This window comes from Lepus europaeus, chromosome 21, assembly GCF_033115175.1.
Source record: "Lepus europaeus isolate LE1 chromosome 21, mLepTim1.pri, whole genome shotgun sequence".
In the NCBI taxonomy this organism is placed as follows: domain Eukaryota; kingdom Metazoa; phylum Chordata; class Mammalia; order Lagomorpha; family Leporidae; genus Lepus; species Lepus europaeus.
In genome coordinates this window covers 28,341,509-28,485,142 of record NC_084847.1, presented here as the reverse complement: position 1 = coordinate 28,485,142, position 143,634 = coordinate 28,341,509, and the positions used below count along the sequence as shown (strand labels likewise).

The following is a 143,634-nucleotide window of genomic DNA, read 5'->3' as shown; positions in this document are numbered from 1 at the left end:
TTTGATCCTTAAAATTCTGAGGGTCAGTACTGTGGCTTAGTGGGTAAAGCCTCTGCCTGCAGTGCTGGCATCCCATATGGGTGCTGGTTTGAGTCCCGGCTGCTCCACTTCTGATCCAGCTTTCTGCTCTGGCCTGGGAAAGCAGTAGAAGATGGCCCAAGTCCTTGGGCCATGCACCCACATAGGAGTCCTGGAAGAAGCCCCTGGCTCCTGGCTTCGGATCAGCTCAGCTCCAGCCATTGTGGCCATCTGGGGAGTGAACCAGCAGATGGAAAACCTCTCTCTGCTTCTGCCTCTCTGTAACTCTGCCTTTCAAGTAAATAAATGTCTTTTTAAAAAAAAAAATTCTGAGTCTTGAGTGGGTATCAGGATGCGAGTTCGGCAGATTAAGCTGCCACTTGGGCTGCCACATCTCATATTTCAGTGCCCGGCTTGAGACCCAGCTCCTCTGCTTCTGATCCAGCTTCCTGCTAATGCTCCTGGGAAGGCAGCAGAAGATGGTCCCGAGTACTTAAGCCCGGGCCACCCACATAGGAGACCCAGATGCAGTTCTTGGCTCATGGCTTCAACCTGGCCCAGCCCCTGCAGCTGCAGCCATTTGGGGAAATGGATAATTCATTCTCTCTGTCTCTGTCTCTCTGTCTCTCTGTCTCTCTGTCTCTCTGTCTCTCTCTCTCTCATCTCTCCCTCTGCCCTTCTCCCTCTCCCTCTCCCTGTCCCTCTCCCCCTCCCCCTCTCCCTCTCCCTCTCTCCCCCTCTCCTCGCCCCCCCATCAGTCACTTCCAAATGAATAAATATTAAAAGATCCTGAGTGTTCTCTGTGGAACAGAGTTGGAGGCCGAGTGTTCTCTGTGTGAGAGGCACCTGCTGGGCTGGAAGTCTTTCTTCCTGCCTCTTTCTTTCAAGTGGGGACTGCTCACTGTAGTACTGCTTCCTTAGCTGGCTGGTTTCTCCTGGCTCTTTCTCTCGAGTGTAGTTCCACTCCCTGATGCTTGGACTAGAAAGAGCTTCCTGGCCTTTGGGGAGGGATTTTTGTTCTGTCTTTTGATCCCGCCTCTCCCCTGAGACCTTCTCAGCAGACTAAAATCCACTTCTTGAGCCCTGCTAACTGCATGCTGCACTTCCTTTTTTTTTTTTTTTTTTATTTAAGATTTTTATCTGTTTACTTGAAAGTCAGAGTTACAAAGAGGTAGAGGCAGAGGGAGAGAGAGAGAGGTCTTCCAGCCGCTGGTTCACTCCACGTGGTCACCGGTTCAAGTCCCAGCTGCTCTACTTCCAATCCAGCTCTCTGCTATGGCCTGGGAAAGCAGTAGAAGATGGCCCAGGTCCTTGGGTCCCTGCACCCGCGTGGAAGACCCAGAAGAAGCTCCTGGCTCCTGGCTTTGGATCAGCGCATCTCCAGCTATTGCAGCCACTTAGGGAGTAAACCAGCAGATGGAAGACCTCTCTCTCTCTCTCTCTCTCTCTCTCTCTCTCTCTCTCTCTCCTTCTCTATGTAACTCTTTTTTTAAAAGATTTTATTTATTTATTTGAGAGGTAGAGCCACAGGCAGTGAGGGGAGAGACATAGAGAGGTCTTCCTTCCGTTGGTTCACTCCCCAGATGGCCGCAACGGCTGGCACTGCGCCGATCCGAAGCCAGGAGCCAAAAGCTTCTTCCCGGTCTCCCACATGGGTGCAGGGGCCCAAGGACTTGGGCCATCTTCTACTGCTTTCCCAGGCCACAGCAGAGGGCTGGATTGGAAGAGGAGCAGCCAGGACTAGAACCGGTGCCCATATGGGATGCCGGCACCGCAGGCAGAGGATTAACCTTCTGAGCCACGACACCAGCCCCGTAACTCTGACTTTCAAATACATAGATCAATCTTTTTTAAAAATGCACCATAGTTAGTTTCCAAACCATAGTTTCATGGTGAGGGCAGTACTTTCTCAAGATGGAGTCTCGATTGCTCTAAAATGGAGTCCCTCCTGTCAGGGTGTCACTTCAACAGGAAAGCTTAATTTGTTGCATCTGTCAGAAACGCAATTTGCATAAAATGTAAAGGAAACAAACATGGAAGTGTGCCTTGCTGACTGATAGCTAAAATGTTAGAATGAAAGCTATACGATCTCTGTGGTGCTCTGTATTTATGCTATGTGTATGGAGTATTTTTCTTCTTCAGTATGGTATTATCAAATTAATTTATAAAATCCTTTAAAGGACTTCTGTCTCAATTGTTTTATTTATTTTTAAAATATTTATGTATTTATTTGAAAGTCAGAATTACACAGAGAGAGGAGAGGCAGAGAGAGAGAGGTCTTCCATTCACTGGTTTACTCCCCAGTTGGCTGCAATGGCCAGAGCTGCACCCATCCAAGCCAGGAGCCAGAAGCTTTTTCCAGGTCTCCCACGTGGGAGACCACAGTGCCGGCCCCTGAATTGTTTTAAAGATTTTCAAAAGCGCCGCTATAAATTAAATATTTCTGTAATGCTCAGAAGATAATTCCAGAAACTAACCAAATGTTCTTCAAGTTCACATGAGTTGGATAAACCTTTGGCAATTAAGCCTGGTTTAATTTTATCTTCTAAGTTATTATCATCAAGTATAATATGGAGTGCCTTCACAAACTTAATGGAAAATGTTTATTATGAAAAGAACTATGCATGGATTTCAAAATCGCTTGCTGTAAAATAAACTTTTTTTTTTTTGGACAGGCAGAGTGGACAGTGAGAGAGAGAGACAGAGAGAAAGGTCTTCCTTTTTGCTGTTGGTTCACCCCCCAATGGCCGCTGCGGCCAGCGCATCGCGCTGATCCAAAGCCAGGAGCCAGGTGCTTCTCCTGGTCTCCCATGCGGGTGCAGGGCCCAAGGACTTGGGTCATCCTCCGCTGCACTCCTGGGCCACAGCAGAGAGCTGGACTGGAAGAGGGGCAACCGGGACAGAACCGGCGCCCCGACTGGAACTAGAACCTGGGGTGCCGGCGCCACAGGCGGAGGATTAGCCTATTGAGCCGCGGCGCCAGCGCTGTAAAATAAACTTCAAAAAATGTTTTGAAAGGCAGAGCAATAGAGACAGACACAGAGAGATCCTCCATCTGCTGGCTCACTCCCCAAATGGTCACCAACAGTCAAGGCTGTGCCAGTAGGCCAAAGCTAGGAGCCCGGAAGTCAGTCCAGGTCTCCCATGTGTGATGACAGGGGCCCAAGTGCTTGAGCCATCAGCTGCTGCCTCCTGGGGTGTGCATAAACTAGAGTTGAAAGTGGGGCTAGGACTCCAGCCTAGGCACTCTGATGGGGTACAGACATCCCAAGTGGTATCTTTTTTTTCCTTTTTTTAAGATGTATTTGTTTACTTGAAAGTCAGAGTTACACAGAGAGAGAAGGAGAGGCAGAGAGGTTTTTCATTCGCTGGTTCACTCCCCAGTTGGCCACTTTGGCTAGAGCTGCACCACAGGCCAAAGAAGGGAGTCTTGTCTGATACATCTCTTCCTTCTGGCTGTTCCCAAGTCCCGTCCTTTATACCAAGCTGAAAACCTAGCAAGCACAGTGTTTCCTTGTGTTCTGTGAACCGTTCTAGCAAATGACAAACCTGAGGAGCAGATGTGGGAACCTCTTGCTTATAGCTGGGGTTATAAGGTGACGGGGGCTGGCGTTGTGGCATAGTGAGTTGCTGTTCCTCTTCTGATCCAGCTCCCTGCTAATCTTCCTGAAAAAGCAGCAGAAGATGGCCTAAGTCTCTGGGCACCTGCTACCCACGTGAGAGATCTGGAAGAAATTCCTGGCTCCTGGCTTCCAGGAGTGAACCAGTGGATGGAGATTCTCTCTCTCTCTCTCTCTCTCTCCCTCCCTCCTCCCTCCCTCCCCTCCCCCCCAATTCTGCCTTTCAAATAAATCTTAAAAAAAAAAAAAAGGAGCACACAGATGACCACAGTGGGGATGGGCTGCGGACTTGGGCCCCTAACCTGTGGGATGTGATGCTGACTCCAGGTGGATAAAGTCAGAACTGAGTTAAAATGCATGATGCCCAGTTGGCATCTGCAGAGAACTGGAGGATTGAATTGTTGGGGAAAACCCCACACATTTGGTCTCAGATGTTGAATGTGTGTATAGAGAAAAAAAATGGTTTATTTTTCCTATACAGTGAATACCAAGATAAAAATAGATTCGTAGTTACTTAGGACTAGGTGAGAGGGATGGAGGGACAGATAGCTAATGGGTATAGTTTCTTTCTGAAGTGATTAAAATGTTTTAAAATGACCTACAGTGATGGTTGCACGGATCTGTGAGTAAAATAGAAGGAATTGAACTGTACACTTTAAGTGGCAGAGTTGTGTGATATATGAATTACATCTCAATTAACCTGTATAAAAAAAGATCTAAACATTACGGGTAGGCATTGACACAGCAGTTAAGATACCACTGGGAGCCAGTGCTGTGGCCTAGCGGGTAAAGCCACTGACTGCAGTGCCGAATCCCATATGGGTGCTGGTTCGAGTACCGGCTGTTCCACTTCCAATCCAGCTCCCTGCTATGGCCTGTGAAAGCAATAGAGGGTGGCCCAAGTGCTTGGGCCCCTGTACCTGCATGGGAGACCCAGAGGAAGCTCCTGGCTCCTGGCTTCGGATTAGCCCAGCTCTGGCCGTTGCAGCCATTTCATGAGTGAACCAGAGGATGGAACACTTCTCTGTCTCTCTGCCTCTCTGTAACTCTGCCTTTCAAATAAACAAATAAATCTTAAAAACAAAAAGAAGAAGAAGAAGGATACCACTGCGAGTGCCTGGCTCCGCTCCCAATCCCAGCTTTCTGCTAATGTCACCATGCATGGCAATAGGTGGTCCAAATACTTAGGTCCCTGCCCACATGGGGACCTGGTTGAGTCCCCAGCTCCTGGTTTCAGCCTGGCCCAGCCTTGGCTCTTCTGGGCATTTAGGGAGTGAACCAGAGGATGGAGGATCTCTGACTGTCTCTCTCTGCCTTTCAAACAACAATAATAAACATTAAAGGTGTTCTCTTTGTTTGCCTTTACTACAAGAAGGAAGATGATTGTCAGCAACAAATGGTGGATATTCCAGAAAATGTTGACATCACCCTGAAGGGAACATGGCCATGGTGCAGGGCCCTTAAGATGTATTTATTTGAGAAGCAGAGTTATAGATAGAGGGAAGGAGAGAGAGAGAGGGAGAGAGAGAGAGAGGGAGAGAATCTTCTATCCACGGGTTCACTCCTCAAATGGCCACAACAGTCGGGGCTGGACCAGTTTGAAGCCAGGAGCCAGGAGCCAGGAGCCTCTTCTGGGTCCCCCACATGGGTGCAGGGGCCCAGGGACTTGGGCCATTCCACTGCTTTCCCAGGCCATCAGTGAAGAGCTGGATCAGAAGTGGAGCAGCCAGGACTCAAACTGGCACCTATATGGGATGCCAAGCTCTGCAGGCAACTGCTTTTTTTTTTTTTTAAGATTTATTTATTTACTTGAAAGAGTTACACACAGAGAGAAGACGAGGCGGAGAGAGAGAGAGAGTTTTCCACCCACTGGTTCACTCCCCAAATGGCTGCAACAGCCAGAACTGAGCTAATCAGAAGCCAGGAGCCAGGAGCCTCCTCCAGGACTCCCACGTGGTGCAGGGGCCCAAGCACTTGGGCCATTTTCTACTGCTTTCCCAGGCCATAGCAGAGAGCTGGATCGGAAGTGGAGCATCCAACTTGAACCGGCGCCCATATGGGATGCTGGCACAGCAGGCGACAGCTTTATCCACTACACCACAGCATCCCATGTCAGAGTGATTGGGTTCCACTCCCGGCTCTGGCTCCAGGTCCCAGCTTATTGCGAATGCAGACCATGGGAGGCAGTGGCAGAGGCTCTAGTATTTCAGATTCTGCCACTCATGAGGGAGATCTGGATTGAGCCATTGGCTCTCAGCTTTGGCCTCAACGTAGTTCCAGGCATTGCAATCATTTGGAGGCTGAACCAGCATAGGGAAGCTTTCTTTATCTGTCTCTCCGCCTCTCAAATTAAAACAAAGCAAAGAGCTCAGAAAAACTTGGACCGGTGCCTGTGTCTGAAAAACGACTGATGAATGGCATCCAGGTGTTATCCAGCTACAGAAACAAGGAAATGGCAAAGTCACTGCTAAGATTCTCTTGTGATATTTACAAAAGTGCCATAAAATTTATCTCATGGTGTGGACCAAAGGGTACAAAGCTTCCATTAGACAAGAGGAGTGGGTTTTTGAGATCTATGACACAGAACGATCATTCATTAGTAAGCAGAGTTAATAATACTATATTATGTATTTCAAAATTACTGAAAGAGTAATTACTATAAAATGCTGGTAAGAAGTTATTGACATGTTAATAGGCTTGCTATAGTGATTCCATAATGTGTACATCAAAACATCACACTGTGAATCATATACACAATCAGTATATGTAATTTAAAAGCAAACATTTACATTTTAGAATTGCATCATAGAAAAATTTTTAAAGCATCTACAGGAAGTCCCAACCATGCTCTGATCAGCCAAGCATCCTGTGACTTCCTGTTATGTTCCAGGCTGTGACCCACCCCGCTTTGCAGGGGTGTTTGTGTGCAGCACTCCCACCACCAGGGGGAGCATCTTTCCTATTTTCTTTCAGGTTTCAAAGCGCTTTTGGATATAGGATGCTTTTATTTTATTTTATTTGAAAGTCAGAGTTACAGAGAGAGAGAGATGGGAAAAAAGAGAGGTCTTCCATCCACTGGTTCCCCAAATGGCTGCAACAGCCAGAGCTGTGCCAATCTGAAGCCAGGAGCCAGGAGATTTTTCCGGGTCTCCCATGCAGGTGCAGGTGCCCAAGGACTTGGGCCATCTTCTACTGCTTTCCCAGCCCACAGAAGAAAGCTGGATCAGCAGGGAGCAGCTGGGACTCAAACAGGTGCCCCTATGGGATGCCAGTACTGCAGGTGGCGGCTTTATCCACTATGCCACAGTGCCAGCCCAACCCTGCCTTTCAAATAAATAAATAAATCTTTTTTTTAAAAAAAAGAAACATCTTTGTGGATTCTAAGCAAAGGAGGTGAGTGGGGAAGACACGGGGCCTGTGCTGGTCCATGACCCGTGGTTTCAGTGCCCTCTGTGGACAGCTCCCTTGGTGAGACCATGCTCAGAAAAGGGGGCGATGGTTGGACCATACCACACAGCAGCCCCTCTCCTAGGACATACCTGGAGAAGTGTCACTCATGGCTGCGACAGCAGTGCATATAATGGGAGTGAAAAGTGGAGACCATCTAAATGCTCAGCAGGAAACGCATGAAAGAAACGGTGGTGTTTCACACAGGAGAACACTCTCCAGTAGCTAAAATGGACAAACCAAAGCTGCCTGTGTTGGAGTGAGTACATCCGGCTGCAGCTTGTCCCAGCATCATGCCTGGCTTCCCTGGGGTGGGAGGCAATGATCCTCTCCTTGAGAGGGAAGTGGACATCAATGAGCGGCTATTCAGTTGACTGCACGTGTTCAGAAGAATAACAAACAAGGTCACTTCTTTTTTTTAGGATTTATTTATTTATTTATTTGAAAGGCAGAGTTCCACAAAGAGAGAAGGAGAGGGAGAGAGAGAGAGACAGAGAGAGAAGAGGCAGAGAGAAACAGAGGTCTTCCATCCACTGGTTCACTCCCCAATTGGCAGAAATGGCTGGATCTATGCAGATCCAAAGCCAGGAACCAGATGCTTCTTCCGGGTCTCCCATGCAGGGCAGGGGCCGAAGAACTTGGGCCATCTTCTACTGCTTTCCCAGGCTACAGCAGAGAACTGGATCAGAAGTGGAGCAGCCGAGGCTCGAACTGGCGCCAATATGGGATGCTGGCACCGCAGGAAGTAGCTTTACCTGCTATGCCACAGCGCCGGCCCCCAGGGTCACTTTATATGCTGAGTGTCAGGGGTCAGTCAGGCATAGCTGAGAAGGTGAATGGAGGTGCTGACCCTTCCAAGTGTGCCAGAGGAAAGCGTCTCATGCCCTTCATTCCCCCGCTGGGGCAGGTGCTGTGGTGCAGCGGGTTACGCTGCAGCTTGGGAAGCCCGCATCCCACATACAAGTCCCAGTTGGAGTCCCAGATATTCTGCTTCTTATCCAGCTTCTTGCTAACACAACCAGGGAGGGAGCAGATGATGGCTCAAGTACTTGGGCCCCTACCCTCCGTGTGGGAGACCCAGATAGAGTTCCTAGCTCCTGGTTTTGGCCCAGTCTCAGCTATTATGGGCATTTAGGGTGTAAACCAACAGATAGAAGATTCTCCCTCCCTCTCTCTTTCTCTCTCTCTTCTCCCCTCCCCCTCTGCCTTTCAAGTAGATTTTTAAAAATTTAAAAATTATTTTCTGCTTTCTCCTTTCCATATGATAGATTTTGAGCTCCTCAGCTTTTTTATTTTTTAAAAAAAAGATTTTTATTTACTTGAAATGCAGAACATCAGAGACAGAGAGGAAGAGACTAGCCTTCCATCTGCTGGTTTACTTTCCAAATGGCTGTTAACAGCCAGCACTGGGCCAGGCTGAAGCCAGGAGCCTGGAAGTCCATCTAGGTCTCCCATGTGAATGGCAGAGGCCCAGGCACTTGTGCTATCTTCCACTGCTTTCCCAGATCCACTAGCCTGGAGCTAGACTGTAAGTGGAGCAGCTGGGTCTTGAACCCATGCTCACATGGGGTGATGGTGTCGCAAGTGTAGGCTTAACCTGCTATGCCACAACACTGTTTTTCCCCTTAACAGCTAAGAGAAAGCTGATATAGCGTCTTGGCAATGTTGCAAGAAAAAGGAAATTTGGGGAGATAAGAAAGAGGATATTGCATGTTTCCATCAAAGAAGGAATTGCATTTTTCCATGCAAAGGTGTGGACACCATTCCATGTCACAAAATGGGCTCAAAGACTCTCGTGTGGACAAAGGGTAGAATTGAAGTGTTCATGAATATTCTCTGCAGAATGGGCACTTGCTGTTTTCTGTGACTAAAATCTGTCCTTGAGAACAAGATCTGTAGAGCAACATGGATGAATCTCAAAAAAAAAAAAAAAAAGTGCTGCATGGAATAAGCTAGACACAAAAGAGCACCCTGAACAATTCTATTCATGTGCAACCCTGAAAAAGCCAAATCTAATCTACAGTGACACAAAGCAGGGTAGGGGTGAGAGGCAAGGAAAGGTTTGAGAAGGGTCAGGGCAGAATTCCTGGAGTGAATCAAAGTTCTCTATCCCGGGAGTGGCAATGGAAACTCAGACACACATCCTCCAAGCCTTAGCACACGGAACCAGCTGAATGAGTACATTTTAGTGTCTGTAAACTTCACATCAATAATCTCAAATAATAAAATAAACCATTCTTGGATATGTCTCTGGTTCACGCCCCAAATGCCTGCAAGGACCCAGCTGAGCCAGTCCTTAGCCGGGAGCCATGAGTTTCTTCCAGGTCTCCCACGTGGGTGCAGAGGTCCAGGCACTTAGCATCTTCCACTGCTTTCCCAGGCACATTTGCAGGGAGCTGGATCAGAAGTGGAGCAGCCTGGACTCGAACCAGTGCCCATGTGGGATGCGGCGCTGCAGGCGGCAGCTTAACAGCTACACCACAGCACCGGCCCCTTGGACATGTTTCTACAAGACAAAGGGAATCATTTTAAAAACTGAGACTTTTGTGATTATTTTTAGATCTTATACAATTAACGTTTACCTTTTTTTTTTTTTTGGTAAGATTTATTTATTTATTTGAAAGGCAGAGTTACAGAGAGAGGTCTTCCATCCTCTGGTTCACTCCTCAGATGGCTGCAATGACTGGAGCTGTACTGATCCGAAGCCAGGAAAAAGGAGCTTCCTCCAGGTCTCTCATGTGGGTGCAGGGGCCCAAGGACTTGGGCCATCTTCTACTGCTTTCCCAGGCCATAGCAGAGAGCTGGATCAGAAGTGGAACAGCAGGGACTCGAACCAGCACCCATATGGGATGTCGGCACTGCAGGCGGAGGATTTACCCGCTACGCCATGGTGCCAGCCCCAATCTTTACCTTCTAAAGTGTCTGTTAGTCTCACTGGTTGTTGTATTTGATCATTGTTAGACTGGTATTGACATTAAAATAGCAATTAAAATATCAAATACATCTCTGTATTCACAAAAGATATAAACATATGTATACACACGAGGCATACTTCACAATGTTTGTGGGAAGAATGAAATCAAAAGGTGAGTCTGTTTTGCTGCAAAAATTTTTGAAATCCCTGCATATGAGGAATCTTCCAAAAGTTCATGGAGTGCAGATGACATCACCTGGAGCTCGAACTGCAGCAGGCAGGTGTCAAAGACAGTGGCCAAGAACAGATTAAAAAAGCAGCAGTCCAGAAAGGTCTCTCACATAGCCAGCCCAAAACTAAACAAAACAAAACAAACAAACAGCAACAACAACAAAAACTTTCAGGCTAAAACAAAGCAAAACCAGTTACTACCACTCTTAAGAAGGTAAACACTGGCCGGTGCCTTGGCTCAATAGGCTAATCCTCCGCCTGCGGCGCTGGCACCCTGGGCCCTAGTCCCGGTCGGGGCGCCGGATTCTATCCCGGTTGCCTCTCTTCCAGGACAGCTCTCTGCTATGGCCCGGGAAGGCAGTGGAGGATGGCCCAAGTCCTTGGGCCCTGCGCCCACCTGGGAGACCAGGAGAGGCACCTGGCTCCTGGCTTTGGATCAGTGCAGTGCGCCGGCTGCAGCGCGCCAGCTTGCAGCGGCCATTGGAAGGTGAACCAACGAAAAAGGAAGACCTTTCTCTCTGTCTCTTTCTCTCACTGTCCACTCTGCCTGTCCAAAAAAAACCACAAAAAACAAAAAAGAAGGTAAACACTGAATGATGAGAAAGTTAACTGAGTGAATGCAGCTATTCTAAACAAAGGGAACTTGTACACTTCTTAAAGGCCATTCTCTGGAACCTCTGCAGAAAGGGCTGGCTCCACAGCAACATCCAACTGACCAAGCTATTAATGCTGATGAGACCACAAGACTAATAAAGCACTCATACAATTGAATTCCCACCAAAAAAATCAATAAATTAAATGTTTTACATGAAAAAAAGTTCATGGGAAAAGAGTGTTAGGAAAAGAGGCCAGATTAGTACCTCCTCCCACGAGGCACCAAATGTAAGAAATGGCCATGGACAGGGCCAGCGCTGTGGTACAGCAGGTAAAGCCTGCAGCACCGGCATCCCATATGGGTGCTGGTTCAAGTCCTGGCTGCTCCACTTCCAAACCAGCTTTCTGCTGTGGCCTGGGAAAGCAGAAGATGGCCCAAGTCCTTGAGCCCCTGCACCCAGAAGATGCTCGTGGCTCCTGGCTTCGGATCAATACAGGTCCTGCCATTGCATTCATTTGGGGAGTGAAGTGGTGGATGGAAGACTCTCTCTCTCTCTCTCTCTCTCTCTCTCTCTCTCTCTCTTTCTCTCTGCCTCTCTGTAACTCTGTCTTTCAAATAAATAAATCTTTAAAGAAATAGGGCGTAGAATAGAGAGTAGACAAAATACAAGCTTGCAGCCAGATCAAATTTATAAATAAAATAAATCCATAGAAGTTGACCTTCATGCTCACAGACCCAACATGTGGCAGAGGCGCAGACCCCAGCAGGCTGGGCCCTTTTGTATCTTAGGTGGGCTAGGGGTGGGGGTGGAGGGGCAGTAGAGATGAGCTTCTCCATACTGGTTCTTCATGTTTGGCCCAGTGGCTTCCAAACCTGGGGAAGAATGCAGGGGGTAGGGTGGGGAACAGTGCAGAATCTGAGGCTTAGGCCCTTGTTCCATCAATGAGCATTATGAAAAAGCTCCACATGAATTTCAAGCTATTTTGCATGAAAATGAACTCACCTTTTAATTCTGTTTTCCACAAACTTTTTGAAAGACCATCATATTTGTCAGCCCCCAGGGTGGAACTTGGAAGCCCTCTTTTCTCTACAAGTGTACGCATGTGCAATACATCCAAGATCTGTCACTCCTTACTCAAATGTGAGTTTGAGGGCCTGGAACAGGCAGTATAGTTGAATTATGGGGGTTGGGGGTGGCATCAACCCTGGGAACCACTGAATGAGGATCAAGTTGCGCCTCCTTGGTGTCAGAATGGGCACCCAGCCTTGCCCGTCTCAGCCGTTGCACTTTGAACTTGAGAATACTAACCCCTACTTTACTGTGCTGTTGGGAGAAGTACATGAATTAACTCTGGAAAAGCACTCAGATGAGGTAGCCCCGCAGCAAATATCCAACGTGGCTGCTGGATGGCCTCTAGCTCATTAGAACATCATTCCAATAAAGTCCCTGTGGCTGATGTTGGGTTTTAGGACTTTTTTGGGTCTGAAGAAGGCGCGGAGAGGACCAGTTAAGGCAGAAAAAAGAACCACAGGCAGGGGGTAGCGCTTCTCAACCCGCTGGGCAGTGGGTGTGGGAACTTCTCCAGGGAGGGGCCCGTGGAACGCGGAATGCCGCAATGACTGGTAAGGGGGACTCGCCCGTGTGCGGACTCGCCCGTGTGCAGAAATCCCCACTGGCAGTTGTTAATAGCAGCAATGATTTACAGTAGATGGTTCCGTCAGTTTGCTATGTTCTGGGGGAGGTGATTATAAAAGTTGGTGCAGGACAGGTGGATTTACCGGGTGTTTGGAATTAACTACTTGTGCCCCAGTGGGCTAACAGACCCTAACAGCAGACACTGCCATTCCCATCCTGCACCTGATGCCATGACGCTTCCCAAACTTCCTACAGAGGCCAGAAAAGGGGCAGTCACCAAATTCCTGGAGATCCCCGCCCGTCCTTGGAAAACTCCACCCAAAGCAGCACCCTCTTTGCCCCCAGATCACATAGAGGGGTGGCTCTGAACTTCATGGGGGCACAGCTCACTGTAGATACTCTATCTTGGGTGTGCGCTTCTTCAGTTGTTTGAAAGGAAAAAAATGTTTATTTCTTTTTTAAAAAAATTAATTTATTTATTTGAAAGACAGGAGAGAGAGAGAGAGAGAGAGAGAGAGAGAGCGAGCAATCTTCCATCTGCTAAGTTTGCTCCCCAAAATGGCTGCAATGGCCAGGGCTGGGCCAGGCCAAAGCCAAGAGCCTGGAATTCTATTCAGGTCTTCCATATGGGTGGCAGGGGTCCAAGCACTCAGGTCATCTTCTGCAGCTTTCCCAGGTGCATTAGCACGGAGCTGGATTGGAAGTGGAAGAGCTGAGACTCGAACTGGTGCTCATGTGGCATGCTGGCTTTGTTGGCAGTGGCTTAACCAGCTGTGCCACAGTTCTGGACCCCCAATACATGCAATTCTACCTTGTGCCTGGAAAAGGGGAGAACGAAAAGTATTTGGTGAGTAGCACCAATGATTATCGTGGTTAATGATTAGTGGTTAATTTTAAAAGGGGTGGAGAAGAACTCAATGAGACTACAACATTTGAGCTAAGACTTAAGTGACAAAAAAGAAACTTCTTAAGGGGCATAGTAGGTTAAGCCTCCACCTGCGGAGCCAGAATCCCATATGGGTGCCGGTTCAAGTCCCAGATGCTCCACTTCTGATCCAGCTCCCTGCTGATGGCCTGGGAAAGCAGTGGAAGATGGCCCAAGTCCTTGGGCCCGTGTACCTACATGGGAGTCCTGGAGGAAGCTCCTGGCTCCTGGCTTTGGAATGGCCCAACTCTGGCCATTGCGGCCATTTGGGGAGTGAACCAGAGGATGGAAGACTTCTCTCTCTATCTGCCTCTCCTCTCTCTGTGTAACTCTGACTTTCAAATAAATAAATCTTTAAAAAAGAAAGGAATAGAAATAGTCAAAATGAACTTTGTTTTGTTTATTTGAAAGGTAGAGTTACAGGGCAGGGGGCAGACAAAGATATCTTCCATCTGCTGGTTCACTCCCCAATGGCTGCAAGGGCTTGGACTTGGCCAACCAGACACCCATAGCCTGGAACTCCATCTAGGTCTCTGGATGAGTGGCAGGGACCCAAGTACCTGGGCCATCTTCCACTGCTTTTCCTAGGTGCATTAGCCAGGAACTGGATTGGAAGTGGAGCAGCTAGTATCCGAACCAGTGTTCATGTGGGATGCCGGCATGGCAGGCCATTTAGCCTGTTGCACCACAATGCTATTCTGTTCATTTTGGAAGCAAATCAATGGATTGAATGTTAAGAATAGGGTAAAGGGAGGAATGAAGAATGGCTCTGGGGGCTGGTGCTGTGATGTAGCAGGTAAAGCCACCGCCTGCAGTGTGGACATCCCATACGGGCGAGGGTTCAAGACCCGGCTGCTCGACTTCCGATCCAGCTCTCTGCTATGGCCTCGGAAAACAGTAGAAGATGGTCCAAGTCCTTGGGCCCCTGCAACCTCATGGGAGACCCAGAAGAAGCTCCTGTCTCCTGGCTTCAGATCAGCGCAGCTCTGGCCATTGTGGCCAGTTGGGGAGTGAACCAGCGGATGGAAGATCTCTCTCTCTCTCTCTCTCTCTCTGCCTCTCATTTTCTCTGTGTAACTCTGATTTTCAAATAAATAAATAAAATCTTTTTTAAAAGGCAAGAAAAAAAAAAAAGGCAGAGAGCCAGAGAGATCCTATCTGCTGATTCACTCCTCAAATGGCCACAATGGCCAGGGCTGGGTCAGGCTGACTCTAGGAGCCAAGAACTCAATCCAGTTCTCCCATGGGTGGTAGTAACAGCTGTTGCCTCCCAAGGTATGCAGTAGCAGGAAGCTAGAATCTGAAGTGGAGCTGGGATTTGAACCCAGGCACTCCAACTCCAAGCCTGAGTTCCTTGCTGGCTGTGAACAAGAGGTTGTTGCTGTGCTCACCTCGTGATATTCAGAACTGTTTGAATATTCCCCCAGGACATAGCAGGCAGGCCAAGAGCAAGCATGAAGCAGAAACCCCAGTCCTGGTCTTGCAAGCAGTGTGCTGCCGCTTCTGCCAAGTTCTGGTGATCATATCGATCCGCTCGGGCGTGACGTGCGAGTGCTTGGATCTCCCATGGCAAAGGATGTGATAACTTGGTGGGCAAAGGATCTAGACTGAGAACCCTGGGCCACTCCAGTGTTTACAGACCAAGCAGAAGAGAGGGACCAGGAGAGCAAGGCCATATTCTGGAGAAGGCAGGTCAGGAGTGGATTCTGAGCCTGGGTGGAGGGGCTGGACTTGGGGCAGGGGTAGTTCTTCAAGGGTAGTGGGAGGGCAGGCAGACCTTGTCGGGTAGTAGCAGGTGTCTGCATAGATGTGCTGGTGGGAAAGAAAGATGAGGGTATTTCCATTTTAGAGTTCTGTTTTTTTTTTTTTTAAATATTTCTTTATTTACTTGAAAGGCAAAGTCACAGAGAGGAAGGGACAGAGGGAGGGAGGAAGGAAGGAGGGGAGAGAGAGATGAGAGAGAGTATTTATTTGTTGGTTCACTCCCCCAGATGCCTGCAATAGCCAGGTCTGAGCCAGGCTGGAGCCAGGAGCCAAGAGCTCCTTACTGGTCTCCCATATAGGTGGTAGGGACTCAAATGCTTGAGCCACCATCAACTGCTTCCCAGGCACATGAACAGGGAGCTGGATCAAAAGTGGAGCAGCTGGGACTCTTAACTGGTGATCTGTTGTGGGATGTGGGCATCCCAAGCAAGAGCTCGAGCCACTGTGTCACAATGCCCAGAGTTTTATTTTGTTGAGGAAGTACAAGATGTGGGTTCACAGTAAGAAAGCAGACCATGAGCATTTTGGTTCAAACTGTGGTATAAGAGAATTATGATATCTTGAGGCTATAACTGCCTCCTCCTGCACTCCCCTCCACCTCCACACGTTCTGTCTTTTCTGATTCCCCTAGAATACCTTCTTCTCATCTGTTATAGACTGAATATATGAGGGCACTTCCAAAAGTTTAAGGAAAATGGAATCAAAAGATAAGTTTATTTTAATGCAAAAGATGTTGAAATCCATGCATATGAAGAGTCTTCAAAAAGTTCATAGAAAGTGAATATTATGAAAAAAACTGCATGACTTTAATTTTTCATCAAAATATACTTATTTTTTTAAAAAAAGATTTATTTTTATTTATTTGAAAGACAGAGTTATAGAGAGAGGAAGAGACAGAGAAAGAGAGGCCTTCCATCTGCTGGTTCACTCCCCAAATGGCCACAACAGCTGGAGCTGAGCTGATCTGAAGCCAGGAGCCAGGAGCTTCTTCCAGGTCTCCCATGCAGGTGCAAGGGCCCAGGGACTTGGATCATCTTCTTCAGTTTTCCCAGACCATAGCAGAGAGCTGGATCGGAAGAGGAGCAGCCGGGACTTGAACTGGCGCTCATATGGGATGCTGGCACTTCAGGCCAGGGCTTTAACCCACTGTGCCATGGCATAGGCCAATGTACTTATTTTTAAATTCTATATTCCAATAACTTATATATATATACACATATATGTATATGTGTGTATGTAGTTTTAAATTATTTACTTGTTTGAGAGAGACATACACACAGAGAGAGAAAGAAACGTATAGACAGAATGGGAGAGAGGGCCAAAGGGAACTCCATCCTCTGGTTCACTTCCTGAATGCCTGCAACACTTGGGCTGGGTCCAGGTCAAAGCACTAGAAACTAGGAATGTAACACAGGTCTCCCAGGTAGACAGCAGGAGCCCAGTAACTTTAGCCATTACCGTTGTCTTCCAAAGCCTGCATGGCTAGGAAACCAGAGTAGGGGCTGGAGCTGAGACTCAAACCCAGTTACTCCAATATGAGATGCAGGTGTCTTTTTATTAATTTTCTCCAAAGATATATTTATTTATTTGAAACCCTCCCCAAATGACTACAACAGCCCAGGCTGGGATAGACCAAAGCCCAGAGCCGAGAACTCCATGCCAGGACTTGAATTGGCACTCATATGGGATGCTGGCATCACCACCAGGTTCTAGTCCCGGTCGGGGTGCCGGTTCTGTCCCGGTTGCCCCTCTTCCAGGCCAGCTCTCTGCTGTGGCCCAGGAGTGCAGTGGAGGATGGCCCAGGTCCTTGGACCCTGCACCCGCATGGGAGACCAGGAGAAGCACCTGGCTCCTGGCTTTGGACCGGCGCGGTGCGCCGGCTGCAGCAGCCATTGGAGGGTGAACCAACGGAAAAGGAAGACCTTTCTCTCTGTCTCTCTCTCACTGTCCACTCTGCCTGTCAAAAAAAAAAAAAAAAAAAAAAAAAAAAAAAAGCTGCCAGAGCGCACCCTGCACCCTCTCGCTGTTTCCTCCTTGCCATGTGAAGGCACGGTGAGAAGCCAGGCAGAGAGCCCTCACAAGACACAGAACCCGCGGGAGCCTTGACCTTGAACTGCAGGCTCCAGAACTGGGAGAAAGCAAGTATCTGTCGCTGAAGCTCCCCTTCTGGTGGTATTTTCTTAAGGCAGCCAAGACAAACTGCAGCCCTAGCCTGCAGGGAAACTGACATGATATATACCCAAACAAGTTCAAGATCAGTCTGAAATGAGGGCAGACACTAGAGCAATTCAAACATGTGTGCCAATAGCTGCTGGCTTGGTGTTGAGCAACATAATGATGTAATCAGGCCACTCGTTTTCAGTGTACATTGATTTATTGATGAGTATGTCCGGGAGTTTTGTTGCTGGATCACTTGTGTATTCTGGCTATTTTGGTATGCAGATGGAAATTTTGCCCACTACTGTGGACTCATGAGACTACAGCATCAGATGTGTTAGGATTGTGAAGACGTGAGCTGACACATTGGGGGACGACTTCTCCAAGAGATGGAACCACTGTTTGTAGTGTTTGTGCAAGTTTGTACACTACAAACATAAGAATAGTAATAACTTCTTTTTAAAAAAAAGACTATGTATTTATTTGAAATGCAAAGTGATAGAGAGGGGAAGGGAGAGAGAGAGAGAGAGAGAGAGCTTCCATTTGCTTGTCTACTCTCCAAATGACAACGATGGATGGCTGGGGCTGGGCCAGGCTGAAGACAGGAGCCCAGAGCTCTGCCTGGGTCTCCCATGTGGGTGGCAGGGGTCCAAGTATCTGGGCCATCATCTGTGGATTTCCAGGTGCATTACCAGGGAAATCAGATCAGGATCAGAAGCAGAGCAGCCGGAACCTGAACTGGCACTCATGTGGGATGCTGGCATTGTAAGCCACAGCTTAGCCCTCTGCGTCACAATGCCGGTCTTTGTAATAACTTCTAGTTCACACAATTCTCATAAAAAGAAGGCTCTCTCCCCATGTATGTGTGTGTATTCCTTTAAGTGTAGGTGATTGCAGAATAGCAAATTATTGAGGCTATTCTGTTACAAATGATCTCATATTGTGATTAGATATCAACAAGAATGGACAGGGCCAGTGCTGTGGCATAGTGGGTAAAGCCATTGCCTGCAGTGCCGGCATCCCATATGGGCACCGGTTTGAGTCCCTGCTACTCCACTTCCAATCCAGCTCTCTGCTATGGCCTGGGAAAGCCTTGGGCCCCTGTACCTGCATGGGAGACACAGAAGAAGCTCCTGGCTACTGGCTTCGGATCGGCTCAACTCCGGCCGTTGCAACCAGCTGGGGTGTGAACCAGTGGATGGAAGATCTCTCTCTCTCTCTCTCTCTCTCTCTCTCTCTCTGCCTCTCCTTCTCCCTCTGTGTAACTCTGACTTTCAAATAAAATAAACAAATCTTTTTAAAAAAACAAGAATGGAATTGTCTGATTACAACTGTACTCTCCAAATAACTAAAAGAACCTCCCACATGTTAGCTCCTGGTCCCACATATCTCCAGCCTTGTTCTCTCCACGACCCATTTACATCCCCCCGGGACACCAGCAAACACTCATCTCTAGCCCTGCGCCTAAGTGCCACGGTATCAGGTGAGGAGGTCGGCACAGCACTCTTGGAACCCTCCTTACACCAGATCCACCAGCAGTAACTTTGCACATGGACATGACTCAATCATGTAATTACATCTCACTAAACAAACTAAGGCTCAACTTCCAAATTAGAGAGGAAAGAGAGGGTGATCATAGCCAAGGAGAGTCAGAGTCTCTTGGGGCAAATTTTATCAAAAATATATCCTTTTTTCAAAGATTTATTTTATTTGAAAGGCAGAGTTGAGAGAGAGAGATTGAGATCTTCTACCCACTGGTTCACTCCCCAGATGACTAACAGCCAGAGCTAGGCCAAAGATAAGATCCTGGATCTCCTTCCTGGTCTCCCACATAGATGTCAAGAGCCCACACACTTGGGGCATCATCTGCTGCTTTAACATTAGCAGGTAGCTGGGGGCTGGGCCAGGACTCGAACCGGCACTCGTATGGGGATGCCGATGTCACCAGCAGCAGGTTAACCTGCAACACCTGCTTAACCACAACACCTGCACCAGAAAACATAAATTTATGTGTTCTTATTTGGCTTCCCTTCAAAGCAGAGCCTGAGACCAGCCCTTGGGTGCTACCAGCTTATTTGGGAGGTGAGTCTAGGAAGCAGAGAGAGTGAAACAAGAGAAAGAGAAAAAGAGGTCAGAACTATAAGAAATGGGGCCTCATTCTGTTGGGGACTGCAGGAAACCACATAGAAAACCGCCCAGAATGTACAGCCTCCGTGAAGGGAGGTAGGAACACAGATGCACAGGCTCTCATCTCCCACTGCTGGGGCTGTCCCTGGGACACTTCCCTGCCAGATCTCATTTTAGGAAATCAGATTCAATAAGCCCTTAGTCGAAGATGCTGGCAGAGGCACTGTGCGCAGGGAAGGACACCCATACACAGAGTGTTGTTTGTTTTTTTTTTTTAAGATTTATTTATTTATTTATTTGAAAGAGTTACACAGAAAGAGGAGAGGCAGAGAGAGAGAGAGAGAGAGAGCGAGAGAGAGAGAGAGAGAGAGCGAGCTCTTCCAGCTGATGGTTCACTCCCCAATTGGCCGCAACGGCTGGAGCTGCGCTGATCCGAAGCCAGGAGCCAGGAGCCAGGAGCTTCTTCTGGGTCTCCCACGCAGGTGCAGGGGCCCAAGGACTTGAGCCATCTTCTACTGCTATCCCAGGCCATAGCAGAGAGCTGGATGGGAAGTGGAGCAGCCAGGTCTTGAAACGTGCCCATATGGGATGCTGGCACTTCAAGCCAGGGCTTTAACCCACTGCGCCACAACGCCGGGCCCACTGAGTGGGTTTTAACGATGGTTAAGTTGAATTACTGGTCCCTCTTCCTCCTTCTCCTCCTCCTCTTCCTCCTCCTCCTTCTTTTTTATTTTATTTTTATTTATTTGAAAGTCAGAGTTACACAGATAGAGGAGTGGCAGAGAGAGAGAGAGAGGTCTTTCATCTGCTGGTTCACTCCCCAAATGGCCGCAACAGCTGGAGCTATGCTGATCCGAAGCCAGGAAAAAGGAGCTTCTTCCCGGTCTCCCATGCAGGTGCAGGGCCCAAGGACTTGCACCATCTTCTACTGCTTTCCCAGGCCACAGCAGAGAGCTGGATGGGAAGAGGAGCAGCTGGGACTAGAACCAGCGCCCACATGGGATGATAGCACAGCAGGCGGAGAGCCATGGCGCTGGCCCCCTTCTCCTCCTTTCCTTCTCCTCCTCCTCCTCCTTTTTTTTTTTTTTTTTTAGAGATTTTTTTTAAATTTTGTTTGAGCAGTAGAGTTACAGACAGTAAGAGACAGAGAGAGAGAGAGGTCTTCTATTCGCTGGTTCACTCCCCATTGAACTGGATGCTGGATTGGAAGCGGAACAACCAGGACTAGAACCAGTGCCCATATGGGATGCTGGATGCTGGTGCCGCAGGCAGAGGATTAACCTACTGTGCCATGGCGCCGGCCCCAACTGGGCCCTTCTGGATGGAAGCAGCAGCGTTTCTGGATGTGAGATATTCTGGTTCTAGAATCCAAAAAGGCTCTCCAAATGTGATGCCTTTTTCTGGGCGGGCACGGCCCAGACCATTGGACCTTGGGGAACTTCACTCAGTGGCAGGTGCTGAATCTTTGTGGGGTTTATTACTCAAGCTCTGGAATGGATACCCCTCACTGGCCATTGATGGTACTTGCTACTCCTTGCTCACCCGAATAATTAGCACGACATCATTAACCTGCCGGGCCAGCACCATGTTCTGTGGGATGTCAAGGTCACTTGTCACTGCAGTATGACAGAGTACAGGAGGGTTGTCAAAGACTCGTCAAACTCTAGGGCTACAGAGCACTGCTGTCTTTCTCCTGTAAGGATGAACTGCTCTCTGCATATCTGGTGATGGAGATGGAAATGTACACATCTGTACCCACACATCTAGGCCCAGGGGCTGTGCTGATGTATTCTAGAAAAGACACAGCCTTGTGTTTCTGCTATTGGTTGGTGGTTTATGGCAATCTGGTCACGGCTCCCCATGACCTACCCAGTGTTTGTAGGGGTCATCAAGGTAGACTGGATGGAGTGCAATGGGGACTCCCCCCCGCAGTTGCACCTGGGTGCCTTATTGCTTTTGTGTTACTGCCTCAGCAGGTGGGATGGGGTAGTGGGCTGGCCAGGGTTTCTGCTTGGCCTTCCTCAGTGCTCCATCAAGATGATTCCACCGATGGGGCTAGCGCTGTGGCATAGTGAGTAAAGCCACTGTCTGCGGTGCTGGAATCCCATATGAGTGCCAGTTCAAGTCCCAGCTGCTCCACTTTAAATTCAGCTCTCTGCTATGGCCTGGGAATGTAGTAGAAGATTGCACAAGTCCTTGGGTCCCTGCACCACATGGGAGACCCGGAAGAAGCTTCTGGCTCCTGGCTCCTGGCTTTGGATTGGCCCAGCTCTGGCCATTGTGGCCATGTGGGGAGTGAACCAGCAGATGGAAGATGTCTCTCTCGGCCGGCGCCGTGGCTCAACAGGCTAATCCTCCGCCTTGCGGCGCCGGCACACCGGGTTCTAGTCCCGGTCGGGGTGCCGGATTCTGTCCCGGTTGCCCCTCTTCCAGGCCAGCTCTCTGCTGTGGCCAGGGAGTGCAGTGGAGGATGGCCCAAGTGTTTGGGCTCTGCACCCCATGGGAGACCAGGAGAAGCACCTGGCTCCTGCCATCGGAACAGTGCGGTGCATCGGCCGCAGTGCGCTACCGCGGCGGCCATTGGAGGGTGAACCAACGGCAAAAGGAAGACCTTTCTCTCTGTCTCTCTCTCACTGTCCACTCTGCCTGTCAAAAAAAAAAAAAAAAAGGAAGATGTCTCTCTCTCTCTCTCCCTCCCTCCCTCCCTCTCTCTCTCTCTCTGCCTCTCTGTAACTCTGCCTTCAAATAAACAAATAAATCTTAAAAAAAAAAAAAGATTTGAAGAGCCTTCAGAGTATAATAAGCTTGGTTCCAGATGGCACAGCCTGAGTCTGAGTCATGGAGGAATGGCCTCACCCCTAGTCAAGGAACCCTACCCCCACCCTGCTGTACACTCCACACTCTGATCTGATGGACAGCAGTCCCCTCCCACCCATCTTCCCTCCTCCTATGAGTACTTATTAGCCAGGCCCTGCGATTTTTTTTTTTTTTTGCATGAATAAGCTACTTCCTCCACGGGGCCTGCTTTCCCTGTTCCTGTTGTGCTACTAGTGTTGCTGGTCTTGCAGGAAAGACGGGAGGGGCGTTTGGATGTGGACAAGACTCCTAGTGTGGTACCTTCCTCAGTGAGATCGGCCCCTGTGGCTCCTGTCGAGAGGGGCCACTCTCAGGGGAGTGTGGCTTCTTTCACTGGCCACAGGGTTCAAGTACCTCAGAGTTCAAGGTTGCCATAAACCATGCTGGGGTCTCCTTTCCTATCAATGTCCTGCCTCTACAGCTTCTGATACATTGTGGCTAAATACTGGACTCGGTTTTCAACACAGCCCACCTTTCAGCTTCAGGAGATGAAGAATTCTTATTTATTTAATTACTTATTTGAGAGAGAGGGAGAGAGGGAGAAAGAGAGATGATATATATATTATATATAATTATATAAGATATATTATACATAATTATATCATATTATATATACTATATAATATTATCTATACTATATAAAATATTTTATATATTATATATAATTATATAATATATATATATAGAGAGAGAGAGAGAGAGAGAGAAAGAGGGAGGGAGGGAAGGAGAGAGAAACACTCCCATCTGGCTCACCCCCCAAATGCCTGCAATGACTCCAGCTTGGGCAGGCTGAAGCTGGGAGCCCTTAATCCAGGTCTCCACATAGGTGGCAGGAATCTAAGTACTTGAGCCATCACCCGCTGCTTTCCTTAGTGTGCATTGGCAGGCAGCTAGAACCAGAAGCCAGAGCTAGAAATTGAACCCAGGCACTCTGATGGTGATGCAGGCTTCTGAGCCTATTTCTTAACCACTAGGCCAAATACTCACCTCAAGATTTCTTTATTTTTTTAAGTTTTATATATTTATTTGGAAGACAGAATGGCAGAGAAAGAGGGAGTGAGAGTGAGAGAGAGAGAGAGATCTTCCATCCATTGGTTCACTTCTCAAATGGCTGCAACAGCCAGGTCTGGGCGAGGTCAGAGCCAGGAGCTGGTCTCCAACTGGGTTTCCCACGTGGGTAGTAAGGGACCCAAGTACATGGGCCATTTTCTGCTGCCTTCCCAGGCACATTAGCAGGGAGCTGGATCAGAAGCAGAGTAGCAGTGACTCCAGCATCAGAAAGCCCCAGCTTACCCTGATCTCCTTAAACAGTGCCAGCATATCCTGTATTGCTGTTGATTGACTAGAGCCTTGCATTCTCTTTCTGACAGGCAGAGTTAGATGTGAGAGAGAGAGAGAAAGGTCTTCCTTTTGCCGTTAGTTCACCCCCAAATGGTCACCACAGCTGGTGTGCTGCGGCTGGCGTGCTGCGCCAATCCGAAACCAGGAGCCAGGTGCTTCCTCCTGGTCTCCCATGTGGACCCAGGGCCCAAGGACTTGGGCCATCCTCCACTGCACTCTCGGGCCACAGCACAGAGCTGGACTGGAAGAGGAGCAACTGGGACAGAATCTGGCGCCCCAACTGGGACTAGAACCCAGGGTGCTGGCGCCGCAGGTGGAGGATTAGCCTAGTGAGCCACGGCACTGGCCCGCATTCTCCTTCTTCAAGCTTGCCTGGGCATTGAGCAAGCACTTCACAATCCTTATAATTCCAGTACTCATGTTTCATTGTCACTCGTTTCAGTGCTTCCCTGTTACTTGTATTTCATCTCAACTTACAATGGGCAAAAGTCTTAGGAACAGTAATGCCACAGCACCCCAGGAGCTGGCACCCTCTCCTTGCTAGTCCTTGCTGAATGGCAAGGCTTTCGGGCGTCAGAATCCCACCCTGAGGGGTAGCTTTCTACAGCCACTTCAGCTGTGCTCTCTTCAAAGAGGAGCCTAGTTGTCGGTACTCATTGGGAAGTAATCCTAGGAATCAGAAAGAGTAAGAGAGATGCGGTGAGCTGAATGCTGGTGTCCTCCCCCAGTTCCTTTTTGTTGGAACTCAATACCGGGTGTGATTGGATTAAGAGGTGAGGCCTTCAGGAACGGATCACAGGGGCTCTACCCTCATGAATAGGATTAATGCCCGTACAAAAGAGGCTCCCGGGAGCCAGCTTGCCTCTTCCACCTAGGTTGGGCACAGCTAAAAGACGTCATCTGTGAGGAATGAGGAATAGGCTGTCCTCAGACATTGCGTCCACCGGTGCCTTGTTCTTGGTCTTCCCACCCTCCAGAATTACACAGTACAAGACAGTTTTAGAAATACTTCATCATGTATTTGAAAGGCAGAGTGACAGAAAGAAGGAGAGTCAAAGAGAGAGAGAGAGAAAGAGAGAGAGAGAGATCGATCTTCATTTGCTGATTCACTTCCCAAATGACCTCAACAGCCAGGGCTGGGCCAGGCCAAAGCCAGAAGTCAGGGACTTCCTCTGGGTCTCCCACATGGGCAGCATGCCCAAGAACTTGAGCTGCCTTCCCAGGTACATTAGCAGGGAGCTGGATTGGAAGCAGAGCAGCTGGAACTTGCACTCTAATTTGGTTACCTGCAGTGCAAGCAGTGGCTTAATGCACTGTACCACAACACTGGCTCCAGTCAAAGATATTTTTGTCATAGCAGCCTGAATGGACTACAACAACAAGCTGGAAAACCCAACGTCGGGGTACCTGGATTGTACACAATGTTCCCAGAGTGGCCCAGGTCGTTAATATGCATGTATCCCTGCTTCTCAACCCAGAGAAGCAGAGGTTAGCAGTGGGGTGCTCTCAGCAGGGCATGGGTCCATGATCCCAGGAAACTAGGTCATTGCATCTGTGGTAGACATCATTGGAAGGCTGAGACATGGGGCACCATGGTACCTGATATGTCATGTGAACAGTTGCTAGCATATAGCTTTTTTTTTTTTAAGATTTACTTATTATTTGAAAGTCAAAGTTACAGCAAGAGAGAAGGAGACAGAGAGAGGTGAGAGATTTTTCCATCTGCTGGTTCACTCCCCAAATGGCCACAACAACCAGAGCTGGGCCCGGCTGAAGCCAAGATCTTCATACAAGTTTCCTATGTGGATGCAGGACCCAAACACTTGGGCCATCTTCTACTGCTTTCCCAGGAGCATTAGCAGGGAGCTGGGTTGGAAGTGGAGCAGCCAGGACTCAAACCATATGGGATGCTGGAGCTGCAGACAACAGCTTAACCTGCTGTTGGCTCCTGGCACATTGCTTTTAAAAATGTTTTAAAATTATTGTTTATTATTTGAGAGAGATTTCTCATCTACTGATTCACTCCCTCAATTGCCTAAAACAGCTCTGAGCTAGGCCAGGCCAAAGTCAGGAGTCCATCTGGGAGCCAAGAACTCAATCTGAGTTCTTCCACATGGGTGGCAGGGACCCAACTCCTTGAGCTTCCCGGGGTGCATACTTGCAGAAAGCTGGGGACAGGAGCCAGAGCTGAAGCCAAAACTGAAATCTGCCAATGTCTTCACCACTAGGCTAATGACAGGATCTTGCTGGCAGCTTTATCAGGGTCTTAGAGCGGCTCTGGAAGCTTCAGGGTTCTGCTTCAGGGCTAATCTGCTTCTGTTGGGATCTCACATTTGTCTGGGAGAGAACGGATGACCAAAGAACTTTGATTCCCGCCAGCATCCTGCACACAGTGTTTCTCCTCCTTCCCTGGCTCCCAGCCTTGGGCTTCCCAGGGCTCCCCTGGAGTGTCAGAGTCACGTGCATCACCCCCATGGCAGGCCCCAGTGGGTGATATGGAAGGCAGAATCGTTGGGAAATGGGAACTTTATTACAACATCCCTAAGCTTAATGTTTGTGGGTCAGTGGCCTCACTGACATAAATTAGAATGAAGAGGAAGCTGGCTGAATTTAGTGACTGGCAAGCAGGAGGAAATGCCCCCAAGGGCCTGGGTTTAATCCAGACCAGGGAGGAATTAGCCCCTGAAGGACCTTCAGATTTTCCAAACTGTTCACCTGAGACACAGGGAGACATGACATTTGGCCCTCGAGGCCAAATACAGGGATGCCTTCAACAGATGCATTGAGGAAAGAATCATAAAAGGGGGGGGGACTATGAATAGCACCCACAACGGGCGGGACTGGGTAACTTCCCCACTCGTGAGCTTGGTTTCCCTTTTCTATTTCTGCAGACAAGTCTTCAGCATGGGAAGGGTTTGTGCACCTGCATTTGGAAGCAGCCAAGAGGAAGCTGGTCTCCCTCGTGGGTCAGCCTGGGTAGATGGAAAGGACAGATCCCTGGGGCACAGTAGGTGGTGGCAGCAAGAGAGGAAGAGAGAAGGGGGCAGGGGGTAAGGGGTGGAGATGGACCAGAGGAAAAGCCTCCTTGTGGTGGCCCTCCCAGGGACACCCAAGCTGCTGACGGGACAGGCCAGGAGGTGACAACCAGATCCAGACAGACAGGGAAGCAAGGGAGCTTCACCCTGGCAAAGGAGTGAGCTTGGAGGAAATGGAGTTGGAGAACCCAAGAGGGAAGGGGTGTGAGAAGCTGGTGTGTGTGTGTGTGTGTCTGTCTGTCTGTCTGTGTATGCATGCGCGTGGGCTGAGGGGCAGGGCTTAGGAAAGTAGCAACCTGGGAATAGGGAGGGTCACCCTGCAGCTCTGGCCCGGGATGAGGGCACTGCAGGCCATGCTGGGGAAGGGTGAGGGTCTGAGCCAAGGGTCGAGGTCCTCAGTGTATTTGGGGGTATATGCGTGTAGGTGGGCAGGAGAGGGAAAAGAAGCTAAGGCGTGTGAGCTGAGCAGTGAAACATGAGCGGGATGAGAGGGCCAGGAAGGGATAACCAGAGACAAGGAGGAAGGCTTTCCAGGACCAGGGTGCGCAGCATTCCCTGGGACGGAACAGGGATGTTGCAGGGTGTTGTGGTCAGAAATTGGCCAGTGGGGGAGGGGCAGCAGAGAGGCACGGAACATGCTAACGTGTTTGGAATTTTCCTGGGGCCAGCGCTGTGGCATAGCAGGTAAAGCCACTGACTATAGTGCCAGCATCCCATATGGGCCCCAGCCTGAGTTCCATCTGTTCCACTTCTGATTCAGCTCTCTGCTGTGGCCTGGGAAAGCAGTACAAGTACAAGTGCTTGGGCCCCTGCATCTGTGTGGAAGACCTGGAAAAACTCCTGGCTCCTGGATTCGGATTGGCGCAGCTCTGGCCATTGTGGCTATCTGGGGATGGAAGACCTTCCCTTCTCCCCCGCCTCTCTCTAACTCTGCCTTTCAAATAAATAAATAGATAAATCTTTAAAAAAAAAAAAAAGAAATATTCCTCTCCGAGAGGGGGACAGATTTACCTCTTAGTGTCTTTGGGGCATCTCAGGGCTTCTCTTTGGACCAGTTCTCTGCCTCCACTCACTCCTGGGGTAGCCTCACTTATTCTCAGTGCTGAAACCCCCAAATTCACACCTCCAGATTCTGGCGTTTGTGTAAGGCCGCACCATGACAGGAGAAGGAATGAGGCTGAGGGCCTTCACCACATGATATGGTTGTCAGGTTCACAAGTTCAGAAACCAAGTATTACTTGTTCGCCCCCACCCTTAGCTAACAGAAAATCACCGTGTACGAAATATGGAAAGGCTGCCTAGTAAATAAAGGCTCAAGTTAGTAGCTTGTAGGTACAGGCAAACCTTTATTTTTCTTCTCTTTGCTCTATGTTTTTAGAAAAACATTTACTGGTTTGATTCTGATCATAAAAATAACACATTTTTTGTTATAGAAAATTTGGAAAAATTAAAAGAGCAATTTGAAAATCATTGAGAACACCATATATGACACACACGTGTATCTCTCCATTTGTGTGTAGATACACTTTTTAAAAAAGATTTTATTTTATTTATTTGAAAAAGTTACAGAGAGAGGTGGAGACAGAGAGAGATGTCTTCCATCTGCTGGTTCACTCCCCAAATGGCCACAACAGCCAGAGCTTAGCAGGGAGCTGGATTGGAAGTAGAGCAGCCAGGACTTGAACCAGCAGTCATATGGGATATCAGTGCTGCAGGCAACAGCTTAACCCACTATGCCACAGCACCGGCCCCTGGATACATTTTTAACATTAGGATTATATTGTACATATTTCTGCATCCTGTTTTCTCATATTTTCATATTGTAAGCGTTTGGGGAAAAGCCTTTGGACTTTGTCAGTTCCTATATTTATTTTTATTATCTTGGGAAATCTGCTCCCAGTATCAAAGTCTATTTTCAAAGAAGATTGCTTTGGTGAACATTTCAGAGCCAAAAAAAAAAAAAAAAAAAAGTTGGGTAACTGTAAGAGTCATCATATCCAGGTGGGGTCCCCAGGACCATAAGCTGTCTCATCTCTTCCCCTGCATCTTCTTGTGCCCTGGAGGCCAAGAGCAAGCCCAGGACCCTTAGTGGGGCTTGGGGCTACTGGGTCCAGGGTCAAGGCCACGGCCAGAGTCCCTGGCGCCAGGCGAGACAAGGCAAGGCAATGGCTTCGTTTGAGGCTGCCTGGTAGGAGTAAGAGAGTGGAAAGGAGTTTCAAACGGGATGGGGGGGGGGGAGGCACTTGGGCCATTTCAGGGGTTCCTCCTTGGCCTGCGGCCCTGGCCCTGCTGCCCCAGAGAGGCAGATGGATTAGGGATGGAGGGCAGTAGCAGCGGGGGTAGGGCCTGCGAAGCTGGGCGAGGCTGGCGGGGAACTCCGGCCCCCGCGAACCCTGTGTCTTTCGTGCCTGGGGCCCTACGTGGGGCCCGTCCCTATTCGCCGAAGATCCAGCCTCGGGCTTCAGGCTGGCCCTCCCAACGCGTGTGCATTGAACGGGTGCTTCCAGGCCTGGCACTCGCCCTCACCCAAGATGGCGCGGACAGCCTCAGGCGCGACACGTGACGCGCTCCGCCTAGGGCCCCGCCTCCCGCGCCGCTTTAAGCGGGAACCATGCCCTGGATGCCGGAACCATGCCCATGTTCTGGGCCATGCTCGGCCCGCTGCTCTGGGGCTGTGCGCTGGCGCTGCAGGGCGGGATGCTGTACCCCCGCGAGAGCCCGTCGCGGGAGCGCAAGGAGCTGGACGGCCTGTGGAGCTTCCGCGCGGACTTCTCCTCAGGCCGGCACCAGGGCTTCGAGCAGCAGTGGTACCGGCGGCCGCTGCGGGAGGTGCGGCCCGGGGCCGGGGACCTTGCGGTGGGAGCGGGGAGCCCAGCGCCCTCGCCAAGCCTTTGGAGCTGACGGCAGGGAAGGAAGCTGAAGATGGCCGGGCTTGGAGGCGTGGGGCTGAGAGACCCGGAGACGGGGCTGAGCCCGGGCTGCGCTCCTCAGGCAGTGTCCGCAGCGCTGGGGAGCCTGAGCGGGGCCGGGATGGACTTCTCGGGTTGGCCGTGGGTTCCTTGGCATCCAGCCAGCCCCATCGTGCCATGGGTCGCGGTTTGCAGAGAGCTGGGGCTGGGGCAGGCCTGTGCCCAGGGGCGCTTTGCCCCTGTTAGATCCTCTTTTTCTGACATTGCCGCCCCAGCCTTCTCAGAAGAAGGAAGGAGGGCAGGGTCCCCGCGTGTGCCTGGCTCAAACTTTCCCCAGCTGCCTCTGAGTCAGGGGATCTGCCCCTTCCTCCTGCCTCGGGCTGGGTTGTGGTCTCTGGCGCACCCCCTGTCCGTGCAGATCTTGGCCCCAAGGAAGAGCTCCCGCACCAGTGGCCTGGGAATACTCCATCTATTCCCCCTCCTCCCCCTACAAGTCCTGGGTGCATTTCGCTCGTATCAGGCTTGGGCTAGGTAGCTGTGAGGGTCTTGCCTTCTAGATTCCTAGGGGGCGTGGACCTGACCCCAGCCTTTCTTTCCCCAGTCAGGCCCCACCCTGGACATGCCAGTCCCCTCCAGCTTCAACGACGTCAGCCAGGACGGACAGCTGCGAAGTTTTGTTGGCTGGGTGTGGTACGAACGCGAGGTGACCTTGCCCCAGCGATGGACCCAGGACCTGGACAGGAGAGTGGTGCTGAGGATCGGCAGTGCCCATTACTATGCCATTGTGGTCAGTGCAGCCAGCAGCAGGCGATCAAGAGGGGGGGCCAGGTTGTGAGCAAGCCTGGGCTGCCTGAGAATGCCTGGGTCCCAGCTGTCACCTGACAGCCTGTCTCTTGGGGTGAGACAGTGAAGAGGGGACACTCATGCCTCACACTGGGCTGTGTGCCCTGGGTCGAGGGTGGGGTTGCCTAATCTTGGAGTTCCAGTCTTTTCCACCAGGCTGGCCAGACAAGTTGGCAGGTCCCTCGGCCCCCGTGTGCTATAGCTTTAGGGAGGGCCGTGCCGCGAGTAGCAGGGCCCCCTCCTCATGCCCTGGCCCACTGCCCCTGTGTCTGCAGTGGGTGAATGGGGTCCACGTGACAGAGCACGAGGGCGGCCACCTCCCCTTTGAGGCTGACATCAGCAAGCTGGTCCAGAGCGGGCCCCTGGCCTCCTGCCGCATCACCATCGCCGTCAACAACACGCTCACGCCTCACACGCTGCCGCCGGGAGCCATCCTCTACAAGACCGATACCTCCAAGTGAGCCAGTCCTGGTCTTGCTAGGGACCGGGTAGGGGGGCCTTGACAGAGTGGAAGCCTTGGATCTGGGGAGGCCAGGAGGTTGAAGGACCGTGGGCGAGGGCATTGGGCCACTGTCTTCCCACCCTAGGTATCCCAAGGGTTACTTTGTCCAGGACACAAACTTTGACTTCTTCAACTACGCGGGACTGCATCGCTCCGTACTCCTCTACACCACACCCACTGCCTACATCGATGACATCACCATCACCACTGATGTGGCCCAAGACACTGGTGAGGGCTCCTGACAGGCTCTGCCCTCGGTAGCTGTGCTCTCTGGAAAGCTCCCCCAGGAAGAAGGCCCTCCCCAGCATCTCTCCACCCTCACAGGTTCCCCTCCACCGAAGCAGCCAGAACCCAGGCTGTCCAAGCAGGCCAGGGTTTCCCAAGTCACCCACGTGGTTGCTGTCATTTTGTGCAGGAACATGGGTCAGTGAGGCTTGGGGTCTTGCCTGGAATCACAAAGCTCATAAAGGAATAGCCTCGCTGCACATGGAGTTCAGGAACTAAATGGTTGTTGGCCAAGGGGGCTCCTCGGAGCGGTGGCTGCAGGGTGCTCCCATCTGTGGAGCCTGCCCTTGGTCCTGACCTCTCTTGTTTCCTGCAGGGCTGGTGAATTACCGGATTTTTGTCCAGGGCACTGAGCACTTCCAGCTGGAAGTGAGTCTCTTGGATGAAGAAGGCAAAGTTGTGGCCCAGGGAACGAGTGGCTGGGGCCAGCTGCAGGTGCCCAGCGCCAACCTCTGGTGGCCGTACCTGATGCATGAGCGCCCCGCATATCTGTACTCACTGGAGGTAATGCCTGCCCCCATCTGGCAGCCCTCACTTGTGCAGGGGCCCAGGACAGGTGGGCAGGCAGGCCGGGGTCCCCTGAGCTTTCTGATCTTTTTTCAGCCCTCAGTGGGGAGGCCCAGCTTTGCAGAGCAGGCCCCAGGGGAGGGCGGGGGTAGGTCCCTCCTTGTGAAGAGTAGAGCCCTGTCATTTCTCCTTCACTGCGCGCAGGCCTGGAGTATGCCGCTATGGTGCACCTGCTGCTAGACGGGCCGGGTGCGCTCAGGCCTGTGGGGGCAATCGCACCTGCTGCTTTGGCTCTCGTAGGTGAGGCTCATTGCACAGACAGCGGCCGGGCCTGTGTCGGACTTCTACACGCTCCCTGTTGGCATTCGCACCGTGGCTGTCACAGAGAGCCGGTTCCTCATCAATGGGAAACCTTTCTATTTCCATGGGGTCAACAAGCACGAGGATTCAGACGTGAGTTGGGGGGCCCTGCAGAGCCTGTTTCTGGCCACGCTTATCTCCTTTCCCCTCCCTCCCCAGTGCCTTGAAGCTCCGGGCGGTTAAGCAAGAAGCTGGAAACCCCAGTGTCACAATGAGGGGCTGACCGAGCACTAGTGGGCGGTTGTCTGGGGGCCCAGCTCTGGAAGGAAGTGCACCTTCAGCAAGGACAGAGGGTGGGGTCACTTTGCTCTGCTGTCTTCCTAGATCCGAGGGAAGGGCTTTGACTGGCCGCTACTGGTGAAAGACTTCCACCTGCTCCGATGGCTCGGTGCCAACTCCTTCCGCACCAGCCACTACCCCTACGCGGAGGAGGTGATGCAGCTGTGTGACCGCTACGGGATCGTGGTCATCGATGAGTGTCCCGGTGTGGGCATCGTGCTGCCGTAAGTGTCCGTGCTGCCTGGCTGCCCTGCTGCCTAGCCCTGCGGGCCATGACGCCGCTCCATTTTCTTCCCGGCCACAGCCAGAACTTTGGCAACGTGTCCCTGCAGCACCACCTACAGGTGATGGAGGAGCTGGTGCGCCGGGACAAGAATCACCCGGCCGTGGTGATGTGGTCGGTGGCCAACGAGCCCAGGTCCTCCCTGAAGCCTGCTGGCTACTACTTCAAGTGAGTGCCCCCAGAGTTCCGCTGGGCTGGGAGGTGGGGTGGAGACAAGACCTCAGTCTTGGTTGGTGGCTTGGTGCCATCCAGATCGGAGGGTAGGTACATCCAAACCCAGCCAGCTCAGGACCAAATGTCTACACACCCCACTGGGCTATTCAACACAGGGAGACCCTGAAAGGGTCTGAGAGGAAATCTGGAGTTATCCTATTTGTATATACAACTTCACAGTGAAAAAAAAAGCAAACAGCTGGTGACATGGTCTAACTGGGAAGCAAGGAGAGTCTTTTGCAGTTAGATGATGAGAGAGAGAGACAGAGAGAAAGGTCTTCCTTTTTCCGTTGGTTCACCCCCCAAATGGCTGCTATGGCCGGCGCACTGTGCTGATCCGGAGCCAGGAGCCAGGTGCTTCTCCTCGTCTCCCATGCGGGTGCAGGGCCCAAGGACTTGGGCCATCCTCCACTGCACTCCCGAGCCACAGCAGAGAGCTGGCCTGGAAGAGGAGCAACTGGGACAGAATCCAGTGCCCCGACCGGGACTAGAACCCGGTGTGCCGGTGCTGCAGGCGAAGGATTAGCCTAGTGAGCCTCGGCGCTGGCCACAAGGAGAGTCTTTATAAAAAGGCAGCGGAGGGGTCAGACACGCGTGCCCTGCAAGCACAGCTACACAGTAGCAGATGTACCCAGCAGAACCCACGGACCTGTCCCTCAGTCTCATGGGCAGTCTAATGTGTGTGAAGACTGTGCAGAAAACCACCGTGGGGTACCCCGGGCCCGTCTGTTCAGCTGAGCTCGTCTCGGGACGTGAAATGGTTGCTTACTGACACGCAGTGTCTGCCAAGACCAGGCCGTCTACGGGAGGTAGATGGTTCCATCTGCTAAATGCCAGTGGCCTACCCCTGTGCTGCCCAGGTCACTTGCACTGGACAGAAACACCACTTGGGGGGTGTCACAGTCACCGAGGGAGGCTGTCCCCGCCGGGGGGGGGGTGTTCCTTCTTTCTGTTACAGTCATGCAGTGGTCACAGCCTTGACAGATGAATTATTTCACTGGTAGCAGTGAAACATTCCTCGAGGCACACTCGTGGATTTTTTTTTTTAAAGATTTATTTATTTGAAAGAGGTACAGAGAGAGAGAGAGAGAGAAATCTTCCACCTGCTGGGTCACTCCCTAAATGGCCACAGTGGCCGGAGCTGATCTGATCTGAAGCAAGGAACCAGGAGCTGCTTCTTGGGCCATCCTCTGCTGCTTTCCAAGGCCGTAGCAGAGAGCTGGATCTGAAGAGAAGCAGCCAGGACTCAAAGCAGCACCCATATGGGATGCTAGCACTGCAGGCCGGCGCTTTAGCCCACTGCGCCACAGCGCTGGCCCCTCGTGGAATGTTTCGAGCTGAGCCACGGCTGGAAGGGTGGAGGGCTCTGAGAGGCCCCGGCCTGGTGACGGCCGCCTCTGAACACCCACAGCCCCACCAGGCTCCTGGGTCGTGGTGCGAGCAGGTTGAGTCAGGGCCTCACAGACAGAACCCTTTTTTTTTTTTTCCTGTTTTTAAAAAGATTTATTTATTTAGGCCGGCGCCGTGGCTCAACAGGCTAATCCTCCGCCTTGCGGCGCCGGCACACCGGGTTCTAGTCCCGGTCGGGGCACTGATCCTGTCCCGGTTGCCCCTCTTCCAGGCCAGCTCTCTGCTGTGGCCAGGGAGTGCAGTGGAGGATGGCCCAAGTGTTTGGGCTCTGCACCCCATGGGAGACCAGGATAAGCACCTGGCTCCTGCCATCGGAACAGCGCGGTGCGCCGGCTGCAGCGCGCTACCGCGGCGGCCATTAGAGGGTGAACCAACGGCAAAGGAAGACCTTTCTCTCTGTCTCTCTCTCTCTCTCACTGTCCACTCTGCCTGTCAAAAAAAAAAAAAAAAGAAAAAAAAAGATTTATTTATTTATTTGAAAGGCAGAGTAATAGAGGGAGAGGAGAGGAGAGAGAGAGAGATCTTCTATCTGCTGGTTCATTCCCCAAAAAGCTGCAATAGGCAGGTCTATTCCAGACCAAAACCAGGAGTCTGGAGCTCCATGCGGGTCTCCCATATGGGTGGCAGGGGCCCAAGCACTTGGGCCATCGTCTGCTGCCTTCCCAGTGCATCGGCAGGGAGCTGGGCAGAGAGAGCTTCTTTCAGGGGTCAGCGTGGTGGCACAGCGGGTAAGGTGCCAGGTGTGACACTGACATCCCATGTCGCAGCACAGGTCCAAGTCCCAGCTGCCCCCACGTTCTATCCAGCTCCCTGATAATGCATCCAGGAAGGCAGGGGAGGATGGCCCAAGTGCTTGGGTCACCACCACCCACATGGGAGACCCAGATGGAGTTCTGAGCTCCTGGCTTCGGCCTGGCCCAGCCCAGGATGTTGCAGCCATCTTGGGGTAATGAATCAGCAGAAGAAAATCTCCCTCCTCTCTCACTGCCTCTCAAATAAATAAAAATAAAAATATATTTTTTTTATTTATTGAAAGGCAGAATGAGAGAAAGAGAGAGCAAGTGAGCTTCCATCCACTGATTCACTCCCCAAAATGGCTGCAGAGGCTGGAGCTGAGCTGATCCGAAGCCAAGAGCCTGGAGCTTGGAGCTTCTTCCAGGTCTTCCACATGGGTGCAGGATCCGAACACTTGGGCCATCTTCCACTGCTTTCCGAGGCCATTAGCAGGGAGCTGGATTGGAAGTGGACCAGCTGGGACTTGAACTGGCATCCATGTGGGATGCTGGCACTGTAGGCAGCAGCTTTACCCACTATGCCACAGTGCTGGTCCCAGCCCCAAAATAGTATTTTTTTAAATTTAATTTTTTAAAACATTTATTTATTTGAAAGTCAGAGTTACACAGAGAGGAGAGGCAGAGAGAGAGAGGTCTTCCATCGCTGGTTCACTCCCCAGTTGGCCGCAACGGCCGGAGGAGCCCCCAGACCAAGCCCTGACCGCAGACAGGTCCTCTGCTGGGGGCCTCCTGTCAGCTGCACTCAGTGTAAATGCCATTTCCTCAGAGGGAGAGCCTGGCCCTGCCCCTCTCTCACGTGCGTTAGGTCCCCGGTGACTGTCTCGGCACGCGCTCTGCTTCCTCTTCCTAATTCTGCTCCCACGGTCACTTCAGTGCAGCTGGTAGCTGTGCGTGTGTCTCTGCCCCTTCTGTTCCATGCAGCTGTGGAAGCCACCACCCAGCACCCCGCACACGGCACCCTGCCCACCTCCTGGCACGAAATCCCGGATGATTTGCTACGTTAACCCCAGTCCTAGCCTGACCCCACCCTTCCTGTTTTCAAAAGCGCCTGGCTAACCCTTGTGGGAGCAGCCTCTCTGCAGAGCAGGAGTAAGGGAGAGGGAAGAAAACAGGGGCTCCGGGTAACTGGATATGACTTCAGAACATGGCCTCCCACCCCCGCTCTCCGAGAGAGCTTCAGAAGTCCAGGGAAAACTGGAGTCAAAATATGTTTCTTTCTTTCTTTTTTTTTTTTTAAAGATTTATTTATTTATTTAAAAGTCAGAGTTACACAGAGAGAGGAGAGGCAGAGAGAGAGAGAGGTCTTCCATCCGCTGCTTCACTCACCAATTGACCCCAACGGCTGGAGCTGTGCCCATCCAAAGCCAGGAGCCTGGAACTTCCTCCAGGTCTTCCCATGCAGGTGCAGGGGCCCAAGGACTTGGGCCATCTTATACTGCTTTCCCAGGCCATAGCAGAGAGCTGGATCGGAAGTGGAGCAGGTGGGACTCAAACTGGCGCCCATATGGGATGCCGGCACTGCAGGCGGCGGCTATACCCACTACGCCACAGCACCGACCCCCGGACTTATCTTTTGATTCCATTTTCTGCAGACTTTTCGAAGCACCTCTGTAGTGGTAGGGAGGGAGGAAAAGTGCAGCTGTGGCGGGTTTGGGCCAGGGAGCACGGGAGGGAGAGGGTGAGAAAGTGGGCTCCGCGGACTGATGGAGCCTGTGTCTTCTGCCCCGCCATGGACAGGACCGTGATTGCCCACACCAAAGCCTTGGACCCCTCCCGGCCCGTGACCTTTGTGACCAACTCCAACTATTCGACAGACTTGGGGGTGAGCCGGGCCGGGAGGGAGGGGTCCTCTCCTCCTTTGCCTGCCTCCTTTTAGTCCTGTCCTGATGCTTGCTAACCTGAACTTCTGGAAGAGCCGTGGGCGGCCAGTGCAGCTGTGTTCATGGATGGTCTTCAGGTGAACGCTAACTGCTCACCTGTTGACCTCCCAGGCAGTGTGGCTTCTTGGAGGCAGCGTCTAGAGGGGGGAAGCACTTTGTTCTCAGTGTGGACTCAGTATTTTTGACACCTGAATTTAATGTTATACACCTGAGTTTAAAATGTCAAAGCTTTCAGTTCCCTTGGCCCAGGGTTTCCCAAACCTGGCCAATCGGCAGAATCACTGAGTGAAGTTTTTTGTTGCTTTTTTTTTTTTTTTTTAAAGATGTACTTTATTTATTTGAAAGGTAGAGTGACAGAGAGAGGGAGGTCGTACTGTGGCATAGTGGGTGAAGCCGCCATGTACAGTGCCAGCATCCCACATGGGCTCCACTTTTTTTTTTTTTTTTGACAGGCAGAGTGGACAGTGAGAGAGAGACAGAGAGAAAGGTCTTCCTTTGCCGTTGGTTCACCCTCCAATGGCTGCCGTGGCCAGCGCAATGCGACCGACGCACCGCGCTGATCCGATGGCAGGAGCCAGGTGCTTCTCCTGGTCTCCCTTGGGGTGCAGGGCCCAAGCACTTGGGCCATCCTCCACTGCACTCCCTGGCCCCAGCAGAGAGCTGGCCTGGAAGAGGGGCAACCGGGACAGGATCGGTGCCCCGACCGGGACTAGAACCCTGTGTGCCGGCTCCACAAGGTGGAGGATTAGCCTAGTGAGCAGCGGTGCCGGCCAGCTCCACTTCTAATCCAGATCTCTACTATAGCCTGGGAACGCAGTAGAAGATGGCCCAAGTGCTTGGACCCCTGCACCCATGTGGAAGACCCAGAAGAAGCTCTTGGCTCCTGGCTTCAGATTGGCTCAGCTCTGGCCATCGCGGCTATTTGGGGAGTGAACCATTGGATGGAAGACCTCTCTCTCTCTCTCTCTCTCTCTCTCTGCATCTGCCAGATCAGAGTGGAGCAGCTGGATCTCAAACCAATGCCCATATGGATCCTGGGTTGCAGGCAGAGGCTTAACCCACTATACCACAATGCTGGCCCCAGATTCTGATTTTTTTTAAGTCCATAATTTGAACCCGAGTTTTATTTTGTTTTGGTTTTAGGATTTATTTATTTGAAAGGCAGAGTTACGGAAAGGGGGAGGGAGGAGAGAGAGGAAGAGAGATCTTCCGTCCACTGGTTCACTTCCCAAATGGCTACAACGGCCAGGCCGAAGCTAGGAGCATGGAACTTTATCCAAGTCTCCCCTGTGGGTAGCAGGGGCCCAAGCACTTGGGCCATCCTCCACCACTTTCCCAGCTGCATTAGTAGGGAGCTGGATTGCCAGCGGAGAAGATGGGATTCAAATCATTGCTCATATGGGATGCCAGTGTCACAAGTGGCACTGTACCACACCCCCAAACCTGGGGTTTAAAAGCCCAAACCTGGGCTTTTAAAAAGCTCTGTAGTGATCTCAGTGGCCAAGCACTTGGGAACCACTGTCAGACTGAGTGTGGAAGGGGTAAGTTCTACAGCTGGCTGTGGCCTCTGCCTGGGCTGCACCCCATGTGGCTGCACTTGCATCCCAGCACTTACGAGTCTGGCTACAGCAGCCCCTTGGACACTGTGGAGTTGCCCTGTAGCTCTAAGACACAGAAGCAAGAAAGTGTTCCTTCACTGTCAAAAAAAGTGGATGAGAAATCAGTGTGCACACACATTGTGAAGCCATCTTTTTTTTTTTTTTTTTTAAGATTTATTTACTTATTTGAAAGGCAGAGTTACAGAGAAGCAGAGGCAGAGAAAGAGAGAGAGGTCTTCCATCAGCTGGTTCACTCCCCAGTTGGCCACAACAGCTGGAGTTGTGCTGATCCGAAGCCAGTGCAAGGGCCCAAGTGCTCAGGTCATCTTCTGCTGCTTTCCCAGGCCATAGTAGAGAGCTGGATGAAAAGTAGAGCAGCTGGACTCGAACTGGCACCCATATCGGATGCTGGCACTGCCAAGGGTGGCTTTACCCACTACGCCACAGCGCCGGCCCCTTGAAGCCATCATTTTAGCACGGATAGGGAAAGCTATGTCAGCCAGATGTTCCCTCCTCCCAAGACATACAAAGGCTGCCATGAACTCTAGCATTGCACAGAGAGCTTCCTCTTGCTAGTTCACTCCCCAAATGGCTACAACAGCCAGGGCTATTCCAGGCCAAAGCTAGGTGCCAGAAACCCATCTGGGTCTCACATGGGTGGCAGGGACCCAAGTCCCTGAGCCATCATCTGTTGCTGCAGGGTGTATACTAGCACAGAGCTGGGTTGGCGACAGTGGAGTGGGAATTGGCATCCAGGCACTCTGATAGTATCCAGTGTCCCCCGTGGCATCGAAACAGCTGCACCAAATGCCCTCCCCGAGTTCCAGTCTTTCCTGGGGACAGGAAGGCTCTGCTGGACACCCTGTGCCTGGCCCTGGGAGAGGCTGCCAGACTCACTGACAGTCTGTGATCCCTGAGCTGTGCTGCCACCCACACCTGCCCCCAGCTTTCTCCTTTCTCCTGCCTGCATCTTCCCACCACCAAAGTGGGCAAAGGCACTGTGGATATACCATGTCAATCCAGGGGCAGACTCTGGACACTCGCATTTTTTACGAGACAGGTGTACACAGCCAAACAGGTGACGTTAGATTCCAGCTGGGGCACCCTGAAGGCTTTGCGGAGTCCTCTCCAGCAGGGTCAGGCATGTCAGCCCAGCACTGTAGACCTGCTGCTGCCTGAGGTCCCTTCCTGACTACTTCCTACGCATGGGGCGGGGTGATCCCCAGGATCTGACTCTCACCCTCCGCTTCGCCTTCCTACCTTCTCTGTCAGGGTCCTGACGCTGTTTGCATCCCCTGGTTAGTGAACGTGCCTCGGCACTCTCGTCCTAGGCTCCGTACGTGGACGTGATCTGCGTGAACAGCTACTACTCTTGGTATCACGACTACGGGCACCTGGAGTTGATTCAGCTGCAGCTGGAGACCCAGTTTGAGAACTGGTACAGGGCCCACCAGAAGCCCATCATCCAGAGCGAGTACGGAGCAGAGACGATCGCAGGGTTTCACCAGGTAGGTTGTGCACTGCATTCTGCCTGGTGCGCCACCCACTCCTCATTTCCTCAGGTGGCACTTGATGGTTTCCCTTCAGCTCCTTGGGGCCCCTGCCCCCTCTGCAGCCCCTGCTGCCCTACAGCCACACACCTGCCTCGCTGGCTGCGTCCTCATCGGCAGCCACCACCAGCAGATCCAGACCTCGGAGACCTGTCTGTAGCTCTCCCCGGTCCATGGGACCAAACCTTCATTCCCGATCAGGGCAGTCATGTCCTTTGCTACCTGCCGTGTCCTGGGTTTCATCTCTTTCTCTCCTTTCACTCCCGGCCCGTGAACGGCCCCACTGCATGGGGACGAGCAGGTCACGAAGCAGGGGTTTGCTCCTGCTGCTCTTGCTTGGGCTGCTGTCTCTGCCTGTGACGACCGTGTTAGCACCAGTCACCAACAGATGCCACGACTCGGCTCAGCTGTCCCCTCTTGGGGAGGTTTATCCCACCTGTTCCAGGAAGAGTACCTACCTGTCTGTCAGAATTTCTTGCTCTTGACCTTGGCCAGGTTGTGGGCTCTAGGGGAGAGAAGGAATCCTACTGATTATTGCTTCCTGAGCACTCAGCAGTGTGACACTCAGCAGGTGCTAAATAACATTGGGGGACTGAGTGAAATCTTGGGAGCAATGTTTAGTCACCAGCTTTGTTCTTTTTTTTTTTTTTTTAGAACTTTTTTAGATTTATTTTATTTATTTGAAATACAGTTACAGAGAGAGGTAGAGACAGACAGACACACACACACACACACAGAGAGAGAGAGAGAGAGAGAGAGAGAGAGTGAGGTCTTCCATCCACTGGTTCACTCCTCAAATGGCCACAATGGCCAGAGCTGAACCAGGAGCCAGGAGCTTCCTCCAAGTCTTCCCATGCAGGTGCAGGGCCCAAGGACTTGGGCCATCCTCCGCTGCTTTCCCAGGCCATAGCAGAGAGCTGGATTGGAAGTGAAGCAGCCGGTTCTCGAACAGGCGCCCTTATGGGATGCTGGCACTGCAGGCGGCAGTTTTTCCTGCTAAGCCACAGTACCAGCCCCACGTCTGCCAATTCTAACTCATAAATTCTCTTTGCCTCGAATCCCAGGACCCTCCTCTGATGTTCAGCGAGGAGTACCAGAAAAGCATGCTGGAGCAGTACCACTTGGTTCTGGACCAGAAACGCAAAGAATACGTGGTGGGGGAGCTCATTTGGAATTTTGCAGATTTTATGACCAACCAGAGTAAGTGGCAATGGGCTTGGGGGCAGGTACGGGTTCTAATTTTTCCAGGTGGGCTTTTCGGTCCCAGGTATTTGGTTGTGAGAATACTGGAAACCAAGAAGGGGAAAGCTGGTTTCGTGAATGCAGGCTGCACAGAGAACTCCTAGAAGTAAACCAAACTGTTCGCCAGCAGCAAAGAAATCACACACCTGCTGTACAAGGCATTCATGGCCAGACAGCAAACAGGACAGTCCACTGTGCTGGGGCAGACGTGGCCGACTTGCCGTTGTGTATTTCACAACACCATGAAGCAGAACTCGCCCTCGGACTGGGTTTACTTTGGGATACTTATTATCCCAGAGTAGGGTGTGGAGCCTGAGGAATGTCAGGTTGGTCAGCCTGTTGCATATTATTCACTGAGAAGAAGCAGGCTCAGGGCTGGCACTGTGGCATAGTGGGTGGGGGTACCACCTGCTGTGCCAGCATCCCAGATGGGCCCCGGTTCGAGTCCCAGCTGCTCCACTTCCAGTCCAGCTCTTTGCAAATGGTCATGCAGCAGCAGGTGGACCAAGTGCTTGGGCCCCTACCACCCACACGGGAGACCCAGAAGAAGCTCCTGGCTCCTGGCTTTGGCCTGGTACAGTGCTGGCCATTGTCGCCATCTGGGGAGTGAACCAGAGGAGGGAAGATCCTTGTCTCTCTGTCTCTCCCTCTCTCTATCTGTAATTCTTTCAAAATAAATAAATCAATCTTTAAAAAAAAAAAAAAAAGGCAGCAGGCTCACCAGATAAGTCAGTTTCAAAGCATGTCTGGGTGCAGGGGTGTTTAAGTCTTCCAAGAGAGTACTTCCGGGAGAGATGAGGGCGACTTCAGCTAAGTTCTGAGTATTTCAGGCTTCTTCCCACACATCATGATTTCTAGTTTCCTGGCTTACCATCAATGTAGGAGGGCATTTTTAGGTGAGTGGAGAAGACTATGGTTATGGGAACGATGGTCCATGTTTTGGGGAAGATGGGCCTCTGAAAGGCTAAGGCTTAACCAAAAACTAGAATAGAAAGGGGGTAAATTAACCTTGAACACGATGAGATGAGATGAGGTCAAGAGAAAAAAAGAATGAGGACCCGAACCTCTACTCTGCTTAACAAATGAGAATGGCACCTGGGAATACCTGGATTTTTGTGGAGTAAGAAATTAGCTGAGTGACCTGAGCTTTGCGTAAGTAAGTAAAGTGAGAATAATGCCTATCACCTTGTAGGTTGTTTCTGTTTTTAACTTTCATTTATTTGAAAGGTAGAGAGTTAGAAAGATAATGAAGCAGAGAGAGATCACCCATCTGTTGGTTTGCTCTCCAAATGCCTGCAACAGCCAGGACTGGGACAGGTTAAAGCCGGGAGCTGGGGAACTCCTCCATGTGGATGGCAGCTACCTGAGCCATCATCTGCTGTCTCCCAGGATGTGCTTTAGCGGGAAGCCGGATAAGAACCAAGCATCCAGGGGCCAGCATTGTGGTGTAAAGCCCCCACCCGCAGTGCTGGCATCCCATATGGGCGCTGGTTCGAGTCCCAGCTGCTCCATTTCCAATCCAGCTCCCTACTAACAGGCTGGGAAAGCAGTAGAAGGTGGCTCAAGTGTTTGGGCCCTTGCCACCCTCCTGGGAGACCTGGAAGAAGCTCCTGGCTCCTAGCTTTGACCTGGCCCACCCCAGGCCATTGTGGCCATTTTTGGGGAGTGAACCAGCAGATGGGAGACCTCTTCTTTCTCTCTGTAACTGACTTTTAAATAAATAAATAAATCTTAAAAAAAAAAAAAATCGGGCACTCCAGTATGGAATGTGTTCATCCTAAAATAGAATCCCAACTGCTGTGGCGAATGTCTTCCCCAAAAAAGGTTGATGTCCGGATTTCATTTGGCCTTGTGCTTGACAGTGCCTGGTATTTGCCTGTTGTAGAAGAAATTAGTCTTGAACTTTTTTTAAAAGAAGATTTAATGGGGCCGGCGCTGTGGCATAGCGGGTAAAGCCACCGCCTGCAGTGCCAGCATCCCATATGAGTGCCAGTTCAAGTCCTGGCTGCTCCACTTCTGATTCAGCTCTCTGGTATGGCCTGGAAAAGCAGTGGAGGATGGCCCAAGTCCTTGGGCTCCTGCACCCATGGGGGAGACCTGGAGGAGGCTCTGGCTCCTGGCTTCGGATTGGCGCAGCTCCGGTCATTGCAGCCAACTGGGGAGTGAACCAAAAGGATGGAAGACCTCTCTGTGTCTCTGCCTCTCCTCTCTCTGTGTAACTCTTTCAAATAACAAATAAATCTTTTAAAAAAATTTATTTGAAAGGCAGAGTGACACAGAGAAACACAGAGATTAAAAGGAGGAGAAAGAGAGAAATCTTCCGTCTGGTGATTTACTCCCCAGATGGCCATCAACAGCATTTCTGAGCCAGGCTGATGCCAGGAGCCAGGAACTCCATTCAGGTCTCCCACATGGGTGGCAGAGGCCCAGGTACTTTGGCCATCTTCTGATGCCTTCCCAAATGCATTTGCAGGGAGCTGGATTGGAAGAGGAGCACTCGTGCCGATTTGGGTCGCCAGTATTGCAAGTGGTGGCTTAACCCACTGCCACAACACCGGCCCCTGTCCTGAGCTTCTGGGCAGGAAGATTCTTTTCCATTTAGCTATGGTCTCTCTGTGGGTAGTGGTGGAGGGAAGGCAAGCTGAAGGTGCGGCCCTTACGAGCTGCTGCCATCTTTATTCCCTTCCCAACTCCAGCTCTGGGAAACTGACCCCCAGCGGGAGTATCCAGGCCGGAAGTTGGCCTGGGAGGACCCTGAAACCTACATCACCCATAGGCCAGGGTTCTCGCACCTGCTCTTCAGGAAGGCACAGCCTTTTCTGGGATAACTCTGTCCCAGTTCCCCCTTCACCCCAGATTCCAAGCACCTGGGTACTCACAGTGTTAAACCTTATTTTGTAAATAAAAGATCATTGTTTTTTTTTGTGTGTGTGTGGGGGGGGGGGGCAGCATTTGGTGCTGCACAGCTGGGATGCCCACATCCCATGGAGTGCCTGCGTTCCAGTCCTGGCTGCACCCCAATTCCAGCTTCCTGCTCATGTGCACCTTGGGAGGCCGCAGGCCATGGCTCAAGTACTTGGTTCATTGCCACCCATGTGGGAGACCCAGATTGAGTTCTGGGCTCCTCCTGGCTTTGGCCTGGCCCAGCCCCAGCCATTATGGGTGTTTGGAGAGTGAGCCAGCAGGTGAGAGTGCCGTCTCTCAAATGAAAAAACCACAGAGATAAATGATTTTGAATTTCTTTCCTTAATGGGCTGGAAATTCACACAGCAGGGCACTGAGGTGTTTTGGGGGAGCAGTGACATTTAACGCTTTAAACTCCAGATTGTTACTTTAGGTCTAGCAATGTCCTTTTTTTTTTTTTTTTTAAGATTTATTTATTTATTATTTGAAAGGCAGAGTTACAGAGAGAAGGAGAGGCAGAGACAGAGGGGTCTTCCATCCGCTGGTTCACTCCTCAACTGGTGACAACAGTCGAAGCTGTGCTGATATGAAGCCAGGAGCCAGGAGCTTCTTCCAAGGACACGGGCCATCTTCTACTGCTTTCCCGGGCCATAGCAGAGAGCTGAATGGGAAGTGGAGCAGCTGGGACTTGAACCAGCACCCATATGGCATGCTGGCACTGCAGGTGGCGGCTTTACCTGCTATGCCACAGCAGCGACCCTAGCAATGGCCATTTCTATTGAGTACCCAACTGGGCTCCAGTTTGCCTCCAGTTTGGTCTCCAGTTCTGGGGGCAGAAGTCATCTGAAATGCTTTGTTTGCTTTTATTGTTATTTTTAAAATTTTTATTATTTTTTTAGCCCCGCAGAGACCACTTGGGAATAAAAAGGGGATCTTCACTCGTCAGAGACAGCCAAAAAGTGCGGCTTTTCTCCTGCGAGACCGCTACTGGAGGCTTGCCAACGAAACCAGGTACCACCGGTCCACGCTGAGGTCGCAGTGCCAGGGCAACAGCCCATTTACCTTTTAAAGCCAGAACTACCTCTGCGGGGCTGCCTCTCAGCGGCCACCTCCACAGAACAAGTGCCTCCCGGGACTGTTCAGGGGCCCGCCAGAAGGCTTCCGGCACTCTGCTGGAAGAGCACCTCCGAGGGAAAAATAAAAGCTTTTCTAGTATGAGAATAAAGAGTTCAGTGCCAAGTGATTGCTCTGTGCTGCCGACAGGCATCTCCGATCGAGGTCAGGCCGTCTTCACAGCCTAACGCGTTTCAGCCCTCGTCCAACCGCTGCCTCACCCGCGCCATCTCCACGGCGCCTGCAACTAGGCCAGCCCTGACCCAGTGAGAGCGCCAAAGGCTTTCACAGCCACGGGTGAGCCCTGCACATGGGCTGATGTCCCACGTGGCCTAAGTGATTTATAGAACTGCCCTGGCGGTGCAGTAATTAGCCAGGTCTGTGTGCCAGTTTCCTGTTAAGCTGCTCAATACACATACTGAGGCTTTCGTGCTGATGAGTGTCAGAGGTAACCAGCCCTCCTAGGATGCCGCTGCTCCCACAGCCAGAGTCTAGTCCCGACAGGTAGCCAGCCCACCAGCTGTCGCACTGACCGTGACAAGGCCTCTTTAACCAGGCTGGGCCCACTGGTGACCACCCCATGCTTTGGTACCTCAGGAGATCCTCCGGGCCCTCTCCCAGAGCACAGCCCCCCCTAAGGAGTCTTTTCTCCCACTCTCCCCAGGCTCCATACAAGCAAGTAAGGTGCGTAATTCCTAATGTTTGCATATTCCATGATCCTGTTTTAAAGCTCCATGCTGTGGGCAAGTACTCTTTTGGAGAGCAGTCAAATGGAGGACAACCAGCCAATAACAGTTGTTGATACAGAACACGATTCGCTTCAACTTTGCTTGATTCTCATGTCTCAGTGTGCAACCCTTTATGGCTGCCCCTTCCAAGGGACAGGAAGTTCCACGGATGGAAAATTTGGCTTAATCTTAGGCATCTCCAGATCTGTTTTTAAAAAATGAGTGTAGTCAGTTGAGCTAGCTATGTTAGGGAGTAGGTTAAGCAGTTAGGATGCCACTTGGGACATCCGTATCCCACATCAGAGTGGCTGTTCAAGCCTTGACTCTACTTTGAATCCAGCTTCCTGCTGACGTGCACCCTAGGAGGCAACAGGTGGTGGCTCAACTGCTTACATCCTTGTCACCTACACAGGAGACCTAGATTGGGTTCTGAGCTTCCGGCTTCAGGCTGGCCAGGCCTAGGCTATAAACCAGCAGATGGAAGATCTATTTATTTTTGTATCTCTTTGCCTCTCAAGTAAAGTGAAAAATTAATAATGTTTTTAAAAAGGCAAATAGTACATTAGGAATTCTAGGGGTTTCCTATTTCTCATCACCCCTGAACTCAAGTTCTTCATGTTCCAGTATAATGTCAATGAATAATGTCTCTCATTGACAAACATTAAAAAAACATTAAGCAGACACTCCTGAATGTTCTACAGATAGGGGCAAGGTCTGTTTTGGAGGTCGTAAGGTTCTAGCATAGAACACATTTGTTTTAGTCAGTGAAGGATGGCTAAAACATATTTCAAATGCACTCATCTCTAGCAGATGCCATCTTTTTCTTCTTTTTTAAAGATTTATTTACTTCAAACTCAGAGACACAGAGAGGGACAGAGAGCGAGCTTCCATTTGCTGGTTCATTCCCCAGATGGTGGCAACAACCAGCGTTGAGTCAGGCTGAAGCCAGGAGCTTCTTCCTGGTCTCCCACATGGGTGCAGGGGCCCAAACACTTGAGCCATCTTCCACTGCTTTCCCAGGCGCATTAGCAGAGAGCTGGACTGGAGGTGGAGCAGCTGGGACTTGAACTGGCACCCACATGGGAGGTTGGCATCACAGATGGTGGCTTAATCAGCACCAGCCCCAGGTGGCATCATCTTAGAATTTTCAAGGTAAGCTAAAGTAAAGCTGTGGAGAACATCTGACTAGTATGTTTCCTATGTTTACAGAACTGTCAGCCATACACCTTTTGTAACATCCGTTGTTGACAGCCACACAGATGGTAAGCCACAGGACCTCTAAGAACTAGAATCTCTCAAGGACTCTGTGCCTTCCTTACACGGACATCCTAAGAGGAAAGTCGGTGGCTCTGTAGAAACAAGGTCACAGTCGCAACTTCCAGAATACTTTATAAGGCTTTATGAGGCTTCTATTTAGCTTCCTTTTTGAAGTGCAGTACTACAGTGTAAGAACAATGGCAGCACAACTTCCACAGGTAACTTCTACATTTATTTTATACCAAAAAAGTTATGTGCAACAAATAAACATTCTTACATATTTACATTTGTTTTTATTTACCAGTTAGCAAAATGGTGCCCTAAACCTCTGATAAAGAACATTTCTATCTCCGTTAAAGGGGAAATCTGCCCAGTGAACTCCGTTTTAAATGAATGTTTACTCAGGCGCTCAAAGCACTAGTAATAAATATTTCTGATGGAACATACTATACAGATCATACACCTAATATTTACGCCATGCTTAATACAGTTTTATAACAAAACATTTCACCTTTTATGGGCTAATTTGTTGAAAAAAATGTTTAACCATGTAGCCTGGACTCCCACCCCCGCCCCTTGTGTTTCACTGAAGGGTAGTTCTCACAAACTAGGAATCATAACTGCTGCCTAAAATCTCTCTCCAAGACGTGCTTGTGTGCTGCAGGACAGTTCATGAGGACAGAGGCGGCCTGTCGGGTCCATCTCCCCAGAGAGGCTACTAAAAATGAGAGTGGGTTTCTTTGTTGGCATTTGTCTAGACAAGATTTCCGGATGATACTCACTGGTTGTCAAGCAGTGTTGCTGATCTAAGTTATGAAGTAATTGCTAAGACAGCTTTGCACTTTGGCAGTCTTTGTTTGAAAAGGCATAAATGAAGAACAAAAGCCAACAAAGAATTTTTAATTTTATTGTAGCCTTGGTCCTGGATCTTATCAAGTAGGTCCAAAGATCCCTCGTACCACATGACAAATCATCTTTGCTTCTGTATGAAAATAGTCAGTGCTTTCAACATTCTTGAAAAGTAATGAATTTAAGGAGGGGATACATATATAAAGTAATTCCTGGCACACAGCTAATTAAACCTGAGTTATTTCACCAGAAGTTTTACCCTCACTGACAGCAGCTAGCTGCAATGAAAAACCAAATGAAATCCTCCAAACCACCCAGATTCCCTAGGATTTATCCTTTAACCATACTTCCCCCTTCAAATATTTATAACTGTTAATAGAGGCTTCCTCTGTTATAAATCACTCCAGACACATGAAGTGGGAATTCCTGCTGTAAGCGATTCTTTCCCTAGCCTGCCCGTCAGCCCTGGTGGCCAGCAATGCCACACTGTTTATACGTATTCAGTCTGGAATTATAGCAATCTTCAAACTTTATCACATGGCATTTCCTCCCCCTTGTGGGTGGAGAAGAATGTGGGGGGGGGTACAGTTTTCCAGGGCATAAAATACCAAATAACACCCCACAGGTCCTGTCACTTACTAAGACACCGGCATCACACTCCTGCCATTTCAGGCAGCACGTGTTCATCTCGCAGTGAGAAAAAGGGCGTTGATTCTACTGCATCATAGGAATGTGGCTTTTTTTTTTTATTTATTTATTTTCATACAACTGAAACAGTGGTTTTCCCAAGGCTTATGAAAGCAAAGGAAAAACTTGAAGGGTCTGGCTGAATGACTTTCCATGTTTTCTCATTCGAGAGTTGAAGACATTTTCAAGACTGTAACCTCAAGACAAGCTTTAACTATACTCTGCTGACTGACACAAAATGTGATGAAAACCTTTTGAGACTGGGACAGGAGGAACTTGTTTAGCACAAGCGGTGTTATAAACACCACAGAAGTCTTCACGGGGAAGCCATTTCCACTCTATTGTGAACTGCCTCGGGAGAACGAGACACACCGGCACAGATGACCTCACTGCACAGTTCTCAACTCGGAGGACTGACTTCTCCATAGGAACCGACGTTCAGTCAGTGCTTCCTAGAATTCTGTAACCACTTGACAATACAACAACACATACATAATAAAACAGGCACTGAGATATTCACATTCATGGGAAAACATAAGCCTCGATGAAATCTGAGTTAAGCTATCTTTTAACGAACTGGTTAAAACCGGTTAAAAGTTCATTACAATTCAGATTTGATACCTGCCTTGGGCCAGAAGGGCTACACTGCATCAGTGAAGACAGCTGTAACCGCTGACTAGTTGCTGACTCTGTACACACTTTACTTTTCAGAGCGGGGCCTGTCCCCTCCCTTTGCTAAGAAGGCAAGTAGAACACTCAAAACTCACCAATCTAATTGCCTATTTTTAGCAGAACAATTAATTGAATTGGAAGCAAAAACACTGCTACTACTTCTCAATCTAAAGAATAAAATGATCATTCAGAACCTTTTTGCAGAACACAGGTTTTCCACTTGACAGAGAGGAGGGAGGGATACTTCTGCCCGGGTTCACACACAAAATATTTGGTTTGAGATTTTAAGACAGAAGGCACTTTTAACACTCTGGCAAAACATGTTAACCATAGAAACGTACTGTCACAATTTCATTTGGGTTTATTCAGATCACTTTAAGAAATTCTGCTTCCTGCATCTGTGTAGTTAATAGAGCAGTGATGACTTTACTGTATTTTGCTCCTAGATATTTCTACCTATAGTACTTCTCCCGATTAAGTAAACTGAGCAGTGTGTCAGCCCTAAAGTTCACGGATCCAATGTCCGACTCTGAAACAATTAAACCAGATATCCAATTAGTGCAGAAAGAAACAATGAACACCGTGGAAAGACCGAAGGGCAATCCTCCTTGAGCACTGGGGCTTACACTGGTTATTTCCAAGTTCTAATACTGTTTAGTTGACTGGCACCAATATTAAGGAAAATCATCTGTGAAAATTCAACTACGGTCAAGAGGCTTTACCTGAAAATGCCATATTAATATTTCCAGTTTTTCTCCAAAGAAATATACCCATTTCCCAAATCATTAGTGTTCCGAAGGCCTTGGACTTGAAGGTCTGGTCACACAGCTCCTTCTGTAAGGTTATAATTCATCCAGTTCTACGCCTAAACACAGAATTGACTTGAATGTACAAATTCAGTTTCTTCCTTTCAGAGGATGGAGATGAAAGGGAACCAACCACCCTAATATTTTTGCTGTCAGTGTTGCACCCATGGCTGTCAGTGTTTTTCACAAGATGCTCTGTAGGGACTTCCTACTTTCACTATTTCATCAGTCAACATTGAGCTGCATTCTTCATTGCTACACTTCAACTAAACCGTACAGTAAGTTCTGCAGGGATGGATCCAATGTTTCTACCTTTATTTACAAATATCACAAAAATGGATTCTAGTTGAATCTACATGTTTAAATCCATCAGCTAAAAACATATTACATATTGTAAACATGGCAATATTTAATACAGCATCTATTCTAAAATAGTTTCATGTCATGATCACATTTGTTATACCTGAAATTGAATTTATACACATTAGAGAATTACTAGCAATGGTTTCTCACTTTACAGTTGAGGGACTGGGGCTAGGGCTACATTTTATTATTTGAGAAACATCTTCAAAGTAAAGTTAAAGCTTGTCTTTGATTGGCTTGGCGATCCTTCTTTTTTTTGTATCCACATTTAAAATGAAGATTGACACAGAAAATAGCTAGGGCCCCTTCTAATGTATAGGATTTTAAAAAATCAGTTTAAGATTCTCAGGGAAGTGTCTGTTGTGAAGAATTAAAAAAAAATGCTGCCAAATAAACTTAATGGAAAAAGGGACTTCAGACAGTCAGGAGTTCATCAGGTGTCAGTCCTGCTTGGGCTGCAGCTGCCGCTTCCAGGCCTCGTTCAAGTAAACCAGTCGTTTGTAGTTGATGATAAGAAGAATGAAGTTCAGCGCGTACGTGGTGACGCAGATGATGCAGAACTCCTTCAGCACAAAGTACAGAATGTAGGCCAGGTACAAGGACCCCACGGCAGACACGATGGAGGATGTCATGAGGATCAAAGCCGCCACGGCGCTTGCTGTGAGGCCTGCAAGACAGAGACACCTGGCTCAATCAGGCCTTGACGCTGAGACAGCGGCTGAGTTAAAAGATAACATTTCATGGCCAGCTGTAGTGTGTGAATCCTCGTCTGACTGCAAAACTCTGAAAGCTGAGAACAAAAACTACCGGTCTGTTGTTAGACTATGCAGGTTGACTATGCAGACAGGATACCAGTGTTATGGCTGCAATGTTGGGATTTATTCATATTTCAGATGAAATATTATTTCATAAACCAGCCATAGCTAAGGATATGCACACCAAGAAAAAAATGCAGTTTCACAATCACATTAAGCAATAAAGCTGACTGAGAAGATCAACAGCCCCAACTCTCCTAATGAATAAAGAGCATGGAGACAAAACCATTCCTTCCAAGCTGTACACATCTGGGGAGAGCCCACCCTGGCCTTGTTACTACAGACTCCCTCTCTGGAAAGGAAAATGTGTTTTTCCATCTTTAGATCAAATTGGTCGAAAATGCTTCATGGAAGAAGACTGGTACTACTCTAGAAGGAAAAAAAATCTTGATAAACCTTTCAGAAGGGGCTCACCCTAGAGGACAGGAAACCACCTGTGGCCAGTTGGCCACCTGTAGGTCAACCTTGATCAAGAAAAAAGGCAGTCATGTGAGCTATGCCAGGGCGTCCAAGACCAAAAAAAAAAAGTGCCCAAATTCTTGACTCTACCTTCACATGCACTCTTGTGATTTCCTGTGGCCAACGACACGTGAACAGTGCGTTTCTTTTCAAGGGCAGAGAAGATGGAAGAACATACTAAACCACCCTCCCACCCAGTGGGCTAATGCAGAGCAGCACAAAATAAGAATAGGTGGGGGTTGGTGCTGTGGCGTAATGGGTAAAGCCGCTTCCTGTAGTGCTGGCATCCCATTTGGGCACCTGTTTGAGTCCCGGCTGCTCCTCTTCCAATCCAGCTCTCTGCTATGGCCTGGAAAGGCAGCAGAAGATGGCTCAAGTCCTTGGGCCCCTGCCCCCACGTGGGAGACTTGAAAGAGACTCCTGGCTCCTAGCTTCAGATCGGCACAGTTCTGGCCGTTGCGGCCAATTGGGGAGTAAACCAACGGATGGAAGACCCCTCTCTCTCTCTTTCTCTCCTCTCTATGTGTAACTCTGACTTTCAAATAAATAAATAAATCTTTTAAAAAAAAACGGAAGAAGCTCCTGGCTTCTGATCAGCCCAGCTCCAGCCATTGTGGCCATTTGGGGAGTGAATCAGCAGATGGAAGATCTCTCTCTCTCTGCCTCTCTGTAATTCTGCCTTTCAAATAAATCAATAACTCTTAAACATGGTTAAAGAAGTCAATGAAGAAGCTAAAACTGTGGGATCTGTTGGCAAAAAGAAAGGGAAAGGTGCCTTGGAGCTGTGGCATAGCCACAGAGACTTGACTTGTCCACAGGACTATTCACAACTAGATAATGTGTCAATAAGGTTCTTCAAGAGAAATGTGCTGTTCAATTACTTTGTCAGGGACTGACATTTCTGGCCAGACACCTGCTTCTGTCAATAAAGTTTGCCGAAACCAGCCATGCTCATTTATATAAGGTCTGTGGCTGTTTTTACACCAGAAAGGCCGAGTCAAGTAGCTGTGGCAGTCACCACAGCCTGAACTATTCTGGCCTCCTACTGAAAACGTTTGCTAATTTCATCCATGCTAAACACTTAAAACTTAAAAAACTAATGCCTTCACCTTAATTTTACCTGATAAAGTTACTCACTTTCCCCACATCTTTCTTTCCTCAACTCTTAAACTGGGATAATAATCATGCCTTCCTCTGAAGACTGTTGTGAGAATTAAATGAACTAATACAAAGCACAATTCAATGAGCTAGTGTACAGCCTGGGGAACACCCCTATCAATGCCAGCTATTAGTTAAATGTTCTCATAACTAGGTACCTGTAGCTTGGGGACATTTTCCCAGTGGAATTTAAAATGTACCATAAATAAATGACAGTACATTCACGCAATGGTGTATTTTTCATCTTGTAATAAAGAATGAAGACACTCAATGCACTGATATGGGAAGACCACCAAGACAGATCAGTAAAGCACAAAAAAGACCAAAAATGCAAGCTGTAGAACGTTTGGGTAGCATCTGCCTTTTATATTTAAAAAGGGAGGAAAATTAAGATCTTTATATTTGTATTTTCTTGTACATGCACAAGGAAATTAGAACAAGCTTCCAGTCAGAGACAGAGGGCAAAGAATACCAAGAAAAGGGGGCAGAAGTCGGACAAACCTGTTACTGGATAGTGGTTCACCTTCTTTAAAAAAAAATTTTTTTTTTTTTGACAGGCAAAGTGGATAGTGAGAGAGAGACAGAGAGAAAGGTCTTCCTTTTTGCCTCTGGTTCACCCTCCAATGGCCGCTGCAGCCAGCGCATCGCGCTGATCCGAAGCCAGGAGCCAGGTGCTTCTCCTGGTCTCCCATGCGGGTGCAGGGCCCGAGGACTTGGGCCATCCCCCACTGCCTTCCCGGGCCATAGTAGAGAGCTGGCCTGGAAGAGGGGCAACCGGGATAGAATCCGGCGCCCCAACCAGGACTAGAACCCGGTGTACCGGCGCCGCAAGGCGGAGGATTAGCCTGTTAAGCCACGGCGCTGGCCCACCTTCTTAAATTTTTGAACTGGGTGAATGCATTTCTATGGAAAAATTAAATTCAAAATGCTATCTCAAACAGCTTAGAAGGGAGTGAAGATAATGTGCTTTGGAACACAGTATTGGATGAGTTAAAATGTGTCTCCAATAACAAAGACGTTGACATAAAAGCATGTGAAGGGTCTAAAACAAAACTTCAGAAAATGTGACGGGAAGAAATACATAGGATACAAAATATGTATATCATGAAATTAACAAATTAACAGTATAAATAGAAAGGATGTTTCAGCTACTAGCTACAAAACTTAATACAGCCATAGGTTTTTTCAGGCTCTTTTCTAGTAAGGGAAAATGAACTACTGCCTTGCATGTGAGCTTATACTTTATAGGCTTGTTTAGAAAGATAAGAAAACAAATATATGGAACAAAAAAATGACACTGCTCCCCCAGCCAAGACCCTTTTCCATGCATTTATGCACATATATACAAAAATATTCTTTTCAGGATATACACATAGACCTACGCTTTCCTTTAATGGTTATACAATATTCTCTAATTTTAATATACCCTAATTTACCCAGCCATTACCCACTGCTAGGCTCTTTCCAATTTCTTGCTATTTTAAACAGTGCTACTCTGAATACCCTTGTGTGCGCATCTCTGCAGGATGACTACGTAGACAGAGAACTGGCCAAATCTGATAGGACCATCCAGAAAAAAAAATTAGATTCACAATTTGCCTCGTAGCAAAACAACTTCAGACAGAAAAGTTAAATATGTGTTTTTAATGAATCAAATCACAGAAGAGCTGACTGATAATAGAATATAATAATGAACATTGAATTGTAAAGGCAAAAACAGATTTAACCCAAAAAGTATAAAACCTTATAAAAATTCACAAAACTAAAAAAAAAAAAAAAAGAATGGGGGAAATATCTCTAACAAATATGAAAAAGGGCCACTAGCCAGATCAGAATAAATAAGGGCAATAAAAAGGAAATGAAAATACAGTAAAATCAAAAGAATGGCTACTAATATGTATGCATTAGAAATTTCACAGAAAGTACTTTAAAAATGGACTGATGAAGCTTCAGGAAAAACAAACTGGGAGGTCAGGTGGGAAAATAATATGGTAATACCTATTAAAACCCATATATATATGATTATATATATATATATATATATATATATATATATATACACGATTTTGTCTCATAATCCCATGACTGGAAATTTATTTTGTGGAAATAATTAAAAGAAGAAAGTGTATGTGGGGGGTGGGGGGCGGATCATAAAGTCGATCACTGCAGTGTTACTTGGAACGTAAGAAACATGCAGCCAAGGCGGGTGTTTGCCGCGGTTAAGTCACTGCTGGGAAAGCCTGTTGTCATATCCAAGTGCGAATTCCAGGCTCCTGGCTTTGGCCCCATCCAGCCTTGTCTGCTGAGAGCATTTGGAGAGTAAACCAGTAGATGGAAGATCTCTCTCTCAAATAAAAATCAGGGCTTTTTTTAAAATGTGAAACTTGGGGTGGTAGTTTGGTGCCTCAGTTAGGTTACTGGTTGGGATGTCTGCTTCCAATATCAGAATGCCTGATGGAAGCCCTGGTTCCTCCACTTCTGATCCAGCTTCCTACTAATGTGCACCCTGGGAGGCAGCAGGTGATGGCTCCGGTACCTGAGTCTCTGCCACCCTCATGGGAGACCCAATTGGAATTCTAGGCTCCTGGCTTTCACCTGGCCCAGTTCTGGCTGTTGCTGTCATTTAGGGCGTGAGCAGTTTATGGAAGGTCCTGTGTGTCTGTTTCTCTGCCCTTTAATTAAATAAAAATAATAATTTTAAAAAGCAGAAGACAATGGAAATAGTGAATATATAAAGGTGATAGAATTATGAATATATTTTACTGTTAATGTTTTCTCAATACATGATACTTTTACATAGCCTTGGAATCTATAAAATAATGAGGAAAGAGCTTACAGTGAAGACAGAAGTGATAATTTCCTTGAGTGACTTTTTTTTTTTTTGACAGGCAGAGTGGACAGTGAGAGAGAGACAGAGAGAAAGGTCTTCCTTTTGCCATTGGTTCATCCTCCAATGGCTGGCTGCTGCGGCCGGCGTGCTGAACCGAAGGCAGGAGCCAGGTGGTTCTCCTGGTCTCCCATGGGGTGCAGGGCCCAAGCACTTGGGCCATCCTCCACTGCACTCCCGGGTCACAGCAGAGAGCTGGACTGGAAGAGGGGCAACCGGGACAGAATCTGGCACCCCGACCGGGACTAGAACCCGGTGTGCCAGCGCCGCTAGGCAGAGGATTAGCCTATTGAGCCGCGGCACCGGCCTAAGTGACTTTTTTCTGTATATCATGAGATGCTCCTACTATTCATAATTAGACACCAACTGATACCAAGTTCAACATCAGCATCATAAAAATCTCAGTGAATCAAGTTTTCACAACACACACATGTGCTACAAACTAGTGGTTCTATCATTAACATAAGTGTTTATTTAATATAAAGACACACTTTAGGGCAAAGACACAAAGTACTAAATGGAATATAACAAACTTAGTTTTTGTATTGCTGTATAAATACTTACCAAGTAATAACTGTAGTATATAAAATATAAGTCCAAAGACACTGTTTGGCTGGTTTAATACACCATCTTTTCCAAAAATGGAACCCAAAAGACCAAATCCTCGACCCCATCTGTAAAATAAGGAAAACCAGTAACCCTACATTTGAGTTTCCCTATTTTTAAAAATGTAAAATTATTTGAGAATGTTATCCAATTTCTAAGATCAACTAAGTTGACAAATGTCTTAAATGTCCTTTTACTGAGGTCGCTAGATTTCTATGATCTAAAATGAACATGTTTTAAATTGCCAATATATCTATGTATATGTCTTTAAGTGACCAATTTCTACATATTCTCTTCTACAAAAAGTAGGATAAAATATTCTTTATCTGATGGCAGTAGTATTTGCAGGAGGAGGGTCTCCCTCAATTTAAGCCACAGTGTCTTAGCAGTAGCACTACTAACATTTTGGGCTGGACAATTCTTTGTGGCAGGGGCTGCTCTGTACATTCCAAGGGGCATGGCAGTGTCCCTGGCCTCTACCACCCCCTCCCCCCCCAGATGCTAGGAGCACTCCTTCACCCTCAGTCTTCAGCCATTGCCAAATACCCCTGGAGGGGCAAACTGTCCCCTGTGAAAGCCACTGATGTAAGCTGCCCTGTATTTTCAAAGTAGTAGACTGGGAAGTTGTTTCCTGACAGATTTCACCAGGCTATGTTTAGGAAGCATATCCTGGGAACAACTTGAGGAGATTTTTAAAAAGTTCATGAAAAAATAAATTAAAATAATATTCAAATTACAGGCTTTTCCTAGAATCATATATGAAAAGTAAAAAAAAAAAAAAACTATTACATATATGCCATCAGTTTTTATTTATGGTTAACTTCAAATTTCGCATGAGTTAAGATTTTGAGATTTCTATTTTCCTATTTAAAAAAGGACTATTCTAATTTAAGAAAACTTGATACAAATATCAAATTAATATTCACTTTGGATAAAAACCTTTGGAGATGACTTTCATTCTGAATGAGAGTGCTTTTTAAAAAGGAAACAATGGTGTTAAGTCAACAGAAAAGCACTCTAATAAACCTAAATTTTAGTTCTGAAGACAAACTGCTTGAAAACAATTTAAAAAATGATTTTTATTAGCCACACTAGTTTAATAGTACTCAGTGCCCAAGACGGAAACCTTTTCATAATGGTGGCATTGAGAGAGAATAACCCCAATTTTACAAGCAAGTGAGGGCTGGAAAGACATTTATCGTTCAAAGCTACACATTTCAAACACAAAACCTTCATTATAATCATTTATTCTTTCACTCACGAAATACTTATTGAGCATGTACTAGGTGCAGACACTGCTAGGTTGCTGGGGATCCAGGAGTGAACAAGCCAGGCAGCTTTAATTTAGGGAAGAGAAGTAATATACAGGTTGAAAAACAAAAATGGGCAAGCCTATTCACAGAGACAGGAAAACCAGAGGAGGGACAGCACTTAGCAGTGCAGTCACCTGAGGGTCTTGTTAAAAGGCAGGTGTTCCTTCAGCGGGTCTGTGATGGGGCCCAAGATGGCATTTCAAAAAACAAAACAAAACAAAAAAACAAAAACCACACCACACACACACAAACAAAAGAAAAGGCAAACTGCTCTAGGTGATGCTGATGCTCTGGCCTGAGGACCGCACTGTTGGCCCCATCGCTCTAGATAGAGAAGCAGCAGAAAAAGCTACCCTAGCTAGATGCTGAGGGAAGGTCTTTTTCAGGAACTAGACTCAAATGCAAAATGGGAAGGAGCCATTCTTAGGAGACACGGTCTGTACAAAGGCTAGGAGTGTGAAAAACAAGGCCACCAAGGTCACATACGATGATCAGGGAGATTAACAGGAGAAGCAGACAGGAGTCCAATCATTTAAGATAATGTAGGGCCCTGTTTTTAGGCCATGATAAAGGCTTTGTATCTTATTCTAGTTGCAAAAAAAGACATTCATGAGGTATGCCTATTTAAGGTGACTACTGGCTCTTGTGTAAGGACCAAACTGCAGAGGGCAAGAGAACAGAGAGACAAACTATATGCAATCCAACTTCTTCTTATCTGAAGTACGAATTCAAATTTAAATCAGCTGCCTTTGGCAATGGAAGTAATTGGGCATATTGCCAAAGTTATCAAGAGTATACTGAATTTTTATACATTCAAAGCATTGATCTAAGCCTGATTATTCACATGGGATCATATGGGTATTTTCCTTGAAAACAATGCAGTAATCCAGAGTGAATACATTATTTTATCAAAGGAATAAATGCATAAGATCTCAAAAGAATACCAAAAGCCTTACAGAACAAAACAGAGACTACCCTATTCCTATCACCCTCATACTCAATTCTGATTTTCAGAAGCAGAAGTCTTTTCCTGATTTTCGCTCCTTTTTGCCTCCACATTTATAAATAATATGCTCACAATGCTATTTCTTGATTTATCAATTCTAAATATTACCATTTGACTTTTTAATATGGTAGGGCAGAATACTGCTGGTTCAATTTGTGCACATACACCAAGTTAACACAACAGCATCTCCAAGTGCCATCACCCTGCTTCAGTAATTGTGCCTTGCCAGTACTGTGGCATAGAGGGTAAAGCACATGGGTGCTGGTTCGAGTCCCAGCTGCTCCACTTCCAATCCAGCTCTCTGCTGTAACATGGGAAAGCAGTAGAAGATGGTCAAGTCCTTGGATCCTTGCACCTACTTGAGACCTGGAAGAGGCTCCTGGTTCCTGACTCTGGATCAGCACAACTCCAGCCTTTGTGGCCAATTGGGGAGTGAACCAGCAGATGGAAGACCTCTCTCTCTCTCTCTCTGCCTCTCCTTCTCTCTGTGTGTAACCCTGACTTTCAAATAAATAAATAAATCTTAAAAAAAAAAAAATGTACCTTTCCTGTTTCATCTCCACCTCTACTCACCACACAATGGTTAGTATTAGTTCTTTTTTCTTGAAGGCAAATAAATATATAATTTATTTGTTATTTGTTATTTCTGGGGCTGGCATTGTGGTATAGTGGGTTAAATTATTTGTTAAATATATTCACATTGCTGTGAAACAATCTGCAGAATTTTTTCTTTTCTTTTTTTTTTTTTTAGATTTATTTTTATTTATTTGAGTTACAGAGACAGGTAAAGCCAGAGAGAGAGAGAGAGAGAGAGAGAGAGAGAAAGGTCTTCCATCCGGGGGCCACTCCCCAAATGATTCGCAACAGCCAGAGCTGAGCCAATCCGAAGTCAGGAGCTAGAAGCCTCCTCCCAGACCTCCACGTGGGTGCAGGAGCCAAGGGCCTGGGCCATCCTCCACTGCCCTCCCAGTTCACAGCAGAGAGCTGGATCAGAAATGGAGCAGCCGGGAATCGAACCAGTGCCCACATGGGATGCTGGTGTTGCAGGCCGGCACCCTAACCCACTGCACCACAGCACCAGCCCCCAGAATTTTTTCATCTTGCAAAACTTAGACTCTGTAACCATAAAAGAACAATTGTTTTCCCACCCCATTCCTCCAGCCTCTGGTAACTATCATTCTATTTTCTGTCTCTATGAATTTGATACCTCAGATAAGCAGAATCATATAGCATTTGTTTTTCTATGACTGGTGTATTTCATTTAGCATGGACAGCATCCTCAAGGTTCATCCCTGCTGTAGCATGTGACAAGACTTGACTGTTTAAAGGCTGAATAAAATCTTACCATACATATATTTTACATTTTGTTTATGCATTAATTCATAAATAGGTATCTGGGCTGCTTTCATCTCTTAGTACATGGAACTTTTCTGATGTGTGTGTGTGTGTGTATTTTTCTGTTGTACCAACGAATTAAAATTGCTCATAATCTTTCAATCATTCCTCTGATAGGAAAAAGACCCCTGCTAGGAAAATTTCAGGTAAAACTAACTCGATGTGAAGGCAAATCAAGAGAGATGAGGTTCACAAGACAACAGCTGGAACATTCCCTACCATTTTGTTAACAGTGTGGTTTGTGGGAGTGAGGTAGCCCTGGACAAGATGAAAAATAACCCATATTTCCTTCATACTAAGCTCATCCTCAATTTAGAATAAGGGGAAAAAACCTACCTGTATAAATATGTATACTGGTCCCAATGGTAAATTAAACAACAGTGGACATTAGAAACATAGAAGTTAATGCTTGAGTTTGTAAAATCTTTGCCAAAGTTCCTTTTAAGGAAATGACCAGCTTGTATCAAAAAAAGGTTTTTCTTCCAGGTTATGGCAGCATGTCAAATGAGACTTAAGATTATTTCAGCTGAAAGAGCCACTGTTCAAGTTATCTCAGGAACCCAAAAGAGCCACAAATACTAAAAAGGAAAACTGGATTTTGGAAAGTATAAAAAGGATGGGATAATACATTCATGGTATCTGACAATACTATATGTTCAATACATAGTTATAATTATGATAACTATGTATATAAAATTTTCTGCAAGGGGCTGGCATGTGGTATAATAGGTTAAGCCTCTGCACACAGCACTGACATCCCGTATGGGTGCTGGTCTGTATCCTGGCTGCTCCTCATCCAATCCAGCTCTCTGCTTATGGCCTACGAAAGCAGTGGAAGATGACCCAAGTGCTTGGGCCCCTGCACCCACACTGGAGACCCGGAAGAAGCTCCTGGCTTCGGATCAGCCCAGCTCCAGCCATTGTGGCCATTTTGGGAGGGAACCAGCGAATGGAAAACCTCTCTCTTTCTCTCCCTCCCTCTGTCTGTAACTCGGCCTCTCAGATAGATAAATAAATAAATAGATAAATAAATAAATAAATCTTAAAAAAAAATTTCTGCAAAGCTTAGTGAAAAACTTGTATATTCTTTTGGTAAGATACTTATGTGTGTGTGTGTGTGTATTTAGTTGCCATTATTCTCAATTCTATTAAGGTTATTGAATGACATCAATACAACATGAACTTGCACAGTCCACAAATAATTTTCTTCAAAATTCTTTATGCATAAACAAAATTTGTTAAAATTCTGTACCACTAAATAAAAGTATCTGAATGAAAGTTCACAATAATCTCATATGCAGCATTCAGAAAAATATAGCCCATACCACTGCCTGGTCTCGGGCTTTCTTGAAGCTGCCTAGAGAATGGTTCTTCCCAAACTGCATCTCCATAACCCAGCTGCCTCAGTCCTTCCTTATAGCCCCACCGATCAAGCTTCCTGAACAACCCCAAGATAATATCCTACATTTTCATATACTTACTTATGTCAAAGTTAATGTCTTTAAAACCTGCAGTTTTTAAAAATTATATATTTATTTTTCATTTTTTATCTGAAAGGCAGACACACACAAACAAGGAAATAGAGAGAGATCAATCTTTCATCTGCTGGTTCATTCTCTCCATGCCTGCAAAGCCAGGGCTGGGCAGGCTGAAGCCAGGAGCCCAGAACTTTTTTTTTTGACAGGCAGAGTGGACAGTGAGAGAGAGAGAGACAGAGAGAAAGGTCTTCCTTTACCGTTGGTTCACCCTCCAATGGCTGCCGCGGCCGGCACATCGCGCTGATCTGAAGCCAGGAGCCAGGTGCTTCTCCTGGTCTCCCATGGGGTGCAGGGCCCAAGGACTTGGGCCATCCTCCACTGCACTCCTGGGCCATAGGAGAGAGCTGGCCTGGAAGAGGGACACCCAGGACAGAATCCGGTGCCCCGACCGGGACTAGAACCCGGTGTGCCAGCGCCACAGGCGGAGGATTAGCCTATTGAGCCGCGGCACCGGCCAGGAGCCCAGAACTTCTATCGTGGTCTACAGGTAGCAGGGACCTTTGTATAATCAAGTCAACACCTGCTGCCTCCCAGGGTACTCAAGAGCAGGAAGCTGGATTGGGATTAGAGGCCAGACTAGAGCCAGGCACTCTAGATATGGGAGGTAGGCATCTCAGCTATTAAGCCCAACACCCACACCTCTGCCAGTATTTCTAGTAGGATTATTGCTATTTCCCTTCATTAGCTAGTTACAAGGTTACATGCGTTTTGTGTGATCTACTTATCCCTGTCCCATAAGTGGCAGGTGTGTGTACACCTACATACATGTGTGTGTATACATACATATGTGTGTGTGTGTGTGTGTTATAACAACTTTTGGGGACAGTGCTGTAGTGCAGGAGGTTAAGCTGCCACCTGTGACACAGGCATCCCATGAGTGCAGGTTCAAGGCCGTGCTGCTTTACTTCTGGCCCAGCTCCCTACTAATGCACCTGGGAAAGCAGTGAAAGATGGCCCGAGTACTTGGGCCTCTGCCACCCGTGTAGGAGGCCCAGATGAAGTTCCAGGCTCCTGGCTTCGGCCTGGCCCAGCCCTGGCTGTTGCAGCCATTTGGGGAATGAACCAGCAGATAGAAGCTTTCTCTCTGTCTCTCCATCTATGTCACCCTGCCTTTCAAATAAATAAATAAATAAATATTTTTAAAAACTTTTTATTGAAGCAGTTTATAAATGAAAAAGTACACACAAGTGTGCAAAACTCAGTGAATTTCCATGAGCTGAATATGCTTGTGCACCAGAACCCAAGTCACGAAATAGAGCAGTCAGCACCCTGGACGCTCCCTTGTAGTCACTTCTCCTCCAGGACAACACTATTCTGATGTCTTATAAAACAGAACTATCACATTCAACATCATTCTATCTAATGTATTAAATATAAAATGCATAATAAAATATTTAAAAAACACATTTTAGGGCAACAACTTTGTAACCACCACCCAGAACAAGAAACAGAATTTTGCTTCCCCTTCCATGTGCCTCAACCTAATTAAACACTCAATTCCTGTTTTGTTTTGTTTTTAAGATTTATTTATTTATTTGAAAGAGTTACACAGAGAGAGGAGAGGCAGAGAGACAGAGAGAGAGAGAGAGGTTTTCCATCTGATGGTTCACTCCCCAGTTGGCTACAACTGCCGGAGCTGCGCCGATCCGAAGACAGGAGCCAGGAGTTTCTTCCCAGTCTCCCACGTGGGTGCAGGGGCCCAAGGACTTGGGCCATCTTCTACTGCCTTCCCAGGCCATAGTAGAGAGCTGGATTGGAAGTGGAGCAGCCGGGTCTTGAACCGGCGCCCATGTGGGATGCCGGCACTTCAGGCCAGGGCATTAACCCACTGTACCACAACACCTGCCTCTCATTTCCTGTTCTTAAAGATTACAACAAATGAGCATTTCTAGACACTACAGTTTAATCTTACTCTCACTCATTCACATTCCCTTTTACTTGATACAAGTATGTTGTTTACATCTCTTAAGCTAGCCCTAATATTTTAAAGGACACGGTCTAAAGAAACTGAGTGTTTCCAGAAATGTGCTATGCTGCCCATAACAGAAATATCTATAGTAAACTATTTCTTTTGTACATAAATTGCTTTTCCTGGAGCTAAAAATCTATATTTTACTTAGCTTTCTGTTAATATCATTGATATTCCAAAACCCTCTGAGCAGTATCTTGATATGAGCATTTCTAATATCAAGAAATCTATCGGTTGTAACTTTTTTCCCCCTGGAGACTCTCCCTGGAATCCTCAACCTCCCTGGCCTGCTATGGAGGACTTGATTTGGGTTGGCTGCTCTCTTACCCTGCTGCACAGCTACAGTCTAAAACTTCTAACTTCTTTCCTACACAGGATCTTTATTTATTTATTTATTTTTAATTTTTGACAGGCAGAGTGGACAGTGAGAGAGAGAGAGAGAGAGAGACAGAGAGAAAGGTCTTCCTTTGCCATTGGTTCACCCTCCAATGGCCGCCGCGGCCAGCGCGCTGCTGCCGGCACACCATGCTGATCCGAAGGCAAGAGCCAGGTGCTTCTCCTGGTCTCCCATGGGGTGCAGGGCCCAAGGACTTGGGCCATCCTCCACTGCACTCCCTGGCCCCAGCAGAGAGCTGGCCTGGAAGAGGGGCAACCGGGACAGAATCCGGCGCCCCGACCGGGACTAGAACCCGGTGTGCCAGCGCCGCTAGGCAGAGGATTAGCCTGTTTCCTCCTTTGTTTACTCCTCTGTCTTGGTGGAATAATCCTCCAAGAGACTCCTTAAGAAAATATATTTGGCTCAAGTACTTGGGTTCCTGCCACTCAGGTAGCAGTCCTGGCTTCAGACTGATCAGCTCTGGCCTTTGCAGGCATTTGGGATGCCAGCAGATGGAAGACATCTCCCCTTCATTCTACCTTTGAAATAAATAATAAGTGAATCTTACAACAGCAGCAAAAAATAAATAAATAAAAACAAACAACAACAACAAAAAAAACCCACACTCATGGGACAGGTTTTTAGCATGGTGGTCACGATGTCCATTAAGACATGCGTGTCCTGCAATAAAGTACTTCAGTTCGATACCTGCTCCAGCTCCAGACTTCAACTTCCTGCTTAATGCAGATCCTGGGAGATAGCAGGTGGCTGGCTGCTCAAGCAATTAGTCTCCTAAGTTCTATCTCTTTCCCCTTTCGCTTCATTTTCTAAATAAGCATGATACACTCTTCCAAGCCTTCAAGTGAATTCATTTATTAAACTTACTGTGTGGAATATTATGATGAAAACAACATTGAAAGAGCCTTTCAAAACTGGAGCAGGGAGGCCATAGAGAAGAAGGACTCACAGCAGCTGCCTGGGCATGTGAATTCTGGTTCCTTCTGACTACAGGTAACCAGAACATATCATTACACTGTGCCTAGAGACTAAAGATGCGTATCAAGAGATCACGGGACTCTTATTTTATGGCCATTTGTACTAAGTATATACATTCTTTTCTGTATCTTCTGTTGGTCATAGAGCCTCTGCCCTTCTTTAATTTCCAAAGAAGTTCTCCACAAAGGAACATTCACCTCTGTGCCGCCTGCTCACTTAAACTCCCACTTTTCCTTGCCATCTCCAGAACACTGATTCAGACCCATCTAAACTTTCTCAAGGCCCCAAATAAACACTTTGTTTTCAATTGCTACCATATATCTAATTTCTAAGTGTTCTTATTCTCTGGTTCTTTTACAAACAATATCTGGCTGTGTTTCAGGTTACCACTTTTTCTTAGATATAAGGAAAAAAAATCATTTAAGTTTACTTCTGACGCTGTTTTGTGAGTGTCTGTGGTGTTTGCCTATGTGTGTCTGTCTCTTGTATTGGAGACTTCTCAAATTTCTGGCCCAAGGACCCTTAACTATCTATTCATTTGTAAGATCGTGGCACTGGTCTCTGGAATGTTAATTTCAATGCTGGATAAAACAGAAAATGCCCATTATAGCTGCTCTCTTCCACTGATGACAGCTAAAACTTGAGTAACAAAAAGGAACTGAGAACTCTGAAAAGTAAAAATAGGTGGTGGATAGGGGAGGCAAGTCAAAACCTGAACAACCAGTACAGCGGAGTACTATAGGAGTGTTCTTCTTCCTTCTATTCAAAGATAACTTCTGGCTTTGAATCAAAGGTGGCCCAAGTTGCAGAATTGCCCAGTGGAGCAGTCAATCAAAAAAGTCTCCGTTCTGGGAGGGTCTAAGAGAAAGGAACTGATGTGAACTAGAGAACATAAAATGGTCACAGATTGAAACACAGTGAAAAAGTGTGGCATCTCTGCCTTTATACTGCATCTGTGTCCTTTGCCACCCTAACCTTTGGGTCAGACTGCATGTAGACATGTTAGTCATGAGGGGAATTTTGCTTGCAGCTTAAGGTTTCTGCAAATGGGCCCTTACATGCTCTCCTCGGAGGAGACAAGGAAGAAGCACAGAAATAATGATTGCTCTGTAATGGTTTTATAGGAGCTTGACCATATCCCCAGCTCTCAAGCCAACCAATCAAGAGCAGAGTTTTACAACCCTTTTCGAGCCCTTGCTGGTGCCCAGGTATCTGCAGTAATCCATCACCTCTCAGCCTTTCCCTCTCCCCTTTTCCTGCCACTTGTACTTAAAATTGGTCTATGACAAGGCATAGGGAAGATAGTTTCTTTAGGGTGCTAGCCCAACCATCCTTTTGGTTTACCAGTACTCCAAATAAAATTGTGTCCTTGCTCCAACACTTCATCCTCAGTTAATGTTTTTTTGTGCGGTGGGCAGATGAACTTGGACTCAGTAACAGTTTGTTTTCAGATTTATTTTCTTTCTCCCTTGGCCTTGCTTAAAGGTCAGTATGATACTGTGAAATATACACTTGGTCTGCGTCAAGTTTCTTGACGTAACTCCTAAAATCCTTGGAATCTCCAAAGTAATAAATGTCTTGCTGTAGCTAGTCAATCGACGGATTGGATGACAGCCCCAACCCTCAGCCTTCAGGGAATGGAGACAGGCCGAAAGTCAAGCTGATCACCAAAGGCCAATGATTTAATCAATGATGCCTGTAGAGGGGAGCCTCCATAAACATCCAAAAGGACATGGTTCAGAGAGCTTCCGTATAGCTGAACACAAGGAGGTTCCTGGAGGGTGATGAGCCCAGAGGGAATATGGACACTCAGTGCTCCTTCCCCCATCCAGTTCTTTATCCTATCCATCGCTTCAGTTTATCAGTATCCTTTGTGACAGCCTTTATAATAAACCAGTGAACCCAAGTATTTCCCTGAATTCTGTGAGCTGCCTGAGCAAATTAATTGAACCTGAGGAGGGGGAAGCGGGAACCCTGATTTACAGCCTGTGATGGGCCTCTGAAGTGGGGAGACTAAGCCCTCCACCCGTGGGCTTTCCAGCCAAACAGTGTCAGAACTGACTTGAATTAGAGGACATTCAGCTGATGTCCACTGCTGAAGGACTACTCTGACTTTCAAATAAATTTTAAAAAGAAAAAAACCAAACAATATCTGGAATTAAATATCCACTAGAAGACATCAATAGCAAACTAGTAACACCAAAGGGAATATTAATATCCTAAAGAACGCAGAGAGGAAAAAGACTTTATTTAAAAATACAGACTTAGGGTAGGGACTTGTAGGATAATATTAAAAGTTAACATTCATGTCACTGGGTTTCTGGAAGGAGACAAAGACAGACATGGTGTGTGTGAAAAATAATGACGGCCGGCGCCGCAGCTCACTAGGCTAATCCTCTGCCTGCGGCGCCGGCACACCGGGTGCTAGTCCCAGTTGGGGTGCTGGATTCTGTCCCGGTTGCTCCTCTTCCAGTCCAGCTCTCTGCTGTGGCCCGGGAGTGCAGTGGAGGATGGCCCAAGTGCTTGGGCCCTGCACCCGCATGGGAGACCAGGAGAAGCACCTGGCTCCTGGCTTCGGATTGGTGCAGTGCGCTGGCTGTGGCGGCCATTTGGGGGGTGAACCAATGGAAAAAGGAAGACCTTTCTCTCTCTCTCTCACTGTCCATAACTCTCTCTCTCTCTCTCTGTCTAACTCTGCCTGGCAAAAAAAGAAGAAAGCAAAGGGAAGGGAAGGGGAGGGAAGGGGAGGGAAGGGGAGGGGAGGGGAGGGGAGTAAAATAATGACTAAAAACTCCCCAATTTAGCTAAATATAAAAATTTGTAGATTCAAAAAACTTAGTGAATGTGCAGCTACTAAACTCAACACTATACCCAGACATCATAATCAAACTACTAAAAATTAAAGCTAAAGAAAATAGTTTTGAAAGCATCTAGAGAATAATGATACATTATATGGAAGAGAATAGTAACTCAAATGCCTACTAATTTCACATCAGAAACCATGAAGGCAAAAATCTTTAAAGTGTTGAAACAAAAAGAACTGTCAACTGAGAATTCTCCATCTGGCAAAAAATATCTTTCAGGAACCAAGGATAACTGAAGGCAATTTCAAGGGCAGGAAAACTAAGAGAATATATTATCAGGAGATCTGCACTAAAAGCAACATTAGTGAGGGGCTGGTGCTGGTGAGAGTCCCAGCTGCTTCACTTCCGATCCCGCTTTCTGCTGTGGCCTGGGAATGCAGTAGAAGATGGCCCAACTCCTTGGGCCTTACACCTGCATAGGAAGACCCAGAAGAAGCTCCTGGCTCCTGGCTTCAGATCATCTCAGCAATGGCCATTGTGGTCATTTGGTGAGTGAACCAGCAACCTCTCTTTCTGTAACTCTTTCAAATAAGAAAAATAATAAATCTTTAAAAAAAAAAAACAAAAAAACAAAACAAAAAAAACAAGGACTCCTGGCAGGCACACTATTTAAAAAAGAAAGAAACACTAGTTAAAGTTCTTCACAGTAAAGGAAATGATACCCGAGGGAAATATGGAACTTGAGAAGTGCAAAACAACAGAAATGGTAAAGAGACTATTTTGTCTCCTACATTCTTTAAAAATATGTAAGATTGTTCAGCCTTAAGAAAGGAGGGTGAGCAAGCATTCAGCCTAGTAGTTAGGACACTAGTCGAGATGCCCAATTCCCGTTAACTAACCAGCTGGGTTCGATGCCCTCTCCAGCTCCCGAATGCAGTTGTCTGTTGATGTGGACCTGGGAGGCAGTGATGATGGCTCAAGTAGCTGGGTTCCTACACTCACATGGGAGACCTGACTTGAGAGCCCAGCACCAGCCTGTTGTAAGGTGTTTGGGGATTGAGCCTGCACATGGGATCTCACTTTCCATTTCATTTTTTTTATCTGTTTGACAGATCTATTTCATTTTTTTTTTTATTTATTTATTTGACAGATAGTGAAAGAGAGAGACAGAGAAAAAGGTCTTCCTTCCGTTGGTTCACCCCCCAAATGGCCACTACGGCTGAAGCTATGCCGATCCGAAGCCAGGAGTCAGGTTCTTCCTCCTGGTCTCCCATGCGGGTACAGGGACCCAAGCACTTGGGCCATCCTCCACTGCCTTCCTGGGCCACAGCAGAGAGCTGGACTGGAAGAGGAGCAACCAGGACTAGAACCTGGCACCCATATGGTATACTGGCGCCGCAGGCAGAGGATTAACCAAGTGAGCCACGGCGCTGGCCCCCTCGTCTCTCTGCCTCTTGAATAACTTTAAAACAAAAAGAAGGCAATTCTGTCATCCATGACAACATGGAATGGAATTTAAGAACATCATGTTACGTGAAATAAGCCAGGCACAGAGAGACAAATACTGCATGTTCTCACTTATATGTGGGATCTGAAAACAAACATCAAATTCCTAGAAGCAGAGAGCAGAACGGTGGGGGCTGGGGAAGTCTCAGGAGGAATCAGGTTTGTTCTTGAGTTCTACTGTATACCATGGTGAATACAGTTAATGAGAGAACTGTATATTTCAAAACTGCTAAGAGTAAATTTCAAATGTTCTTACTACCAAAAAATATTTTCTTGTTTATCTTAGGTAATGTATATGTTGATTAGTTGGGGTGAATTAGTCCACATTATGTTCCTAAATCTTAACATCTGTCATTATCTCTTAAATACATACAATTATGAATTGTCAATTTATAATGAAATTTTAAAACCCTCATTCAAGGATTATCAAAAGATAAAAGATTTTTAAAAATCTAAGACTGTTGGAAGCAAATGTTATACCATTGTTGAGTGGAGTTTTCAATTTATGTAGGGATAAAGACACATGATAGCTATAACTTAATGGGGAGAATAACAGGATCTTTAAAGTTGTAAGAATTCCTGCATTGTGGTACAGATTAAGCCACTACCTGGGATGCCAGTTCAAGTCTCATTTGCTCCACTTCCAATCCTGCTGCCTGCTAATGAGCCTGGGGGTGCAGTGGAGGATGGCCTGAGTGCCTGGGCCCCTGCACCGCTGTGAGAGACCTGGATGGAATTCTCAGCTCCTGGATTCAGCTTGACCCACTCCACCCATTGAGGCCACTTGGGGAATGGACCAGCAGGGGGAGATCTCTTTCTTTCTCTGTGTCTCCCACTCTGTAATTCTGTTTTTCAAATAAATAATTAAATCTTTAAAAACAAATTCAGAGATAAAAATAATTAATTAAAATGAAATTTTAAAAATTTCAAATATCCAAAAGAAGGCATGAAATGGGGGTAAGAATGAGTAAAAAAGGTGAAGATGCAAATAGAAAAAATAAGTAAATAAAAAGGTAGACTAAAAGCGAAACATATCAACAACTACATTGAAAATAAATGGCCTGAACACATGAATTCAAAGACAGATGCTGTCAAACTGAACTTAAAAATAAAAAAGGCCCAAGTATATGCTGTCTTCAAGAAACTCATTTTAAATATAACGATGCAGCCAGTGCGGCGGCTCAATGAGCTAATCCTCCGCCTTGCGGCGCCTGCACACCGGGTTCTAGTCCCGGTCGGGGCGCCGGATTCTGTCCCGGTTGCCCCTCTTCCAGGCCAGCTCTCTGCTGTGGCCAGGGAGTGCAATGGAGGATGGCCCAGGTGCTTGGGCCCTGCACCCCATGGGAGACCAGGAGAAGCACCTGGCTCCTGCCATCGGATCAGCGTGGCGCGCAGCGGCCACTGGAGGGTGAACCAGTGGCAAAAGGAAGACCTTTCTCTCTGTCTCTCTCTCTCACTGACCACTCTGCCTGTCTAAAAAATAAATAAATAAATAAATATAATGATGCAATTAGGTTAAAACTAAAAAGATCAAAAAGAAGTACCATATAAATACTAATCAAAAGATAATTAAATGATAAATTTTATGTTATATATTTTATCAACAAGAAAAAAGGTATAGAGGCAGTATTAACCACCAGAAATGCAGTGTCCAGAACATGGGAACTTAACAGGGAATAAAAAGAGACATTAAAATGTCAATTAACCAAGAAGACAAAATACTCCTAAATGTATAAGCATCTAACAAGAAAACTTCAAAATGAAGCAAAAATTAAATGCCTGAGATGGGGCATTTGGTATAGTGCTTAAGATGCTACTCAGGATACCTGCATTCCATATCAGAGTTTGATTTTAAAGATTTATTTGAGAGGCAGAGTTACAGAGAAAGGAGGAGAGACAGGGAGAGGGATCTTCCACCTCTTGGTACACTCCTCAAATGGCCGCCAACAATGAGGGCTGGGCCAGGATGAAGTGGGAGCTTCTTCTGGGTCTCACGCATGGGTTCAGGGGCCCAAGTGCTTGGGCCATTTGTGGCTCTGCTTTGGATCCAACTTTTTGCTAATAGGCACCCTGGGAGGCATGAGGTGATGGTTCAAGTACTTGAATCCCTGCAATGCAGATGGAGTTCTGGGCTCCTGGCTTTGGCCTGGAGCAACCCCAGCTTTTGTAGATATTTGAGGAGTAAACCAGCAGATGAAAGCTCTCTGTCTGTTTGAAAGAATCCACAACAATACTTAAGGATTTTGATGTTATTTCTTATCAGTAACTGATAAACAGAAAATCAGAAAGAATTCAACAGGTCTGAATGGAACTATTAACCAACTGGACCTTACACTTGTATAATAATCTACCCAGTGATAGCAGATCACATGTTCTCAAATATGTGTGGAATTCTCACCAAGACAGACTTTATATAAGTAAACATAAATAAATCCAATAAATTTAAAATAACTGAAATTGCATAAGGGAATCAACTAGGAATTGGTAATAGAAAATTAGACCGAAATTAAACATCTAAAAAATATGCATGGGTCAAAGAGGAAGTTTCAGGGAAATTAGAAACTATTTTGAACTAAATAAAAATACTACATATAAAAAATCGATGATATACAGTGAAAGCAGCCCTTAGAGAGAAACATATAGGGACCAGCACTGTGGTGTAGTAGGTAAAGCCACCACCTCCAGTGCCAGCATCCCTTATGGGAACCAGTTCAGGTCCTGCCTGTTCCACTTCCAATCTAGCTTCCTGCTGATGTACCTGGGAAAGATGCAGAGGATGGCCCAAGTGCTTGGGCCCCTACACCCACATGGGATACCTGGAAGAAGCCCCTGGCTCCTGGTTGCAGACCAGCTCAGCTCCAGCCTTTGTTGCCATTCATATTGTATTAAAATGCAATATTAAACAACAAGAAGAAAGGTCTGAAATCATTACTATAAACTTCTACCTTTTGGTGGAGCAAACCAGCAGATAGAAGATTTCTGTCTGTCTCTCTGCCTCTCAAGTAAGTAAGTAAGATAATCTAGAGCTATGGTAATTAATCAAGACACTGTATGGGACTGGCATTCAGATATAGCAGGTAAAGCTATCACCATACGGGTGCAAATTTGTGTCCTGGATGCTCCACTTCTGATCCAGCTCCCTGCCAATGATCTGGGAAAGCAGTGGAAGATGGCTCAAGTGGGCCTCTGCAAACCACATGGGAGACCTGGATGGAGCTTTGGGCATTTGGCTTCAGCCGGGCTCAGTGCTGGTTGTTGTAGCCATCTGGGGAGTGAATCAAAGGATGGAAGATCTCTCTCTCTCTCTCTCTCTGCCTTTCACTCTCTCTGTAACTCTTTCAAACTAAATAAATAAAAAGACAGTGTAGTGCTGGAAAAACACAATGATCAACATAGAATACAGATTTCAGAAACGGACATGACAACACACAGAAACTGAATCTCAACCTATACTTCATACTTTATTTATTTTGAAAGATTTATTTATTTGAAAAGTAAAGTTACAGAGAGAAGAAAAGAAGAAAGAGAGAGAAAGGGAAAGAGAAAGAGAGGCAGAGAGAGAGAGAGAGAGAGAGATCGGTCTTCCATCTGCTGGTTCACTCTCCAAATGGCTGCAACAGACTTCAGCAATCTTCTGCTGCTTTGCCAGGTGCATTAGCAGGGAGCTGGATCAGGAGTGGAGCAGCCAGGGCTCAAACTGGTGGCTAGGCTAGGCCAAGGCCAAGAGTCAAGAACTCAATCTGGGTATTCATGTGGGTGGTAGGGATCTAACTACTTGAGCCAAAACTCTTTGCCTCCCTTTGTGTGCAGCAGCAGGAAATCAGAAGCAGAGATAGGACCCAAACTCAGGCTCCAGGATGCTGGCATCCCAAGCAGCATCCTAGTTGCCACACCACAAGTGCTCATCCCTCGAATATTTTAAAGTTAGTATATTTTCTCCAACTCTGTTTGCAAACCTGTTCTGGCTTTTCTAGGTACTTTTACTTTCTACAAGTTTCTGACCCTATCTATTGATATTTATGAATATCACTGTATTAGTCCTTTTGATCCAAGTTGTCAAACTTATGGGTATAGAGTTGTTTGTAGTATTCCCTTATTCTCTTAATGTATATAACTGTAATGATATCCTTTTAATTTTTGATGTTAATACTTTCATTTTCCCTCTTTGTCAAATATTTATCAATAATGTTAGCTAGAAGTTTATCAATCATTTTGAAGAATCAACTTTTAGTTTCATTTATTTTCTCTTTTCTGTTGTAAATTTCATTGATTTTTTTTCTTTTTTAAAGATTTATTTATTTATTTGAAAGTCAGAGTTACACAGAGAGAGGAGAGGCAGAGAGAGAGAGAGAGAGGTCTTCCATCCGCTGGTTCACTCCCCAGTTGGCCGCAACAGCCGGAGCTGTGCCAATCCAAAGCCAGGAACCAGGAGCTTCTTCCAGGTCTCCCACGCAAGCCAAATGGGATTCTGGCGCTACAGGTGGCAACTTTACCTGCTATGCCACAGCACCAGCCCCTACCTCATACTTTAAAATACTTTTAAAACAATGGTAAATTGGTCTTCATCGATACTTAAACATTTGCTTTATGAAAGACATTGCTGTCAAAATGAGAAAGCAAGTAAGAGACTGAATGCTTGCAAATTACCTACCAAAGAACTTTTATCCATAATCCAGTTTAAAAAAAACACTAAAAATTCTAACACATCTACGAGAATGGCTGTTAAACATAATGCAACCCAAAAACTCAACACATCTAAGTGCTGGTGAGTATGTGAAGCAACTGGAACTCTTGTACATTACTGGTGGGCATTCAAAATAGTATGGAAAACAAAGTGGCATTTTCCTCTGAAACTTAAACTTATATAACCTAGAGGTCATATTCCATTTATTCTAGAGATACAAAACCTTATGTCCACAAAAAAAAAAAAAAATCTGTTCACAAATGATTATTGTGGATTTATGGTTATCCCAAATTGGCAATAACCCAACTGTCCTTCAACATGTGAATGGATGAACAAGCTTTTGCAAACTCTGGAATATCACTCAGCAATAAAAATGAAAGGACTATTTGCTTTTGAAGATTTGTTTATTTATTTGAAAGGCAGAGTTACAGAGAGGCAGAGGCAGAGAGAAAAAAGAGGAGAGAGAAGAGGGGAGAGAGGAGAGAGGAGAGAGAGACAAAGTGAGAGACACAGAGAGAGAAACTTCATCTGTTGGGTTCACTTCCCAAATGGCCCCAATGGCCAGAGCTGGGCCTATCAGAAGCCAAGAGCCAGGAGCCTCTTCCAGGTCTCCCACACAGGTGTAGGGGCCCAAGGACTCGCACCATCTTCTATTGCTTTCCCAGGCCGTAGTAGAGAGCTGGATCAGAAGTGGAGCAGCAGGGATGCCAGCACTGCAGGTGGCAGTTTTACCCGCTTTGCCACAGCGCCAGCCTCAAAAGGACTATTGATACATGAAAAAACAAGGATGGGCTGGCGCCATGGCTTAACAGGCTAATCCTCCACCTTGCGGCGCCAGCACATCGGGTTCTAGTCCTGGTTGGGGCACCGGATTCTATCCCGGTTGCCCCTCTTCCAGGCCAGCTCTCTGCTATGGCCCGGGAAGGCAGTGGAAGATGGCCCAAGTGCTTGGGCCCTGCACCTGCATGGGAGACCAGGAGAAGCACCTGGCTCCTGGCTTTGGATCAGCGCAACGTGCCGGACGCAGCGGCCATTGGAGGGTGAACCAATAGCAAAAAGGAAGACCTTTCTCTCTGTCTCTCACTCTCACTGACTGTAACTCTGTCAAAAAAAAAAGTGGGGGGGGCCTAGGGATCAGAAAAGGTTGACTACAGTAAGGGAACCATTTTGATGTTTACAGTAGTAGTAGCTACATAATTATATGGATTTGTTTAAACTCAACAAACTATAAAACAAATAGAATATACAAACTTAAGAGCTAATCAAATCATTAGAGGCACTCCAATGTCAGTATCTGTGTATATTTTATCTAGAAAGAAAATATTTCTCTAGAAAAGCTTTAAAATCCCAGCACTAGGGGTAAACATGGGGATTAAAAATCCTGGTTGCTAAGTGTTCTCAGAGCTGTTATACTTTCTCTTTCTTGTCCTTGTGGTTTTATACAATACAATCATTTTTTTTTGAAGATTTATTTATTTATTTGAAAGTTAAAGTTACAGAGAGATGAGGAGAGACAGAGTGAGAGATCTCCCATCTACTGGTTCACTTCCCAAATGGCCGCAACAGCCAGGGCTGAGACAGGCAGAAGCCAGGAGCCCAGAGCTTCTTCCGGGTCTCCCAAGTGGATACAGGGGCCCAGTACTTGAGCCATCTGCTGCTGCTTTTCCAGGAGCAATTAGCAGGGAGCTGGATTGTAAGCAGAGCAGCCGAGACTCGAACTGGAACCCACAGGGGATAACACCACTGCAGACGGCAGCCTAACCCACTATATCACAGTGATGGCCTCTATACAATTTCTTTTCTTTTCTTTTCTTTTTTTTTTTTTTTTTTTTTTTGACAGGCAGAGTGGACAGTAGAGGGAGACAGAGAGAAAGGTCTTCCTTTTTTGCTGTTGGTTCACCCTCCAATGGCTGCCGCGGTAGGCGCACTGCGGCCGGCGCACCGCGCTGTTCCGATGGCAGGAGCCAGGTGCTTCTCCTGGTCTCCCATGGGGTGCAGGGCCCAAGAACTTGGGTCATCCTCCACTGCACTCCCTGGCCACAGCAGAGAGCTGGCCTGGAAGAGGGGCAACCGGGACAGGATCGGTGCCCCGACCGGGACTAGAACCCGGTGTGCCGGCGCCGCAAGGCGGAGGATTAGCCTGTTAAGCCACGGCGCTGGCTACAATTTCTTTTATTCCTTTATTTCCTTTGGTATTCCCTGATGGTATAAACACATGCATTCAATCCATTATGTTTACTTAGAAATCTAAAATTCACTTATTCAAATTTTATCAACTATCTGTATAAGCAGTGTTTGAGACAGCAGGGACTGTGAAGTTGGGCACGAATGAATCACAGTCCTCACCCTCAAGAAGCTGTCTTAAAGAACAGAGAAAAACCATTTTCAGAAATGTGACTTAATGCTGTGGAGCACTCATGTACCCAAGTGAAAAGGGCTTAATTCTGTCTAGGAGGGTTAACAGTAAATGTGGTGGTGACTGGAGGGGTCAGCATGGGAAAGAGACCACCTAGGAGACTGCTCTAATAGTGTAGGTGAGACATGAAGGTCTGACCAAGGGCTAGAGGGCTACAGATGTTCACATATCAGTCTCAAATGCAGATTCAGAAGTGTGTCTCTAAAAACTAGTCATAAATAAGACAGTGTGGAGAGAGAAAAACAAAGTTTGGTTACGGATGGAATCCTAGCAAGCACAAGTTAAGAGAAGGAGTCCATGAAAGGGACTGAAAATGGGCTACAGCAGCAAGAGAACCAGTACAGAGTACCAAAGGAAGGATATAATATTCATTATCAAGTCCAGAGGAAAAGGTGAGTGAAATACAGAGCAAAAGGCATTTCTTAGAATTGACAAGCTAATGATGAATTGTGACTTAAAAGGGGCACACCAGCGCTGTAGCATAGCAAGTAAAGCCGCCGCCTGCAGTGCCGGCATCCCATATGGGCGCCAGTTCAAGTCCCAGCTGCTCTACTTCCAATCCAGCTCTCTGCTGTGGCCTGGGAAAGCAGTAGAAGATGGCCCGAGTCCTTGGGTCCCTGCACCCGCATGCGAGATCTAGAAGCAGCTCCTGGCTCCTGGCTTCGGATCAGCGCAGCTCCAGCCATTGTAGCCATCTGGGGATGTGAACCAGCAGATGGAAGACCTCTCTCTCTCTCTCTCTCTTTCTGCCTCTAACTCTGCTTCAAAGAAATAAATAAATCTTTCAAAAAAAAAGTTGGGGGGGGGGGGCCTTTAGCCTAGCAGTCCAGATGCTGGTTAGGTCAACTCTGTAGCACACTGAAGTACCTAGATTCAAGATTCAATTCCTAGCTCCCAATTCCAACTTCCTGCTAATGCAGATCCTGGGAGGCAGGGGTAATGGCTCAAGTAATTGGGCTCCTGCCATCCACATGGGAGACCTGGATTGAATTCCTGACTCCCGGCTACGGTCCTGTCTGTTGTACGGATCTGGGTATGAATTAGCAGGTGGGAGCTCTGTCTCTAGTTCTCAAAAAATAAGGAATGAGTAGACATAGCTGTCAGTCACCACTAGTCCCATATAAATAGAACTGATCATTTGATCATTTGTCTGCTAGTATATTTTCAAAAATTTTAAGATAAACTTTCTCAAAATATGAAGACTAATGTGGCATATATAAACATTATCTTGAAGTGTAGTGTTAAACTCTAACAGTGGTTCCAGTGAAAAACGTCCCAGAGATTTTATTTGACTAGAGGTTGGTAAGCTGTATTTCATGGTGTAATCTAGCCCACAACTATTTTTGTAAACCGAGTTGAAATAGAAGACAGCCACTCTCATTTGTATTGTATTTCTGATTGCTTTTACACTATAATAGAATAGTTAAGTAGATGGGACAGAGATCATATGCCCACAAAACCTAAAATATTTGCTATCTGTCCCTTCACAGAAAAAGTTGGCCAACTCACATTTGACCAGTATAATGTCACTACTGATAAAGATTAGGCAACTTCGGAATCTAAGAACAGAGTATCCAGATTAAAGAGGGTAGAGACTAACGTGGTGCTAAGTGCTACCATTTGGCCACCAGAAGTCGCACAACTGGTTTAACTTGGTACATTCAAACTTAGCCCAGGATCTAGCTTTGGGACTTTAAAATGTACAAATCTTGAAAACCCGTGAGAGCGTCCAGCCTCAGCAAGCCAGGTTCTGAAGACATTAGAGCTTACGGAGCCTCTACTGAAAAGCCCACCTTCCCTAGGTCCTAGATAATACTACACTATTGATTCCTAAGTACAATGCGTCAAGGTACCATTTCACGCATGCCTATACCTGAAGAGGACGCCTTTGTAACCAGGGTAGAAAACCTGACTGCTCAACAGTATCTCAGACTTTAAGACATACTTCATGATGCCTCACAGGCTGCCTTTTTACTTGTTCCAGAAGGTCAAGCTTCCAGTCATCCACCACATGAATCTCACTGCTCTGTACTTTCCATCAGAATCTAATTTTTTGTTTCTCTCCCAAATCTCTCAAATCTCTCCCAAATCTCACAATTATATCCTCTGAATTACTGCTCATTGACACACAAGCTCTTAACTTAAAAAAAAAAAATTTGTCCCTTCATTAATGAAATTTTACAAAAATGCAAATACAAAAAAAGATTTTTTCGCCGGCGCCGCGGCTCACTAGGCTAATCCTCCGCCTTGCGGCGCCGGCACACCGGGTTCTAGTCCCGGTCAGGGCGCCAGTTCTGTCCCGGCTGCCCCTCTTCCAGGCCAGCTCTCTGCTGTGGCCAGGGAGTGCAGTGGAGGATGGCCCAAGTGCTTGGGCCCTGCACCCCATGGGAGACCAGGATAAGCACCTGGCTCCTGCCATCGGATCAGCGCGGTGCGCCGGCCGCAGCGCGCTACCGCGGCGGCCATTGGAGGGTGAACCAACGGCAAAAGGAAGACCTTTCTCTCTGTCTCTCTCTCACTGTCCACTCTGCCTGTCAAAAATTTAAAAAAAAAAAAGATTTTTTCTTTAGCTTGTCCTTAACATCACGAATCTCCTTGCAGTCAATTCAAATGAAAAGAGCTTTTGGTGTCACACTCATTTGGCAGGGCCATAAAGAAAAATGCCCTCTTCCCTTTCATTTTTTGCTTGCAGGACTTTGTTCATCTTTCCCTCTTGTAAAACTATGGCTCCCTGGAGGTACATTTCAACATAGACATGCCCCAGCCACAGCTCTCTCTCGTTGCCCACACACTGCCACACCTTCACACACTCTCATTCAAGAAAGCTTTTAAGCTCCTAGCTTAGTCTTTCTGTCCCTCCAACTTCTGTTTTATTTTTGAGACTTCAGTATCACACAGATGAACCACACATCAGTTACCCCTTAACAACTTCAACTCAGTTACCTTATTCTGTGATCAAATGCTTTGTCATTACCACAAATAGAGAAAGGAACAAGAGAGACACAACACTAGAAGAAATAGTGGTGAAAACTCTATAGCCTCTACAATTCTAAATTCAAGTCTAAATATCACTTGAAATTGAAAGTTAATTTTTTTTCTTTTCCAGATGAAAAAAACTGAATTTGTTCACTTTGCAGACCTACACTATAAGATGTTCTGCAAGCAAAAGAAATGGCATCCTAGACAGCAGTACAACAAAGATGTAGGGAATAAAATTAGAAAGGAGAACATGTTGAAGACTCAATGGATGTTAACTACGTAAAGCAATGTCTTGTGGGGTTAACAAATATATAATGTGAAATTAAACGAGTGAAACAAGAAATTGAGTATTAAATGAAGCATAAGACCCGCACAGTAACAGAGAAGTGATAAAACTAGTAATTAACATTAGGCATTAATTAGTCAATGATTCATTGTATAATACATAAGATAATGACTAAAAGTAAATGTAGGGGCCAGCATTGTGGCTTAGCGGGTAAAGCCGCTGCCTGCAGTGCTGGCATCATATGGCATCATATGGACACCAGCTGTTCCTCTTCCAATCCAGCTCTCTGCTCTGGCCTGGGAAAGCAGTAGAGGATGGCCTGAGTCCTTGGGCCCCTGCACCCGTGTGGTAGACCTGGAAGAAGCTCCTGGCTCTTGGCTTTCGATCAGTGCATCTTGGACCATTGTGGCCATCTGGGGAGTGAACCAGCGGGTGGAAGACCTCTCTCTCTCTCTCTGTAACTCTGCCTTTCAAATAAATACATAAATCTTAAAAAATAATAAAATAAAAGTAAATGAATGTATCTGAATAGGTAATGAAGGAGGGGGCTGGAATAATAAAAGATGTCTGAATAATCCAAAACAATGTGAAAGGAAAAACAACATACTAGAATTTGTAGAAATAGAAAGCGTAAGATATTACTAAATATATCAGCAATGAAATTGACCATGTAGGGGCCAGTGCTGTGATGTAGCAGGTAAAGACGCTGCCTACAGTACCAGCATCCCATATGGGCACCAGTTTGAGTCCCAGCTGCTCCACTTCCAATCCAGCTTTCTGCTATGGCCTGGGAAAGCAGTGGAAGATGGCCCAAGTCCTTGGGCCCCTGCACCTGCGTGGGAGACCCGAAAGAAGCTCTTGGCTCCTGGCTTGGATGGGTGCAGCTCTGGCTGTTGCAGCCATCTGGGGAGTGAACCAGCAGATGGAAGACCTTGCTCTGCCTCTGCCTCTCTGTAACTCTGCCTTCCAAATAAATGGATAAATCTTAAAAAAAAAAAAAAAAAAAAACAAAAAAAACAAAAACTGACCATCTAAACAGGCTACTAAAACAGTTATTAAAAATACTAAAAACTGTATTTTGGAAATTTATATCTACTAAATAAAAGTTTTTTAAAAATACTATGAATCCTTGTAAGATGTAGCTAACACTGTTTAAAGGGAATGTATAACCATAAATGCGTACGTTAGTACTTTTTAAAAAAGATTTATTTATTTATTTGAAAGTCAGAGTTGCACAGAGAGAGAAGGAGAGGCAGAGAGAAAGGTCTTCCATCTGCTGATTCACTCCCCAGTTGGCTGCAATGGCCAGAGCTGCACTGATCTGAAACCAGGAGCCAGAAGCTTCTGCCAGGTCTCCCACACGGGTGCAGGGGCCCAAAGACTTGGGCCATCTTCTACTGCTTTCCCAGGCCACAGCAGAGAACTGGATGGGAAGTGGAGCAGCCAGGACTTGAACCAGTGTCCATATGGGATGCCGGAACTGCAGGCAGCAACTTTACCTGCTAAACCACAGCACCAACCCCCATTAGTCCTTTAAGTATCAACCTCAAAAGGGTAGAAAAATAATTCCAAATTAAACCCTTCAAAAGTAGAAGAAGCTAGTAAATATAAGAGAAATGGTAAATAATATAGAAAATAGGAGCCAGTGTTATGGCACAGTGGGTTAAGCCACCACCTACAACACTGCTAGTATCTCATGAGTGCCGCTAGGAGTCCCGACTGCTGCACTTTTGATCTAGCTCCCTGCTAATGCATCTGGGAAAGTAGTGGAAGATGGCTCAAGTACTTGGGCCCCTGTATTCATGTGAGAGCCATATGGAGTTTCAGACTCCTAGCTTTGGCCTGGCCCAGCCCTGGCCATTGAGGTTATTTGGAGAGTGAAGCAGAGGATGAAAGATCTCTAACTCTTCATTTCAAATAAATAAATTTAAAAAAAAAAAATCTTTTTAGGGGTCAGTGCTGTGGCATAGTGTGTTAAGCCACCACCTGCAGTGCTGGCATCCCATTTGGGTGCTGGTTCGAATCCCAGCTGCTCCACTTCCAATCCAGCTCTCTGCTATGGCCTGGGAAAGCAGTAGAAGACAGCCCAAGTCCTTGGACCCTTGAACCCCTTCACCTGTGTGGGAGACAGGGAAGAAGCTCCTGTCTCCTAGCTCCTGGCTTCCGATCAGTGCAGCTCTGACCATTGAAGCCAACTGAGGAGTGACCCAGCAGATGGAAGACCTTTCTCTCTATCTCTCCTTCTCTGTGTAACTCTTTCAAATAAATAATAAATCTCTAAAAAATATATATTTTAAACATAAAGGAAATAAAAGTATAACACTAATCAAAGATGAAAAAATATGCTCAATGTCTATAAAAAGATCTACCTTTAAAACAAAGAAAGGGCCGGTGCCATGGCTCACTTGGTTAATCCTCTGCCTGCGGTGCCAGCATTCCATATGGGCACCGGTTCTAGTCCCAGTTGCTCCTCTTCCAGTCCAGCTCTCTGCTGTGGCCCGGGAGGGCAGTGGAGGATGGCCCAAGTCCTTGGGCCCTGCACCCCATGGGAGACCAGGAGAAGCACCTGGCTCCTGGCTTCGGATCAGTGTAGCGCTGGCCATAGCGGCCATTTGGGGAGTGAACCAATGGAAGGAAGACCCTTCTCTCTGTCTCTCTCTCTCACTGACTGTAACTCTGTCAAAAAAAAGAAAAAGAGTGAGAGACAGAAAGTATCAGGAATGAGAAAGGGCTCAACACCACACAAACTACTTAATACATTAATCTTCTAGATCTAGGTTTTTTTTTTTCCTTCTCAGATTGATTTATTCAAAAGGCAGAGTGACAGAACAAGGGGAGAAAGAGAGAAGGAAATAAAGATATAGATAGATAGACAGACAGACAGACCAACAGACCGACCATCTGCTGCCTTTCCAGGCACATTAGCAGGAAGCTGGATCCAAAGCAGAGCGGCCAGGACTTGAACCAGCACTGATTCCAGGAATCAGCACTCCCATATGGGATGCAGGGGGCCCAATCCAGTGCAGCAAGAGAGCCCCCAGATCCCAGCTTTCACACTTGGCCAGGGAGGGCCTCTGTTGCTCCTCCTGTCAGCTGCAGCTCCTTTCCTTGAAAGCTTTCATTTCAGATGATGCAGATGAATTTATGTGTCAATCAATTACTGTGTCTCCTGTACTAGTTTATATGCTCCATGAGAAGAGAACATTCTGATTACTTAATGTCTCACATGGTGGCCAGCATGTGGCAGGGAACCAGTCATTTATTCAACAAATCCTTATTGAGTGACTACCATTTTCCTGGTACTGTATTAGCTACTGGGAATACAATAAAAAAAATCAAATATACATCTTGCTATGCCTTCATGGAGCTTAGGTTCTCATGGAGGGAGACAAGCAAACAAGTACACAGAAAAAAAAATAGAGAGTAAAAGGTGGATAAAAGGTTAAACGAACTGCAATTTAAACTAACATTTAAAATTTAAAGGCAGGTAGTCAGGGAAGGTGTCGGGAGTTGAGAAAGTAGATTAGGAACACTGGGTCTGAAGAACAGTCAGGATCTCAGCACAGACAGAACAGAGTGAGCAAATGGAAGAAGGGCAGAGTGGGGACTGAGCGTGGCACAGCCAGTTAAGCTGCCACCTGCAATGTTGGGATTCCACATGAGCACCAGTTTGAATCCCAGCTACTCCACCTCTGATCCAGCTTCCAGCTAATACACCTGGAAAAGCAGTGGAGGATGGCCCAAGTACTTGAGCTCCTGACACCTGAGAGTTTCAGATGGAGTTCCAGGCTCCTGCCTTTGGCCTGACCCAGTCCCCATCATTGTAACCATATGGAGAGTGAACCTGCAGATAGAGGATCGATCTCTCTCTCTCTTTCTCTCTCTCTGTCACTCTTTAAAAAAAATAAATAAATAAACCTTTAAAGAAAAACAAAGAAAGAAGGGAGGGACGAGTAATAATAAATAAAGTAAAAAACATTGGGGCAAGGGAGGTTCTGTTTACATTTTAAAAGAATGTTTCTGGCTACAGTGTTGAAAATAGACAATGAAAGAAAAGCATGGATATAAAGCAGTCCAGGCATGATATTACTGTAATCATCCCAGCACAGATGAGGGCAGCCTAGACCAAGATGGTATGTGGTGAGAAATGGTTACACTTAGGATGTATTCTGGAGGTTCGGTCACCAACACTTGCTCACAGAATGGATGTGCACTGTGAGAATAGGAAAAGGTTTAAGAAAATACCAAGGTTTCCAACTTAAGCAGCCAGAAAGAAATGTTGCTTGTTTCTTTCTTTCTTTCTTTCTTTTTTGAAGTTAGGATATAGGCAGCTTTGGGAAGATGATTAGGAATTTAGTTTTAGACACGTCTGAAGTGCCTATTGTAAAATGTCTAAGTAGAGATGTCAGATTGGAAGTGGATGTATGAATTTTCAGTATCAGCTAGAGAAAGTATCTGGAAATTGTCAGCATACAGGTCATAGTTAAAATCATCAGATTGGAGGCAGGTGTGTGGTACAGTGGTTAAGACGCCACTTGGCACATCTGCCTTTCAAATAAAATTTAAAGTCATGAAAATGAATTACTTCAACAACTAACTTTGGGTAAATGAATCAATCAGTGACTAACAACCATGACTAACAGCCATCAGAGCCGTCACAGCGCAACAAGTGGCGTAGAACTATGGTGACGCGAGCTTCTTTTGGACAGCAGCCACACCTTTGCTGTTGTTAGGTTTCTTCAGAATCTTCCTTTGCCTTCAGATATTCTCACACACCACCTCTGAGAAAAAGCTGCAAAGCCAACAATGAGACAAGCAAAATTTCCTTTGATCTGATCTCCAGATTTGGTGGCCTTTCCTCTGACACTGTAAGTTTTCTACACTCTGTATCTTGATGATACGCATGCTGCCTACATCTCACCCAAACCTGGCTAAGTATGCTTTGTGGAGTGTCTGAGGATCACTGCAACAACTCATTGCTTTGGGCTTTATCCTGAGTCAACCTGAACCAGCAGAAGCTATGCCTTTGGACAATACTCTCTCTCCTGTGTACCAGCGCTTGCACTGAGTTTCACATTGGCACTGTGTCTCAGCAACTTTTTTTTTTTTTTTTTTAGTTTTTGACAGGCAGAGTGAACAGTGAGAGAGAGAGACAGAGAGAAAGGTCTTCCTTTTTGCCTCTGGTTCACCCTCCAATGGCCGCCGCGGCTGGCACATCGCGCTGATCCGAAGCCAGGAGCCAGGTGCTTCTCCTGGTCTCCCATGGGGTGCAGGGCCCAAGCACCTGGGCCATCCTCCACTGCACTCCCTGGCCACAGCAGAGAGCTGGCCTGGAAGAGGGGCAACCAGGACAGGATCCGGCGCCCTGACCGGGACTAGAACCCGCTGTGCCGGCGCCGCTAGGTGGAGGATTAGCCTATTGAGCCACGGCGCCAGCCTGTGTCTCAGCAACTTCTAAAGCAAGCAGTTAAATGAATTCCAGTGCTTCACTGGCTGTAAGGAGGTTTCTGAAAACATGATCTGCACACTTCTGTGCTATGAAACCCTACAAGAGATTTCTTATATAATTGATGGGAAAAACTGAGTCTTTCTTGAAGAGAAATAAACAGCCAAACTTTCTTTTCTAGACAGACTGCCATGAAGTATATGTTTGATTCCATTCATACCATATTCTAGAACAAGCAAAACTATAGTGAGAAAAAAATCACAACAATGGTTCCTTTTTTTTTTTTTAAGATTTATTTTATTTATTTGAAAGACAGTTACAGAGAGAGGTAGAGACAGAGAGAGAGGTCTTCCATCTGCTGGTTCACTCCCCAGATGGCCGCAACTGCCGGAGCTGCACCGATCTGAAGCCAGGAGCCAGGAGCTTTTTCCGCGTCTCCCACGCAGGTGCAGGGGCCTAAGGACTTGGGCCATCTTCTACTGCTTTCCCAGGCCATAGCAGAGAGCTGGATCCGAAGAGGAGCAGCTGGGACTAGAACCGGCACCCATATGGAATGCCGGCGCTTCAGGCCAGGGTTTTAACCCACTGCACCACAGCACTCCCTCAACAAACTATCCAGGCCTTTCACGTGGGTCACAGGGACCCAAGTATCCATGTCATCATCTGCTGCCTCCCGCTGCCTCCCAGAGAGCACATCAGCAGGAAGCTGGATTGGCAGTGGAAGAGCTGGGACTCGACCTAGGCATTCCCATTTGGGATGAGGGCAAACATCCTGCACCAAGCGGTTACCCCAATATCCAACCTTTTCTATACAAACTGGATCACTGGGTAATCAAGTAATAGTAAAAAGGAGATTTTTTTTTTTCACACAGCTAATAAATGAAAAATGACAGAGTATCACCATTTTGCAGCACCTAATAAATTAATGTATTTAGGCATTGAACATTAAATGGTAACTACATGACAAAAAAGATGTAGTCTTGATGTGTTCCCCACCCCCCAAATCAAACTTCTAGATCAAATTACTAATTTCCCGGCCGGCGCCGCGGCTCAATAGGCTAATCCTCCACCTTGCGGTGCCGGCACACCGGGTTCTAGTCCCAGTTGGGGTGCCGGATTCTATCCCGGTTGCCCCTCTTCCAGGCCAGCTCTCTGCTATGGCCCGGGAAGGCAGTGGAGGATGGCCCAAGTGCTTGGGTCATGCACCCGCATGGGAGACCAGAAGTACCTGGCTCCTGGCTTCGGATCAGCGAGATGCGCTGGCCGCAGTGGCCATTGGAGGGTGAACCAACGGCAAAGGAAGACCTTTCTCTCTGTCTCTCTCTCTCTCTCACTATCCACTCTGCCTGTCAAAAAAAAAAAAAAAAATTACTAATTTCCCAGGAGGCAGAAAACACTACTGGACCACTATTAATAAACTACAAAAGGAAGAGAGATGGAGGGAGATCTTACAGATTATGACACCATTAACCAACTGGAGTGTTTTTATTTAGATCCTGACATAGAGAAATTGAAATTTTTCTTAAAAGTAAACATAACATTTATGAAACAACTGGAAAGTTCAATAATGACTAGGTATCTGATATAAAGACAACTGGTTTTCTTTTCTCTCCTGAAAAATTTATCAGTGGATTGATTGACTTAAAAGGCTGGTTCACTCCTTAAATGGCCACAACAGCCAGGAACTCCATCTGGGTCTTCCACATGGTTGGCAGGGGACCAAGTACTTGGACCATCACCCACTGCCTTCCCAGGCACATAAGCAGGAAGCTGGATTGGAAGTGTAGAGTAGTTGGCACTTGAACTGGCACTCTGATATGGGATGCCAGCATTGCAAGCATTGGCTTGCCTCACTAACTACAATGCTGGCCCCTATTGATTTTCCTTAAGTGTGATAATTTTATTGTGTTTAAGTTTTTTAAAAAGAAAACTTATCATTTATATACTGAAATATGATATGATATTACATATGATATTTTCTTCAAACTAATCCAGGAAGAAGAAAATGGATAGGAGTACAAAAAACAAAACAGATCACAAGTTCTTAACTGTTACTGCTATATGACAATTGCATGACATCCATCTATGATACTATCTGGTTACTTTTTGTATGTTCTACTTATTGTGTCTTTTTGAAACTCTACAAAATAAAAGATTTTAAAAGTCTTTCATTTAAAAACAAAAACAACCTCTAAGTCTGTGCTTACAAAAGAACTGGAATCTGAATTTTCCCTATCTATGTAGTAAGGGAATCTCAAGTAAAGATTAACAATAACTGTCATAGATGGGTGAAAACCCTACCTCCTTCTGGCAATTTCAAATACAAAACTTTCTCACTCAGTGGGGATATTTCTACCTTAAAGGAACCAAAGACTCTGAGAGCAAAAAGCACCACTGACAATAAGTTCACAATCAAGAACTACAATAATCAGGGGGCATTTGGTATGGTGGTTAAGATGCTGACAAAAATATGAGTACTTGGGTTTAATACCTGGCTCTGGCTCCTGACTTGTTTCTTGCTAATGCAGATCCTGGGAAGTAGGGATGATGGCTCAAATAATTGGGTTCCTGCTGCCCACATGGGAGACCTGGATTGATTTCCTGGCTCTTGGCACATGGGTCAGCCCAACCCAGTCATGGCTGTCACAGGCATCTAGGGAGTGAACCAGCAAGACGGTTTAAAAATTTTCAAAAACTTACTAATGAGATAGATAGATAGAGTTCAAACAGGAGAATCTCAAGAATGGAAGTAACAATTATTTCATAATCATTTTCTGCTACAGTTTGGATATGGACCATCACCACCAAAAATCTTGTTGAAATTTCATTGCCATTGTAGTGGTGTTTGGAGGTAGAGTTTTTAAGAGGTGGTTTGGTTGTTAAATACAGGTGAATGCCTTTTTCACAAGGGAATGGTGGGAGATTGACCCCCTTTCCACTGCTGTATGCACCTTCCACTCTGCGGCAGTATGTGTCAGCCGTGGCCACCCAATTCCGGACCCACAGCCTCCAGAACTATGAGCCAAAATAAGCCTCTATTCTTTATAGACCATTCAGGATCAGTTATTCTGTTACACAACAGAAAACAAGCTAAGGCAATGTTCAAAATTGATTTAAGAAATGAGAGGAAGGCCGGCGCCGTGGCTCACTAGGCTAATCCTCCGCCTTGCGGCGCCGGCACCCTGGGTTCTTGTCCCGGTCGGGGCACTGATCCTGTCCCGGTTGCCCCTCTTCCAGGCCAGCTCTCTGCTATGGCCAGGGAGTGCAGTGGAGGATGGCCCAAGTGCTTGGGCCCTGCACCCCATGGGAGACCAGGATAAGCACCTGGCTCCTGGCTTCGGATCAGCGCGGTGTGCCGGCCGCGGAGGCCATTGGAGGGTGAACCAACGGCAAAGGAAGACCTTTCTCTCTGTCTCTCTCTCACTGTCCACTCTACCTGTCAAAAAAAAAAAAAAAAAAGAAAAAAAGAAAAAAAGAAATGAGAGGAAGGGGCCCGTGCTGTGGCTTAGAGGGATAAGCCTCTGCCTCAAGTGTCGGCATCCCACATGGGTGCTGGTTAGAGTCCCAGCAGCTCCACTTCAGATCCATCTCACTGCTAATGTGCCTGGGAAAGCAGCAGAAGATCACCCAAGTGCTTGGGCCCCTGCACCAAGTGGGAGACAGGGGTGAAGGCGCCTGCTCCTGGCTTCAGCCTAGCCCATTTATGGTCATTGTAGCCATTTGGGGAAGTGAACCAGCAGATGGAAGATCTCTCTGACTCTCCTATCTGTCGCTGTAACTCTGCCTTTCAAACAATAAATAAATCTTTTAAAGAAAAAAAAATGAAAGGAAGTGAAAAGGAATATGTCAACAAAGAAAATTTCTGTAGGACAGGAAACGAATAACTTGAGAACAGCAACAAGGAGCAAGAAGAATGCTGACACCATTCTTCTGGACTCCATGGTATGTGGACTATGAGAGAATGAGCAATCACCATCAAAGGCACTGTTTCAAGAGATAGTTTCACTGAGCAAGATTAGAAAGAGAAGGAGAGGGAGGTTAAGGTTGCAGAGGAACTAACTTACAGTAGACACAGAGGGAAAGGTTAGGACAGACAGCAAGAAAACGAAGAGTCAAGACCCCAAAACACAAGTGAAGACTAGCTGACCAGATCTAAGACGCTGAAGAATTTATTATTTATTTATTTATTTATTTATTTATTTTTGACAGGCAGAGTTAGACAGTGAGAGAGAGAGAGAGACAGAGAGAAAGGTCTTCCTTCCGTTGGTTCACCCCCAAGTGGCTGCTACGGCCGACCGGCGTGTTGCAGCCGGCGTGATGCGCCGATCGGAAGCCAGGAGCCAGGTGCTTCCTCCTGGTCTCCCATGCGGGTGCAGGGCTCAAGCACTTGGGCCATCCTCCACTGCACTGCTGGGCCACAGCAGGGAGCTGGACAGGGAGAGGAGCAACCGGGACAGAATCCGACGCTCCGACCGGGACTAGAACCTGGGGTGCCAGAGCCGCACGCGGAGGATTAGCCTAGTGAGCCACTGCACCGGCCTGACGCTGAAGAATTAACAATCTCAGATGGTACCAAATTCAAGACATCTAAAATAAAATTTTAAAAGTTTTGTTAGTACATCTTGATTCAAGATACAAGGATTAGAGTCCAAGGTGAATGAAATTGGTGTTTTGAGAGCCCTCAAAATTCTCCCATACATCCAGGATTGGAAAGAAGTCCTAAAATTTATTTTGGCACAAAAGGCCACATCAAACAGAATTTCAGGAAAGCTTTCCTTAGAGATTTCATCACATTTCCTGCCCATTTATTTGAGAGGCAGAGAGACAGAGACACACATAGGCTCCCCAAATACCTGCAATGGCTGGGCTGGACCAGAGCAGCAACACAACCTACCCACAGCCAAGTGTGTGGTAGGGACCCAAGTACCTTAAGCCATCATTGCTGCCTCCCAAGGTCTACAAAAGCAGGAAGTTGGATCCAGGAATCAGACCCAGGAACTCCCATGTGGGATGTGAGCATCAACCACTAGGCTGAACACCTGTTCCTCCTCTGTATACTATCAATCAGACTTTCAAAAGCCTTTTCCAGTAACGGAATGAGACTCTCATCTTCTCTTTTCATGGCACAGAATTTTGTGTGTGATGATTTCAGTGGAGGAACACTAATCTAATAGCATAGCTCCTATTTGATTACTGTAGCACAATAAAAAGTAGATATAGACCTCCCTCTAAAGGATAAATAATTAAATCCTTAAAAAAGATGCACAGGAAGCCAGCACTATGATGTAGTAAGTTAAGCCTCTACCTGTGGTGCCAGAATCTCATATGGGTGCTGGTTCAAGTCCTGGCTGCTCTACTTCACATCCAGCTCCCTGCTAATGACCTGGGAAAGCAGTGGAAGATGGCCCAAGTGCTTGGGCCCCCACACCCAGTATTTTATCCATAAATATTTGCTTTACAGACTTCCTATCCTAGCACTCTGGATTGCTTAAGTGAAAATGCTAAATATAACTGTCAAGAAATAACTGAATGATTATTTGGAAATAGTGGATAAATCTACATTTTCCAGTGATAGCACAGCTTGCGACATTCAGAAGCTAATGATACAGAAGAAGGATTTACAAAACAAAGCTTCTACCTTGACAAAGGTATAGATATTGCTAATGTGCTACTTGAACATGATGCGGATGTGAAGGAAAAATTCTTGTTCTCCATTTTACATCCAGTAAACAGAAATGGCTCCGAACTGGAAATGAAGAATTACATTGGCAACAAAAGTAAATCTGGGGTTTTGTATAAAACAATATTCTAATGGCACAGCTGCATGACAAGAAAACTTTCCGGAGTAATTCCCCAGATTAAGAAGGTTGCACCAGAAAAGAAATCACTCCTTTTTTAATTAACAAAATCTTAGTATAAAAAAAGTTGAACTACATAGTACGTTTACTGCCCTAATAAAAATCATGAGATGAGTCCTGTGCCGTGGCTCAATTGGTTAATCCTCCACCTGTGGTGCTGGCATCCCATATGGGCGCTAGGTTCTAGCCCTGGTTGCTTCTCTTCCAGTCCAGCTCTCTGCTGTGGCCCGGGAGTACAGCGGAGGATGGCCCAGGTGCTTGGGCCCTGCACCCCATGGGAGACCAGGAGAAGCACCTGGCTCCTGGCTTCGGATCAGCGCAGCGCTGGCCATAGAGGCCATTTGGGGGGTGAACCAACAGAAGGAAGACCTTTCTCCCTGTCTCTCTCTCTGTCTATAACTCTACCTGTAAAATTTAAAAAAAAAAAAAAACAAAAAAAAAAACATGAAGATGTAAATGCTAAAACAGCAATTATTCTATTATGTACTCACAAGGAAGTATGTTATAAATGCTGTTAATGAATGAATGTTAGGGGTCAGTGCTGTGGTATAGCAGGTTAAGCCACCGTCTGCAACACTACCATCCCATTTGGGCAACAGTTCAAGTCCTGGCTGCTCCACTATCCATTCCACTCCTTGCTAATGAGAGAGAGATAAAGAAAGGAACTACAGCAGCACTAGAAAACAGATATCTAATTGGCAGTAAGACCTTACCTATCAATAATTACCCTAGTGTAAATGGAGTAAATTCTCCAAATAAAAGACACAGAGTGACTGAATGGATAAAAAAGCAAGACCCTTGGGGCTGGTACTGTGGTGCAGTGAGTTAAGCTGCCACTTACAGTGTCCACATTCCTTGTGGACACCAGTCAAGTCCCATCCTGCTCCCTGCTAATGTGCTTGGGTCTTTCCACCTACATGGGAGACTCAAAAGAAGCTCCTGGCTCCTAGCTTCAGCCTGGCCCTGCCCAGGCTGTTGTGGCCATTTGGGGAGTGAACCAGTGAATGGGAGACCTCTCTCTTTTTCTAACTCTGCCTTTCTTGTTTTCTTTTTTTAAAGATTTATTTATTTACTTGAAAGTAAGAGTTACACAGAGAGAAGCGGAAACAGAAGCCTTCCATCCGCTGGCTCACTCCCCAATTGGCCGCAACAGCCGGAGCTGCACAGGAGCCTCCTCCAGGTCTCCCACAGGGTGCAGGGGCCCAAGAACTTGGGCCATCCTCCACTGCTTTCTCAGGCCAGAGCAGAGAGCCAGGTCGGAAGTGGGGCAGCCAGGACTCGAACCAGCCGGCACTGCAGATGGTGGCTTTACGTGCTACACCACAGCGCCGGCCCCAATTCTGCCTTTCACATAAATAAACACATCTTTTTTAAAAAAATGAATTAATGTTAAAACATAGTTAGTACTAAAATAATGGTTACTAAGGAGAAATCTGAATTACAGAACAAACAGTATTTCAGCAAGATAAAAAACAAGTTTGGATCCAACTTTTCAAAAGATTTGAATTGGACAACCAATAGTACTAGTATCTTTAGTATTTTTTAAGAGCTTAATATTTCCTTACAAGGAAGAAATGCAACATGTTTTCAACGGCAAGTAAGATTAAAGGGGAAAACTAAAGTTGGAAGACAAGAAAGAACAGTTTCTACAGATTATCACTACACATGTTATAAATGTAGCAACATTTTACAATTTAATTTTCTAACCAAATGAGATCCATAAAAGGAAATGTAAAATAACCAAATCCATTTCTTTCATCTAAAATTATTTTAACTACTCATAGCATAAGCTGATAGAAATGGCTGCTGTTCAAAGATAAGGGATACTTGTTTTACTTGGAATAAAATTTGAGGTACTGAGTTTCATTAAACTGCTTTCAAGATCTTTTCTCCCATTACCAACAACATAATTGAATAACAATGTTTTTCCTACTTACTACTATTAAATCAAAGCAAATAACAAAGTTTAGCTATAGAGTGTCACCTGACAGAGGTGCTGTACATTCAATCCAACCTAGATAAATTAACAAGAGGCAAGCCACTTTGTCACATTACTTTTTTTTTTTTTTTTTGGACAGGCAGAGTGGACAGTGAGAGAGAGAGACAGAGAGAAATCTTCCTTTATCGTTGGTTCACCCTCCAATGGCTGCTGTGGCCGGCGCACTGCGCTGATCCAAAGCCAGAAGCCATGGACCTCTCCTGGTCTCCCATGAGGTGCAGGGTCCAAGGACTTGGGCCATCCTCCACTGCACTCCCGGGCCACAGCAGAGAGCTGGACTGGAAGAGGGGCAACTGGGACAGAATCCAGCACCCGACCGGGACTAGAACTCGGTGTGCGGCGCCACAGGGGACGGATTAGCCTATTGAGCCGCAGCGCTGGCCCTGTCGCATTACAAATTTTAAATATTAAGGGAGTGGTGTTTGGTGCAGCAGTTAAACCACTGCTTGGAACACCTGCATCCAATACTGGACTGCCTAGGTGCAAGTTCCTCTCTCCATTTCATCTTCCTGCTCATCAGCACCCTGGGAGGCAGAAGATGAAGGCTCAAGCGCTTGAACCCCTGCCACCCTTATTGGAGACCTGGATGGAGTTCTTGGCTCTTGGATCCTGGCTTTTGACTGGCCCAGCGTGGCTGTTACAGGCATTTGGGTAGTGAGTCAGTGGATGGGAGATCTCTGTAAAAGAATGTGTTAAGTGCTTAATACGTGGAAATTCTATTGCATAATTATTTATTCAGTTATAATCACAAAATATGTATATGACTATATATGTCCAGTTTTTATAATTCTTCATGTTGCTGTTATTCGTTAATTAAAATGCATTGTTAGTAGATAAATACGTCACTGGAGCTTGTATTTTGCATGTCTATCATTTATTTTTAATAATACATTTTATAGGCCAGCGCCGTGGCTCAACAGGCTAATCCTCTGCCTTGTGGCGCCGGCACACCAGGTTCTAGTCCCGGTCGGGGTGCCAGATTCTGTCCCGGTTGCCCTTCTTCCAGGCCAGCTCTCTGCTATGGCCCGGGAAGGCAGTGGAGGATGGCCCAAGTGTTGGGCCCTGCACCCCATGGGAGACCAGGAGAACCACCTGGCTCATGCCTTCGGATCAGCGCGATGTGCTGGCTGCAGTGCACCAGCCACGGCGGCCATTGGAGGGTGAACCAATGGCAAAGGAAGACCTTTCTCTCTGTCTCTCACTGTCCACTCTCCCTGTCCAAAAAAAAAAAAAAAAAAAATACATTTTACAAACATAATAGTCCTAAATGGACTGGAAAACTGAAAATCTCTGCCTTCAGCAGTCTGAGAAACACTGGGCTAGTCTTAAGTAGCTACTTGGTTTTTTTGTTTTTTTTTTGTTTTGTTTTTTTTTTTTCATAAATGTGAATTTACAAAGTGCAACTTTTTTATTGTTGTGGCTGCCTCCCCAACCTCCCTCCCTCCCTCCCGTGACCCTCCCCTCTTCTTCTCCCTCTCCCATCCCGCCCTTTATCGAGTTTCATTTTCAATTACCTTCATATACTGAAGATCAACTTAGTATATATACTAAGCAAGGATTTCAACAGGCTGCACTCACACAACCGCACAAGGTATAGGGTATTGTTCGACTAGTAGTGTTTTTACGTTTCATAGTAAAACACATTAAGGACAGAGATCCTACGTGGGGAGCATGTACCCAGTAACTCCCGTTGTTGATTTAACAATTGGCACTCTTATTTATGACGTCAGAAATCACCCAAGACTCTCGCTATGAGCTGTCTAGGCTATAGAAGCCCCTTGAGTTCACCAACTCTGATTAAGTAGCTACTTGTATATTGAGTTTGTGCCAACAGATTAAATTCTGAATAAATCTCTATTAACTGAGATTCAGCTAACACGTTAGGTAAATGTAAACTTTTAAGTATATGGAAATTTGAAGAGTATAGGAAAATGCCCTGTCAGCATTTTTATATGGAGTAGTGGTGGCCTGTGAGCGTCAGAAGAGCCAACAGACCTGACACATGGCTTGTTTTCACTGTAAATAATAAAAGCCAGACTACAGCACATTTTCATATTTAATCTGATGTCCTGTTCACTTAAACTGTTGTCTTGGGAAGAAAATGATAAGGAAGAGTCTCTAAAAATCAAAACCCATCTATCTTAGGTTAACAAGCTGAACAAAATTGTCTATGGAAACACCAAAATGTTCTGATTATAACCTCAAACTCCCTGGGGTTCAAGTAAATTTGAACTTGAGAAATAATTAAATACTTGGCTCAGAGATCTTTTAGATCCTACTAATAGCAATGAAAATGTTAGACCTTCTCTCCATGATTCAAACAAAACAGTAACATTCACAGCGATGTACATCACCAATAACCCAAACTGCATACTAGGAGGTTTGCTACAAGTCATTCCAGAATGAGAAAAACAAACCCATACCAATCTTTCAAGCTAACTGTCAGATGGAGGATGCTAAAGGCCATCAGAAATATTGCTGAGGCTTGGCACAGCAGGTAAAGCCACCACCTGTGACACCGGCAATCCCATACGGATGCAGGTTTCAGTCCTGACTGCTCTACTTCCATTCCAGTTCCTTGCTAATGGCCTGGGAAAGCAGCAGATGATGCCCCAGGTACCTGGACCCCTGCCATGGAAGAAATTCCTAGCTCCTGGTTTTGGCCTGGCCCAGTGCTGGCCATTGCAACCATCTGAGGAGTAAACCAGCAGACGGAAGATCTCTCCCTCACTCTCTATAACTCTTTCAAAATAAATAAGTAAATCTTTTTTTAAAAAATCTCATAATTTGGAAATTTATATTCATTAAATAAAAGTTAAAAAAAAAATCTCATAATTATTATCAATACAAATTTAGGATTTTTCAACCTGAGCTTACCCACCACTTTCTCATTCTAAATTAGTCTATTATCCCAAAATGAAATTCCATCTCCACCATTCTGCATAAAATCTTTACTGACCCCACCTGCCGAAAATGCAGATTATGAATTATGGGTCCTCTTCAACTTCGCCTTCTTACCCCACCACAACTGCCAGTGTTTTGTTACACTTATTTTGCCAACATCATCTGTGTCTGGCTTTAGACTGAACTCCTTGAGAAGGGGAATTCTTATTCATTTTTGGGTCCTTGAGCCAAATTATAAAGCATAATTCAGTTCTTTCCAGCTTTGTATTTGTGGTCCTCTCAAAAAACAGGGAGCTTGCGTTCAAGCTTTGCTTGATCATCCACATATTTCCTTGACAGCAGTTCTCCTACTTTTTGGTAAATTCAAGAAGCACAGACTGTCTAGAGCATACACTCACATGGCAATATTTACAAATAATAACTCTTGAACCTAACTTTCTACTACTAAAAATGTTTGTGATACCACATTTTAACTGTCAAGGTAGCTGACAATTTAAAGGAACAAATGACAAAACCATTAAAGTCACAAACGGATACTCCACTTTATTTCCCAGTCCTAAGTTATTCTTATTGGAGTTTTAATAAGCCAGAGCTGAAAAAAGGATACAAAGACTGACAGTATCAAAAAAGCTGGTATGAACTGCTGGAAAAGAATAAAATATATACTACTCAATGTTTTAAAAGAAGGAAGAAATTCGGAATTTGTAAATCACCATGCAGTTGACATACTCTAAGATTAGGAAAGAGTTCATAAAATGAAAAGATGTTCAGGTGAAAAACATAGTTTGCCAAATTTAAAACATCAAGAGAAGCAATCAATGAGAGATGAAATATTACTGAACTACACTTAGTGTCATTTTAAAAAATAATAAACTATCCCACAATTCTAATCAGAAGGACAAAATAAATCAGTAAAAAGGAAAGAAAAAAATAATAGAAATATTATTCAGATTAACCTTACCAAAACATGGGTGGCAGGAAACAAACATACTGGTTATGCTTATGCCAAATTTATTGAGCATTTAAGTACACTATAGCCATGCACTAAGGACACAATGGTGAACATGGAATGTGTCTCCAAAATGTCCATAATCTAGAACAAAAAGCTGAAATAATAACCCAAGAAATGAAGAAAACTACACTCATGAGGAAGGGAGGGAGGGAAAGGAAAAATAACTGTGTACACTTTGTTTTAGATAATTTAATACAAGGAGATTCCAGTAGAAATTTTAAACTTCAAAGTATCTGATATAGCACTGCAAGAGAGAATCAATTTATCTACAATTTTTTAATCTAACAATGTTTTTTAACATTGTTAAACATCACACAGAGGGAAGAGATTAAGTTGGCACTACCATGTGCTGTAGGGAGAACACAGATGTCATTTCCCCACTGTCATCTGATTTGCTAAGTCTCTGGTGAGAAGTCTGCTGTCATTCTTATCTTTGTTATGCTCTACACATCATGTATTTTTATTTTCTGCTTTCAAGATTTCCTCTTTGGGGCCAGCACTGTGGCGCAGCAGGTTAACACCCTGGCCTGCAGTGCTGGCATCCCATATGGCACTGGTTTGAGACTCAGCCACTCCACTTCCCATCCAGCTCTCTGCTATGGCCTGGGAAGGCAGTAGAAGATGGCCCACGTCCTTGGGCCCCTACACCCACGTGGGAGACCTGGAAGTAGCTCCTGGCTCCTGGCTTCAGATCTTCTCAGCTCCAGCCATTGGGGCCAATTGGGGAGTGAATCATTGGATGGAAGACCTTTCTCTCTCTCTCTGCCTCTCCTCTCTGTGTAACTCTTTCAAATAAATAAATAAATCTTTAAAAAAAAAAAAAAAAAAGGATGTTTCCAACCAGACTGATTACTTTTCAAAAAAAAAAAAAAAAAAGAATTTCTCTTTAGTACTAGTTATCAATGATATGCCTTGGTATAGATTCATTTTGTATTTATTCTCCTTGGGATGTGTTGAGCTTCTTGAATCTATGGATTTATAATTTTCACCCAATTTGGAAATTTTCTGGTCATTAATCTGAAAAAAAAAAAAAATTTCTGTCCAGCTCTCTCTTTTCTGGGGTTCCAATTACATGTATGTTAGACTGGTTTTGCCCCAACTATCATTTCATTATAGTCACTGATGCACTATTAATTTTTTCATTTCTCTATGTCTTGTGTTGAACCGTTTCTACTGCTATGTTTCCAAGTTTACTGATCTAGAGTGCTTACCTGCTGTTAATACCTCAATGTGCTGGCATTTCCATCTTTAGACACTATTTGGGCCTTCTTGTGTCTTCTACATCTCTACCTGTTATGCTATTTTCTCCACCTCAACATAACAGCATATTTATAATCTCTGTCTTAATGTCTCTGTTAGCTAACTCTACCATTGCTGTCATTGTTTGGATTTTTCTCCTGATCATAAGTCACATTTTCCTGATTGTTTGCATTCCTGATAATTTCTGACTGAATACCAAACACTTTTTAGTTTTGTGCTTTGGGTGCTAGATTTGCTGTATGCCTTTAAATAGTGCTAGTTTTTTGTTTTTTTTTTTTAAGATTTATTTATTTGAAAGTCAGAGTTACACAGAGAGAGGAGAGGCAGAGAGAGAGAAAGAGAGGTCTTCCATCTGATGGTTCACTCTCCAATTGGCTGCAATGGCTGGAGCTGTGCCAATCTGAAGTCAGGAGCCAGGAGCCAGGAGCATCTTCTGGGTCTCCCACACAGGTGCAGAGGCCCAAGGACTTGGGCCATCTTCTACTGCCTTCCCAGGCCATAGCAGAGAGCTGGATCAGAAGTGGAGCAGCTGGTCTCGAACCAGCACCTATATGAGATGCTGGCACTTTAGGCCAGGGCGTTAACCTACTGTGTCATAGCGCCGGCCCCAGAGCAATCTTTAATTTAGTGCTACGTTAGCTTTATTACTACATTTACCCTCTTGATGCCCTGTATAACTCTGGCTAGTGAGAACACACACTTATTTCTAACTCTATGTGAGCTCCAAGAATCACTTAGTCTACTGCTCTCTGATGGCATTCTTTCTCAGTAGTTTCCTCTCTAATATGTGCAGATTAGTACCTAGCCAAACTCAAGGAAACTCTGTGTATCTCTGGATTCTCTGTGGAACTCCCTCCTCTCTAGTACTCTGCTCCACAATGTATGACTTCCTCACACTCCCCAGCCTCTACCTCGGTCTTCTTAATTCAATGAGCCCATCACACTATACCTGGGTTCCCAATCCCTGCTCTGTAGCCTGAACCTATCTCAAATAACACATAGACACAATATAGTGAAGCTCAGTAGATTTGTTTCTCTTTCAGTGACTGTGCTACCTGTTACACAATGTGTTTTCTTTTAAGATTTATTTATTTATTTATTTATTTAAAAGGCAGCTGGAGGTGGGGGTTGGTGAGTTATCTTCCACTTGCTGGTTCACTTCCCAAAGCTGAAGCCAGAGCCAAGAACTCCATCCCAGTCTTTTAGTCTTTACCCAGCTCTGTAACTTTTACAATGATTTTATTCCCCCTGTGAGGGGAATTTTCCCTATTCTTAGTTTAACATTAAACTCATTTAATTTTCCTACCACTCTAATGAATCTTCTTTAATTTTTTTTAAAGATTTATTTATTTGAAAGTCCATGTTACAGAAAGACAGGCAGAGAAAGAGAATCCTCCATCCTCTGGCTCACTCCAAAGATGGTTGTAACAGCCAGGACTGGGCCAAGGCTGAAGTCAGGAACCAGAAGCTTCTTCTGGGTCTCCCACAAGGGTTAAGAGGCCCAAGTACTTGGGCCATCTTCTGCCCCTTTCCCAGGTGCATTAGCAAGGAGCTGGACTGGAAGTGGAGCAGCTGGGCCATGAACTAGCACCCATATGGGATGCCAGCATCACAGGTGGTGACCTCAGCCTTTATACCACAATGCCAGGTTCACAGATTACATTTTTAGTTTTGCTTTCTTTCCCTCTGTTCTATTTATGAATAGTCAAAGGCCAGTCACATATGCTACTTGTGTTAAGAACAAAAGAGGTCATAAAGGAAATTTATTTATTTTCATAAATGAACTTTTAGAACTTGTTGAAATTAGACAGGGTGAGATCATGCACAGGTGGAAAGGATACAACATGGACAAAACTTTGGAAACTGGCCTATATCAGAAAATTCAGAATCAGAAATCTTAATCAGGGGTGCTGATGACCATCTGGGGAGTGAAACAGCAGATGGAAGATTCTCTCTCTCTAACCCTTTCAAAATCAATCAATCCTTTTAAAAAATGTAATCAACTAAATTTTAAAATATAAGCTTACACATGCGCTTTTATCCATCTATATCAGGAGGTAGGGAGGAGTTAATTCAATTAAAATGAAGACTGATTCTGTTTTACAGATATTGTCTTCTTTATATTTCCCTGTATTCTACACACACACTAACACACAGTGTAAAATGAGAAGCCATTTTTTAAGTCATCACTTCTAGCTAACAGCAAGAGCTATTTTTTGCAGGACATCATCTTGAACAAGTATTTTAAAAACCGAGTCACATTATCTTCCACCTGCAGTCTGCTTGCACCCCTCTGTTCTGACTAATGGTGCACAATCCTCTCATGAAAGTTCAATCATTTCAACTTATTCCTCTGTTCCCACATTCAGTCAGAAATCCTACTGGAAGCAATGAGTTTCAATCCTTGGAAATGGTACTACTGCAGAGGACTCTAGAATGATCTCAAAGCAGCACTGAAAAGGTGGGAGAATGAAAAAACTTTCTTACCAAGTCAGAGAGGCAGGAGGAATCTGCAAACAGCAAGCAATAGTCTTGGCACAGAAGCGGGCTGTGGTAGGCCCCAGGGTAAGGAGGTGTATACTTTCATGAGTGGATCAAAGTTAAATAAGCCCAGGGAAAACTATGGTGTAGGTTCAAGAAGCAGGAGACTTGATAAGCCTTATTTCCTTTGGCACCTATCAGGCTCCAAGTGGCACTGTGGCATAAAGTTTTTTGCTGCTAAAACTGGCGCTTTATACTGGTTGAGCTTAATAACACCCATCAGCTAATAACTTTTTACTATGTAATTACCCAGTTCTGAATTATAAAGTCCATCTCTTTTTATTTTAATGTTCTTTAATAATATGTAATAAATGAACCAAGTATAGAATTCAGGTCACAAAAAAGTATGGATTGAACCCTAAGGACACTGTGCTAAGTAAAATAAAGCAGTCACAAAAAGATAAATACTGCATGACTCCACTTTTATGAGCCATCTAGAGAAGTCAAATTCATAGACACAGAAAGCACAATGGTGTTTGCAAGAAGAGATGGAAAGTTAATTAATGGATATGAAAATGCTCTGGAGATTGGCTGTACAGTAATAGCAATACACTTAACACAACTGTGCACTTAAAAATATTTAGGATGGCTTTGTTATGTGTATTTTACAATTAAACATTTTTAAGTTTTAAAATCACAAGATAGTATACAGAGAAAATGTCTCCGAATTCTATCCTCTGGCTATTTAGTTGGATCCACTGCTCAGTGTTAATGTTTTTTTCCTTCCAAAGGTATTTTATTTATATTTGCTTATATATTCATGCCTTTTAAAGTAAAACACACCCACATACAAATGGTATTCATGCACCTTGGTCTTTTCATATGTCTTAGAGACTTAAGAACTGCTAATGGGGCCAGTGCTGTGCATAGCAAGTAAAGCCACCACCTGCAGCTGGCATCTCATATGGGGGCCAGTTCAAGACCTGGCTGCTCCACATCAGATCCAGCTCTCTGCTATGACCTAGGAAAGCACTAGAAGATGGCCCAAGTCCTTGGACCCCTGCACCTGTGTGGGAGGCCTGGAGGAAGCTCCTGGCTTTGGATTGGCTCAGCTCCAGCTGTTGTGGCCATTTGGGGAGTGAACCAGCGGATGGAAGACTTTCTCTCTCTCTCTCTCACTTTGCCTTTTAAATAAATAAATAAATCTTAAAAAACAAAAAAAAAAGAACTGCTACTAATTCACCGTATGACTACATATATCATTAATCATTTTACCAGTTCCCTACTGATAATTGGGTTTTGGCCAAACTTTTATGATAGACATAGAAATAAATGTCTTCATACCATTTAACATCTCACAAACAAGGGTGTATATGTACATGTTATATGCCTAGAATGGAACTTCTATGACAAAGGCATTGTGGTGCAGAGTTAAGCTTCTACCTGCATCACTGACATCCATATGAACCCTAGTTCAAGTCCTGGCTGTTCCACTTCCAACCCAGCTCTCCTAATGTGCCTGGAAAGGCAGCAGCAGATGGCCCAATTACTTGGGCCTCTGCTACCTACATCGGAGACCTAGATGGAATTCCAGGCTCCTGGTTTTGGCCTGGCCCAGTGCTGGCTATTGTGACAATTTGGGAAGTGAACCAACAGATGGAAGATTTTCCCTCTCTCTCTCCCTCTCTGTGTAACTGTTTCAAATAAAATAAATCTTTAAAAAATATATTAGGGAAAAAATTATTAAATGCTGGTGAGGATGTGGGAAAAAAGGTACCCTAATCCACTGTTGGTGGGAATGTTAACTGGTACAGTCATTGTGGAAGACAATATGGAGATACCCCAGAAATCTAAATATAGATCTACCATATGACCCAGCCATCCCCCTCCTGGGAATTTACCCAAATGAAATGAAATCAGCATATGAAAGAATGATCTGTACCACGATGTTTATTACAGCTCAATTCACAACAGCTAGGATATGGAATAAGCCCAGGTGTCCATCAACTGATGACCAGATAAAGAAATTATGGTATATACTCTATGGAGTACTACTCAGTGGAATAAAAAAAACAAAAAGAAAAAGAAATCCTATCTTCAGTGCCAAAAAGACAGATACCACATGTTTTCCTTGGTCTGTGGTAACTAAGAGTACCTAAAAGGTAATGTATAGGAGTGAAATTGACATTTTGAGATTTGATGATTGTTCACAGCTCTTGTTTCAACTGTCAAGGAATGGTGTTTTTTTTTTGTTTGTTTGTTTGTTTTGTTTTTCGAAATATTTGTTCAACTCTCTACTTAGTGTAGGATTAATTTTATGAGTATAAAGTAAACTGAAAGTAAATCTGTAAAAATTAGAGTGGGAATAGGAGAGGGAGGAGAAGGATGGTAATGTGGGTGGGAAGGAGGGTAGGGTAGGAAGTATCACTATGTTCCTGAATCTGTATATATGAAATACATGAAATTTGTATAATCTAAATAAAATTAAAATTAAAAATTAAAAAATATTATGGAGCCAGCACCGTGGCTCAACAGGCTAATCCTCCAACTTGCGGCGCCGGCACACCGGGTTCTAGTCCTGGTCGGGGAGCCGGATTCTGTCCCAGTTGTTCCTCTTCCAGGTCAGCTCTCTGCTGTGGCCCGAGAGTGCAGTGGAGGATGGCCCAAGTCTTTGGGCCCCTGCACCCCATGGGAGACCAGGATAAGCACCTGGCTCCTGCCATCGGATCAGCGCAGTGCGCCTACCACGGCGGCCATTGGAGGGTGAACCAACGGCAAAAGGAAGACCTTTCTCTCTGTTTCTCTCTCTCACTGTCCACTCTGCCTATCAAAAATTAATAAAAAAAAAAGCCAGCGCCGTGGCTCAACAGGCTAATCCTCCGCCTTGCGGCGCCGGCACACCGGGTTCTAGTCCCGGTCGGGGCACCGATCCTGTCCCGGTTGCCCCTCTTCCAGGCCAGCTCTCTGCTGTGGCCAGGGAGTGCAGTGGAGGATGGCCCAAGTGTTTGGGCTCTGCACCCCATGGGAGACCAGGAGAAGCACCTGGCTCCTACCATCGGATCAGCGTGGTGCGCCGGCCGCAGCGCGCTACCGCGGCGGCCATTGGAGGGTGAACCAACGGCAAAGGAAGACCTTTCTCTCTGTCTCTCTCTCACTGTCCACTCTGCCTGTCAAAAAAAAAATAAATTAAAAAAAAATTAATAAAAAAATTATGGAAAAATTATGCCTGTACTGAATTGTATAATTTTTCATATTCTCTAAGCAATACAGTAAAAATCATTTACATAATTACATAGTATTAGGTATTATGAGAAATCAAGAGATGATTTACTGTATACAGGAAGAAGTACACAGGTTATATGACAATGGTACACCACTTTATATAAGAGACTTGAGCAGGCCGGCACCGCGGCTCAACAGGCTAATCCTCTGCCTAGTGGCGCCGGCACACCGGGTTCTAGTCCCAGTCAGGGCGCCAGATTCTGTCCCGGCTGCCCCTCTTCCAGGCCAGCTCTCTGCTGTGGCCATGGAGTGCAATGGAGGATGGCCCAAGTGCTTGGCCCTGCACCCCACGGGAGACCAGAAGAAGCACCTGGCTCCTGCCATCGGATCAGCGCAGCGCGCCAGCCGCGGCGGCAATTGGAGGGCGAACCAACGGCAAAGGAAGACCTTTCTCTCTGTCTCTCTCTCTCTCACTGTCCACTCTGCCTGTCAAAAAAAAAAAAAAGAGAGACTTGAGCATATGCTGGTCTTGACAGTCATAGGAGATCCTAGAACCAATCCATTACAGATATCAAGATACAACTGTAGAGCACACACTCAGAAAAGTACACACATCTAAGCTTATACCTTGATGAATTTACCTACTGTAAACAAAGCCAAATTAACCAGTAACCAGAAACCAGATAAAGAAACACATTACAAGCCAAAGTCCCTCTTATGTCCCCAAAATTAATATCACACTAACATCTAACACCACAGAATAATTCTGCTTCTGCACCTATATTTTTGGGTCCAGCACCTCCACTCAATGTTATCTATTATGTGCACTGTGATTTTTAAAAAATTTTTGTTGCTCTATTTCCCAGTATGTGAATACTACTACTGAGGCACGTGCATCTTGATTTTAAAGGATACCATCAAACTGTTCTCCATTACTGTAGAATTATACTATGAATACACAGAAGTACCTATTTCCCTATACTTTAGCCAACAGTCAATCAATCTTTGACCTTGGCCAATCTGAAATATTAAAAATGCTTTTGCGGGTTGGCGCTTTGGCATAGCAGGTAAAGTCGCCACCTGCAGTGCCAGCATCCCAGGTCCTGGCTGCTCCACTTCCCATCCAGCTCTCTGCTATGGCCTGGGAAAGCAGTAGAAAATGGCCCAAGTGCTTGGGCCCCTGCACCTGTGTGGAAGACTTGGAAGAAGCTCCTGGCTCCTGGCTTTGGATTGGCACAACTCCAGCCATTGCAGCAAACTGGGGAGTGAACCAACGGATGGAAGATCTCTCTCTCTCTCTTGTTCTCTCTCCCCTTCTCTCTCTGTAACTCTGACTTTCAAACAAATAAATAAATCTTTTAAAAAAATGCTTTCAGCCGGATTCTGTCCTGGTTGCTCCTCTTCCAGTCCAGCTCTCTGCTGTGGCCCAGGAGTGCAGTGGAGGATGGCCCAAGTGCTTGGGCCCTGCACCCGCATAGGAGACCAGGAGGAAGCACCTGGCTCCTGGCTTTGGATCGGCGCAGCACAGCAGCCACAGCACAGCACATCGATCCTAGCGGTCATTTGGGTGGTGAACCAACAGAAGGAAGACCTTTCTCTCTCTCTCTCACTGTCTAACTCTGCCTGTCAAAAAAAAAAAAAAAAAAAAAAAGCTTAATACTGTTTCAACGGACTTTTCTGTTATTCTGACAGAATCTGAGGATATTTCATAAGATAAAGAGACTGTCTTTCCTCTGAACTGTCTCTGTTCACTTGTCTAGTGAGTTGTTGGTGTTTTCTATAACCAGAGACTCGCTGTTTGTTAAGGAAATCAGCCCTTTGACCACAATACACAGAAAATATTTTCCCCACTTTATCATTAGATTTCCAATTGTATCGATACTAGTTTTTTACTCTAGTACTCTTAGTTTAGCTTTAACATAAACATTTGTAGCACTAATTCTTCCTTCATGAACATTGATTTTTCATGTTTATAAAAATTTTCACTTTTACTCTCAGCTCCCGCTGTTGTGGCCATTTGGGGGAATGAACTAGTCTATGGGATTTCTCTCTGCCTCTCTCTCTCATTATCTGTAACTCTACCTCTCAAATAAATAAATAAAATCTTTAGGGACCGGCGCTGTGGTGCAGCGAGTAAACACCCTGGCCTGAAGCGATGGCATCCCATATGGGTGCTGGTTCGAGACCCAGCTGCTCTACTTCCGATCCAGCTGTCTGCTATGGCCTGGGGAAGCAGTAGAAGATGGCTCAAGTCCTTGGGCCCCTGCACCCGCATGGGAAATCCAGAAGAATCTCCTGGCTCCTGATCGGCACAGCATCAGCCATTGAGGCCAACTGGAGAGTGAACCATCGGATGGAAGACCTCTCTCTCCCTCTCTCTCTCTCTGCCTCTCCTCTCTCTGTGTAATTCTGCCTTTCAAATAAATAAATCTTTAAATAAAAAAATAAATAAAATCTTTAGGCCGGCGCCGTGGCTCAACAGGCTAATCCTCCGCCTAGCGGCACCAGCACACCAGGTTCTAGTCCCGGTCGGGGCACCAGATTCTGTCCCGGTTGCCCCTCTTCCAGGCCAGCTCTCTGCTATGGCCCGGGAGTGCAGTGGAGGATGGCCCAAGTGCTTGGGCCCTGCACCTGCATGGGAGACCAGGAGAAGTACCTGGCTCCTGGCTTCGGATCAGCGCGGTGCACCGACCGCGGCAGCCATTGGAGGATGAACCAACGGCAAAAGGAAGACCTTTCTCTCTGTCTCTGTCTCTCTCTCTCTCACTGTCCACTCTGCCTATCAAAAAAAATTAAAGAAAAAAATCTTTAAAAGAAGTTTTATGAATTTTAAGGCATATCTTAGTTTTTTATAAATGACAAAAGGTATGTCTTTAAAAATATGAAATATGGCAATTCAGAAGGCAAATTATAACTTTTAAATCTGAGTTATTATATTCAAAAACAAGTTATGCTTCAGCAATTGAAAGAAAATATTATTTATTTGAAAGGCAGAGTTACAGAGATAGAGGAAAAGACAGAGAGAAAGATCCTCCATCTGCAATGGCTGGGGCTGGACCAGGCCAAAACCAGGAGCCTGGAACTCCATCCAGGTCTCCCACATCACATCGCTGGCAGAGGCCCAAGCACCTGGGTCATCTTGTGCTGCTTCCCCAGGCCATTAGTAGGGAGCAGGATTGGATGTGGGGCAGACGGGACTCAAACGAGCACCTATATGGAATGCCATCATCACAGGTTTGCAGCTTAACCACAATGCTGGCCCCTTCACTAACATTTCATAATCTTATTTATTTGAGAGGCAGAGTTACAGACAGAGAGAGGGAGAGACAGAGGCATCTTTCATTTGCTGGTTAACTCCCCAAATGGCCACAATGGCTAAGATTTAGGCCGATCAGAAGTCAGGAGCCAGGAGCTTCTTCCGGGTCTCCCAGGTGGGTACAGGGGCCAAGCACTTAGGCCATCTTCCTCTGCTTTCCCAGGTCATTGACAGGGAGCTGGATCAGAAGTAGAGCAGAGGGACTCAAACCAGCGCACATATGAGATGCTGGCGCCACAAGCAGAGGCTTAACCTACTATGTCACAGCACTAGCCCCACATTTTGTATTTTTGATAGTCTTCCTTTTCTTGTTAGTTCTTAAGTTTATTTCTTTCTAAATTTTATTCATTTATGTTTATTTGAAAGTTGGAGAGAGACAAGAGATCTTGCATCTGCTGGTTCACTTCCCAGTAGCCAGGGCTGAGCCAGACTGAAGCGAGAAGCCAGGAATTCAATCTAGGTCTCCCACCTGGGCAGTGGGGACCTAAGCAACAGAGCCATTGCCTGCTGACTCTCAGGGTGTGCATAAGCAGAAATCTGGAACCAGGAGTAAAGCTGGTCTTTTACATCAAAATGTATGCAACTAGAAGCCATTATGCTTAGTGAAATAAACCAATCCTTTGAGGTTAGCACTGTGGCAAAGCAGGATAAGCCTCTGCCTGCAGTGCCAGCATCCTATATGGGTGCTAGTTCATGTCCCAGCTGTTCCTCTTCCAATCAGCTCTCTGCTAATGGCCTAGGGAAAACAGTGGAGGATAGACCTCTCTCTCTGTCTGTAACTCTGCCTCTCAAATAATACATAAATAAATAAATCTGAAATAAACCAAACCCAAAGAGACAAATATCATGTTTTCCCTGATTTGTGGTAACTAATAAAAAGAGTACAAAAAAATTTAATGTATATGAGTGAAACTGACATTTTGAAATTTGATTATCGTTTACAGCTCTTGTCTGTATTCTCGAGGAATGGTTTTTCTACTATTTGTTGAATTCTTCATTTAGTGGAGGATTAAGCTCGTGATTATAAAATAAACTGAAAGTATTACATTGTAAAAGTTAAAAGAAAAAACAACAAAGGAAGGAAGAGGGAGGGTGGGAGCATGGGCAGGAAAGAGAGTAGGGTGGGCAGTATCAGCATGTTCTTAAATCAGTATATAAGAAATACATGAAATTCATTCACCGTATATAAATTTTAAAAATTTTAGAAAAAGAAGCGGAGCGGGGACTCAAATTCAGGTACTCTGAGATGCAGTATCCCAGCAGTATCTTAACCGCTGCACCAAACATCTGCCCTCTTAAGTTTACTTCTAAATACTCTTTTCTTTCAAAAATTCTGTCAGCAGGAGCAAGTATTTAGCATAGCAATTAAGACGTCCATGTACCATATCAGAGCACCTGGGTTGGATTCCTGGCTCTGGCTCCTCACTCTACTTCCTGCCAATGCAGACCCTGTACGGCAACAATGACAGATGGAGTAATTGTGTCCCTGACACCCAGTTGGGAGATCTAGATTGCATTCCTGGCTCCTGGTTCTGGCCCTAGCCCTGACCCAGCCAATGTGAGCATCTGGAGTGAATGAACAACTGAAGCTCTATCATCTGTTTCTCTGCCTTTCAAATAAAAACAAGCTATTAGAAAAATGTGTAAAGCCTTCACCTAGAATATGAAATAACAATACTAAGGAAAAAAACAAAGACCAAACAAATGAAGAAATAATGTTCATGATCTGGAATACCAACAGAATAAGGATACCAATTATCCAGAAACTCATTGAAGGCAATTCCAATCAAAATCCTGAGATGCATTCTTGTAGACTTCACAAGATGATCCCAAAATGCATATGGAAATGCAAGGGCCCAAGCATAATCAAGGCTTATTATCCACTAGATGTCACTATTTCAGATAAAGTTTAGACAAATTTTTATTCATTTCAAAATAATAAATTTATTACATGCTAACATAAATAACATCGTCAAAGAAAAACAACTGTTTTCCCAAAAAAAAAAAAAATGGAGAGAAATTAGTAAGAACAGTAAGATTGTTTCACATTTCTGTAAATCTTGCTAATGTCTGACTTAATAAGAGACAGCTGGATGTTCATAGCTGCTTCTACATTCAATCTGCTGCACTACTACAAGCTAGGAAACCTTTGGAAAACCCTATTATACAATGTTACTATGTGTACATTGCTACTATGAAAATAGTTTTTAAAAGGCAGATTCCCTGAAAGGGTTTCAGGAAGGCCTCTGAACAGCTGAAAGAAATGGAACACTGACACAAGGACAGACAATGGAAGACTGGAATAGAAGAGCCCAGACAAATTCCTTTACACGTAATCATGACTTAAAAGTGCCTCTACAGTACAGGAATAACAGTCTTTTCAGAAAATGGTGGCACAATAATAAAAAATAATCAGGGACCAGCCCTGTGGTGAAAGGGGTTAAGCCACTGCCTGCAACACCAGAATCCCATTTGGGCGCTGGATGGAGTCCTGGTTGCTCCACTTCCAACCAGCTCCCTAATGATGCTCCCTGGGCTCCTGCACCCACATGGGAGATCCGGAAGAAGCTCCTGGCTTTAGCTTAGCCCAGACCCGCCCCAGCTGGTGCAGTCATCTGGGGAGTGAACCAGTGGATGAAAGATCTCTCTCTTTCCCTCTCCCTCTCTATCTCTCTCTCTCTCTCTGAAACTCTGTAACTCTGCCTTTCAAATAAATAAAATAAATCTTAAAAAATAATCAACCACCGGCGCCGCGGCTCAATAGGCTAATCCTCCGCCTAGTGGCACCGGCACACCGGGTTCTAGTCCCGGTCGGGGCGCCGGATTCTGTCCCGGTTGCCACTCTTCCAGGCCAGCTCTCTGCTGTGGCCAGGGAGTGCAATGGAGGATGGCCCAAGTGCTTGGGCCCTGCACCCCATGGGAGACCAGGATGGGCACCTGGCTCCTGCCATCGGATCAGCGCGGTGCGCCGGCCGCAGCGGCCATTGGAGGGTGAACCAACGGCAAAAGGAAGACCTTTCTCTCTGTCTCTCTCTCACTGTCCACTCTGCCTGTCAAAAATAAAAAAATAAAATTAAAAAAAAAATCAACCTCCATCTCATACAAATATAAAGAATTCAAGGGGCAGGCATTTGGCAAAGTGATTAAGAAACCTGGGACACAGTATCCCGTATTGAAGTGCCTGAGTTTGAGTCTCAGCTTTGCTTGATTCCAGCATCCTGTCTAGGAAGCAGCAGATAATGGCTCAAGTACTTGGGTCCTAGCCACCCACATGGGAGATGAGATTTGAGTTTCAGACTTCTAGCTTCAGTCTGAACCAGCCTCTGCTATTGCAAGCATCTGGGGATTCAAAGATGTCTCTGTCACTCTTTCAAATAACATGAAAATCAATTTTTTAAAGGTTTATTTATTTGAAAAGCCAAGTTACAGAGAGGCAGAGGCAGAGAGAGAGAGAGAGAAAGAGAGAGAGAGAGTGAACGAGCAAGAGAGAGCAAGCTAACTCTGTCTTCCATTCCCTGGTTCACTCCCCAGATGGCTGCAACGGCTGGAGCTGTGCCAATCTGAAGCCAGCAGCCAGGAGCATCTTCTGGGTCTCCCACACAGGTGCAGAGGCCCAAGGACTCAGGCCATCTTCTACTGCTTTTCCAAGCCATAGCAGAGAGCTGGATAGGAAGTGGAGCAGCTTACCTAACCAGTAATCAGAAAAATGCAAAGTAAACCAAAGAGGAGTATATACCACTCTGCTTCTGTTCTGCAGATTTTATTAAAATAAACATTAGGCCGGTGCCGTGGCTCACTAGGCTAATCCTCCACCTGCGGCGCCAGCACACCGGGTTCTAGTCCCGGTTGGGATGCCGGTTCTGTCTCGGTTGCTCCTCTTCCAGTCCAGCTCTCTGCTGTGGCCCGGGAGTGCAGTGGGGGATGGCCCAAGTGCTTGGGCCCTGCACCTCATGGGAGACTAGGAGGAAGCACTTGGCTCCTGGCTTTAGATTGGCGCAGTGCGCCGGCCGCAACAACCATTTGGCGGGCGAACCAACGGAGGAAAGACCTTTCTCTGTCTCTCTCTCTGTCTAAATCTGCCTGTCAAAAAAAAAGAAAAGAAAAGAAAAGAAGGAGTCAGGGGTGGAGATAAAAAATTGTGATTCATCCCTAAGTGAAGCCCTGGACATCAAAGTGATTAAAGAAGACTGACAGAAGTGCATAGTGCTGATCTATGGATCATCAACATTTAATGTTCAGGTACAGGAAAAAGAAGGGACCACGTTGTAGGAGGAAAATGAAGAATATGTCATGAACCATTAAAGAATAGAGAATGTTTTATGAGTAGTCAGTCATCCACTGCAGGGATTTAGAAGGATGAGAGAGGATACAGAATGTGTGTATTGCTCAGCAAGCCAGCCGTTACTCCACCTCTTACTAGCTGCCCTGAGACACGAAACAGCCCAAAGAGTCAACGCTTCTGAGATGGGCTATGTGTTGTATTCTGAGGCAAGGATTCAAGGTCCCTCTTGGCCTTCTGTCTTCTCAACTCTCAGGAAGGAAGGGGGCAGATCTGAGTGCACTGATTGGATCTGTGTACAACTTGGTAGAATCATGATTAAAAGGTCAGCACACAGGTGCAGGCTCACTCTGCTGCTTCTTCCATGTGACTGGAGTCCTATGAGATGGTTCAGCCACACCCACCCTCAACCCCTTCTCCTCGCCTGCTTCTCTTCTCCAAGGGACAACCCAGGCCAAAACAACTACTTGGGCAGAAAAGGCCCAGGGCAGGTGGCCAAGGCTAGATCAGCAGTCAGTCAGGGCAAATGGGTTCTCTCTGGTTACATGGCCCCAGGCAACTGATAGGAACTCATTAAATCAGGCTTTGATAACATCACAGTGGAAGATCTAGTCCTGTTTGAGAACTGGGGTACTGGAGATTCATCTCATAACTTGCTTTAGTTTGAAAACGACTTAAGCTTAACTAGATTCTTAAGAACAGTTTTTCCACATGAACCAGCTGGGCTCATTCCAGTCTTCTATCCTGGAGTTTGGTGCCCAAATTCTAGTTAAGAATAAAATGTAAAATATTTTTGTTTTCTGTTTGACAGTATAAATATCGAATACAAATCTATCCCTCAAGGACTCTACAGAGTTGAAAACAGGAGTTACGGATTGCAGTGAATTCTGACTCTTCTGGAATCCCACACAGAGTATCATAAAATTATCCGAATTCCTTAAATTCTAGCACCACATAATTCACAACCCTAAACATACACATTCTTTCCCTTCCTCCCTTTCTCTCACCTACCTCTCAGAAAGTAGCACAAACTATAAATGGAATCTAATGTGTTCTTCATGGATTAGTGAAAATAATGAAATGTGAATTAAAATAAAACAGGCAGGGGATAGCACTGTGGTGCAACAAGCTAAGCCGCCCCCTGCAATGCTGGCATCCCATAAGAACACCAGTTCAAGCACCTGGGAAGGCAGCAAAAGATGGCCCAAGTACTTGCTCTTGTACCCACGTAGGAGACCCAGATGGAGTTCCAGGCTTCTGGCTTTGGCCTGGCCCAGCCCCAACCATTATGGCCATTTGCAGAGTCTCAGTCCCAGTCTCAATCTCAATCTCTCTCTCTCTCTCTAGCTCTGCCTTTGAAACAAATAAACAAATCTTTAAAAAGAAAAAAAACCCACACACTTATTGATAAACGCTCAACTTGCCAACGCACTGCTGACAGCACAGCCAGTTAGTGCAGTCCTTTGGAAGGGAAATACTATGACACATATTAGGAACCAAACCTGTTATTCACTGCTTTCTCTTTTATGACAGGAGAAAACAGAAAGTTACAAAGGCTTAGTTTCATAAATAATAGTACAACATTATAAAAATGAGACAATTGTGCCACAGGTATTTTTGATGAAACAGTTGAAGCCATTTGGGAGGCCAATGTTGTGGCACAGTGGGTTAAGACACTGCCTGCAACAACAACATTTCAAACAGGTGCAGATTCAAGTCCCAGCTGCTCCACTTCAGATTCAACTCCCTGCTAAAGCACCAGAGAAAGCAGTGGAAGATGGACCAAGTGCTTGGGCCCCTGCCACCCATGTGGGAGGCCCAGATGGAGTGCCAGGCTCCTAGCTTGGGCCTACCCCAGCCCTAGCCGTAGTAACCATTTGGAGGAGTAAACCAGCCGATGGAAGATGTCTCTCCTCTCTTTCAAATAAATAAATAAAATCTTAAAAAAAATAAGTAAGAAGGAGGAAGAAGCAGCAGCAGCCACTGCTACCATCTGAGATGTCCAAATCCTTATCAGAATGCCTGGGTTCAAGTCCCAGCTCTGCTTTCATTCTAGTTTCCTGCTAATGTGTACCCTGAGAGCGAGCAGGTGATGGCCCAAGTACTTGAGTCCCTGCCACCCATATGGGAAACCCGGATTGAGTTCTAGGCTGCCAACTTCAGCTTGCCCCAGCCCCGACTGTTGTGGGTATTTGGGGAGTGAACCAACAGATGAAAGATCTCTTTGTCTCTGTTTTGCATGTAAATAAAAATATAGTTTTAAAAACAAACAAAAATAAAATACTTGTGTATTTTGAAGGAGAACCAAGGTACTTAACCTATTAGATTTAATAACAACTAAAATCTGCTCAATACTTATGTGCTAAGGCTGTGCTGTTTGTACACACTATTTTATTTTACAATAATCTTACAAGGGAGGTGGCACACTAACCTCATTTAACAAATGAGAAAACTGAAGCAGATACTTGGGTAATTTGCCCAGTGTCACTCAAACAGGGTACAAAAGAACTGGGATTTAAAACCATGAAACCTTGATTTCAGAACCTCATTTCTACTTATTATGCCAGTATTTCATAAAGTATGTGTACTTAGGAAAGAATAGTTATGTATTTATTTAATATGCATTAGAAAAAACAACTGGCACAACAATCAGCTTTCACAGTTCTTACAAGGAAGTGTTTCTGGGTTTTTTATGTAAATTTTAAACAAACTGTTACAAATTAATGGTACAGATGATACAAATATATGGCAAAGTGTGTAGGAGGTACTTGAATGAAAGTTTGTAAAACAATATTCTCACTTTTAGAGGGTCATTTTTTTCTTCATATGCTGCAATTCTGTACGAATTTTACACATCAAATAAGTACTAACAAAAGGACTTTTTTTTTTTTTTTCGAAAGAATAAAACAATTCCTCCTGGAACTTTTTAAAATAAAACAAGAGCAAAAGCATTATATTAATTTATACTATCCTTCATGTCCTACAATAAGATAAGAATTGTTAAATTGATAATCCCTAATTATTAAATTAATGACAAAGAGAGAAAGATGATGATACAGTGCCAATTATAATAAGAGCCTGAGTGTATAGACACACTGTGTACCATGATAAAAATCTCTTTAGGTCCCAAATTAGAAGAGAACAGAGAAATGAAAGTGGGGATAGATTATGAGTTTTTTCAACCAACTAATTTACTCTAATGCTATCTTTTCAAAACATCTGTCTTAACCAATGTCAAACCACAATGGGCATCTCAGTTAAAATGGTATCTGGTAAGCAACTGTAAAATAGAAAGATACAGTATGTTCCTTGATGAGATTTGTAAGTGAAGACTAACTGACTCTCTCCCACATTCCTCTATAAATTCAGTGCAGTTCAAATCGAAATCTCAATAGGATTTTTTAGAGCTTATTAAAATAGTTAAGAAAATTTTCAAAATAACCAGATTTGCCCTATCAGATATCAAACTTACTATATAAAGTAAAGCCAGGGAGGAGAAGGGGACTGCAGGAATGGAATATACACTGACAGACATTATCAGTAGAACAGAAGTGAGAATCCAGAAAGCCACCTCAGGTACACAGTAAAGTCTTGTGGCATTTCAAGTATGAACAAGTTAATAAATGGAATTACGGAAAAGCCTACTCATTCAGAAAAAAGCAAGTTATGGCCAGCGCCGTGGCTCAACAGGCTAATCCTCCGCCTAGTGGCGCCGGCACACCGGGTTCTAGTCCCAGTTGGGGCGCCAGATTCTGTCCCAGTTGCCACTCTTCCAGGCCAGCTCTCTGCTGTGGCCCAGGAGTGCAGTGGAGGATGGCCCAAGTCCTTGGGCCCTGCACCCACATGGGAGACCAGGAGAAGCACCTGGCTCCTGCCTTCAGAACAGCGCGGTGCGCCGGCCGCAGCGCGCCAGCCGCGGCGGCCATTGGAGGGTGAACCAATGGCAAAAGGAAGACCTTTCTCTCTGCCTCTCTCTCTCTCTCTCACTAGCCACTCTGCCTGTCAAAAAGTAAAAAAAAAAAAAAAGAAAAAGAAAAAAGCAAGTTAGATCTCTACCTCACACTAGATACAAAGCAAATTCCATGGGGCCGGAATTGTGGCATAGTGGGTAAAGCTGGCACCAGAGATGCCAGCATCCCTTATGGGCGCCGGTTCACGTCCTGGCGCCCAACTCCCTGCTAAAGGTCTAGGAAAAGCAGAAGAAGATAGCCCAGCTGCGTGGGGTCCTGGCACCCACGTGGGAAACCCAGATGAAGCTCCTAGCTACTGGCTACAGCCTGGCTCAGCCCCAGCTGTTGCATCCACTTGAGGAGTGAACCAGCAGATGGAAAATCTCTCTGTAGCTCAGACTTCCAAATAAATAAATACATTTTTAAAATTTATATTAAAGGCATAAAGAGAATCAGACCTCCATCCACTGGTTCCCTCCCCAAATTGCCCTCATCAGCAAGAGCTGGGCCAGGCTGAAGTCAGGAGCCCAGAACTCCATCTAGGTCTCCTTCTAGGAGGCATTGGCAAGAAGCTGGATTGGAAACAGAGCACCCAAGACTCTAACCACACAATAAGTGACACAGGGGTTGTAACCAGCTTAACCCACCGTGCCAAAATGCCCACCCCCTTTACCCACCTTTTCCTTTCTGAGTTTCTGCCTTTTGTTCTTACTAGTAAGACTTTTTAGATATCACAGTAGTTAATCTCTTTGTGTATGTGTGTGTATAAAATATATATAATATACATATAAAACACATATTTTCGGCCTGCGCGTGGCTCACTTGGCTAATCCTCCACCTGCAGCACCGGCTCCCCGGGTTCTAGTCCCGGTTGCTCCTCTTCCAGTTCAGCTCTCTGCTGTGGCCCGGGAAGGCAGTGGAGGATGGCGCAAGTACATGGGTCCCTGCACCCGCATGGGAGACCGGGAGGAAGTACCCAGCTCGTGACTTCGGATCAGCACAGTGCTGGCCATAGCGGCTATTAGGAGAGTGAACCAACGGAAGGAAGACCTTTCTCTGTCTCTCTCTCACTGTCTATAACTCTCTGTCTTTCTCTCTCACTGTCTAACTCTTCCTGGCAAAAAATAAATGTATTTTCTTTTTTTCTTAAGATATTTTATTTATTTTTTAGTGAGACAGAGTTACAGAGAGAGGGACAGACAGAGACAGAGGTCTTCCATCCACTGGTTCACTCCCCAAATGGCCCCAATGGCCAAAGCTGGGCTGATCCAAAGCCAGGAGCCAGGAGCTTCTTCTGGGCCTCCCACATGGGCGCAGGGGCCCAAGAATTGGGGCCATCCTCTACTTTTTTCCAAGACCATAAGCAGAGAGCTGGATCAGAAGAGGAGCAGCCAGACACAAACAGTCACCCATATGGGATCCAGGTGCTGTGGTGGAGGCTTAAGCTACTATGCCACAACACTGGCCCCATTACACTTATCTTCTCCTAGAAAACTCTTTTCTGCCAAGGGCCATTTGGACATTTATAACATCACTCACAGGCCATACAAAATTATCAACTTAAAAACCAGCCTGCTATAGGTTTATCAAATTTCAAGTCCTGCCTGCGGTTGCCCTGGCAGAGTCAGACCAAGCAATTTCGAGGGCTTGCAGAGACTGTGGGCCAGACAGTCTCCACACCTGCTTCAGAGTCTGCTGTCTTCACTACCAGCACAGAGTGCAGAAAATCAACTCTTCAAACACAGTGCAGTCAAGTGCATCATCCATTCTAATTCCTTATTTTGTCATAGATTTTTCCACTATTTGGTTCTCACACACAGTGTTTTTAAAAAGATCAATAATCACAAGACAGCAACAAAAGTGTCACTGACCTAGGGGTATCCTAATTAGACATGATTAAAAAAAAATAACTTTATAAATCATAATTTTTTAGTAAAAGAATTTTTTCTAAATGAAATCTTAGTAGATTTTTACAATATGAGAAACAGATTAAAGCAGTATTTTATTTCATTAGTATCTCTTTAAAGATTTTCATTTATTTATTTGAGAGGCAGAGTTACAGAGAGAGAGAAAGACAGAGAGAGAAAGGTCTTCCATCTGCTGGTTCATTACCCAGATGGCTGCAATGGTCAGAGCTGGGCTCATGCGAAGCCAGAAGCCAGGATCTTCTTCTGGGTCTCCCACGTGGGTACAGGGGCCCAAGTACTTGGGCTATCTTCTACTGCTTTCCCAGACCATAGCAGAAGAGGAACAGCTGGGACTAGAACCAGCGCCCATACAGGATGCCAGCACCACAGGCAGAGGCTTAGCCCACTACACCACAGCACCAGCCCCCCATTATTATCTTTTTTTAAGATTTATTTATTTATTTATTTATTTGAAAGTTACACAGAGAGAGGAGAGGCAGAGAGAGAGGTCTTCCATCCACTGGTTCACTCCCCAAGTGGCCGCAACAGCTGGAGCTGTGCTGATCCAAAGCCAGGAGCCAGGAGTTTCGTCGGGGTCTCCCACACAGGTGTGGGAGCCCAAGGGCTTCAGCCATCTTCCATTGCTTTCCCAGGCCACAGCAGAGAGCTGGATTAGAAGTGAAGCAGCCAGGACTCGAACCGGCCATATGGGATGCTGGCAGGTGGCAGCTTTACCCGCTACGCCACAGTGCCAGCCCCTTATTGTTATCTTTTTAAACTCAAATTTATGACATTTATGAGAATAAAGTCCTTCTGGCAAACACAAACTTTAAATTAAGGATAACTGCAGCAGTCTTATGTCAAATTTATTTTGTTTTGATTGCAGTTATCAGGAAAAACCTGATTCCCAAAGATGATCAATTAACAATGATAAAGGTGCTTATGTTTTTTTTAAAAAAACAGTATATTAATGCTATCTAAGGATTTAATTACACACGTCCAGAAACCTAAAAGTTAGAACATTTCCAAGTTAAATCTATAATAATATTAAGGAATGTGAATAACTGGTAATCACAGATATTTTTATCCAAAAAAATCTCAAAATATAAACTAATCATTACCTCAAGATACATGCATAAGGCAGTCAACAAGTTGTTTCATAATTCAGTGAGAATTCTATACAGTGCTGAATTTTGCTTATATAACTTCATACAAACAAGCACTGTCCCAAATTTTAGTGCCAATATAAAGCAAAAGTCTTACAAACTAATAGCATTTTTAAAAATTCAAAATATGGGGCTGGTGTTGTGATGTAGCAGGTAAAGCTGCCACCGGTAAGCCCAGCATTCCACACATGCTGATTTGTGTCCTGGCTGCTCCACTCATCCAGGTACCTGCTAATGGCTGGGAAAGCAGCAGAAGATGGCCCAAGGCTATTTGGGGAGTAAACCAGCAGATAGAAGACCTCTCTCTCTCTCTCTCTCTCTCTCTGCCTCTCTATAACTCTGCCTTTCAAATAAAATAAATAAATCTTTAAAAAAAATCAAAAAATGTTTCAAACATATGCACAAAATAAATGAGAAACTATTCCAGTGATAGTTATTCTAAGAGTTGCCATTACAGATTACCTAAATTTACTTGCTTTTGCTTATTTTCATCCAAATATTCTAAATACATTGCTTTTTGCTTCTTTTATTGTGATATATAGATATTTACTTACTTTTTAGATGTTAACATATAAAATTGTACATATTTATGGGATAAGGTTTTGACATATACATATATTGTATAATGTCCAGTCAGGGCAAAAACATGTATCTCTTCAAATTCTAAATTTTTATGTTGAAAACACCCCAAATCCTATCTTCTGGTTTGCTTATTTAAATAAAGATACAGGGCCGGCACCATGGCTCACTTGGTTAATCCTCTGCCTGCAGCACCGGCATCCCATATGGGCGCTGGGTTCTAGTCCCGGTTGCTCCTCTTCCAGTCCAGCTCTCTGCTGTGGCCCAGGAGGGCAGTGGAGGATGGCCCAAGTGCTTGGGCCCCTGCACCCGCATGGGAGACCAGGAGGAAGCTCCTGGCTCCTGGCTTTGGATCGGCACAGCGCCAGCAGTAGCGGCCATTTGGGGAGTGAAGCAACAGAAGGAAGACCTTTCTCTCTGTCTCTCTCTCTCACTGTCTATATCTCTACCTGTCAAATAAAAAAATAAATAAATAAATATACAGTGCATGATCTATAGCCACCCTTCTGACTCCCTCCCAGTTGATTAACAACCTTTCCCCATCCTTCCTTTTTCCTTCCCTCCCCAGCTTCTGCTAACCTCCATTGTATTTTCAACTTCTATGAAATCACCTTACTTTTTTTTTACTTTTAATAATCTTAAAATTATTATAAATTATAATAAATTATTATTATATTAAAATTATATAAAAATTATATAAAATTATATAAAATTATTATTATAATAAATTATTATTATTATTATAAAATAATAATCTTAAAATTATTATAAGTATCTATAAAACACAAGAATCTGTAAGGAAAAAAAAGAGCACCAGGAGGTCCCAAGTGCCCTTCTCCCAACCTCCCACAGTGATCTGACTTCAGTAACTATTGTCTCCTACATGCCAGTTTTCTACCCATTCACGCCTTTCCTCATGCTGTTCCCTAGAGTTCTTCCTCATCACTGAAGAAATCATCCCTCCAAATCCTAGTTCTGCCTAGTGATTTAGCCAGCACCACAGCCCAGGCCCAGTCTCTTGTCTCTGTGCAGTAGGTCAACAAGACTCAATAGCTCCCTCCAAAAGGACTACCCCCACCTAGCACAGATCCAAATTAACTTAACCCTCTACTTAATCTTTCCTCCCTAGGCAAACCTAATTAAGTCTTCCTGATAGCTTACCTCACTGCCTATCTGTTATCAAACTGGGTGTGACAAATGCCAGGTCTCCAACAGGTTTTAGGCTTAGGATCCCAACACTCCAGGAACTTATTTCTTGAATATCACACCTTCCATAGTAATGTCTTGTTTTCCAACAAGATTGCTCTAAATAAGTAAAGTTATAATACTATTCCTGGATATTCCTATCATATATATGTGAAAAATAGCACCAGTTTGCATAACTTTCAAAACTTTTGGCCAATATAGGTACTTTATCAACAATAGAACTAAATGTAATTTAAAGTAGTAGTAGGGCCCGGGCATTGTGGTGTAGCGGGCAAAGCCACTGCCTGCAGCGCCGGCATCCAATACAGGAGCCAGTTCATGTCCTCACTGCTCCTCTTCCAATCCAGCTCCTTGCTAATGTGCCTAGAAAAGCAGTGGAGGATGGCCTAAGTCTTTGGGCCCCTACACCCATGTGGGAGACCCAGATGAAGCTCCTGGCTCCTGGCTTCGGTCTGGCCCCATCCTGGCAGTTGCTGCCATTTGAGGAATGAACCAGTGGCTGCAAGTTCTCTCTGTCTACCTCTCCTTCTTTCTTTGTAACTCTGCCTTTCAAGTAAATAAAAGAAATCTTTAAAAAAAAAAAAAAAAAAAAAAAGAGGGGCTGGCGCTGTGGCTCAGCGGGTTAACACCCTGGCCTGAACCGCCGGCATCCCATATGTGCGCCAGTTCTAGTCCTGGCTGCTCCTCTTCTGATCCAGCTCTCTGCTATGGCCTGGGAAAGCAGAAGATGGCCAAAGTCCTTGGGACCTTGCACCCACATAGGAGACCTGGAAGAAGCTCCTGGCTCCTGGCTCCTGATCGACGCAACTCTGGCTGTTGCAGCTATCTGGGGAGTAAACCAGCGGATGGAAGACCTCTCTCTCTGTCTCTACCTCTCTCTGTAACTCTGCCTGTCAAATAAAAAAATAAATCTTAAAAAAAAAAAAGACTTTCCCCTACTTTAAAAATAAATAAATAAAGTAGTAGTAAAGAGCTTAGATTCTTGAGCCAAACTGCCTGGGTTAGATTCAGAACTCTATTTGGATCAAGTTTCATTTACATTCTGTGTGTGCCTCAATTTTCTCATCTGTAAATGGTGATAAAAGTTACCTCCCTTACAGGGCTTCTCTGAAATTAAATAATATATGTCGTCTCTTTTTTATTTTTTGACAGGCAGAGTTAGACAGTGAGAGAGAGAGACATATAGAGAATTATAGACAGTGAGAGAGAGACAGAGAGAAAGGTCTTCCTTCCATTGGTTCACTCCCCTAATGGCCGCTACAGCCAGCGCTGCTCTGATCTGAAGCCAGGAGCCAGGTGCTTCCTCCTGGTCTCCCATGCGGGTGCAGGACCCAAGCACTTGGGCCATGCTCCACTGCCTTCCCGGGCCACAGCAGAGAGCTGGACTGGAAGAGGAGCAACCGGGAAAGAACCAGTGCCCCAACTGGGAATAGAACCCGGGGTGCCGTTGCCGCAGGCGGAGGATTAGCCTAGTGAGCAGCAGCGCCGGCCAATGATCATCTATCTCTAAAGGAAGACTGTTCAGATTCATCTCTTTATAAGACCTATTCCTCTTATACTCTGAGTTCCTACTGCTTCTGAAATTTCTATGCATAGTAACATTAGAAATCTATACTTTACTTCTAAATTCACCTTACTCAAAACTACTGGGGGCCGGCGCCGTGGCTCACTTGGTTAATCCTCCACCTGCAGCGCCGGCATCCCATTTGGGTGCCAGGTTCTAGTCCCAGTTGCTCTTCTTCCAGTCCAGCTCTCTGCTGTGGCCTGAGAAGGCAGTGGAGGATGGCCCAAGTGCTTGGGCCCCTGCACCCGCATGGGAGACCAGGAGGAAGCGCCTGGCGGCCATTTGGGGGGTGAACCAACAGAAGGAAGACCTTTCTCTCTCTCTCTCTCTCAATGTCTAACTCTGCCTGTCAAAAAAAAAAAAAAAAAAAAAAAAAACTGGAACAAACTTTCCTTTGCACACTAGCAATACTAACATTTCACTAAATATAAATGAGCACTTAAAAGTTGTGTGGCGATGACAAGAATGCTAAGGAAAAAGCAGGTTTCAGATTAGAATGTATAATATGCCTTCATGTTTAAAAACCGGTCAGGGAGGGGCGGCATTGTGGCTTAGAAGGTAACGCAGCCGCTTGTGATGTCAGCATCCCATAAGATCATGTTTTGGCTGCTCCACTGCCAATCCAGCTCCTTGTAATGACCTGGGAAAAAGCAGTGGAAGATGGCTCAAGTATCTGGGCCTCTGTAGGAGACCTAGAAGAAACTCTCCTGGCTTTGGCCTGGCCATTGCAACCATCTGGGGAGTGAACCAGCAGATGCAAGATCAATCTCTCTCTCTAACTCTGATTTTCAAATAATAAAATAAAATAAACATTTTTTAAAAAACGGTGGGGATACTTTGGTCATATTTACACTTGTATATGCACAACAAGGCACTGGAAAGCTTCAAGGCTGCCCATGGAGGGGGAGAAGTGTATGTTTGGACAAGGGATATGAAAGGAGACTTTTCACTGTAAATGCTGTTATCTTTCAAATCTGAAAAGGAAATGCATGACCTATACAAGAATGTAATTTAACAAGTACTCTGGGAGCCAAGCTTCTAGTCTCAATCTGCTACCACCTGTGTTACCCTGGGCAAGTCACTCAGCCCTGGAATCTCAACCGCATAAAGAGAAGGGCAGTAAGCCTTTCCAGATTCTGTTCTAATTCTAAAACTATTATCTCAGTGCGGAATGGGAAGTAAATAGAGGATTAAAAAAAGGGATATGAGAGAAGTACTAGTCCAACATTTCGTGAAACAAGGCAATTTTTAGGGACTGATAGTTTTCAAACACTGTACGCTCTTAAGAACTATAGAATTATTAAGCCTATCATTCTTTCAAGAACCCCTTCTCAGAGTCTAACGCAATTTACTGAAAATACCTGTAAAGAATATTCCACGTGTGATTTTGTTTCTAAAATGATTTTAAATGACTTTAAGCCTTTATATGCCATAAAGTAATTAACAAAATAAACTAAAATAACTTTAAACATTTAAACTATACCCAAGAAACTTGACAAGAAAGAAGAAACAAGAAACTTGGTCTATTTAAGGGCATTTATCGTCAAAAACTGCAAATAGAAAAAAAAAAAAGTAACACCTTCAATCAATAACAGCTATCACTGAATACAGACTGTTTTTAGGTATACACATGTATCATATTTGATTCTAACACTCAACTGGCAAAATAGGTCTCGATATCCCTATTTAACAAAAGAAACAGGCTCAATGAAGATAAGTTCCTAACTTGAGGCCACAAGTGGCAGAGCCAGGAGCCCCCCCCAGATCCCTTGATACCAAACCGAAGCAGCAAAGGTGCTTACTGAATGTCGACTGGCAGGCTGGCATAGGTTTGTAGTGGAGCTTTCTAACAACTTGGATGAAAATGAGGAAAAACAGGAACAAGCAAGTAAACTTTTCAAAAAGCTAAATGTTTCATTTAAAGGTCTTTTATCCTGAGATTCTGCTGCTCTACCAAATTTTTTGCTTAAAATATCCTTTTTCAAAATGAAGTGACCATAGAAGTAGACAGTGACGTGAATTACTGCTCTTATTTTTACTGGCTGTACTTAGTAAAATTTAAAAATGTGCTAATTCTATTGCACTTTCTCAATTTTCTGGGGGAAATACTCACTTCTTTTGAAATCCAAAACTCTAGAACCACTCCCTTACATAATTATGCCTCCCAAAATATCAGAGAACTTTACACACAGACACCGGCCCTCCTCAAGATTCCCTCATTAATCCCTACTTTTTTCTATCTGGATTAGGAAATTTAAGGATTGAGAAATGAGAATAAAGTGAGTTTAAGCAATCCAAAGATCCTGTGTGCTAACACTGGATCCTAGAAGAGGACTTTCCCTCAGGGTCTTTTTAGTCTGTTGACTTCTTTCATTCTTTACTTCCAATTCTACTAACTCAAACTTGGGCTCAAACTTTCTTTTCCCAAAATAATCACATCTCTGAATACTACTGCTACATGGCAATTAACATTCAAACAAAGGAACTAACTTGAGGTCTCCAACAACCTGCTCCCACTTGAAGTCTTTTTCACTTTGGCAAAATAAAAACTTTTTATTTATTCTAGCCACTTCCAAAAGAAAATTAGTCATAAATCAGACTGACAACACTTTAACTTCCAAATCTCCATTAAAATATGTACTTACACATATATATTATACATATATACTCATATACATATATATGAGTTTACAAGTAGTTTATAAACAGGCTGATTAAGCTGGATAAATTTCTTGAAAATAATTTTATACTATAAATGGCAAATATGTTATTTTCTCATCCTATTAGCTTGTCTTATTTCTTACCTATTCTTCAGAAAGCATCAAATTTAAAATATTTTATGTACAAGCTACGTAAAATATCAGTTCCAGTCACAACATATTAAAATTTATATTTTTAAAGGCACTAGCATTGTGGCAGAGCAGGTTAAGCCGTGGCTTGCAATGCCAGCATCCCATATCCCAAAACTATGCTTCCATCCCACCCTCCTCCTAATGCACCTGGGAGGGCAGCACTGCTTTGCAAAGAAAAGCCAATTTTGAGAACTTAAATAGACTTTTTCCCTGTCCAAATGTCAAAAGGCCCATAAAGCAGTAGAAGATGGCCCAAGCCCTCGGGCCCCTGCATCCGCATGGGAGACCAGGAAGAAGCTCCTGGCTCCTGGCTCCAGATCGGCACAGCTCTGGCCATTGCAGGCAACTGGGGAGTGAACCAGCAGATGGAAGACCTCTCTCTCTCTCTCTGCCTCTCCTTTTCTCTGTGTTACTCCAACTTTCAAATAAATAAATAAATCTTTTTTTAAAAAAAAAAAAGGCCCATTAAATTTTCACACACTACGTGCTTCCAGAAAAAAATGAAAATAGTAATAATTCTGCCTAAATTCATTATCAGTATAGCATCCGAAGGTATTTTTCACTTTGATTTTCCACACTGAAATGTGCTGCTGGCATAGTCCTTTCATTATGTATTTATTCATTCATCTCCTTCTGAGTGCATGCTACTTTTAAGTTTAAAAATCCTTTCCAAAATTAAAATTAACATTGAAATGTTTGCATAAGATACACTCAATGGTTCTCAAGGTATCTTACTAGAGGGTCTAGTACATCTTTCTAACTTGGTCCAAAAGAACCAATAACAAATGGAAGCTTTTGGTCACACTGATCTATTTTTCATTATAAACTGATATTACATCTTAAATGCATTTTTTAAAAAAAGAATGCTTAATGCATCCACAATGGCAAGTATGTTCTACTCAAAAGTTATAAGAATTTGGTTTAAGGGCAAATGAGATCAAGCACCTGGGCCAGGAAAAGATCAGCAGCCTGAAGTTTGCAAACAGAAACAAGACAGACTCCACTGCCAGCCTGTTCATGTTACCACCAATATGTGGGTCAAAATAAATTAATGACCTATACATGTCTGTCTACCTAGCAATTTACCATCACAGCAAGGGAAGAAACTGCTCAAGTGTGGGTAGTGTTAACAAACATCAAAATATTAATATTAGAACAGTCTCCATTAAAATGATAACCTATGAGTTTTGAAATCATTTTTCACGTTTGCTATGTTTTTAATGATCCTCTCCCAAATGAAAAACAGCCACTTTTAAAATGTAAACTTCTGTTTTTTCCCCAAAGTAACTAGCCTACGAATATTCAGTGCATTAAAATAAAATGTAAAAGACCAATCAATTACAACATGGAAAACCCTAAAATTAGCAAAACCAGCTTAGCAAAGTGTGTATTTTTAACCTTTTCTGAGTATCCAAGTATGCTAATCACGACGTTTAAAAGTCACCCTAATTGAGCTTACAACACTACCACTATGCTTAACACACTCATCTCTTACTCAAATTAAACTGGATTCAAACTCAGATCATTTACCCTTCCTGGACACCCTGAAATACACCAGGGGGAATCCAAGAAATCAGACACGTTAAATGCCGGTTTCTTCTTCCAGAGTGGGGTCAAATTCGTGTTTGCCCAAATGTCACCGTCTCAAGAAGTCCTGCAAATTCTCCTTAGCGCGACAGAGTACAAAGAGGCCTGGCTACGGAAACACCTGTCCTCGCACCGGGAAAACAGTGAGCAATGCAACCCCCTGGAGCCCACGCCGGCCACGCAGCCTCGGGCTGCAGCAATCCGGGGGACGCAGGCTGGACACCGGCCCTCACAGCTTCCCCGGGACGGGGGTCCCACACCCCAGATCCGACTCCCAGGGCGAGAACCAGGAAACCTGTCAAGCCTGCTGGGACCCACCCTCGGCACAACCCGCGCGCCCCAGCCTGCCCGACTGCTCCCGGTCCGCTCCGGCCTCCCGCTGCACTCTGCCACCTCATCCCTCCTCGCCGGCCTCGCCGCCCCGCCGCCTCCGCCCCGCAGGCCTGCGCTCCGGCTGCCCCCGGGCCGGACCCCGGGCCGCCGCCCCCCGGGCCCGACTGCGGCCCGGGTCCCAGCGCCGTCGGTCCCTCTGCGGCCCGGCGCCCGCCGCCCCCCAGGCCCGAGCTTCCCGCCGCGCGCTCCCCACCCCCAGCCGCCGCCCGCGCCCCGCTCGGCCGCTCCGGGCCCGCTCCCCTCAGCCGGGATACCTGGAGGTAAGGGCGGAGGAGCACTTCACCCAGGGCCCCAGGTCGCAGAGGGCCCGGTGCTCAGGGTCCCGCTCCTTCTCCCGCTCCACGTGGTAGGCGTAGATGGAGAGCAGGATCCCGGCGGCGCACACTGCATACCGGGCCACCCGCTCCCACCGCGGCACCGACACTCTCAGCAGGACGGGCGCCGCCATCTTCCCCCCGCCGCCGCCGCCGCCGCCGCCTCCCTCCGCCTCCACCTCAGCCGCCGCCGCCCGTCGGGGCCCGACCCAGCCGCCGCCGCCGCCGCCACCGCCTCCGCCGCCGCCACCGCCGCCGCCACCGCCGCCGCCGCCGCCGCCGCGCCCCATTGGCTCGGTCGCCTCCTCCCGGCCCCGCCCCCACAGGCGCGCGGCCCAACCGCCCCGAAAGGAGTGAATCGGGAAGGGCGGGGAAGGCGCGCGCGGGCGCGGAGGGAGGGGGCGGAGCGCGCAACCGCCGGGAAGGCCCGGCTGCCGGCGGAGACGGAGCCGGCGCGGCGCGCGTGGCGGGCGAGGCCGAGGGCAGGGGCGGGGCCGGGGCCGGGAGGGGCGGGGCCGGGGGCCGGGAGGGGCGGGGCCATGCGCGGGGAAGCGGGAGGACCTTCGGGGGCAGTTGAGATGAATCTATTTCAGACACCACAGTGCGTGACTGGACAAGCCCTGGGCCCCGCCTCCTGGGGGGTGGCGATCAATTACCATCCTCTTTTTCCTTTTTTGTCCTTATCACTTGATATTTCTGACCCAATCTGAATTAACTGCGTCCGATGCCCGGAGCGACAGAGCCAGGTTCCCATGACCTGATCGTCCCCGGCACCACCTCCAGGCACCTGTGTTAAACATGTGCAAAACTGTGGGATTTTTAACGTGCAGAACTAGTTTTTAAATTAAAAAAAAAAAAACATTTTAAGTGACTTATGAATGCCTTGCTTCTAAGCTGAATTCGAGGTTGCTTACCATAATCCATATACTGTAGAAAAACAAACTAAAAAATCACAAAGACGAGAAAGACAAGACAGAGTAACCAGGAGTTAAGAACACGGAGACCAGCAGGCTACAGGTGCTGCCCAGTTACTAAAACCGAGTCAGAAATTTGTTTCTGAGCTTCCTGGTGGTCAAAACTGGAAGGAAAACCCATGGAAGTGCATCTCACTGTTTAACCAGCAGCACACAGTTCCTGGGCACTGCCAGCTTTTCCTAGGATGCAGCTCTCCAAGTTCCAGGAGCTTTAGGTAGTGATTTTGAGTGATAAGCAATGCCCTGGTAGCAGTTATCTGCTGGGTAACAAGTCACTCCAACTTTTGTAGCTTAAAACAGACAATAAAATGTTCTCACAGTTTTCGAAGGTTAGGGATCTGGGTGCGGCTTCACTGGCTCCAAGTCTCCTTGGTGGCTGCAGCCAGGTTGACAGCTGGAGCTGCTGTCATCTCAAGGCTGGAGAATCGTGTTTCCAGCTCTCTCCTGTGCTGTTGTTGGCAGGCCCCGGGTCCTCTCTGGCTGTTGGCTGCAGATATCAGTTCCTCTCCACTTGTACCTCTCCCTAAGAAGCAGCTGGCTTCTCCCAGGGCAAGGCTTGAGAGAGAGAGAGAGAGAGAGATTACAATTTTTGGATAACATAATTAATCTTGCAAGTGACATCCCATCGCTTTTACAGATTCTGTTACTTAGAAGATAGTCCCTGGGTCCAGCCCGTACTCCGAGGCAAAGGATGAGCGGGGCACAGGGTGTGAACACCCAGAGAAGGGGATTAAGGACTGTCGACCACAGTCCTCAAAAAGATCCCCACTCTAAATCTAAGTGGACTCTCCAGCCTGCAACTCCTGCTAGATTCCTTCACTCAGTGCATGAGTTTATTGATCGATTGGCTTCTTTGCTCACCATTATGCCTGTGAGGTTTATCTGCCCTATTACATATAGCAATTATTATTCCTCATTACTGTGTAAATCATCCATTCTATGAATGACCACACCATTTTATTTAGCCACTCTGTTGATAGGCATTTGGTCCGTTTTTTAGCTATTACAAAAAAGCTGCCATGAACACTCCGCAAATGTCTTTGGGTGGATACAAGCACTTAGTTCTATTAGGATACATCCAGGGCAAAATGACTGAATGAGGTGGTATTAGTAAAGAACTAATTCAGTTGCTCCAGGAAACAAATGCCAAGGTGGAACTGGATGTGCAAGAGACTTACCAGGGACAATGTGAAGGATAGAAGAGGGAGGGAGCAACAGTAGACAAGGACAGCCTCCAGACCACAGATCAATTGAACAATTTGTCTCTGCCCTGCAGGTCAAATTCCCAGAGAGGGGAACATAGGGCTTTTGGGTTTTTTTGTTTGTTTTGCTTTGGTTTGGTTTTTTTGGAATGGCAGATACTACTCATTGATTGTTTGGAAATTGTGGGTAACTGCTCTGCCCGAATTTTTGCTGCCTGTTTTGCAACACACAAGTCAGCCTGGTTCTACCACTCTCTCGAGTTCGCAGGCTGTGTATAATAACATTCGACCTCGCCTTGGTTTCTAACATGCTCAGGTTAACCATAATGATCTCAACTTCCGTTTCATGTCATCTCCTGGCATGCATACCCAAAGCATCCAGTCCTCTTGGAACAAATGTAAAGGAAAGAACAAGACCACAAGAGGAGTTTGTTGCAATACGTCGGATTCATTATTTGGGGGCACAATGGATTGGGAAATAAGGCTTTCAGTTCCCTTTGACTGCAGATATCAGAGCAATTTCCTGCTAATTAATAAGATGCTTTGACTTTGAATTTTAGTACGTTTTAGTACAAATATCCAAGGACAAAATCTTTTACTGAATATATATTAGAGTCAAATTATTCAAGCAATCCCAAGCCTGACAACTGTGAGAGCCCTACAGTCTCAGTCAGGCTGTTGGGGAGCATTGTAGGAGCTCTATGCAAGGCCCAGGTGGCCTGAATCTAGTACCCCAACCTTTCAGTCATTGGCATGCCTCAGCATGAGGGCAGTGGTGGGCTCACAGGTGGGGCAGCTACAGGCTGGTGGCCAACCAGCCCCCTTGCAGCAGGCTCTCTTGAAATGAGATCCCAGTGGGATACCACCATGAGGGCCACACTAACAGTTTCTCCAAAGTGGCTATAACACTTTCAACCCCAACTAGCAATGTATGGGAGTCCCCATCACTCCACTTCTTCAGCAACCCTTGGCATTGTCCATGCCTTTAATTTCCACATTTTGGTGGCTCTATAGAGGGATCAATTTGTGGTTTCAAAATTACCTTTCCAGGGCCAGCACTGTGGCATACTGCATCCGCTGGTTCACTCCCCAGTTGGCTTCAACGGCTGGAGCTGTGCAGATCCGAAGCCTGGAGCCAGGAGCTTCTTCCAGGTCTCCACGCGGGTACAGGGGCCCAAGGACTTGGGCCATTGTCCACTGCTTCCCCAGGCTGCAGCAGAGAGCTGGATCAGAAGTGGAGCAGCTGGGACTCGAACCAGTGCCCCTATGGGATGCCAGCACTGCAGGCAGCAGCTTCACCTGCTATGCCACAGTGCCAGCCCCACGAAGAGCTTTTTATCCAATGGTTCACTCCCCAAAAGCCCGCAATAGCTGGCAGAGGGCCAAGCTGAAGCCAGGAGTCTGGAAACTCCAACTAGTTCTCTCCTGTGAGTGGCAGGGACTCAAGTATTTAAGCTATCATCTGGTTTAAGAGGTCTCTCTATATTCTGATACAAATACTTTGTCAGATGTGTGTCTTTTTTTATTATTTGTTTGTTCTGTTTTTTTTGTTGTTGTTGTTTTTGTTTTTTTTTTTTTTTTTTTTGACAGGCAGAGTGGACAGTAGAGGGAGACAGAGAGAAAGGTCTTCCTTTTGCCATTGGTTCACCCTCCAATGGCCGCCGCGGTAGGCGCGCTGCGGCCGGCGCACCACGCTGTTCCGATGGCAGGAGCCAGGTGCTTATCCTGGTCTCCCATGGGGTGCAGGGCCCAAGCACTTGGGCCATCCTCCACTGCATCCCTGGCCACAGCAGAGAGCTGGCCTGGAAGAGGGGCAACCGGGACAGGATCGGTGACCCGACCGGGACTAGAACCTGGTGTGCCGGTGCCGCAAGGCGGAAGATTAGCCTGTTAAGCCACGGCGCCGGCCTGTTTGTTCTGTTTTTTAAAGATTTATTTATTTGGGCCAGCGCTGTGGCTCACTTGGTTAATCGTTCACCTGTGGTGCTGGCATCCCATATGGGCGCCGGGTTCTAGTCTCGGTTGCTCCTCTTCCAGTCCAGCTCTCTACCGTGGCCCAGGAAGGCAGTGGAAGATGGCCCAAGTGCTTGGGCCTGCACCTGCATGGGAGACCAGGAGGAAGCACCTGGCTCCTGGCTTTGGATCGGCGCAGCTCCGGCCATTGTGGCCATTTGGGGAGTGAACCAATGGAAGGAAGACCTTTCTCTCTCTCTCTCTCTCTCTCTCTCTCTCTCTAACTCTGCCTGTCAAATAAATAAATAAAATCTTTTTTTTTTTTTTTTGACAGGCAGAGTGGATAGTGAGAGAGAGAGACAGAGAGAAAGGTCTTCCTTTTTGCCATTGGTTCACCCTCCAATGGCTGCTGCGGCCAGCGCATCTCGCTGATCCAAAGCCAGGAGCCAGGTGCTTTTCCTGGTCTCCCATGCAGGTGCAGGGCCCAAGCACTTGGGCCATCCTCCACTGCCTTCCTGGGCCATAGCAGAGAGCTGGCCTGGAAGAGGGGCAACCGGGATAGAATCCGGCGCCCTGACCGGGACTAGAACCCGGTGTGCCAGTGCCGCAAGGTGGAGGATTAGCCTGTTAAGCCACGGCGCCGGCCAATAAATAAAATCTTTGAAAATTTATTGCAAAGATCTTCTCCCATACTTGCCTGCCTGTCCACTTTCTTAATGCTCTTTTTGATTGAACAGGAGAGCCGACTTCTTTGAATTCCTCATACACATTCCACTACCTCTTATCTCGGAGCTTGCACAAGCATATCCACAGCAAAGCTAGCTCTTCTTCCTGGAAGACTTTCCCATGGCTCTGCTAATAGTCAGGACTGGTGACAGAAACCCAGCTCACCAGGCAAAGGACTCAAGAATAAAATTCATGGGAGGTCACTGTTTTGGACTAAGCCCCTGCACTCGGCCCAGCAGGGCAAACCAAAATGGAGTCACTCGTGGCACATTCTGGTGTTATCAAACTAAATTATTTATCTGACTTTCTTTTTTCTTTCTTTCTTTTTTTTTTTTTTTTTTTTTTTGGACAGGCAGAGTGGACAGTGAGAGAGAGAGACAGAGAGAAAGGTCTTCCTTTTTGCCTCTGGTTCACCCTCCAATGGCCGCTGCAGCTGGCGCATCTCGCTGATCCGAAGCCAGGAGCCAGGTACTTCTCCTGGTCTCCCATGCGGGTGCAGGGCCCAAGCACTTGGGCCATCCTCCACTGCCTTCCCGGGCCACAGCAGAGAGCTGGCCTGGAAGAGGGGCAGCCGGGATAGAATCCGGCGCCCCAACCGGGACTAGAACCCGGGGTGCCGGCACCGCAAGGTGGAGGATTAGCCTGTTAAGCCACGGCGCTGGCCTATTTATCTGACTTTTTATGAAATCAGGAGAATAGTGCTACTCAAATTCTCAAATAGACCAGTTTTAGCAGGCATGATGAAGAAGGCCTCCTCTGCTTTCAGTCTTTCAGGGATAGTCAACTTAATAACACAGTGTTAACCAATCTGGTTTTTTGTATTATGCTGTTTCCCTATTCCTGAACAAACTGCAGCATAGAAAGCAACCATTCTGCCATGCATAGCAGAGCGCCCATATCTACACCTTTAGATGAAGCATCGCCTGATTCATGGGTAGCTGGAAAGAAGGAGTTCTGGGGGTGGCAGCCTATATAGACTAACAGGACCAGCCCTCCCAAAGGACAAGACGTTGGTCTGGAAAGCAGGAAAGAGAAATTGGAGAGCTAAAGCTGGAGGCAAATCCATTCATTTGTTTCACAAGTATTTATTGAGTACCTATTCCATGCTGGGCACAGTTGCAGGGGTTGGGACCACAAGGGAGAAGATGATTGACAGGTGTTTAAGTTTTTTTTCCCCCCGCTTAGAATATTGTCCCCAGTTCTTCAACATTGGTACCAAAAAGGAGATCTGTGTTGGCTCAATTCACCATGCCAGAACCAGAAATCTGAAAAGGATTCATCATACTTGCTCATGGCCTAGACTTGCTTTGCTGAGTCGGAATTCTGTGCTCTGCATTTTCAGTCAATGTTTCAGGTCTTAGCAAGGACAGAGCAGAGTCCTCACAGTGTGGCAGCAGCTCATCAGGCCTCCCCACATCCTTTGAGGAATCACCCCTAGAAGGAAGCATCCTACTGAGAGGAGATGGATTTGTCATCTTCGCATCCAAGGGATGAGGGATTCCGTCATCATTCCATTATTGTCAGTACACACAAAATGCTCCTTTTAAAGGCTGGACAAGGACTGGCCCAAGAAACATCCTTTGCATGCAGATGGCCTGCTGAGCCTCCAGGCAGAGAAGATGTCTCCACAAGCACATTCCTGCACACTAGCTGATAAGTTCTATTGAGACTTCCCAAGATCTGTACAAGATAGTTGTCATGATCTCCACTTTCCATGTTAGAAAAATAAGTCTCAGAAGGCGAAGAGCCCAATTACTGCAAGCAGTAGAGCTCCAAGTAGCAGCCGGGCCTGTCTGAGTATAGTGTTTCTCTTATTCTCACCAGCACCTCTGACTTCTCTGTGCTAAACCACTTGCAAGGGGATGCAGATGCTCTGTTCATTTCCCAGGAATGAATGGATCGTGTTTCCCAACCTTCCCTTCTGTCCTGTTCCAAAAGCGGCCATGACTTCCCACACCAGGCCTCCCATCCCTTTCATTCCATTCTAAGTCCTTTGCCTGTGTGAACTTGTTTCATACCAAGAGCAACTTTTAAAGTGGGAACTGGTATTTTCCTGTATTTTACAGACAAGGAAACAGGCTCAGAGAGATGAAGCAACAGCTAGGAAGTTGCAGGACTGGGATTCACACCCCATCAGTCTGGCTCCCCGATTCATGCTGTTAACCTCTGTGCCATGAGTTAACACGGAGAAATAGGATTTTACCACCACTTCACTTAATATGTGTTATATTTACTTATCTTGTTTATGTCTGTCTCTCCCAGGAGACTGTAAGCCCCATGAGGACACAGCTCTGTCTGTCTCGTTAACTACTGAATCAGCATCCAGAACAGAGCCTGTGGGCCAGTGCTGGGCTGCAGCAGGTTAAGCTGAGGCTTAGGACACGGATATCCCATATTGGAGTGCTGATAAGTCCGGCTTCTCCAGTTCCAATCCAATGCCCTGCTGATGAACCTGGTAAAGCTGCAGAAGATGGAGCAAGTGCTTGGGTTCCTGCCACCAATGGTGGAGACCCAGATGGAGTTCCAGGCTCCCAGGTTCAGCTTGGCCTAGCCTGGGCTATTGCCGCCATTTCAGGAGTGAACCAGTGGATAGAAAAGCACTCTCTCTCTCTTGCTGTCGCTCTAGCTCTCTCTCTCTCTCTGTGTTTGCCTTTCAGATAAATCTTTTTAAAAACCACATAGAATAGGACCTAGAAAATATATTTTCAATGAATGAGTAAATGAATGAACACTCAGAAATGTCAACCATAGTATCTTTGCACAAATAGTAGGTCTACAGCAAACCTCTTTCCCCAAATTAAAGGAAAATCCTCCCCACAAAGATTAAGAGTTTCCCCACCCACGACAAAAAAGGCAAGAGCTATTAAAAGATGTTTTGCCCTCTCTACCTTCACTTCACTTTTTTTATAAAATAGTTATTTATTTATTTGAAAGTCAGAGTTATACAGAGAGAGAGAGAGAGAGAGAAGTCTTCCATCTGCTGGTTCACTCTCCAGTTGGCCACAATGGCTGGAGCCGTGCCAATCCAAAGCCAGAAGCCAGGAGCCAGGAACTTCTTCCAGGTCTCTTACAAGGGTGCAGGGACCCAAGGACTTGGGCCTTCTTCTACTGCTTTCCCAGGCCATAGCAGAGAGCTGGATCGGAAGTGGAGCAGCCAGGACTCGAATCGGTGCCCATATGGGATGCTTGCACTGCAGGCGGCAGCTTTTCCTGCTACGCCACAGCACCAGCCCCCGCTTTACCTTTCTTATTTCCTCTGCTTTCCTGGGGAAACCAGTGTCCAGGTGGACAGCCAGAAAACTCCCTGGTTCACTGTTCCATGTCTTCCTCTGTGGCTGCTCCACTTAAGCTGCCCACAGGAATGCCCTTGCAATCCTTTTGAATGACTAGAATTCTGAAATCTCAAACTTCAAGATTCTTTCTTTTAAATTGTATTTATTTGAAAGAGTAACAGAGAAAGGGGGGAGGGAGGGAGAGAGAGAGAGAGAAAAAGAGAGAGAGAGAGAGATCAGCCATCTGCTGGTTCACTCCTACAACTAGGGACTGAGCAAGGCCAAAGCTGGGAGAAAGACACTTAGTCTAAGTCTTACACGTGGTTGCTAGAGACTCAAGTACCTGAACCATCAAGTGCTGCCTCCCAGAGTGTGCATTAGCAGGAAGCTGGAATCAGAAGTTGAGTCAGACCTTGAACCCAGACACTACAGTTTGGGATGTGGGCACCTGGACACTACAATAAGGGCTGTCTTGACCACTCAATCAAACGCCTACCCCTCAAACTCAAACTCCAATATTCTGTTCTTGATACTTACCCTCTGTGGCAAATTATGTTTTCCAAGATGATCACAATGAGAACTCCAAGTCCCCATGCTGTTCTTCCATGTGATATTAACAGTGGGTCTGTGCTCCTTACCCTGGTCTCTAAGAGGGTCTGTGGCTGCAGAAGTAGTGCCACGTGCCTTTGGAGACCAGTTCATAAAAGCTGAGGCTATTTGTCTGTGGCCTTCCTGGGATGCTTGCTCTTTACACCCTGCCTCCAAGCTGTGAGGAAGCCCAGACCATCCAAGGAGGCTGCATTTAGATCTTCCAGTCAACAGAGGGATCTCAGGTCTCAGATGACAACAGCTAACCCGGTCACTACCTGTGGAATGAAGAAGCCCCAAGCAAGAGACTCCACATGAAAACCACCTTGCTGAACCCAGTCAACTCCCAGAATCACAGAGAGAAAAAAGATTGTGGTTTTTAGCTTCTGAAATCATGGGCACTGTGTTCTAAGAGGAATTGAAAGACCTTCCTTCCCTTCTGGTTCTCTGGTGCTCTGACTCACCACACCAGCCTCTCTCTCTGGAGACCTGCTCTGCCCTAGTCAATGTTTACCCCAGAAGAGGATTGGGGTATTCCTCTGGTCTCAGTGACTATTCCTAGACCATTTTTTTTTTGGACAGGCAGAGTTAGACAGTGAGAGAGAGAGAGAGAGAGAGAGACAGAGAGAAAGCTCTTCCTTCCATTGGTTCACTCCCCAAATGGCCACAACGGCCGGAGCTGCACCAATCCAAAGCCAGGAGCCAGGTGCTTCCTCCTGGTCTCCCACGTGGGTGCAGGGCCCAAGCACTTGGGCCATCTTCCACTGCCCTCCTGGGCCACAGCAGAGAGCCGTACTGGAAGAGGAGCAACTGGGACAGAATCCAGCGTCCCAACTGGAACTAGAACTGGGGTGCCTTTGCCGCAGGCAGAGGATTAGCCTAGTGAGCCACGGTGCTGGCCTCCTAGACCACTTTTCATCTTCTTTGGCTAACCCAAATGTCTCTGCACCCTCTAGCTTTCTGTTCTCCTGAATCCTGCATCCTTTGTGTGACTGCAGAAAACCCTGACTTTTTTCCCTTTCTAAGAATTCCTGAGATCTCCACAGAAGCTCATGCACCATCCATAAAGAGGTGAGTTAATTGGGGCCAGCACTGTGGCATCCCAGATGAGCGCCGGTTTGAGTCCTTGCTGCTCCACTTCCAACCTAGTTCCCTGCTAATGTGCCTGGAAAGCAGCGGAGAATGGCCCAAGTCCTTGGGCCCCTGCACCCACAGAAGAGAATCAGTAGAAGCTCCTGGCTCCTGGTTTCGGCCAGGCCCAGCCCCAGTCATTGCAGCCATTTGGGAACTGAATCAGCAGATGGAAGACCTCTCTCTCTCTCTCTGACTTTCAAATAAATAAATAAATATTTTTAAAAATAAAATGAAAAATAAAAATTAAATAAAAAAAAAGGTCAGCTGATTTGTCCCCACTCCACTCCAGCCTGTATGAGAACACGCACAAGGACACTTTTGAGCTAATCAGCATTCATGCTCTCTGTTGAAAGGAAAACATATAATAAATAAACCCATCCCCAAATGCTGAATTCCTGGTGGGCCTCTGTGTTAAAAGTAACTTTCAAACATCACTCCTACTAATGTTTATCATGTTGTTTATTTTTACAACTTCCTAATTAGAGACTCCCGAAGATATTCTAGGCAGTGCCTCAGTAAGCCACAGGAAGCACAAGAATAAGTTATTCAAAAAAATTAACAGGGGCTGGTGTTGTGACACAGCAGGTTAGATGCCTGAATCCCATATGGGCTTGGGTTCAAATCCCACCATTTCAGCCATTTGGGGAGGGAACCAGTGGATAAATTTGTCTCTCCCCTTCTCTCTTTAACTCTGTCTTTCAAATAAATAAATAAATATGTATTTTTAAAAATTAACAAAAGGCGTTGCCTTCTTTTATACTTCAGTTGGAGATGTTTCCAGATTTCATGTCTTGTTGGCCCATGTTTTTGAGGACAGGTTTCTCTGTGTTGAGAACAGGGTCCCTTGATGCGTCGCAAACAGCACAGAGAAAACCTTCTCTCTTACATAAGAATTATTTTCTCAAAAGCATATTGAACAAAGACAAATTGTGAGCATCAGAGTCCCTGGTCTGGAGTAAGTGCAGAGGGCAGGACTGTGTTGGGTTAAGGGCATGGGTTGGAAGCCCAGCTCTGCCACTTTACGAGTCGTGCATGCCTAGCCAGATGTTCAAGCACCCTTTGCCTTAGTATCTTCATCTGGTACCTGCCTCAGAGAGTTTGAGGAGGATTAAAATCCTGGCACATAGAAGCATCTGATAAATGCTAGTTATTGTTACCTTAATCCCTGTCTCTATGGTGAAAGGAAAATATAGCATTGGGTGAAATTAAACTCTTCCAGAAGCAAAGGCTTAAAATAAACTGCTCTTCAAAAACTAAAATTATCATATTGGGTAAATGCTATCCAAAATTTAACTAATCCATATTCCAATAAGTCCATGAAACCCATAAATTGATGCAGTAATGGAGAACTTTCATTATCATTATTATTATAATTATTATTTGAATGGCAGAGTGACAGAGAGAGAGATCTTCCATCTGATGGTTTACTCCCCAAATGACTGCCATAACCAGTGCTGGCCAGGCTCCAATCAGGATCTCTGAACTACAATCGGGTCTCCTACAAAGGTGGCAGGGGCCATGTGTTTGAGCCATCACTTGTTGCTTTCCCAGGCACATTAGCACAGAGCTGGATCAGAAGCAGAGCAGCCAAGACTTGAACTGGCCCTCCATTTTGGGATACTGTGGTCACAAACAGAGAGGCTTAACCTGCTGCACCACAATGCTGGCCCAGGTTTCTTGAAACATTTAGCAACTGACTTAAAATGCAGATTCTTGGGCTTTGCTTCCTGCCTGATTGCCATCAGAGGAGAAGCCTAGAAATATGTATTTTTTTTTTTTTGCAAAAGCCCTCCAGGTGATCCTTATAATTGCGCAAATTCAGATAGTAACACTGAAGTAACACTGAAGGGTTGGTGAGTGTGTTGATTTTCCTGGGCGGGGTGATTTGTAAGCCTTATCTTCAATATTTCTCCAGTTTAAAATGATGTTGGCCATAGAGGAGCTTTTCTCAAATTTTAATGTGCTTAAGAATCATTTGGAGAGTTGTGAAAAATTCAGATTCCTGGTGCTATCCACAGAGATGCAGACCCAGAGGGCCGGGCTGCACTCAGAGATCTACATTTAACCACCCCCTTTCCTCCAAGGTGAGTCTCTGAGAGCCACTTGTGAGTTTACTGCCATTTGTATACTAGGAAAAAGTCAGGTATTTTTTTTTAAAGGAAAAGGTTTGGCTTTGCTGTGTCATTTAAATATCCTAGACCTCATTAAACTACAGATATAAACAAAGTGACATTAAGATTATACCTGAATTTTGAGTACTACATGATTGTGCAAGAATTGGCGGCCCTCTGCACCTGTCATGGTCTGAATGTGTCTCCCCAAATTCATAGATTGGAAACTCAATTCCTAATGCAATGGTGTTGGAATTGAGTTCTTTGAGGGTAAACTTTTAGGTCCTCAGAACTCCACCCTCACAGATTGTCATTATAATGATATTTAAAAAGGATTTTCCAGGGAGAGTTTTGACTCCCTATCCCTCTCTAGCCCCTCCACCATGTGAGTCACAGTGCCCCTCCCCTACTCAGGACACGGGAAAGCAGCCTCACCAGACAAGGAACATTCTAGAATTTTCCAATCTCCAGAACTTTGGGAAGTACAGTTCTCTATAAATTACCCAGGCTCAGGTGCCTTGTTACAACAGCACAAAAACTAGGAGCACTGGAAATCTCCAAAAACACCACTGCAGGTATGTCTGTTGATTGTTTTGTTGCTCACCAGCCTCATTACTCAAACCTCAGCTCTGCCGTTAACACACACTTATTACTCAGCTATCGCTACATTACAAATTATCTCCAAAGTTAGAGGCTTAAAGCAATAATCTTGTCTTGCACATTGCTGTGAGTTGGGGGCTGCCTCAGTGTTTGGAACTACAACAGCAGGGCCTGCAGTATTTCACTCTCTTGGCTTCAGAACCTCTCCACGTAGATTAGTTTGGGCTTCCTCAGGGACTGCTCCCCCAAGTAGTTCAGGGTTGTTATTCCAATAAACAAAGTGAAAACTGCACACCCTCTCTGACCTAGTCTTTGGGAGACACATTGCCTCAATTCTCAGTTCCATTGGTTACGAGAGCCAGAAGTCTGGCCAGATTCAAGAGGTGGGGAACAGGGATCCATTCTATTCCCAATCTGTACCCCTTCTCTCAGCAGCAGGGGGATCAAGGTCACATTATAGAATAGCAAGGAGGGTAACAGACATTGTGGCTGCCATCTTTGGTAAATATAAACAGCTATATAACCTATGTTAGGCCTTAGTCTCTCATATGTAAAAGGAGGATAATGACATGTGCCTAACAGGATCATAGTGAGGGCTAGGTGAATAGTGACATGGAAAGCACTAGAATGGCATGTGGCCAGTGGCTAGCAAGAAGTTGGATCAGAAGCGGAGGTGGCACTCAAAAACAGGCACCAAACCCTACATCCTCCATACAGACTGGCTGCAGAACCCCACCTCTGCTTCCATGCAACACACTGATTGCTATCCACCCAAAACTCCAGCAGGCATCCCCAACGTTGCCCGCAGAGGAGCCACTTCTGAGCTGGCCTGACCTCATATTCTGCTGTCAATCCACCTCCAAGGATTCTCCCTGACACCAATGTCCATACAAAGTAAGTAAAACAATCCAACAATAATATGCCTACCTCCTGCCCCTCTCAGCACTGTGCTAGGCTATGGAGAGTTGGGGACTGTTGTCTGACCCCCAAACTGAGGGGGTGATCGTAAAACCATACGTGCAGCCCCCACACGTGACAGTTTTTCCCTATGGGACAAAGACACTCTCAGGATAGGTGCTGACATCAGGCCAGGCCCCCATATTGTTCCTCTTGGACCCTTGCTGCTCCCCACCTCACTCAGGTGCTTTCTAAACATCTGCCTGCTGTGCCAGTTGCCATTAGGATTACAGTAAAGTCCTTGGTCTGATTTTTTTCTGGTGTGTCTCAAATCCTCCCTTCAATTTCGTGCATTTCTAAATTGTGAACAGAAGTGAAGTTGGCAGAGCAGGCATTATGGTGCACTAGGTTATGCTGTCGCTTGAGACACCCATATCCCATATTGGAGTGCCTGGGTTCGAGTCCCACTTCCACCTCTGATTCAGCTTCTTGCCAATGTGCACCCTGGGAGGCAGCAGATGATGGTTTAAGTACTTGGGTCTCTGCCCCCAACATGGATATCTAGATGGAGTTCCTGACTGCTGGCTCTGATCTGGCCCAGTCCTGGCTGTTGCAGGCATTTGAGGAGAGAACTAGCAAATGGAAGATCTCTCTCTCTTTTTCTCTTTTAAATAAACTTCAAAAAACAAAAACAGAAAAGCAAGGTTCGCTTTCCCCCAGGATCCCCTGTCTGTCAGAAGAAGCCAGTGACTGACTACTTAGGAGAAAAGGAGCCACTTAGGTTCAAGCACTGAACACACTTAAGTCCCAGCTGCTGTAACATCCCACCCTCCATGCAGGATACCCTGCCACACCTACCAGAACCCTTCAGCCATTTCCCCATTCAGAAGTTGCCCATGGATTCAGGAGAGAGTCTTCAGGCTCAGAGAGGCCTGGGGCACTCTCTATTATCAAGGATACCCAGGAATCCAGCCCCACTGCAAGAGACATCCTGCTCTCCTATAGTTGCACAGGATCTAAACCTCTCCTGTTCAAGCAAGCTCCCACCTCCCAGTGAAAGAGATGGAAACACCAAATGCAACTTCAGCTTTGGAGGGGCTATGCCTGGTGACACAGTGGGTTAAGCAGAAGCTTTGAGTCCCAGCTGCTCCACTTCTGATCCAGCTTCCTGCTAATGCACCTGGGAAATCCGTGGAAGATCACCTGAGTCCCTGGGTCCCAGCCATCCACATGGGAGACCAGGATGGAGCTCCAGGCTCCTGGCTTCAGCCTGGCCCAGCCCTGGCCATTGCAGCCATTTGGGGAATGAACTAGCAGATGGAAGGTCTTTCTCTGTTCCCTTCTCTCTCTCTCTCTCTCTCTCTCTCTCTCTCTCTCTCTCTCTCTGTCACTCTGCCTTATAAATAAATAAATAAATAAATCTTAGCAGCAGCCAAAAAAAAGAAAAAACAGTTTGTGGGGAAAAAAAGTGAAAGTTAACAGATAAGTTTATTTTGGTGCAAAAAAATGTTGAAATCCATACATATGAGAGGTCTTCAAAAAGGTCACAGAAAATGCTTATTATGAAAAAAAATTTATACGTGGATTTCAAACATTTTTACAACAAAACAGACTTATCTTTTTATTCCTTTTTGTAATGAACTTTCCTAGATGCAGATGTGGGGAGACCCAGAGATCTGGGGTCAGGGATGGTAGGTGAACCCGCATGGTATCTACATCTAGTTTCTGGATGTGTCCTGGTGCCAGGGCAGTGTCTACCATCGGTGAAGACAGCCAGGGCAGCAGGGCCACTTCAGAACAGCTCCCAGATGGGACCCGGGCCTTTGTGCCAGTGGTAGAGCCTGTCATCAGACCGTCCAGAAGTTCCACACTACTGGATATCCTTTCCAGAAATTCCTTTTCTTCTTGAGTTAACCAGAGTTTACTGTGACACGTTTGCCCCTGGGAGCCTGACTAGTCGCAGCACGTTGAACATTGTTTAACTCGAGAGACCTCACCGCACAGCGCCTCAGCAGGGATGCAGCATCTACAAGGATATAGCCAGCTCCACGGGGGTGAGGCCTTCCCAGAGGTGGTGGGCACCACCCAAGGAGGCCAGAAAGGGGGGAAGAGCATGCTAGACACCCAGGGGATGCAAACCCGCCAGTCCTACCTCTCTGAAGGCTCCCTACAAGAGGAAGAGAAAGAGCTTACAATAGCAGTTGGAGGTAATAACCAGGGGCATTTGGGGTATGCATTACTTTTTTTAAAAAACACTTATTATGCCATGAATTCATGAAGAATAGGTTCCGGAGCTTAGAATTCTTTCCACTTTTTCTTATAAAGTGAGTTTCTTTGAGTGGAGCAGCTGGTGCTTTAGTTGAACCAGGTACCTTTCTTTTTGGCTGTTTTTTTTTTTTTTAAGATTTATTTATTATTTATTTGAAAGGCAGAGTTACAGAGAAGCAGAGGCAGAGTTACAGAGAGGCAGAGGCAGAGAGAGAGAGACAGAGAGAAATCTTCAATCTGCTGGTTCACTCCCCAGATGGCCGCAACGGCTGGAGCTGGGCCGATCCAAAGCCAGGAACCAGGAGCCAGGAGTTTCTCCCAGGTCTCCCACGTGGATACACAGGCAGAAGGACTTGGGCCATCTCTACTGCTTTCCCAGGACACAGCAGAGAGCTGGATCAGAAGTGAAGCAGCTGGGACTTGAGCCTGCACCCATATGGGATGCCAGCACTGCAGGCGGCAGCTTTACCTGCTACACCACAGAGCCAGCCCCAGAACATTACTTCTGAATCAAGCAATTTATTTTTTTTTAAGATTTATTTATTTACTTACTTATTTATTTGAAAGCCAGAGTTACACTGAGAGAGAGAGAGAGAGAGAGGTCTTCCACCCACTGGTTCACTCCCCAACTGGACACAACGGCCAGAGCTGCGTTGATCCAAAGCCAGGAGCCAAGAGCTTCTTCTGGGTCTCCCTTGCGGGTGCAGGGGCTCAAGGACTT

At 46.1% G+C, this 143,634-nt stretch overlaps 2 protein-coding genes across 4 annotated transcripts; one reads left to right on the top strand and one right to left on the bottom strand.

Annotated features, from left to right (window-relative positions):
- Positions 1 to 29,280: 29,280 nt before the first annotated feature.
- Positions 29,281 to 45,472, top strand: GUSB (glucuronidase beta). 2 transcript variants are annotated; one of them, XM_062180964.1, is made up of 12 exons: positions 29,281 to 29,495; positions 30,177 to 30,362; positions 30,694 to 30,875; positions 31,006 to 31,148; positions 31,522 to 31,709; positions 32,013 to 32,165; positions 32,397 to 32,575; positions 32,656 to 32,802; positions 36,789 to 36,873; positions 39,861 to 40,037; positions 41,144 to 41,279; positions 45,125 to 45,472. In XM_062180964.1, the coding sequence occupies exons 1-12, from the start codon at positions 29,298 to 29,300 to the stop codon at positions 45,292 to 45,294; spliced, it is 1,944 nt and encodes a 647-aa protein (XP_062036948.1). In that variant the 5' UTR covers positions 29,281 to 29,297; the 3' UTR covers positions 45,295 to 45,472. The 2 variants fall into 2 exon arrangements, with proteins under 2 accessions (XP_062036948.1, XP_062036949.1); XM_062180965.1 differs by lacking the exons at positions 29,281 to 29,495; positions 30,694 to 30,875; positions 31,006 to 31,148 and having other exon boundaries at positions 30,296 to 30,362.
- A 3,431-nt stretch (positions 45,473 to 48,903) lies between these two features.
- VKORC1L1 (vitamin K epoxide reductase complex subunit 1 like 1) lies at positions 48,904 to 127,353 on the bottom strand. 2 transcript variants are annotated; one of them, XM_062180966.1, is made up of 3 exons: positions 127,129 to 127,352; positions 56,584 to 56,693; positions 48,904 to 51,367 (listed from the first exon to the last, which is right to left on the bottom strand). In XM_062180966.1, exons 1-3 carry the CDS (start codon positions 127,320 to 127,322, stop codon positions 51,141 to 51,143), a joined length of 531 nt encoding a protein of 176 aa, XP_062036950.1. In that variant the 5' UTR covers positions 127,323 to 127,352; the 3' UTR covers positions 48,904 to 51,140. The 2 variants fall into 2 exon arrangements, with proteins under 2 accessions (XP_062036950.1, XP_062036951.1); XM_062180967.1 differs by lacking the exon at positions 56,584 to 56,693 and having other exon boundaries at positions 127,129 to 127,353.
- Positions 127,354 to 143,634: the final 16,281 nt, after the last annotated feature.

Bases quoted from the DNA above. Each gene is read 5' to 3' on its own strand.
- GUSB (XM_062180964.1), top strand. From the start codon at position 29,298: ATGCCCATGTTCTGGGCCATGCTCGGCCCGCTGCTCTGGGGCTGTGCG. The intron at 31,710-32,012 runs GTAATGCCTGCC...TGGCTCTCGTAG, and splicing joins CATATCTGTACTCACTGGAG to GTGAGGCTCATTGCACAGAC. The intron at 32,576-32,655 runs GTAAGTGTCCGT...TCCCGGCCACAG, and splicing joins GGTGTGGGCATCGTGCTGCC to CCAGAACTTTGGCAACGTGT.
- VKORC1L1 (XM_062180966.1), bottom strand. From the start codon at position 127,322: ATGGCGGCGCCCGTCCTGCTGAGAGTGTCGGTGCCGCGGTGGGAGCGG. The intron at 56,694-127,128 runs GTATCCCGGCTG...CTTATTTTACAG, and splicing joins TCCTCCGCCCTTACCTCCAG to ATGGGGTCGAGGATTTGGTC. The intron at 51,368-56,583 runs GTAAGTATTTAT...TCTGTCTTGCAG, and splicing joins TATACTACAGTTATTACTTG to GCCTCACAGCAAGCGCCGTG.